At 42.1% G+C, this 112,185-nt stretch overlaps 1 protein-coding gene and 1 pseudogene across 4 annotated transcripts; one reads left to right on the top strand and one right to left on the bottom strand.

Annotated features, from left to right (window-relative positions):
• The first annotated feature begins 14,107 nt into the window (after positions 1-14,107).
• On the top strand, positions 14,108-33,907 carry LOC144532560 (methylated-DNA--protein-cysteine methyltransferase-like). Of its 3 annotated transcripts, none has more exons than XM_078273398.1 (5): positions 14,108-14,220; positions 16,431-16,576; positions 25,373-25,533; positions 29,931-30,070; positions 33,135-33,907. In XM_078273398.1, the coding sequence occupies exons 1-5, from the start codon at positions 14,152-14,154 to the stop codon at positions 33,249-33,251; spliced, it is 633 nt and encodes a 210-aa protein (XP_078129524.1). In that variant the 5' UTR covers positions 14,108-14,151; the 3' UTR covers positions 33,252-33,907. The 3 variants fall into 3 exon arrangements, with proteins under 3 accessions (XP_078129524.1, XP_078129523.1, XP_078129525.1); XM_078273397.1 differs by having other exon boundaries at positions 14,110-14,220; positions 16,428-16,576; XM_078273399.1 differs by lacking the exon at positions 14,108-14,220 and adding an exon at positions 14,253-14,331 and having other exon boundaries at positions 16,428-16,576.
• A 7,818-nt stretch (positions 33,908-41,725) lies between these two features.
• LOC144532199 (transcription factor COE3-like) lies at positions 41,726-109,000 on the bottom strand (annotated as a pseudogene). Its single transcript, XR_013503316.1, has 16 exons — positions 108,316-109,000; positions 107,871-108,027; positions 107,517-107,580; positions 107,174-107,229; positions 105,269-105,342; positions 103,494-103,562; positions 69,458-69,539; positions 67,290-67,407; positions 62,456-62,586; positions 62,170-62,296; positions 51,470-51,558; positions 46,464-46,529; positions 46,061-46,232; positions 45,486-45,671; positions 44,892-45,060; positions 41,726-43,532 (listed from the first exon to the last, which is right to left on the bottom strand). The product of XR_013503316.1 is annotated as a transcription factor COE3-like (transcript).
• Between the last annotated feature and the right edge of the window lie 3,185 nt (positions 109,001-112,185).

The raw sequence follows: 112,185 nt of genomic DNA, 5'->3' as shown, positions 1-112,185 counted from the left end.
TGAATTAAAGAAATACCTACTTAATTAACCAAAACATCGACTTTGAAAGTTGTTTTATTATTTTAAGTCTGACCATGAAAGTTGACGGATGAGTTCAACATTCAATCGAAGAACTGTCCAACATACACACCAAAAAATGAGAAATGTGTTCACGAACACACTTGCAGAGCAGTGCAAGTAGACAGATAGACAAACGGACTTTGCAGGAGGAAGATCCATAAGTCCTTACTGTGACCTCAGAGTGTCAGACCAATGGAGTCACGTGACGAACAAAGGCTCTCTAATTAACAGAGAGGACTCTGGAAAGCCGCTCTGTAATGAGGCACCATGCTGGACAGGCCTCCAGTGAGGCACTCGGCCCATATGCAAGGCCAGCATTGCAGGAATTTACATACTGCAGGTCAATTGAACATATGCACACTCAAAACTGACTAATGACTTCCACTAGCGCTCTGATTCTATTTCACAGCCTGCTCTCAGGATGAACATAGTATAGAACACTAATGAGGACAACATCGGGAGACATACGACTGCAAACATTAATATATGTATTGAGACATGGGTTCAATATTAAACCTGGTTGCTGGGGAAATGGGTACAACCACAACATTTCCACTGGTACAATTTGAAGCTGCACGACTGAACCTCCCGTACAAAGGAAGAGCAGCATTTCATGGTGTGGCTGATCATCAGGGAGCAAAAGCCAATGTCCAGTAAAGTGCCCATCCTTGTCTTTTTGCCGCACATTTACTCTCAGACAGATGATGCCCAGTACCTGTAAGGCCACCCATTCACTATTAAACTCTTCCCCCAGCACCCCACAGTTTGGACAGTTTGGGGGCTCGGCAGGGGTGTGTGTCCATCTGTGTGTGGCTGTGTGCTTGTGTGCTTGACTGCTTGCATGTGCGTGCAAGCGTGCAGCCTGCATACATGTGTATATATGTGCATGAGAGAGGGGGTTTATGTTGAGGGGGTGGGGGCGAGGAGTTGGAAGGTGTTAAAAGAAGGAGTGCTGGTGGTGGTGGGGGGTGGCTCTTATTTGGCTGGGTGTAAAAAAATGCCCCCAGGTCTCCTGATGGAAGAGACAGGTATTAGCTCTGAGACCTCCATAGTCCCAGCTTGCCATTAGTTTCCTCTCCAGCTGCACCAGGATCCGGACTATGAATCTGCCATGGCTGGTCATTCATCAGTTTCACAGTCCGCACCAGCACACACACACACACATTCCAATAACAACACTGTGAAATAGTGAGTGAGTGAAAAAGAGACACAGATATAGAGATGGAGGGAGAGAGTGTAAAAGTGTGAGAAAAATATCTTGTCATACAGAGACTTTTACTTCAGCTGAGTGTATGGCCACTACATACTGTACCTTTGACTCAAATGGGGGGTACATTCCCAGTCTAGAGAGAGTGAGTGTATGTCTGTGTTTGCACACAAGCATGCATGACCAAAAAAACACACACTCAAATGTTTGTCTCTGCCTGATTGTGTGAATGTGTGGGTGCAGTCCTCCACAAAAAGGTGATGAGACATGATATAAATTAACTTGGGTTCTGCACTCTGCCGTTTCGCACAGTTGAGCACTAGCCCTGGTCCCACAGAGTGATGTGGAACTTCCTGTCAAACAGGAAGCATTTAAATGTTGGCTGGAGAGTTATGGAATTGCCTGTGGAAACATATTTGGGGAGGTCAAATGACGAGGTCAGCACTCCAAGACTTTCCATGTCAAGGTCCTCCCTCATCAGACCCCTTCAAGTTTTTCTAGTTCTGCTGGTTTGTTTTAACTGTAGTGTTCTGTGATTGGAAATCAAGCCGTGCCAAAATATCAGTGACATTACTGCTCTCTCATCTGAAGTTTTGAAATTTAAATAACTTCTTGTTGATATGATACAGTACTTCTTTTTCTATCAAAACAGTGAAAGTGTGCTAAAACAAAATAAATCAGTGAAAGTATTCTGTTTCATCCAGACGACCTGTCGTACCAAAAGAGTCTTTTTTTTCTTCTTTTTTTTTTTTGCTGCCCTGAGTGAGTGAAGGCCACAAGCTCTGTCATGTAGTGTATATGCTAACTCAAAAGGAAGGACAGGTCCTAGCGATTCGGTCGCTTGGGTTGATGTGACCAGGACATGGCCATGGCAGCAGTGAAAGCCCGGTTGAGCCATAGTGACACGTCGTCTCCATCCATCTTCAGTCTGAAACATTTTACGCTAACTGACAGAGCGTGGCGCTTGCTTACCCACCTCCCAGAGGAAATAGTCCAGACTGGTGTCTTCTTGACATGCACTAAAGAGTGAGCAGTCCAGAGGTCCAGAGGGGCATTGTGTATTCAGTCCAAGACGAAAGGTTAGATCCTTTGAAAGGAAAGAGTAGTTCAGTATATATTTTTGAAAGTGACAATGACTTTTTTTTTGGTGTGTTATTCAAGCAAATAAACAATTCAGTAAGTCCTTTCAGATTTTTTTTCTTGTTGTTGTTATTGTGCAGAGGCGCTGTGTGCAGGTATAATGTAGATGTGTATGTTTGTGCGGGAGTGTATCTCTTGTTTTTTTCATGGCTTCATATGGACGGCACATTAAGTTTACTGAGGGAATACTATGTCTGAATTACCAAAATATAAATCCTGAAACAAATGTGTGAAAAATAGAAATGAACATAAGTTTGAAAGATCCAAAGTTGTTGCTTTTTCTGCCTAATTGTCCATCAATGTTTTGGTAATTCAAACAAATTATTTAAATAGAAAATATTTCCAATAAAGATGTAACCTGCTCACTGACATGCTGGATTTTGTCTACACTTCTGTTCATATCCTGTATCTCGGTCAGGTACCAAAAGAAGGGGGAGGTAGAAAAGGAGAATTGAGCAGTGGCTGTAGTAATAAATCACAGGATCGCTGGTGACATTCATACAATACGGATACAGTGTTAACTCAATGAGTCGGACAGCCCTAGCCTGTTCCTCCATCCTGACCTTGCCTCCCTGTCGTAATCAATCATGTTGGCACGGCACACACACTCCTTATTTATTATTACTCTGGACCCGCATGTACAGTAAACAATGAGTAGAATACATTGGAAAGACTGAGAGAGTGGGGTGCTATTATGAAAGAGGAGGTAAAGGTCCAGTGGAATAACCGGGGGGCATATGTGTCCGGCTGGCTGGTTAAAAGACTACTGAACAGGACGGTGAGCAACCACTGTGACCAATAGATGGCTATAACGTGCAGAAATCACCTATACTAAGTGCTCATTGCACCAAAAAGGTCACAATATTGTCACTACTTACAATTTACAAGTGCTGCTGTTGATGTTGTGAAACATCATAGTGTCATGTTCATGTACTGCCCTTGTATAGAGAGTGGCTACATATTTACATTAGGTGGTGTTAAAGCTGTTTTCTTCTTACTTCAAGATCACATTAAGAAACTGTCAGACAGATGTCATTTCATTCTACGCCTTTTGGCTGTTTTTCTTTTAGAAATATTGTAATTTTACTTCTGTTATTCTCAGGTAGCAGGTGTATATCCTGAGTGACAAACCGATTTCTTTGTAAAACTAATAGCTTACAAAGTCAGTGTAAATTAACTATGACCCAATGTGAAGCCTTCATAACACCACTATAACAATTCATGAAAGCCAGCCAAGCCAGACGTCATACAGTCCCATATGCAGCCTATGCAGGGGGCCTGTCTTGGCAACAAAACAGGGCCCCAATGTACAGCACAGGGCCCCTGAACTCCTCATGAAGGATGGCTGGCTACGAGGAGGGCCGAGGGGGAGTCAGTTTAAAACACATACCATATGCAGTTAGGAAGAGCCTCATTTATCAGCCCCTGAAATTCCTGGGTTTTTACACCTCAGACCCCCCAGCACTTTCTCTCCTCCCCCTAGGGGTTAGCCACCTCCTAACTGTACACCACAGATGACAGGTCGCTGAGACCTGGCTCTAACTGCAGACCACAACTCTGATTTGTCTCTACATTGAAATAACAAGGAATTGATTATGTAAGTAATCTAGTGACAGCCTGTACAGCAGTAAGTATGCGATAAATATGCCATGAAATGAATTGCATTCATGTTACTGTGATTCCTCATAGAAATGTTCAGCTTCTTTTTCTGTGATTTTAGTGGGGTTTTTTTGTTTTCTTGTAAAGTCCATCAACCTCTCCTGTCTCTTTTGCCCTTCTCCTACCCTTCCTGTCCAATCTTCTTCTTCGCAGTTGGACATCATCTGGCCCGTGAATGGCACATTGTTATGCTTGTTCCTCAGTGGCTGTGTGAGCAGATGCCATGAGCAGCCGCAACACTGGTCCCTGCACAAGGTTGGTAGCTCGCATTCAACACAAGGCCGTAAATTACATCCCGCGAACACACAAACACTCTGCGCTCAACTGAGTTTCGGCAGTTTAGAGCACCACTGAAGGAGCATAGCATATCCTGATTCAGTTTGAGTGAAGACCGGTTTCAGGCAGCGGGGGAAGTGGCCCCGCAGCGCACGACCGTGGCTTAGACGAAGAGACCGCGCACGGACAGCTGGGCTTTGAACTTCTTACCCCTGCGTTCCTGGGGTCAACAGCTTGGTGGCCGCAAGGGTCAATCAGCAGTAAGAGGCCATCTTCTAGTGAACTGGCGGACTTGTTTTGACTGGGTCCCTGCGGCACGATAACCCCATGTCGACTGGAGGTGATACTCTTCGGAGAGATCAGGTGAAGCAACGTTTAGAAATAACATTTGGATTGTATGCATGCGCATTGCTGAGTGTATGGGGATGGAAAATGCTACAAATACTTTCTTGAATAAAAAAAAAAAAGATCTGTTCAAGGTAAGACTTTAAGACTTAAAAAAGACTTGCCAACAGTAGGAGCCTTTATCTGAACAAAACTTCAAACAAAATCATAGAGTTAAGCTTGCTAGAAGTACAGTAAATAACACTATAGATCTAAGATGAGACACAATAAAGTATGATTTGTAATGATCTTGGGAAATACATGCCTCAAAATCCAATCAAACATATCACCAAAGTGTGTTTGAGGAAGAATCAGCCTTGTTGCGACTCGCTACAGACAATATTTACACACTCAAATCCCACATCTAGTCAACGGATGCATAGTGGCTCGCTAAGATATATGGGTTACTTTATTCATAGCACTTCAATTACAAAATCATGTATTGGGGGAAGAATAAATTAATAATAAAACCCCCTATCTGAACTTCTAATATTTTGCTTGGCGAAGGGAAACGAATTACCCTTTTCAGAACTGATGATGTATTACTAGCGTTTGATCCTTGGAGGTTTCACCATGCTCACATTCATTACTTTCAAGTGCTGAGGTGTATCTGCAATTAGAAGCACCTTGCAGTGGATTTCTGACACTCCTGCAGACTTGAAACACCAGATCATAGAATCATCACAGCATTATACTGCAGGAGAGGGGACGGTGTCTCCTTCGAACGGAGGCAAAGATGGGGGTGGGGTGGTTTTGGTGGGGGTGCTTAATTTAACCATGTGCCCATAAGTGAGGGGAGCCGGTAAGCAAATGAGGACCTTTCATTAAATCAAAGGTGATTTTTGTTCTGCTAATGGGTGCCCCAAAAATCTAGTACAGCAGCGAAACATGTGATCATTCTCTACGGAGCTTGCTATGCTGCTACAGACTGGTCAGGGCTATTCTTATTACAGTATGCATAATGTAATGAGCATGCTTGTGTAATTTAATCACACTGAGTGGACTGTGTTAGTATTTCTTTGAAACGACAACCCATACAAGCATGTGGTTTGATAAGAAAAGGGAATAAATAATACAATCACTCACCCGGCCTGTACAGTTAATGCACTTGCTATTTCACAAATGGCAGCCATTTACATGCTATAGTGAGTTCATGGTATGGAGTAGTGATGTGGCCCTCTGCTCTGTTTTTTCCCACCATAGAGCTCAATTTAACATCTGAATGCCCAACTCTCAACTGTCTTTAAAATTATTGTCCTCAAGAATCGTATCATCCTCAAGTCCTCCGCTGATTGGTCATGACAGGACCAAAATGGCCACTGTGGTGAAACACCTCAGAGAAGCAAAGGAAGTTTAGCCAAAAAACACGCTGAGCCATTATGTTAAAGTAAACGACAGCACATCCTAATGTCATTTGGCAGTGCTAGCGCTCAGCAATTAGGACCTCTCTTAATGTGACGCTGAGAGCATTTCTCCTCAAGGTTAGCGCCTCATTTCCCCACGATGGGTCTGCGGGGCCGCACCAGATGCATTGTGGGAGCTGGGGGGCGCGAGTTAGGACAGGTGTCCGCCACCTTGGATATCTCCCCTCGCAGCTGGCACCAGCTGGCACCCCCAGTGCCCCATCCGGACGGTCTGCTCTCCCTTCTCCATGGAGGAGGAGGAGGAGAAGGAGGGTGGGGGGGGAGGGGGGGGGGCATGTCAAGGGCAGACCTGGTACAAGCTCACTCACAGGGCACCCATGCCATGACATGACCTGGCCCCTAGGGGACCTGCCAGCAGTGAGGGGTAGGAGTAATGTGGTGCAGCCGTGCCCGTTTGGAGACCTGCTCCAGCATCCCTAATGGACCGGCAATGATGAGGCCCAGCAGTGCCAGAGGGTCAGAGGCAGCTTCTGTGGAGGACGCCGCTATGCCCACTAGAGAGCCGAGGATGTCATGTCTGAAGGTGGTCTCTCTGGATGCACAGCAGCCATTTTGCCCAGAGGTAAATTGAAGAATCATATTTGAATTACTGAATTACTGAGGTATGTACTGTATATTTGCACATGCACACGTCTATCCATATTAAAAACAAAATCTGCAAAAGTTATATATTGTATCATATACAACCTTTATTTATGAACACGCATGTTTACATATTTTGATTTACATGACTATGGCCAATTTAATAAGCATAACTAATTACTAATAATAGTTCACACAATTTTCTTTACGTTAGTTTAGTACCACATACAGGTTTTGTACTGTATATGACATTCATGCCATGTACAAAACATTATATGGACTACTAAATTACTATGTACAAAAAATACAGTAGCATTTGAAATTGGACATGACCATTTGTGACAAAACAAAAACATTGTATCTTCATATTTAATTTACATGTTTCACAGATCATACAAATCATAGTGTATATCACACAATGTATTAGAAGTATTTTATATGTAATATATATATATATATATATATATGAATGATTCATATGGATTCATGGGTACAAAAAAATAAATACTTTTTTGTCTGTACTGAAAGGGCTGAATGCTGCAAGGTTAAAGCAAATTATTGGGAATGTAAACTGGCTGACTTGTCTCCAGTCAGGAGAAATCACTTCACATTATAAGCACATTATGTTCCAGGCAATACCACACAGTGGTTCCCTACTCATGATGTGAGTTAATTCACTTAATATGTCTTTAATGGGGAGAGGCTTTTCTTTGTATAAAACGGTTTCCACACTGACCATTATCTGAAATCAAGCCTAATGATGGCTCTGGTTTATGATAATGACCATTATCACACAGACCACCATCATGTCTGCCAAATGATCAAATGATCTTGCATTTCTTACTTGCAGTCTGAATTTGTTAGTCATGCAAATGTAAGCCCTTGATGAAGCTTACCCCCCGTTTCTCCTCACACCCTCCTGTATAATATTAGACATCTGATGCTTTAGCTGCTGTTGTTCAGACCTTATATTGAACTAAGGCTGCTTTTGAAGTTCTTAACAGCATATAGGATATCATCTTTGCCCTCATCAGCCCTTAATGGGCCAAAGAAATGATAATAATAACGTGCAGCAATCTCATAGTCTCCTTAGTTACCACAGTCAACAGCTTCAGTATCTAAAGGTAACTGTGAGGCAATAATAACAATTTGTAATAACACACACTGGCTCTTGGTGTCTGATGCCATATGAATCCTTTGAAGTGCAGACTGTTGATTACTGTAAATGAGAGCTGTTTCAGGGTGGATTGTGGGTAATTATATGCAGTGCACCCCAGGGAGCAGTGCTAGGACCCAGGGGACAGCGGTTCCACAGGAGAGTGAAGCACAGACAGAGCAACACATGCTGGGCCACCGATTCCCAGCATGAAACAAGTCAACAGGCCTGTCTTTTATTTCTAATGTCTGTGATTTACATGAAAGAACCACTGTCACCCAACCGCAACAGGGTGTTGTATACCGCAGTTTGATTGACAGCATTTCATATTTCACATGTCCCTGCACCCCCTACTCCCTCCCTGAACAACTTGATGATGATTGCAGCATTACACCATAGAACATATTGTCGGTTTAGCTACTGTGAAATGTAACTCCTCTATATATATTTATTATGTCATATGGCTGGCATTTTGTCTGTTACAGTATGTCAAATCTAAAGTATAAAATAAATTTGTAACTGTTAGTGCACATTTAAATCAATAATTTAAAAAAAGATGACGAACAGATTGTCCCCCCAGTAGTATAAAATAAACATTATATAACCGATATAAGGACAGTTTTGAATTTTTACTAATATACACTAATTGTAAACAATAATGACTTCCTCTATAATTACATATTTGTATTATTACAAATGTGTCTTACTACTTTGTCATTCATCATTTGTTTATACAACAGCCTCCACTTATGGATGCCCACAAATGGAGTTATAGTTGTTTCTGTGTATTATAGGCTGTATAGAAACATTTAATGAATGGTTTACTGTATAACACAGTATAATGTAGTTGTAAGCAGATATAAATGTTATATATATAATAATTTAATATATTTGTGAGCAGGGGCGTCAGACTGGGGGGGAAGGGGGGGCAAGTATACAGACATACATATTCATAGAGGAAGCTATAATTGTTGACAAATATTGTATATTAATAAACATTTAAAAAGTCCACCTGCTTTCAACTGCGTTATAGTGTAGTATAAACCATTTATTACATGTTAATACACTGCTTAACGATGCTAAATAGGGGTGGGGTTAAAGTCACCAATTTTTCTAAGTACACATTTTCTAATTGTCCTTATCTATCACATATACATTGAAAATTGAATTCAAATTAGGATGCAATGTGAGGCAAAGTTTCCAATCATGCTGGGAGCCCCGCAATCTCTTTCTCTTCACTTGAGCTCATTTCTCCACTAATGACTTTGCCCTCTGATGCAAGCCAAGGGATCATCAAAGGTCCTTGAAACAAAAAGGGAAATATAGCAATTACTGGGACTTTCATCGGCAAGAAAGAGATTAAAAACCCTGTGGTTGTACAAGCACCGGAGAAGGCAAACTGCAATCTGTTTCACTATTTAATGTATATTCAAGCACTTCACTGCAGACGTTAGTCATCATCAACGTGTTCTTCCTTTCACCATCTTCATTCACTTTTTTTCTCCATGCATGATAATAGAATCAAATGTATTATGTATTACTAATCACATGATAAAAGCCTTTGGTGCTAGTAACGCATGTAGATTCCAAAATGCAGTGCATGTACAAGAAAAGTCATTGCCTTTTTAACAGTGGCCTGAGGGAATGAAATTGTCCCTTAGCCTCCATAACCATTGACACAAAAGGTCCCCAAACAATTTCAAATTACTGCTTTATTTCTCTCTCTTATATAATCCACCCACATTATTAAATCTACCACCTTCTGGGACTTTACTGATACAATAATATTACAGTGCTAAGATGTTTACATTCGAGACCGCTAGCTTTCCTTGTTATAAACATGTATGCCCTTAGGACTTGTACAATATGTATGCATACTACTTGGCCTAAATGAGGCGTAGGTCATTTTGTTTTTAAGAGGGGTCAATATTACCTCAAGCAAGGGGCCAAGGCCAACACCAGAACCTGACTGAGCAGAAAATGGCTCCTGATACTCACAGATGAGATCTGTTATACATTAAACATGCTTGTAAATATTCACTAGTCAGACCATTCAAATGGAAAATATGGTTTAGGTCAAAGGTCTATGAAAATGTTGTCTCCAGAGGAAGTCCCCCTAGAATAGAGGCAATGATGATAACAGGGAGAAACACCCATAGGGGACTAGGGAGAACATTAAGAGTTGTTTTACATGTTTGACTGTGGGACAGCGATGATACCAGGGAGATAAATGATGGGCACTTATCAGACTGGACTGACCTAGAGTTATGTACCATGGCTAATGGAATGTAACACTCCCATCAATTACACGCAGCCTGGCTGAATTAGAATGAATTAATGTCCAATAAAGTTTTCTAAATAACTCTGTTCAAGCATTTTATTAGCATAAAAGATATAAAAAAAGAATTAGACCACACAAAAATCAGGAATAATGCCGGAACAGGTAGGCTTTGTGAATACAACAATACTTATTGAAATCTATGAATAGCAAAGAACCAGAGGTACAGAATAATACGTTGACGTCAGTTTTATTAGCGGTTTGTCTCACTGACAGGATCACATGGCTTGAAAATTATTTCATCATGTCCAAGTCCAACTGTGGGACTATAGTGTTATCTTCTATTTTTGTCTCTCTCGGCCGTATATTTCAGAGGCCAGGAACAATGTAGTCTGACAGACATATTCTTTATGAGGGGCTCGTGGCCTCTCTAATTTGACACAGTTGTCAGAGATAAAGCTCCTTAGAGAGTGTGGCCATGCTCTGGGTAAGAATGGGGATTAAATTAACACCCCCACCTTCACATCCTCTGACCCCAATACTGGAGAATAAAACATACATGGTGACTCACTTCAACACCCCTCATCTCCCTTCCAACTTCATCTCTGAAAGGGTTTGATTTGTATGTTTTTTTTTAAAATAAAACAATAATGCACTGCTCAGCTTCTTAAAGCTGAAATCTTAATTTTAAGACAGTTCTGTAAATTAACCAAGAATGTGGATTGAATGTAATTAAATAAAAATGCAAAGATAATTTAGGCAATTTTAATAAAATCAGATTATTATATAAAGGAAACACTCCTGTTTATCAACAAGCATTTGTACTGTAAATGTGGCCAGTAAGAGTAAAATGACACCTCAAACAGCTTTCACAGTGTAACAATACACTCCCTCTCCTTGGTAGTTTCAAATGACCCGAGCACGTAAAATCAAATCAACACTGGAATGGATCATATCAAATTCTAATGAAAACATAATGTGCTCTTAAAATGTGTTTTGGCCCGGGCGCCAGTCATCCAGAGAGTCTCCCCCAGATGACGTGATGAATAGGGAACACTGATGGAATATGCATCAAAGTCGAGCTCATGATTTATGTAATAGCAGTCACTTGGACACTGATTAGCTGCTCTGTCAAGCGTGTAATACGAGAGGTACAACCCCTGGTTTATCAGTCATTTATCTGAAGTGCGTCCTGATATTATCACTGGATCCTAATGTCATCATTATGCCGCACAGCATGTGCGGGCCAGTGTGTCATGGTGCCCGCGACACTGCCTGTCAGGAGTTCAAGCCTCTTCATTTGCAAAGTGCTCAGACATTCATAGCACTATGTCAACAGTAAAATAGAGAAGCCACATCATATCAGAGATGGAGGGACAGAGGCACACAGGCACACTAAATAAGTGGGCACCAGAGGGTACAGAGAAATTTTGTCACGTCTTTGTGATTGCGGCATTGCTTATATGATGATCAGGCTAATTCTTTTGAGAGGAGTGGAATAACAAAGTGTCAAAGTAAAATGAACAAAATAACAGGATGCCTTTTTAATGCCTGCTTCATGGTTTGATTTAGAGGAACAGACATAACTCTACTGTACACTGGGTATACACAATGAGAACACCCAGACCTCCTCGATGTGCAATGTGAGGCCCACAGAGCCATTTCTCCTGATTAAAATGCACACTCACACACACCACTGTGTGAGAGGATGGTGGTTGTTCAGTCTGTCAGGACTTTCCTGCTCTCCGAGAGAATATCTAATATCATAAATGACTTCAACTCCTCCCACGCCAACATGAGAGTGAGATTGCGAACACAGGAAAAGAGAGCAAAACACAGACAGGCAGTATATGACTGAGCTATGACAATCAAACATTACCGGATGGACAAAACTGCTAATAAACAATTTCTGTCATTATGATAAAAAAAGGTTAGGGTTGTTATTCTCACAAACATCTGGTGCTGTACACTAAAAGGAAACTGTGCAACGTATAAGTCTATCAACACCTCACACAAACAAAAATAGTGAGGGAAACTGAACAGGAAAAAGAGCTCTTTGAGTCTCAAACAAAAGATATCAGCCCGGCTGCCAACACAGACAGGGCACCACACCTTGGCAATGATACCGCTCACAATCAAAGGAACAGTCGTCATCAGTACAGCCGTGTTTTTAAAGGATATCTTAAAAAGATTGAAAATATGTGTCATTATGGAAAACAATTGAGGCTGGAACCTTTAGTATATCAGGTTATGTCACTCACACACACTTAAGGCTGTTTATTTCAACACATGGCTAAAGTATATCCTGTTTTTAAAATAAATTATTTGCACTTATCAGAATGAATATACATGACTGTACAAACAAAATATAAAATGGGCAAAACAGCTTTGATGTGCCAGCAGTAATTAAAATGAATATACAATAAATATAGGATGACAAAAAGCAAAAGTTGTCTTTAAATAATTTTAAATTTGCACATTTGAGAAATCTTTTCTCTCTAAATGTAATAAAGCACATGCAAAAACATCCACCCTTACTGCCACATATGATAAATGTCTGGCCACTGAATGCAGCATTAAAATGATTTCAAACAGTATGGCTCAGAAGATCCAGCAGAGGGGGCTGCTTACTGCAATCATATGCTGATTAATTGAGCTTGATTCTCCCCATGCTGGGAACATAAGTTGTCCCACACTGTAGGCTACATGTTGGTATGTGGGTAAAGGTTACAAGGCTTTATCGAAGTCACCTTTTACCACAGGTAGCCCTTCACATCATTTTTGATGAATATTAAGAAAACAGTGATTTTCTGATTATCCCTCATCAAGCCTATATCAAACTAGGTTATGTTCATTTTTATTAATTGTGCATGTTGCTCCCTAATTAGCTAATGAGAGACAAAAAGCAGGTTTAGAGCAGAAAAATGCAAATGACTCTTAGAAAATAGCACAAAAAAGTAAATGGCAAGGCTGAGAATCATCCTTCATTGAAATGTCAGAGATAAATGGCTCAAATGTCACATCAATTAAAACGGGGGACAGTTAGTAGTTCATTAAAGAGAGAGCCATATTGCACCGTCGGGTACCGTTGCCAACCCTTACTATCTGGGGCAGACTGGCAGCGGGTCCAGATGGCATGGAAATCCTCACAGATTTCAAAATGGTCTCTGCAGGGGTGGCGTTTTCTCCCCCGCTCCCACCCTCACCGCTGAGATGGGGTGTGGGCCACAGGCCCATACCGGCCTACACATTCCAAACGGAGGCATGCAGAGAGCTGAAGGCACCACAGAAATAAAAATAAAGCTGCAGAGGACAACAGACACTTTTAAACACTGCATGACTGATGCCGCACACTTGGTCATAAGGACTGAAACAAATGCTTCAGTTAAATCCACGACTGCTCTAGACAACATAAGGCAAATCCCTCTTCTTTAAACTGCAGTAAACTCTTATTAAAGGATTGTGCACTGCCCAAGTGTTGTTCATAATAACACGCTGACTTTATTAATTGGTAATACATAAGAAGTTATTGGTTATTGGAATCACATAGGTGTTTTTTTTTTAATCCACAAACATTATGTCTGGGACCCTGAAGACCTCACTGTCACTGCAGATACAGAATTGGATAAATGTCTCAGCTATAAGTGGAAAGATAACAGTGTTTGAATTTAATGTTCAAAATTTGCATTATCATTTTTTTTCCTGCTGTAAAAATATCAAGCACATTAAATATCTAAATCACTACCAATACTAGTCATCGGTGTACTAGGGACCCCCTGAAGGACCCAATATCCCAACTGGAGACCTATTAGATTAGACAAGCCTTCTGTGTCTGTCCCTGGCTAGGGGAGGAGCGGGACTTTATACCGGCCAATTACAGAGCGAGAGCTGACTTTTGCCTCTTGTGATTGGCCGGCTCGAGCACGGTCTGGAGAAACAGGAAGAGACTTTCTGTAACGTTTGTTTTCATTCTCTTAATACATCCATGTTTGTTTTGCAGAGAGAGGACAAGCGGACAATTGTTGAGACACCGTACGGATGCCAGGGCTTCATTGTAAGCTACGATGCTAATTTACGGTGTTAAAGTCTCTCTAACAAAGCCTGACAAAATCTGCAGTTCAAATGGTATCTGTATTCTGTCATTCGGTCGGGGGCTTACTTTTGAGTAAGTTCGTGCAACGTTAGGCCTTCAGTTACAATCCTCTACTTATTTTTCATACATTTTTAGTGCACGCCTAATATTAAAGGTGTGTTTTAAGTAGTTTGAAGACATTTGCACAAACAAAGTATTGCGCCATCTTCGTGTACATTTCGGCATGAATTCCTTAATTAAATATTGCACAATAAGGACACATGTTGCATTTGCGCAGTATCTGCGCGCTTTCTACTCAATTAATCACGCAGGTTTGACCAGGAACTGGTGTAATGAGAAACGAGTCAAATGATTGACGAGCACGAGGATGCTGCCAGTGATTTTTAACAACACAAGCTGCTTATTGTTTGTTGTTCCTCACCGTGAAGAGCTGGGTAAATATCCAAACATTGAAGTAGTCACTTAGACTAGTGTAGTACTGCACCGAAAACGGCACAAAACAAACATGATAGCATTATTTTTAATCAGCGTAGACTATTAGCCAAGGCCATTATTGCCAAAGTCCATTATTCTATCTATGAGTCTATTACCAGCTTGCTAAATGGCAGTCAGTGTGTTCACCGCTTATCCAAAGTGCACTGTACCATTGTTTGGCTCAGAAATTTCTCGCCTTTATTGTCAGTTCAGGCAAACCCCAGATGAATACAGTGAGAGCTGCAAGAGTAGAACAAGAAAGTTGAAGCAGACGCATTTGTGATCGCATACCATGACAGATGTGTTGGTGGTGTGTGTGTATGTGAAGGGGGGGACTAAAAGTCTAAATGATATACTGTAATTGCATGAATACTTTTTATCACATAACCTTTGTTTAATCTAAAATATGATATAAATATATCCATTATAAAATTAAAAAGTACAGACTGCATTGAGCAGTGGTGTATTTTTATTTATTAATTATTTGTTTTAATTATAGATTGGTGTATAAAAATGTCAGAAAATAGGTAAAAATGGCCACAATTTCCTAAAGCTCAAGGTAACATCTTAAAGTCTATGACGTACTATCACGTAAAACAAAGAAAAATGTTTAGTATTTTTTCCTGGAATAAATAAATAAAACACATTTTGTGTTGCTTGATGAAGTTACTAGTCTACAGGACTGCATCTAGTGAGTGTTAGAAGTTTAGTTTTGAAACTTCTCTGGTTACAGCTTCTCAAATTTGAGGATTTGCTACTTTTCTATGTTTTGGTTTTGGACTGTTGGTCGGACAAAAGAATGCATGTGAAAATGACACCTTAGACTCTGGAAAACTGATTGTCATTTTTCACTATTTTCTGACATTTATAGACAAATCATGATACATTTATAAAATAATCAGCAAAATAATCGTGAAGTTGCGGAACATCACACAACAAATTGTGTGACTTTAAAAATATGAATGTGGATTACGTGTAGGCCTACTATTAAAAATGAAAAAGAGATCTATTGTATTTGTACCCTTTAGACACTTTTCAGATGAAGGTTCCATGAAGGAAAGGTTTCCTTGGTTGAAACTCTTACAATCAATGTGACCTTTATTTATTATAACCCCATCTCTCAAAAACTCACATATAACATAGTCAATCATCTCTCCTTCCCTCAAAGTAAAAATAAAAAAGGAACTGCTGTCTGGTTATTGCCAGTATCCATCTCAGTCGTCAGAAAAGCTGCACGTTTTTGCTTTTGTTAAGGGCTGGAAACCAGAATCCCATCGGAGTTGCACCCTAAGGAACAAATTTAATGCTAGAAAAACATCCCGACCATCAACCAAAAATGACGGATTGAAAATAATGTCGAGCTATCTTGGGAATCCCCCACCAGACAAGGGAACAGACTGCATTGTTTTTCTCATTTATGTGATATATAGAACAGAAAGAGGGGGGAAAATGGGCGATTTATTGGTTAGATAGGCGTATTCTTTTCCATGCACAAAAGAAATATTGGATAGTAATGTAGGGATCAAGTCACATCATGACATTGTTTGGAGGCTAGGTGTTCAAATATGTAAGTCATCATCCGTTGGTGGCCCGCTAGGTTTTCAATAGATCATTCAATGCAAATGTGTGTGGGAAATTGTGAAAGTTGCCACATGAATATGTCAATGAACGGAGTGTAATTTGTGCTTCCTTAGCAGGGCAGCGAGATGAAGAAGCAGAGGGAGAGTCAGTGCACTCAGAAGACCATCTCATTGCTGAGCCCCCTGGGGACGATCCAAGTCAGTGGATGTGAGAATGGTGTGCACACCATCCAGATCCTAATGGATGTCGCACCTGCTGAAAGGTACTGTACAACAGCCGGGCTGGTGACGTGATAAACAAAGGTGTGAAATTTACAGGCGGACAGAATCCACTCCTGTGATGGAGTGCCACCATTCCTCATTGGAAGCAGGGCATTTTTGTAGATCCCACAAGAAATATCCTGGAGAAAGTTGGGCAAATATGAGCAGGCACTAGAAATATGAGGGGCACTAGAATACAGTTGGGCTTGAAATTAGATTTCTGATGGCATGTGGTTGTGATTCTTCCTGCAGTATATTTGAAATTTCAGAAAAATAACTTGTTTATTACCCACAAGGGAGTTTATTAGAACTGATGTCTGTAGGGTCAGCGAAGGCCATGGGGAGCATGGACTGTTCGCTCCTGTTTATTTATGTCCCTCCAAGTTGTATGCAGTAGTTCTGAGTGTCAACCGACACCCAGAATTGTAATATGTGATTGCATTTCATGCCCTACCCATCCCTCAAAATTGTTAGAACGTTGACAGTCTTACTGAAGCGATTGAAACTGATTAAACTCAGTGTTAATAAGTACTTATTCCTTATTTTTACAGGTCCACATCCTAGATCTCAGATTAGTTTTGATTAGATTGAAATTAAATATCCATGTATCGCAGATTCACATTTGATAAACTTGAATGGTTTGGGAAATTAAACCATTTTCAAATGCACCCGGATAGGGCAGATAAGTTATCCTTTTGAAAATGTATGTTCAAATTCTAATTTATGGAAACCCATTAATGACCTTGTATATTATACCTCAACATGTGTTTTTTTCCTCGACTGTCTGCTATTTCCTAAAATCCCTCAAGCAGTAAAAACATTCCACTTGTTGTTAATGAGTTGAAGTTAGAAAATTAATAATATGGAATTTTGATTATGGAAGATGTCCTGTAACCATGCGCAAGCACCTTTTTCCGTCTTCTTGTGAACAGGGTTTAATTTGTGTGTTCAGGTTCAGTAAGAATATGCAAATGAATTTAATGATTCGCATCACTAGATCATTTCTCAGTTTAATATCATTTGCTATGTCGGTCATAAGTGATGCTTCGATCACATCGCTGTCTGTATGTTCTCAAAGGTGTGTGCAAGAAATCATTAAACCAAATGTTTAGATTTTATCACGACCAGTTGAATACGATGTTATTGTCATATGACAGGGGAACTAGAGCCACCTCAGATATATGGAGTAACGAAATGTAAACAGGCATTAAAGGAGGCGAGATAAAGTGACAAAATAAAGGCTTATCTTTGCAACCGGCTTTACATGTAGATCTCACAAAAGCCCGCCTGTAGCAGTAATAGTTCAAATCAGCCATTTCCATTGATTTATTTATGACATACTAAACAAGGCTCTTTCTAGCTTTGGATGTGGTGTGGCACAGGCTTAGGAAGTCAGTGTGATAAATGATCTGTAAGAGCATATTTTGGATAAGGGAAATAGATAACATCTATGCATAACGTAAAGGGAGACCTACAGTAGTATATTTGTGAGCAAGTCAAAGCTTTGCAGGTTTATACAACTGTTTGCCTTCTATGTTTTTTTTTCTTCTCAGAATTCACTATTGGTTGGTGTTGAACAGCCGGTGCAGCAACAAAAGCATTTGTGGCATTGATAGATAGTTATTGATAAATGCCATTATAGCTACATAAACGCCCTTGAAGTATTGCTTACACACCATGACCGTCAGCTCTTTCTAATAGAAACGTCTCAAGCCCCTTTTGCTTCCTAACTGATCTTAGGAACATTTCCTAAAATCAACCTCCTCTGCCAGTCTAACGACAGCCCTGAAGGCACCATCAGATGAACAAATTCATTACATCTCAACAACCCCTGTTGGGGCCCTACGCACCAGCCTCCCTGTTAACCAGCTTTTCCCCCCTTTAGTTTTTAGCATGGCCTCAGCGTTCACAGAAAAATGATACGCATTTTGTTTACAGGAGATTACTATTATCTGAAATATGATGCTTCTTGCCTCTTTCACACAGAGCACAGACACATAATACAGAGGAAATCATAGAGTACTTTTTTATTAGGGTGAAAAATGAAAAAAGGGCTGGACTCCTGCCCCGAGACATTTTGTGAGCATATTATTTTACAATGCTTTGATCAATTTGTCTGTCAAGCTGGCTGAGATGTGGGGGAGCAGGAAAAAAGCAATTTAGCTTGTGAGGTCCTCAATAGAAATGTACTACAGGAGCCTGTGTATGACATGTTGCATTAGAACCTGAGTAGCCTTTATTGCCTGATAATGTCGCAAGGCAATGCTGATATCAATCACCCTTTAACAGCCAGTATGATGTGTTTTTATGAAAAGAAAAGAAAAATGCATGAAGCATTTCTTGGAAAATAATTGATTTAATTCTGAGCTGAGGGATTTCTGCTTTTAACAACATAAAAATAATGTGTTGGAAAAAAACAGCACAAAATGTGCTAGAAGCTAAAAATTGTTAAGAACAAGCTCTATGCATATGCTCCTATAGAAAATTGTAATTAATTTTACACGGATAAACATTCTCATTCTCAGTCTCATTTGCATATAGATATAAACAATATATTTGTGCATCTGAATTCCCAGCACACTTGAATCACGTGGTCTGCCTAAAATCCTAAGTGGCTAAACCAAAAATTATCATTATATTTCACAGGCCATAAATCCGCCTTTTTTTTCCTCTGACACAAAGCCTTATAAATCTGTGTCTGATTTTTCACGTTGCACATTGTTTTTAGTTAATGATTTTCATCTGTTTGTTGTTGCTGTGATAGTGGGGAAATGTACCATATGCTCCGGCAAAAGACAAATGATTAGCAAATGAAATTCTGGACAGCTGTCTGACTGAAAGCGTTTGGTTGATAGCATTCTGCTACCATAATTAGCTTAAGCTTTGGGTTAATTAACTTTCTACCTGGATATGCATAATAATAGCATTCTGCAGAAAGCCAAGGAGCTTCCAGTATATCAGCAGCAAAGGCTGGCTTTTTATTTTGTATTTCGGCTGCATATTTCAATTTCAAGAGGCGATTTAACTCGGGAGCATCGTCAAATATTGTAGATTTTACTCCCCAAGCCAGATAATTCTGAAACAATAGGGGTGTATTATGTGGCAGAAATGCCATTTCTGAATGTAATTAAAGTGGATGAAAGCAATCACCAATTTTTAAATGCTTTTGTCTAGCATGAGGCCTACTTGTAAAAAAAATACCCATCAAGAGGAGAAAAGAGGCAAGAGAACCCCCAAGTCCTTATATAAGAGGCCTTTGAGACTGAAGTGAAGTACAACAGTAATTAGTCTTTTGTATGAATTTTGCCGGCCATGCTCATGATTAGTTAAGCATATGAGAGGACTGCAGGACTGCATTGGTCTTAAGGAGGAGGGTGTTAAAGTCTATTTATCACCAGTTATCCTCACAGCTTTCCATTATCACTGACAACACTGGATAGGGCCTGAGAACAGCCTAATTGTTCTGAGGTGGAGTGTTTTTGTGTCACCCCAGTCACATTGGCATTCATAAGCAGCCAGACATTTTCCATCTATCTAGCACTAATACCCAAGCTGTCACAACAGCTTTTACACACTACCAACGATAGTGTGAAATATCTGAGGTGATGCATTTATCGTTTTTCTCACACTCATGTAGTGTTGTGAATCAATGTCCTGGTTCACACTGAATAGCAGTATGGTAAATGTGCCCTCTGTTTGGGGCCTGTTTACATGATGTGCTCACACACCAGGAACCATATCAACAACTTGTTTTTTTTCCCCCCACTATAATACCTCTCTTCCCTCTCCATCTGTGTTTATGTCTCTTTCTCTCTTTTATATTATTCTAACACATAATTGTAATCAATTCAAATTATTATTTCCCCTTTATATTTATATATATATACTGTATATGTACACAGTGGTGTGCTAAATAAACTGCTTACATTTGTAACTAAAATGCTTTGTCATACAATCGGTGATCTGCTGAGATATTGAATGAAATCATCAATAAAGCAGGGGGAGACTTTTTGACATAGTCCCTTTAGAAATGGTATGAATAATTCATTGTGTAATGATATTCAGATGATTTTTGTTCTATTTTTTACTGCGACCTTAGAATATTGTTTTGCATGTTGTGAAGTCTAGTACTCAGCTGCGTATTCATTAAGGTGCTGCTCCCAATGGCCCTTGGACCCATCTGTGCTCTATGTTTATGCCTCCATCTCTCGGGACCGTCCCAATCAGGCTGCATGTGCCATTTCCTGTGTAAACCAACACCTGTGTAACTCACTACCTGTAAACCGCCACACGCAGACGAGACACTGACATTCACTCAGATGAAAATCTGCAAATGTTGTGGTTTCTAAAGCAGAACCTCCAGGGTGTGGACAGGAGGCGAGCGAGAGTTACCCTTCACTGTGGAGATGCAGCTAAAAGCAGCTACTGCAGTTTTTTTTTCTGTTTTTCCCTGCTGTCGACCGGGAAGTTTTTTTCCGGCACGAGGGTTGTGCTAGTTTGTTTTAGAACTTGATTGGATTCTATATCTGCAACATGCAGAAGTGTACAGTGTGTGACATACTGAGGCAATATGCAGAGAGATGATTCCGCTCTGACATCTTGGAGTGGAGTACGAGTCAATTATGCCCAAGTGTTGTTCTTGCTTATCTTCCTGCGGCACCAAACAAGGATTTAGTCAAGGATTTAGGGGTGAGGGGGCGGTGGTGGGGATCATGGTAAGCGGTTCACAACAAAACACTCAAAACTCCTGGGAGCGGGCACTGATTTAAAAATAAATTACAGAAGACGAAGCGCTAACACTCAAGGGCCCTCAGCAGTACTGGCGTACACAGGTGAAGATTAGCCTCCTCGCTAATCAGAGGAACAAGGCAGTAATTTGCTCTGAACACAGACAGTAATTAGGACTTGGTGACACTGGATTCCCATAATGCCTTTGTGCTTGACGTGGTCAAATTTTGACAGAGGCTATCCATGCAGGGTCACTGTCCCTCCAGTCTCTCGGCCCTCTTCAGTTGAGGCTCTAAAAGGTCCCTGCAGTTACAGGGGATCCCTAATGTACTTTATGCCTCCCTCACTGGCTCCTTACCATTCGGGTAATTGGAATCTCTTACTGTTGCACTTGAGAATAGAGGCTAAAAACACTATTTGAAACTGCTCAGTAGTCTGTTGTAGATAAACATTGCTGTGTAGGGGTGTGGATACACTACATAATGGAGAAAGAGTTAAGGCTCTGGTAATACATGCCTTCACTGACTCCTGTGGCTAGCCAGTTGGGAGAAGACCTAATTGTTGTGTGCTTTGTTGCCTACTCTGCAGTATTTTACCACCACCTTTATGTATTGGATTGAGTGTTGCAGCCTCTTTGGTGGACATTTGCTAATAAGAGTTGCTGGATATCTAGAGAGCAGTCTATTCGGCCGAGTTGTTTTTATTTTGAAACAGCGATGCACAAAACGTGCGCCCCAGAACAGAATAGGAAGCATTCCTTACAGCTTACCACTCCAAAAGCTCTTGACTTTAGTGCTGCAGTAGCTAGATAGGCATCTGAATGATCTTCAAATGGTTGAACGAGCTACATTGAGCAAGTGGCTTACAATTGTATCACAGCCTTTGGCTCAGAGACCATCAGGATCTTGACATTCATAGAGACATGCTGTATTTTTTTCCCTTTTTAGACAGTCATTTTAGGCTTTTTTCATGCTCTCTTGAGTCTTTGACGTCTCTGAGTTAAGTATCTGCAGCTATAAGGCTGAGGAAAATATTGGACTGCTCTTGGCCTTTTCTATTTCATCCTCTGACCCGCCATGTTACCCATGATCGGTGAAGGAGAACTCTGGCAGGCTGTGTCAAAAGTGACAGCCGATCGAGTCAGGATGAGCGCCATCACGCTTCACAGGATGGAGGCATGAGTTCTGAGTTTTTCCCCTTTTTGTGCAATATACCATTACACCCTTCGCCAGATTCCTTTCAATTAGATCCTGTGGTTAACCTGTTTCATTCATACGTCTGCAGCTGATAGAAAAAGTCTTACTGAAGTCTTGTGCAACTTGAGATACGAAAATATGCCAAAGGACAATTGACAAATTTGATGTCAGCTATTTTTTTTTTGTTCCTTTGTCTCTTTTGATTGTTTCCTCTAGGATGAATGAAATAACCTCCAACATTATATAAATGCTCAATTCATTCTTTATATTAGAGTTGGAAAATAGGTAGAACTCCAAATGACTCCCACTTTACGCAGCAATGATTTATGGTAATTGGAAATTGATTGTGACAGGAGCACAATATTAGAAATTTTCTCAAATCACAATCTTCTACCAAGGGAAATATTCTTTTTAGTGCAGCAGATCCTGGCTAGCTTGGAATTAGTTTCTTATTTCCTTACCTGCTGTGATGAAATAGTAAACGCCTGAAGGACATTGGAAAACAATATGATTTTAACTAGTCAAAAGATAATAAATAACAATTTTGATTTAACCAAATATGAATTGTTTATTCAAACTTAAACACACTTGTTAAACACAGTTATTGAAATACTGTTTATAATCACTGCTAATTAAAAATGTTGGATTTTATAGAGTGTGACAGTTCCTTTAAGACAATATAAAGATTACTCCTGCTTTGAGAGTTTCCTTGTAATAAGCCCAACATTTATCACACATCTCTAATCTCTCATTTGAAGTGCAGAGTTTCTAATGTGCCAGTCTGGACACTATAAAGATCGTATGATGCTGCTTGATTTGTAATTCATTGAAGCGACTGGAAATGTTGCCAGTGCAGGAGCTACATCTCCACTGCCCACATGCTCTTTAAATACAATCCCCCATTGCACCTCGAGGTGACAGACTTCAGCTCGACTGATGTTGTTCCACTTTTATTTATTTATTTTGGTGTTGTTTACCAGCCATAACATGTACTGCATTGCATTAACTTTTACTACTGTCAATGTTGTATCACTCAAGACACCTTTGAAGCCGGAACATCTATAACAGAGGGCTGAGGGGAGAAGAAAATTAGCCACGGTGACAAGTCTGAAGTGTGAGCTGGAGGTCAAAGGTGCCAAGCCTTAAGCAAAGGTGCTCTAGCCTTTGTCCGGTAGATTGTAAGGGCCTGCGGGTCCAACAGGAACATTTCCACACACAATATCCCCGAGCTGTCAGTGTGCAGCGGCTGGAACATCCTCTCAGAGAGAAAGAGGGGCTGTGGAGGGGTAGAGGAGGAGGTGGTGGTGGTGGGAGAAGAGGTGGAGGGGATTGGTGGGGGGGGGGTTGTAGAGAGGGAACAGTGGCCTGAAGATCCTTGCAGAGAGAAAGAGAGGCGGGGGGATGGTGGGTGTGTGTCTGGGGGTGTAGGTGGTGGGGAGCCAAAAGAGCCAGAGTGGGAGGATAGAGAAATAGAGAGGGGGAAATGAGGAGGGAGAGCTGGGGGGAGGAAGGGGAGGGAGGGATAGAAAGGAGAGACAATGACAAGTAGGGGCTGGCTGGGCACTCACCCATGCCGACAGAGATTGCCATGAGCCATGGCCATTGTTTGAGCGGGTCTCAGCACAGGACCCGCTGGTGGGTTTCCGAGTTTTCACCACTCAACTATAAACTGCTGTGTGGTTTATTTAGAAATGAGAGTATTTACACCTTTTACTGTATTTACACCCACTGTTAAATGGCACCCAGGAGATTTTCATCACACAGCCACAAACTAGCAGGCAGAGCGGTTCCCTGAAAACTGACCTTCTCAGTCATAACACTCCAGTAAACCTCAGCTTCACATGTCCAATATAAAATGTTGCTCAAACTGTGACCTGCAGAAGTGTAAAAACACTTTAGGGCCGCGTTGTTACGGCGGGCAGGAGAGAGACGGTCTGTGTGTTTAACAAAGTAAATGTCTATTATTAATACCATACAGGATAAGCCAATTTTGAAAAAGGGGCACTTAAATGGTGATATTATTTATTTATAAGTCCTGTACACCAGTTAATGGAATTGGCGGCCTGCTTTAGATCCACAGCACAGCTTGAGGTCCACTTTGCAGTAATGCACATGCTAAGAGAGGACCTTCCCAGTAGGGTCTTTAAGTGTCAAATATGGGTCAGTCTGCTTGCATTGACCTGGGGGGTGGTCAGCAGCGTAGAGAAATTCAGCTGTTAAGTGATGCCAACTCAACCATCGGCAAATTCCTCCAAGCATCTACTCATGCTAAGATGCACGTCCAAGTGTAGTGCTTTGCTGGCCAGCACCGCTCTGGCCAAAAAATCCATTTATTCTTGTCATGAACTATAAACTAGACCCAAGTAGAGTTGAAACTGTTGTTAACGCTGTGCTCTTAACTTTTTTTCCATAACAGCTGCAAGACTCTTGAAAACTGTCTTTTTTTCAGAAACTGGTTCTGCTCCCTTAAAGTTGTTTGAAATAAACTGTTAGCGCCATTCCTTATGATCCGACAATGTTTTCTTTCATACTCTATCATGCTGCACTTCATATGAATATATATCTACTGTTAGAAATGCCTGGATTACTGTCTTTATATTTTCTCCAGCTTCTTTCTAGCTTTCACAGCTCTGATATTTGTCACAGCCCAGTGACAGGAGCAACACCGAAATGCAGAACTTTAGATTTTAAACATGTCTTGAAGAACAATTTTAGTTTTACTCAGCAAATGATGCCATCTTGCATCTGTGTCACTCTTGGCATGTTACTACATTCTTGTGACATATTTTAGCACTATTCAACCAAGAATTGGGTATTATGATTGCTCCTCTGATCCCCACCTTAACTCCCCATCGTGCCTTATATCCCTCACAGGAGCAGCGAGGCCCCCCTGAGCTGTGTGGTCAACGATAGCCCGGCAGAAACGAGCCCCGAGTTGCGGTGCTGCGTTGAATGGCTCCAGGCGTACTTCAGTGAGCCGCAGACCACTGGGAGTCTCCCGCTCCCTGCCTTTCACCACCCCGCCCTGCAAGGAGGTCTGTCATGGATAAATATTTGCAGAGCCATGACTGGGATCAGGCTTTCACTCTTAATTGTCAGTTACATCACTTACACTCACTGGCTCACTGTGTTATAATGAAGTATTTTATGGCTGAGAGAGAGAGAGCGAGAGCAGAGGAAAAGCGAGTGAGTGGGTGAGCAAAAGGAGAGAGAGAACAGAACACAGAGCTGTAACTTGGTTCAGTAATCTGTGGCAGCTCTTACCACGCGTGTTAGTCTTGGCAAGCTTTTCCATGATTCTTGGCACATTCTTTGAAACTGATCGAATTCCACTCTTGACATTTTCAGACAGGAAGCGTTTTTTTTTTTCAATGACAACATGTGAATGGTGGTAAAGTTTGAATGAGCTTATTGTTGGCTTGACCAGTCACCTAGGGCGAGTAAAATGAAAGCACCACAAAAAAACGGACAATTAGTGTCCTTTCAATTGGTAGTTGTGACTGTCGAGTGAATGATTGAGGGAGCTAAGGAACAAAATGAGAAATTAATTATCCCTGGCGCTTTTGTTTTCAAGGAAACAAACAGTACTTGCAGCCTGACAACTCACTTTTGAAATCATAAATGTATCGCGCTCGTGCCATTTTCAAAACAATTACAGGCTATTTCTTTGTCACACTCAGATGCTCATTGCATTTTAACTTAAAGGTTTTCAGAAGCACTCATTTAGATCCAGAAGCACACCTACACAGGAAGAAAAATAACTCTAATATATGCATTTAACAATTGTGCCTCTCTTCCCCTGCAATCAGGCCTTAGTTGCTCTCTAATTTCATGCAGATCTGCATTGCTTGAGTGATGGCATTTTCAATGAGCAGGTACTCCATCGAGACCCTGTATACAGCTATGAGTCCCACGCTCCCGCAAAGGCAATGCAGAAATACATCAGGACCAATTACGATATCAACTTTCAGTGTGATTCCCTTCGCCACCAAGTGCTTGTGTACCAGCCCCAGGCTCTTTCAAATCGCATCTCATCTGAAGTCTTTGGGGTTTTAATTAAATTTCAGGATAGATGGAATTCTTCATTAGTACCTGATCTGAATAGGTGATTGTGCTGTGTTCCACCTCTCTCCCTCGCCTGTTGTTTTGGGGCTCAGTAAATACAGGGTTTAGGCTTGGATTGCTCTCAGTAGTCAGAACCATAGGCCATGCCAGTATAAAATGTTAAATGTGTGCATCAAGAGTATTTGTCTTTTGAGGGAGGAAAATAGAAGGTTGTTTGCTTGTTGATTCACAAATATTAAGGATTCGTTTTTGCCCTACTGCTGTACAAATTCCTACTCGATCTAGTCATGCAGCCGCTGCCTGCCTGGGAAAGAAATACAAGTTTAATCAGGTCATTACAATCTGTGACAACCAACTTTTGTTTGCTCAGTTATCTTGTGGGAGAACCTGAACGCGACAGCGCTCTCGCAGCACTTGTCATGTAATATTGAGTTTCGACCTTCACTTGAAGTGTTGCCATGTTTATTTACACATTTCTGACAAAACAAGCCACTTTTCATATTAGCTGTCACGATATACCTGAGCAACAAAGGTGACATGAAAGGAGATGCGAGGTGCAGTTTTCTATACTGTCTGACTGATTGTCATGTGCAACATCACACGCAAGTTTGGTCGTCAGAGGTAGAGGGATGGCGAGTGCGTGCATGTGTCATGCTCAGTGAGCTTGTGTATGTTTGTGTGTGCGTGCACTTGCATTGCCCCCCCTCAGAAAAGAAAACACAGACACCATCATGGGTTCTTAAAGCGATGCATATTCTTATCTCATTAATTATACATCCATATGTAACAGACGAGAGGATCTTAGTCTCGGTAAGCGGCACCGGGAATATGCAGGGAGGGGGCCAGGCAAAGGGGGGAAGGGCACTCTTCAAAGCCCAAATGACTGTGTTCCTGCAGGAGGCTGAACCTCCCCCTGTGCACAGCACAGGGCGAGATGAGACGCTCACCAGGGCTCGCCCCTGTGATGTGGAGAGGAATTAGGGAAATGAACGTTTTCAGAATATCGAATAATCAGAGAATCATCAGCACCCCGTCAGCCTTCAAAAGTAGGGATCCCTCAAGACTCAAGAGACACTTTGACTGGGAGTCAAAGTCTTCCCTCCCATTAGACACAAAGGATAATGAGGTAGCCACATTTCCACTATTGTCTCTTTTTGTCACAACCATGTATGAGGTGACTGTCAGCTGGAAGTCATCTCCCCAAATCTATCATTAGCTGGGCTAATGGAATTCCATTTATTGTTATTGTTTTTTCTTCTTTCAAATTGCTCTCATATACAAACTTATGAGCAAATCAATCATTAATGTCAATACCTTCATAATCTAGATCTGTTCGATTTTACTCTGGGTCAATCTGTCTCTGCCTCTGCAGAGGCCCTATCACCTGGCCTCATTGTAGGTAATGACCTGTGACATAATTATGGGATGTCTGTAAACATGTAAGTGGTTCCTCTCAACTTTTATTTAAACAATTGACATCACTGCACCCCGATCCAAAGAGGGTCCTGACCCCAGACACACCGTATTAGGCTCTTTATGAAGTATGGGGCTAGGGGACTGCTCTCCAAATCATTGCTGGTCACCTTGAGTGACCCGCGTGAAGTCTCTGTCACAAACACTGATGAGGGCAAAGTTCTTTAACCTCTGTACCGGCAGATAAAAGCGCAGACACTTGTTTTTGTCCAGAAATGTTGGAGATGTGAAACCCTTCCAGGAGAAACAGCTGCTTAGAATTTATAAAAGGTGTAAACAGCCCCGTAGCTTGTTGCTCGGTCTGCTTGTAGGCGACAGTGCTCAGCAGCGTCTGGCGGCGTGACACTGACTTTGGTTGTTTGTCAATAACGTTTGCATCAACAGGGATTTGTCATAGCCATAGTCTGGGCAAGTTGTCATCTACCCACCAGTGACAAAGCGATATCAATATGTACCACGCACATCATGTGGCCAAATCCACGCTTTATGAGGGAGAATAATGCATAAAAGAAATTTCAGGGGTGTATCTTATCTCCTCATAACATTAAGTCTGTCTGCGTAAGAGCCCGTCATCTCGTTGACAGCGTGATTATTACCTGAAAAATTATTAAACAGTACCTACGGGCCTTGTTCAAGACAAAGAACTCACATGGGTGTGCATCAATCAAATATATCCCCTTTAGGTTTTACACTTATTCCCCCCAGTTTAGGCAAATTGCCTTGTTCGCATGGCTTTGTGTAGCGGAGAGTGACTATAAGGTAGCAAGGGAGCCTGGGGAGCAAAGGATGTTCACTCTGTAGAAGAGAGACAGGGGTGTGACATGTTTTCACACAATGCCAATTTAGAGGGATTTCTCATAGATCACTTGTCATGTGCTCTCTTAGACCATATAAATGAGAGAGAATGGGAGATCACTAATTGAATTTTTATGACTTGAGTACATGTATGTACTAGAAGAATTTCACCCCCTCTTGATAACGAGACTATTGTTCCCCATCTTGTTCTCTTTGCAAAAACAAGTGTGGTTTGCTTGCTACACACACTGCATCAATGTCTTAAGTTTTTGAGATGCTTCCAAAAAAGTTTCCCTTTTTCTTTAGCAATCACAGCTAGACAAACATGCCTCTCAGTCACTGCCTGGTAATCCAGAAAAAAAAAGATATTGCAACTGCTAAATTGCTAATGAAATCAAAGCCGTTAATGTGGTCGGTTAAGCTGCGGATGATTTGAAGAATTCCGCCATTTAAGTGAAGATGATATAATGAATCTACTCTGAATAGAAAGCAATTAAAAGGACAAATTGGTCTGATTAACCTCAAAGTCATCCCACTGCCACAAATGGTGTGTAACATTCAAATTATTATTATTAAAAATCTAGAGCAGATTTGCAGTCTTTTTGGCCTCTCTTAATCCTTTTAAATGAAGGAGCGAACTTTTTTAATTTTAGCTTTGACCTTTCAAACCATAACCTAGATTTTTCTGCCATAGAAATCATTTTCTCACATCATCTTCTGTAGCATGTCAATACTAGTTCTAAGGTCAAGTTGAGGGACTTCTATGTATTTAGTTTAATGAGTATTGTACAGAAAAAAGAGGGAGTCCTACAGAGCCCCTAGGAATAAGAATTGCACCTCAAACGTGGTTGGACATGATAAAAAAAAAACGATTCAGTGGATCAAAATGTACTGATGTTTCAAACTTCTGATTTAAATTCAAAACACCAGTTTATTTCAAAGGAGTAAAATCAACGTTGTACTAAAATGTTGTCTTGTTGTCATCAGCCTCTCAGGCAGCTGTCTGATTAAATGAGAAACTCTCTTCCTCTGTTCTCTCCCTCTGTCTCTCGCTCTTCCTCCCTCGCTCTTCCTCTCTGTCCTCTGCTTTGTGGCGAAGACGCGTTCACCAGCCGCGTGTTGCAGATACTGCTGAGAGATGTGAAGTTTGGAGAGACGGTCTCGTACAAACGCCTCGCTGAGATGGCGGGAAACCCCAGAGCGGCGCGGGCAGTGGGAGGGGCCATGAGGAAGAACCCGGTGAGTGTGGATGACATTGATTGACGTGCTTCTCTCTTAGTTACTTTATTTAGTCAGATAGGGAAACTAATCATTTTTAATAGATTATTATTAGATTTTAATGAGATTTTAGTGCATCTGAACCTGCATGTTGCGCGTGGACTAACAGTAATGCTGCCTATAGGCTAAAGTTAATTAGTCATTTTTTTAAGGGTAGTAAATAAAGAAGTAGCACTGGAGACACCATGACATTACTTACAGTATAAAATATAGAGCTGCAACGATTAGTTGATTAATCGATTAGTCGATTGACAGAAAATTAATCTGTCACTATTTTAATAATCTCGTAAGCGTTTGTGTCACTTTTCTAAGCAAAAACTCCTATCATTCTCTGGTTACAGCTTCTTAAATGTTTTATATCTTTGTTAACAAAATGTCTCTTGGTTTTGAACTGTTGGTCGTGAAAAACAAGACATTTGAAATTGTCAGTTAGGGAACTGATGGATATGTTTTCTGATGTTTTATAGACCTAGTGATTAATCAAGAAATGAATCAGCAGATTATTGATAATGCAAAAATCATCTGTCGCCTGATTAAATATTCTTAAATGTAATTTGGATTATGTGAAACAACCACACATGAGTTGCAATAGATTTAAATGTTTTACATCAAATTATGTTATGCTGCAATTGCACATAAAAGGGTTAAATGAATGAATGAAATGGTGAATGAATGAATAAGTAAACAAATACAGAAACAAATGAATAAATAGATGTATGTAATGTATTCTGTGAGTACATTTAAACATACTGTATATGCTCAAATAATCAAACATTGAAAATATATAAAAAGTGATAAAATATAGATTTGATCTGATGTCCTGATGATCTGTTTTGTTTCAGTTTCTTGAAGAGCACTCCCTCCAACAAAGTACTTGTGTACTCCACTTGAGTTTTCCAATAAAACAAGACAAGTAAAAAAAAAATCTTCGTGATGAAGGATATGTAATCTAAACTGTAGGTGTGTTCGAAAATGTGCAAAGGCGAAATAAAGGCCTCCCTCTGAGAGCTGCGGCGAAGTAGAAGTCTACCTACAGCACAATTTTAAGCCCACACCTTTTGTTCCTGTCTTTACTATAGATTTTCCTACTCGAATCTCCGATTCTTGTAGGAAACCTGGGCCCGCATCATTTCGCCCATGAATCCACTATGTACAAAATGGAGGGCTAGAGGGCAAGTGGTGTGTCTTCTTTTGATCAAACCCTTTGATCAAAGCCCGTTTAGCTCTGCCCATGTAGTGCTGTGGGCACCACCGGTGTGCTCTGTGAGGCAGAGAACACTTCTTGTACAGAAATGCAGCCAGTGAGATGCTCTCCCTCATATGTGCAGTGAAAGCTTGTGTAGATCCTCATTTTAGTGCTGCGATTTTTGCAACACTGTTTTTGTTATTAAGGTAGGAAGAATACTCACTTATGATGATGATGATAATAATAAAGTAATTTCAAACAGAATAAATGCAAATAAACTACAAAAAATTGCGTTTACATGTTTTTTATACGTTTCTTTATATTTTACGTTAGCCAATGGTATTGCTTTTGGATGGCTGCATAATACTTTAGTCTCATGTTTTACAGACATTTTCTTCCTTTCGTCAGGGAGGCTGTAAGCCTGAGCCCTCAGCTCCTGATACAGATCCAGAGTCAGATTGTCAGTGTCAATTACTTGTCCGTAGCGCTGCTCCACTCAGGCTTCAACTGTGAAAAGCTCAGTGTGCTCAATCGATCCTCGCCTCTCTGTGGCACTTCTTCTTCACCAGGATTTGAGTATTGATAAGCCTGGCGTAGTGCTCTTTTCCCCCCCAAGTGAAGAGACAGATCCGTAGGCCTTGAGGGTACCCTGCTCTCCCTCCAAACCCGGGGAACAGTATTGATTCAAATACTCGAGCAGTATTTCTCTGTCTGCAAGGTTAATCTGGGGCTCGGAAAGTTTTATTGCTGTTGATATGGGAGCGGGTTTAATGATGGATTTGAACTGAAACACACTGCATGTCCAACTTTTATGTGAAAGGAGGTGCAGCCATTGAGTCAGGATAACTTGGTTAAATTGGAGGAATATAGTCACAATGCAGCAGTAGTTGGGATGTTTTTGTATTTAGTAAAACGAGAAGAAATATTAGGGCAACATTAAGAATATTTTAAAAGGAATAACGTCTGTGATTCATTCTAACCATTGCTACTCTTCTTGTTCTGAATTCACAATGATCGAAGTGTTTTAGGCTTGCTTGTTTAATCTTTCTCCAGCCATTTAGTTTACAAAGAACTCGGGACCCCCCCTGGCAGTCGTCTGCAACAAGAGTAAACGCTCCACCGACTTCCTCTTTTTAATGATCACAGGGTTATCAGATCTTAATGTTGACACCCTCTCGATTGAATATTCATCCTGCTGGTGTTTTTGCCCATTAATTTTTGATTGCTTCTTTGCTTTACACTATTAAAGAGTAAAAAACATTTATACCCAAAGACTGAGCCATCACCCTGAATGTGGATTTGTGCAGGATCAAACCAGACACTTCTGGTGTGGCACTTTGTTTTCATGCAGTGCATGAACATAAAAAGCAAAAAAAAAAAAAAAAAGTGTAGATTGATATTTCCTGCACGTTGGTTACTTTTAAGTCGCACCGTTTATGTGGTAAATCAGATGATTTCATACATAATACATATCTACTATCTACACCTCCAACTGTTGTCTTGATGTGACAATAAACGCAGTAAAGCTCCGATCTGTATTTCTGTTTTATTTTTAAATATTAGTTTTGTACCAACACATCATACTTTTGTGTTAACAGTACTGATCCTTCATGGAATTTAAATTTTTAAAGTTTAAAACTTGTATACTAAAAATGTGCTTTTTTGCAACCTCCTTTCTTTATGTTTATATATTCCATAAAAAGAAAAGAGCAAGTAGAAGCAAACACTTTAAAAGTGTCTTTGTTTGGATGTAAAAAATGATCGTGCCTACCATTTGCAGAACTTCAACATGTTTTTTTCCTCAGCGTTGAATTTTCTCTCTCTGTCTGTCTGTGCCAGGTTCCTCTCCTCATCCCCTGCCACCGAGTCATTTCTAGCAGTGGACAGAGTGGGCCGTACATGAGCGGCAAGGGCGACCATCTCAAACAATGGCTGCTCACCCATGAGAGGCAGTGAAGGGAAGGCTTAAGCATGACAGAGGCCAACTGTCCTCCATTCAGTACATAGTCACACACACAAGGCCGGGATTTCTTTTTAAGAACACAAAACAGGGCCATAAAGTTTAGCGTTCTTGGCACACACTGTGGAACAACTTGAGCTGCTTGTAGATATTCAGTTTATTCTCCTTTTTTAAATCTAAGAATAGAGATGCTGCATAGTTAATGTGATACAGAGTTGTTGCAGAATTAGAATGTACAAAAATAACTTAAACAGAGAACAGTAGGAATTACAAACATAATGCTCCCGTGGGTCTCCATTGCGTTTGCCAGATAGTGCTGGAATGGTTTTTCTAAAGAATTATTATTCCCTTAAAAATATGTCTCTTGCATTGTTGTTGTTGTTGTTTTTTTTCCTAAGCAGAATTAGTCTTTGTACCTCTCGTTGGTTTTTTAATTTCCTGCCAAGTGAATGCTTTGTTCAACATCCAATGATAAAGGCTCTGAATTGTACTGCTACAAAGCTTTGTAGTGAAGCATTTGTTTTGTCTTCATTTAGATCTCATTGTTTGCTCTCGCCTTATAATCCACCTAGAGTGGAGATGTCTTATGCATTATATACTTTACTTTTGTTACCTTAGACATGTTTAAATAAATACATCTCAAAATGACAAATCCTGCCTTTTCATCATTATAATTGTATTTAATTTAAAAATTGATTTCATGTAGCATTCACTCAGTTCAGCTCATAATTAATTATGCTATATGTCTTCTCTCCTCGCTGCAGCTCTGGATGTCAGAGCTCCTTTTTTATTTCTGAGTAGTGGTTTCCATTAGAGGGCAGTACAGAACGGGAAACAGAAATCAACATTTCAACCTTGAATTCATCCTGCACATTTAATCTGTAACTTAAATGTTTATATGTTATTTTATTTTCATCACAACACAGTTTAATCCCTTTGGGATAAATTATTCTCTCTTAAAAGACCATACGGAGAGGGCAGCAGTGGTGCTGTGTGTTTAGAAATAGCAGTTGCTTTAATTGAATATGTCCTGTACTTTTATTTTCTATATTTACTTAAAATGATCTGTTGTAACATTGACAGTTTTGTCTTTTTTTTCCTAAGTTCTTGATTTTCCCCTTTCTTGCCTATACAGTAGTTATTCCTCTTCTGTTCAGCCCAGGTAGCCTAATAATCCACCCTGCAAAAAATAACCCCGGCTCTAACCTTTGCAGAACCAATTCAAGTGGCCTGCTCGCTGAATACATTTGAACTTTGCTGCATTTTTGAATTTCTTATCCGATCAGCTCTGTGTGGCTGTCTTGCCGTGCTGCTGGACTCACTTACTCTGCCGTTGGTGCACCATCGCAGCGTAGATGTTGAGGCTGCAGACAGGCAGATGAAGAATGAGACTCAGTCTGTGGTTTCACAGAGGGCTAATGATGCCTGTGGTGACTACAGGCTACAGTCAGCCCCCTAACGAAGGGAGCTGTGACACAGCCACAAGGGGTCCCATTTAAGCCAGGCGCACTCTGAAGTGCACTGTAAGCACCCTCCTTTTTTTGCTTGTGGCTAAGTAAATTCTATGGAATGCTATGAATTTAGCAACCAGAGATACTGATGTCTGTAGAGGTCTGTGTAAAAAACAAGTCCAGCATCAAAGATTCAAACATGCTGCCAGTAATTGGCCATGTAATTGCTTAGGTACCCAAGGAATCTCTTAAAAAGAATTCAGACCTTTTCATTTTTTTAATTCCTACATTTTCACGGGATTTTAGTATGTATCAGCATTAGTAGCAGTGTTATTATTATTATTATTGTGTCTGTATTATTTTGTGGTGGTACCACTTCCGTACCATGCTGGCTCAGAGATAAAAAAGGAGTTAGATTAAAAGAGGCTGAGACGATCTCATCATCCGCACAGTTCATCTCTGTGAAACCTTTAATTTTGGCCTAATATCTGCCTCCATTTCAGAGAGAGAGAGACTACAGGAGTGCATGAGCTGCATGCGCGTGAGTGTGTGTGTTTGAGCATGTGGCCATGCATGTTGGTGTGTGCACATGTGTATGTCCATATGTGTGTGGGTGAAGTGGATGATATTGAGTCTGACTTCATAAATCACCCAGACACTGATAAACTCCCCATGCACCCACACACCGCTAATGGGCAACCCTTAAGGAGTGTGAGTGTCTCGTGCGGCGTTTGATTCAACATTTATTAACCCCCTCACACACACACACACTCTCCCTCACATACTGTACAACACACACTCATTTGAGCCCCAGAAAGAGCGAGGATATGGTTGGTGGCATCCACAGCGTTAGTGCAAGGTTTTGACCTGGCCGAGCTGTATTAATCACGGCAGATAGTAGCAAGATACATTTTAGCTTATACAGCCACAACAACAACAACCTCTGCATTTCCTAACATTAGTTTCCTTCTCATAACTTATATCCTGTCTCCAACTCCCCACTTCCCATCTCATATCCTGGCAACCCACCTCATTATAGAGCAATTTTCTGCCCCCACATCAAATACAAACACACTCTGTGCTTCCATCCCTTGCTCTTCATACATGTCGGCTCATAATTCTAATGTTATCACAACCTGCACCCCTTGGTACGAATCACAAGCTTAGTGGGGACTCTGCAGAAGTGAATCCCGCAGCCACATCAGTAATTCATAAATAGCTGCTTTTAGCTGTTATTCTTTCCTAAGAAGTTTGTATGCTTAAAAATAAATAAGAGTAAAACTTTTTGGAACGTATTAACTTAGCTGCAAGCAGTGCACTGCTGCTTGGAAGCCAGAGGAGTATCCGGCATGCAGATAGGCCGTGTCCAACAGTCAGTCAGACAGATAGACACAGGGATAGATAGCTGGATAGACAGACATTAGGCTGGGGCTTGGCTGCACTATCAGGTTTCCTCCCCCTCTGTCTGTCTGCCGGGACAGCCTGGCCTCGGAGGCCCTGACACCGAGGCACCACGCAGCCAACCACGACAGCTGCCACAGCAGCATCTAATACCAACACACTCCACGCTATGCCACAACTACAAAGAGAAATATCATTTCAAACATGGCATACTTTGATGCTCTTGTAATGATCTTTGTGTTTTGAGAGCGAAAGCGGGAGGATGGAGGATTTGTATGGTGCCCTTTTTTTGTTTTGTTTTGTTTCTTTAGAACAAAGAGACCCCACTCAACATGAGCAAGTTTAGGACAGTGATGATGAGATAGAGCAGGATTAAATGAGAAAGTAAAAGAAACCCTAAGAGCTATCAGCATGTGAGTGTGTGTTAGTAACCTTGTATCAGTGTGTCATTGTAACCTTATGAACTCAAGTGTTGGTCTGGGGGTCTCTAATTAGGAACGGCTGATGAACGACCATACATTACGTGAGAGCGGGTGCCTGTGAGTATGTATCCCTGCATGTATCAATCTGTGACTATGCAGCGCGGTTGTCAGCGTGGTACGGAGAGTGTCTCAGCCTGGAGAAAGTGCAGGTCTAGCCTTGGTCATGTTGACGGAGGGGCGGCACTTCAGAGGCTCCAGGACCCCATGGCACCAGTCTCCCCAGTCCCCCAGACAGACTGGGAGCATCTGGGCTCTGTCAGCGCCTCTGGCCCCCGCAGACTCGATCTATATGACGGGGGAGAGGAGTGGATTGGATCAGGGAGAGGGAAAATATGAGCCAGATTCCTCAGCTTTGTACAAAATGCATGCTTGGCTCAGTTAGCATGTTGCATGTGTGTATGTGTGTGTATTGCTGCATTAAGGCCTAAAAACAGGTCATAGTGATTAATTTTGTATGATGTGAGATAGGGCGTTATTGATTAGCGACTAATGTTGGAAAGGTCTGCTCTGTAAATCGTCCAATTAAGCTTTAATTAAAAGTTTGCAGCTAAAAATATGCAAAGCCCATTCTGAGCGGAAAAAAAACATCAAGATTAGACTGACAGATATCATTCCAGAGTTTCCTTATGAAAGCTAGCAGTGATTTGATCAAGTGGATATAGTTCCTAAGCTCCGCCACATGGAAACTGATACACACACACACACACACACACACACACACAAGACTAATTAATCCATACACTAAATTAGGAATATAAATTGTGGTCCCAATTTAACAAGGTCAGTTTTAACTTTAACTCCCTTTACACTTTATTTAACTGTGTTGGAGAAAAAAATGAAAAAGGGGCCCTATCAATGTGCTTCGCTTATTATGATTGACGATTGATGATTAAGTCCTCCAGCTGACACACACCACCAAAGCCGGTGAGTTGGAATTGGATGTGACACATACACAGTTCTGCGTGTTAGGTAATTCGTTGACGAGGGGCCAAATTCATTTATGGAACAGCGGTATTGGCAGGCATGGACACTCTCTGCAAAAACAACGATAATCACAGAGGTTTGGCGCGGCGTGACAAGGACTCTTCAGGGAAAGGCCCTTACACGCTGCTTTGTTGGCCGTTCCTCCCTAAGATGGAGGGAAACATCCGCCACTGTTCTTAAGATGAGAGTCGCTCAGACCAGGAGCAGAGAGGTTTATGTAAGGTGTGGATGATGTTTAAAGGGCTTGATTAGCACTTGTTGGGTCTATTTTGATGGAATAGTGGTTCATTACAATATCTGGAGTGTATAGATTTTTATTTTTATTTTAATATAAATTTTGCTTTAACTTTTTGGGGGAAAGCACTAAGTGTTTTTTTTTTTGTGCGGAATTGATGAAATAAAAGCTCTGATAAATCCTCTGTAATGAAATATGAGGGGGACCCTGTCTCAAGCCATTTAATCTCTTTTCGCATTCTCCATTTTTTCTGCTAATGAGCCTTATTGACAATCAAACAGAAGCTGTCATCCCCCAGGATGCAACACTCCCAGCCCCTGCGTGTTTGTCATAGTGTCCTGGCAATCAGAGCTGCCTGCAAGACCAGGCTGGCAGTTAGTGGTTCTCACAGCAGCACTGCCTGAAAATGGCACACTTCCTGTAGAGTTGCAGCTGCCACCTCTGCTACTTCCATTACTTTCTATAGCATGCAGATGTTGTATCAACATTCCCTGCCAAGGGGACTGCAATAACTGTGAGATTCATGCCATGTTTCAGAGGCACGTCAATTTCTCAAGTGGCACAATTAAAGAGGGAAATACAGTACCAGGTTTTTTACAGGCGCTGAAATCGGAAAAGGGCTTTTTCACTTTTTTTTCCAAAGGGGGGCTGTTTCATAAGGGTTCAGAAATCCACCCGATTTTTACTGCCCTTTTCCTGAGTTGAGCTGCTCTGTGAGCCTTTGTGCGGCAGACCTGTCGTGACCCACAGCGGATATGGAAATGGGGCTAAGGTTTTATGGGCCAAACGGATTGGACACAGTCAAGCTCAGGGGGCATGAATATTGGATGTTATTTCTGCTCCCTTTTTATGTAATCCATTGCCAATACATTATTAATAGATGATATCATATCCAGAACTACTGGACAAAGCACTACAGAGGGGTACTATGAAAGGAGCTCTATGTGGTGGAGACTATGGTAGAAAATAAAGTTCAAGTGATATTATTTTATCACCGTAGCCTAACATTCCCTGACCAGGCAATCTTTACAGTGTAATGTTTGGACTAAGTGAAGTTCATAGAAGGAAAATATAGTGAATACTGTATTTCTACCAGCAGTAAATCCTGCATTTGCGGGTTTGAAATGCACTGAAACATTGATGACGTATCAAATGACACCCAAATACAAGTTTAATGGATTTTTGTAGCACTGGGATACTTTGCTCATCCTCCTTGACTGCAGCGAGTGAAGTGGAAATCTATGCGAGGATCTAGAGTTTTCCTTGCAAAGCTGACTCCCAGTGTACAGTAGCAGGGGAGCAGTGTCTTATCTGATGTACCGATTCACAGTCAGGAGACTGCGCTAATGTGGGACTGTTTTATAGAAAAGCGTCGGATTCCCTGTTTTGATTCAAATGTGGAATTGTACAGAAAAAGGTCAGACTTCCTATTTTAATTCATTGTCATCTCAAAGTTATGATGTCTAGTTGTGCAGTTTTAACGAGTCAGAGTCACAGCAGCAGAATCCCTCTCATGTATAAACTTCACGAGAGTTGCAACCATTGTTTTTCCCCTTCACAGAACACATCACTCAGCGGTTACACAAATCCTGTCTGTCCGAGAGCAAATCCTTAAAAAGTACTTCTCAGCACTGCTCATCGAGCAGAGAAGATAAACTATCTTCCACCTTTTAGTTTTATGGCCTGTCTTGATATGTATACATATTGGCCGAATGTATAAGTCCCCTCAATAAGAGTTACATAGGGAGTTGATGTGTAAGGTAATATTCTCTTTTTAAGGTCAGTTTGAATTGTTTTTTCTCATGGGAAATGGCAGATTGATAAAGAGCAAACAAAACCTCTTTTTTGAATGCTTGTCCTCCATGGCCTCAATGAAGGTTTCATTCCTTTATATCATCCAGCCCAATTCCCAGCATGCACGGCCATTGTGGCTCTTTCAACTGGAGCTCTCCATTGACTGGCTCATTGTCCGGCCGCTCTTTTGTGTGTGCTATCACCGGAGCACAATCTTTCACCTGAACAGCACAGGAGCGCAGCCTGGTCACGTAAAGCTACTGAGTCACCCCTGTAGATGCCAGGCTGCACAATTAACCCGGCACTAATTAAGAAATGTTCAGTCCGTATACTGTATATCAACTTTTAAAACTCTCCAGTGATGCTTGTTAATAACACGGTTATTAGTCATGCTCAGGCAGCCTGCGTCAGACAGAGATGTTCAATATTACCGTTCTGGCTTATATTATTGAGAGGAGTAAATATAACAATGCACGAGCAGATGTTTGAAGCATTGCCCTCGGCAACACAAGGCTAGTTAAGATCGATATTGCTCTCAATATTTCTTTCCTTTGACAGATAACCAGTACTGAGGAAAGTCTTGATAAGAGTGGCAACATATGGATGTGGCGAGCCTCGCTTTCTTTTGATTGCGTGACCCCCTGACCTTTGCCTGTGTTTGAGAGGGAGGCAGCCACATGGTACGGTGGGGGTCTGTCAGGCTCTGGTTATGGGGCATTATTGACCCAGGAGTTATAAATATTTAATGCACACATTAAGATCATGGTGGAGGGTGGCCATTAGAGTTCTCCAATAAAGAGGCTCTCACAATGATTGAGTGGTGTGGCAGAGCTAGTGGCTGGTCATTGGGTACAGAGAAACCTGCTGAGACAATATACTGTACCTCGAGCCTGCCTGCCAGGCTTCAGAGCTCTTAAAACTAGCAACAACGGAGCAAACTTGGCGTTTTTTGATTGTACTTTCACGCTCAGAATTCTCAGAAGTCTTCTTTTTTCTTTTTCTTTTTTTTTTTTTTACTTTGCTCTGTTGGTTGTTTTGTCTGCGATGAGACTTTTTTCTTGGTTTCATGTATTGGGCAGTTAAGTCTAAATAAATATACAGTTTGCGCAACATTTTGTCATTGAATAACAGAGACAGCAGTGAGCAAGGCAATAGATCCAAACCTGTGTATGTGTGTATCTGAAACAGATAATGCAATGTCAGGAAGCAGATGTGTGGCAGTTGTTATCAGACACATTGGATTATCGAGGGAATGATTTGAAGCACAAGGCGATCGCAGCTGAAAATTAAATCGCTCTTTTGAGTGCATCTGTCCTTTGCACTATCAGCAACTCCTGGACTATCTCCCGTTGCCGTGAGATCTGTGCATGCTGGCTGACATAATAAGCTGTGATATGCTGATTGCCACTCAGGATTGCCGTTGTTTAATTGTGCATTAAAGGCAGAGGTGGCCTCGGACAATGTTGCCTTGATGAGAAATTGACATTTTGTGACCTGCTCTCCGCGACCACTCAGGATGCCAGATAAGATGCTCAGTTGTTTTTAAGGAGAACCACCATTCTTCCCTCAAACACTTCTATCCTTCTGTTTGACCCACTTGATGAGTATAGATTTCACAGGGCCCCCCCCTTTCAGCGCTCAAACTATAAGAGGTTCAAAACGATACCAGCCCTTATAGACAAAGGATAACCTTGCTCTTTCAATGTATTGATTCTTTATTAACTAGGTGGCTTAATGCAATGAAATGAGGGATTTGAATGAGCCCCATTTGGGGTGCTTTGAATAAAAAGCTTGCACTGTTTATGAATGACTACAAAGAACCTTTGAAGCACCACAGATGCAGGATATGCTGATACAAAGACCAGTATGAATATGTCACAATGTCAGAGTGCTTTGCTGAAAGAATGTGAGTAAAGAGCAGTTTTCATCTTTTATGGATGTTACACTTTTCCACAGGTTTCAAACAGTTATCTCTATGGCAAAGTCTAAACACTACAACTTACAGACGAATCACAGGTTTGTCTTCAGAAGTTTCTACTGTCTTTTTTTCTTTGTTCTGATTGTCAGTTTGTCTGCCAGCCAAACTGTACTTAAAACTGAAGAAGTCCACAGTTGAGGAGCTATTGTGTTTTTACTGAAAATTTTAATAAAACATCACTTATTCATTTCTGTTTCCATTCCAAATGTTGACATTTTTAAATTTTCTTCCCTGTAAACACATGTACGCTATGTGGCAGAGTCATAAGTGGTGAGTAAAAATGACTTCTATACATTCTACAAAACAGAAAAAAATACAACCACAAATGGAGTGTTTTTTTATCTCCAAGGTTGTCCCTCATGCACATTAGTCTCTATTGGATCTTAACAACTATCATATGGGTCACAAACAATTTATTTGACAATACAACCAACAAAGTTTTCTCCAAAATGGTCTGTATAGATAATTTAAAATCAATATAAAAATAAACAATGAAGTTTGACTTCCCCTTTAAAAAATGGACAGAGAGTCTTGACGGAGTAACACAAATTTTTGAGGATACACATGAAATATATGCACATTGCATTTCATCAAATACAAAAAGAAAACAAATGAAGGCAACAGTTCTTGGCTGAATTATCTGTGCTGCATCACTATATTAAGGGCATGACGATTAATACATACATAATGAAAAGCAATATACAAAATTTCAGAGATAAATACATTATTTATAGTTGATATGTTACAAAATTTCCCTCAGTGAGCGCAAGTGTGTATTTGAACAGAAATATGATGATGAACTACTATACTCCTACATTCTCAATGGATTTTAATTTTGTTTTTTAAATGTTTTTTGTTGATCTAAAAGAACATGAAAAAGACAGATGTATAAATATTTAGCACAAGTTTGGCAATATCACAATAGTCTACAATTTTTAACCACATATAAAACACATAAGGGAGTTGGAGCTAGAAGGGGGAGACTGCTCCTCATCAACAAGAAACAGACTTCACAGTAGCCTAGGAATGCATTAATATACAGTGCTAGCAAAAAAGTTGAAAAACATGGCAAAACACACTTGCTTAAAAGGAAGCTCTAGACATGGAAGTACATCATATTCATCAACAGAGCAGTGTTTTGTACACATCAGTGTGCTTGTTGAATCAAGAGGATTTTTTTTTTTACTTTTGAAGATGATTTCTAGCTACAATAAATTACAAAATTTAAGTTAAAATGCAGGAATGAAACATGATACAACCTTACCCACCCAGCCCCACCCCTTTTACTCGTATTTGTTGTACTTTTATGATCAATTTTCTACATTATATATCTCATATAATTTCCAGTTGAAATTCAAACTGTCTTGGCCCCTGTGTATTTTTCTCACACATAAAAATACAAAAAGTCACATTATAAAGACACACAACTGTTGTGAATCTATTAAAAGAGAGTTGAAACAGAAAAACAATTTCTGAAGTTCATTGGCAAATGTACTGTACATCAGTGTTTTTACTTTACAACCAGATGGTGAGTCCACAGAGTCCCTTCCAGTATTGAATGTGTGGTTGATTGGACATATCCAAGGTCGAAGCACAACCCGACAGGTATACAAAATAAACCCTTCATCATCCCGTGTCTTCTTCAAGGGTGATTAAATGGGGGAGGGGGGGTGGGGGGCAGGGAATAAACAAACAAAAAAATCCCGCAGGAGAAAAAAAAATATTGTTCCTCATGAAATCCTTTTTTTTTCTGCAGGTTTGCAAAAGTCATTTAAAAGAAACAAAACATTTGTTTTCTTTTTTTCTCTTCATCTTTAAAGACAGAACAAGCGGTTGACTATACATTACACCAGCATTTTTGCCGTGTGCTTCTGTGAAGTGGTAATGTGAAGACTGGTGCTTGAGATGATAAAAGTGCATTTACATTGGAGGGACAACCAGGCCGGACATGGCTGGAAAATAAAACAGAAGGAAAAAAAAGATTAGTTTATTTGCTAAAAACAGGTATGGATATAAATAATAAACATTTATTTTGTAATTTGGTGTGTGTGTGTGTGTGTGTGTGTGTGTGTGTGTGTGTGTGTGTGTGTGTGTGTGTGTGTGTGTGTGTGTGTGTGTGTGTGTGTGTGTGTGTGTGTGTGTGTGTGTGTGTGTTTGTGTGTGTGTGTGTGTGTGTGTGTGAGTCCAGCCATCTGACAGTGCACAAGTGCGTGAATGTATGCCTTAATGTGCCTGTTTGCGTATGTGCCTGTGAGTGTTTGCCGTGTCCGCCAGCCTGCTGCTGCACGTCCTCCTAACGGGCCGAGTTTAAAAACCTCCCTCCTGCTCTGACATTTCAGCCCCCAGCATGCCAGTCTTGCTATGTGTGATATTTCTCCTGGCGTTGGGGTAATGGCAAACAGTGGCCCAGACTCCCAGGAGACACGGCTGTGGTGACGGCAGAGCAACAACACGGTCACTTCCCACAATGCCACAATGCTACAGTACTAGACACTCCTCAGACTCCCCTCAGATTCCTTCTATCGCTTTCTTTCCTCCCCTCATCTCTTTATCCTTCCCTCTCCAACACTGTACAGCACATTAGTCCTTCATTTCCACATTCCCAAGTCGTGCCTCTGTGTCATTATCTAAGAGAGATTAGGGAAGATCAAAGGTAGCTTCCGTTATTTTACCAAGACCATCTGCTGAGGATATCATTAGCAACTGTACCTCACCCTGAGAGTTTATATATTCAGTACTTTCACACGTTTTAACAATTAGGCGACTAGTGAAGTGCTGGGATGATATATTATTATATTGCTCTGAGTATATTTGTAGAGTCATGGTTGAAATGGTTTTAAGTTTGCCTGCGCAGATGATGGCAAGGCATTGCTCATTAATTTCTGCACAACATGTATTAATAAGTATGAACGTGTAGCAAGATGAACTTTAATTTCCCACTTCATTAAGCCCAATGTTATTAATCTTGGGGCACACACTATGGCTAAGCTTGTTTTCAAAGTAATCATGTTGGTCATGACACATGCACAAAACCTAATAAACATAATTACTAAAACAATTCGGGGAAGGTCTTTTCCTGCGACATCAGAGGGGATCATTTGTATAAAAGGGCAACAAGGATGTATGTTTGCGTTGCACAGACGTGAGACGGCGCTTGCAGTCCTATACTTACGTGTGTGTGTGTGTGTGTGTGTGTGTGTGTGTGTGTGTGTGTAAAGGCATGCTCTGTGTGAGTGTGTGTGAGTGTGAACTGTAAGGTGTAAATTGGCCTGTCAAAATGCATATTATATTTGTAATGATTAATCCCTCACCAAACCGGACAGAGGCCTGAGCAGCGGTATCTGACCAGTAGTCCGTAGGGAAGGGATGAGGGGGTGAGGGGGGCTCACCTTGCAGTCCGTTGCCGTTGGCGCTGGTGCAGGAGGGGGGGTGGGGAGGCCTGGGGTCGGACCACAGGGGCGAAGGCGCTCTTTTGTTTAACTGCAGAGACGATAGGGAGGGAAAGGAACGAGGGAGGAGTGAGAGTGAGAACGTGCTGTGAGTAGTGCTGGAGAGGGAGAGGGCAGTTAAGGTAAGGCTAGGATAGTATTACTGCCAGGGGGGATACACGATCAGTACTCACAGGCCCCTACCATCAACATCTTGTCCGGTTGAACAAATACACGTGGCATATGGTGAAATACACATAAAAATGAATATTCCTGCTACTCTGAGCTACATGTGTGTTCTCCGAAGTACTAAAACTAAACAAGCCCCCGTGAATGAATAGTAATATATTATCACCATCAATAATGTTATAACCCTGTCAGAAGTGATTCATAGAAGTGAAAACGAATGTGGGAGCTGGAATTAAATCAGCAGCAGCTTAGTGCTACTACAGCGTGCGATAGTGGCAAGCTACTCACTTCCATATGGGGAGTTGGCAGAGGATCCGTTGAGGAACCCAGGGGAGCTTGGCACTCCTAGGTTCATACCGGCATTGCCGTAGCCATTCATGCTGTTGCTGACGGAGTTGTAGCTCGACTGCTGCGGGGTGCTGCTGGAGATGTAGCCCCGGGGGGACACGCTGCTGGTGTTCCGGCTGTAGCCCACTGAAAAACATGGATGGAAGATAGAAAGGGAAATTCATTTCATTCATTTCTTTCCTTCGGTACAGTATTTACCAGGGAAATGTGCACTGATTACAGTAAATGATAATGGGGATTTACTGCTGCAATCAAACATTTTTATATCAGCACATACTACAGATGCCAGTATAATAAAAAAAAATAATAATGTGGCACTTAATCTAACCCTTTAACTGCCTATATTATAGGTAAGGATGGAGGTAGTGAACTCAGTGTTCAAAAAAGTAATTTCTATCTATTATCGCATTTTAATGAGTGTAATTGAACTATTTCTCATTTTGCTGCAAACCCCCTGGAATCCCCTCAAGGACCCCACTTTTAAGAACCACAGAGTTATACCCTAAATCACATACCTTGGTCATTCCCTTGTGACTCAGACACATTGACTGCTAGCTGGCTGCTGAAGGAGTTGACTCCCATCATGCCGTGGGAGGCTGTGTTCGCGAGAGAGGGGATCTGGTTGTGGTTGCGGGGAACGCTGTACAGGGCCTCGGCGATGTCAGCTGCCCTCTTCAGAATGATCTCCTGGAAAGCGCAGAGAAGGCAGAGGTTTTGTTATTTATGGCTTGTTGTTTTTTTATAGCTGTGCTGTTGCTTTGATGCATGGTTCATGGCTATATGGTTAACTCGCAATGCATGTAGCCTACATTGTTCCAGATATAGTGATGAAAATACCCTTTGGTGATACTATCAGTGAATTTGCAATCGTTTCTGATTTAGCAGAGGTACTGTATAAGCAGCTGTGTGGATACGGACCTGATTGTTGTGGGGCATTCCATACAGGGCTTCAACGAGATCAGCCGCCCTCTTCAGTAGCACCTCCTGATGAGGAAAACAGGGAGAGTAAATATTAAGACCCAAACAACATTACACAACAGGGTCGTAGAGAGCTTTAAAAATGTTCACATATTCAACTGCCTAAATAAAAGCCACCCTGATTTAAAAGGCACCGGTGCTGCATTTATACAGCACTACGACTTTGCTCCTTCCAACCATGCAGAGCAGTGAATAATGTTCCCTATCTTAATTAAACTGGCATAGTCCTTTAAAAACAACACCTCACCCCTGATTCTGGGCTTCACGTTTGCTCTGTAGTTCAGCGCTGAGTCCCCTCTCTTCAGAACAATAAAGTGAATTAGCTCTGGGTTAATCTAGTTCTGTTGTAATGACATTAAGGAATTTTTCAATTAACCTCTTTGACTGGCTGTTGCAAAGGACTTCACAAATGACTTCCCATCCAGCAAGAGCTGGGTGCTTGTGCCTTGGGGACACGGATGCTCAGGATGTGGTCTTATCCATGTCTGCATGCTTGCCCCCGCTTGACAATGTGGATTAGCTGTGTTGCTTTGGCTCTTAACACTGAAAATGAGTTGGCCCTGGATCCTGTTCCCCCCACTCTGTTTCGGGCTTCCAGCTAGGTGGGGTTTGGCCCGTTTGTGTGTCTTTATCTGCTCTTTGAATTCAGCACTTACAATTAAATCCCTCTCAAGCAACCAGACTGCTCTCTTTGTTTTCTGTAATACAGAAGGCAATATGCTCTATGAAAACCCTCTTCTTCTTTTAGAGTGCATTTAATCTGACAAAGGCAAGTTGCAGACATGACTGTTGCGTGTGTTTTTTAAGATGCCTGCTTGTTGTCACCTGCTGTATAGCAGAGATTTGTCGACTTCGCTGTTAGAACCCTGGTTAAAAGCAATGCAAATCTGTCACCAGAAACATCTCAGATGGCGCTTGTTTTCTTCCCACATTTGCTGTGTTTTCTTTTGCGGGCCTCGGTAATTTGTCTGAAGTGTTCCATCACTTGGCAATAGCAGTGTGGGATTAAGACGGCAGCTGCCGTAAATGAATGTAAACACAGCCTTCGCGCCTTCAAACAGCGGCCTCCAAGACTTGGCCTGCATTTCCAAAGCACAGCGTATGTAGTGTGTACGGTGTGTGTGTATGGGCCCTTTCATCCTGAGGAGCATATCTACCACAGTCCTTGATTTATCAAGATGAATCACTGTAGAAGCCACTTCCAGCGTATGCCATGCTCTCTTATAGAAACATATCGCTTAATCCACCCCAAGCTACCGGATGGGTGGCTCTTAGAATGGGCATTTACCTCTGAAATTGGTGTGTATGCTCAACGTTGCATGCATCTAGTTTGCATACAAATAAAGAATTATGGTTGTCGTGAGGCAGGTAGACTAAATGAGAGGACCAGCTGTCTTGATGTGTTCTCATCAGGCAGAACAGATTTCTCTCTCTCTTGCTGAGTGAGATAAAGTGGTTTTCTTTCTTTTTGTATGCAGTTAATAATTACCAATAATCTATTCTATCATATTTCAAGATCTTCTACATGGCTCTCAATTTTAAACAACAATTAAAGCAATTAAGACTGTCGCGTTCGCAAGCCATGTTTCATTCTCTGTAAAACGTCCTCTCCCTCCTTGTCCATATGGTACTTTGCAGCAGTGACATAAGGACAGCTTGGAAAAAGGAGGAGAGAAAACGATATTGCCTCTCATCCTTAATCTGTCGTTTACCGCGTGGTGTCTTAACTAACCAAGCTGACTCGCAAGGCTATGCTTAAGTGCAACCTAGTCATATCCGAGGATGATGAGAAGTGCTGCACCCAATCAAGGAAGAAGTTTGTTTTCTTCTGACGAGACGCTTTCATGCATATCAGCTCACGCTGTGAATACGATTAACACGGAATAGTGTTCTGAGGGCATTTCCATGTAAATCTCAATACTACTCCTGCATAAGTGTAATTGGCTTTCTTGTCATGGAGACATATCAGAACACACCATGTTAAATTGAAACAATTAAAGGCCTCAAATGATTTCTGTTGTTCTGTGACAAATGCGTGACAGATTTCTGCTTTTGTTTGCCTCGCTTTGCATAAAGGTCTTGTGTTCAACAACTGTTTAAATGGAGCTGCTCAGATGACAGATCACCTCCAATTTAGAGGTCTTTTTTTGTTATTGCCGAGAAAGAAATGAGAGGAAGCCATAACAAATTATGTTTCATAAAGAATATCTAACAATAAGGACAAGTGGTCTAAAACAGCCCGAATGTGATTCTTCAAGCACTAGATTAACATGGATGTTGTATTTATATTATCACAGTTAATAAAAGAGGGCCTAGGTTATGTAGCTTGGAGTGCTAATGCCATTATAAAACTGTAAGGCAATTACTCTGTTAGCTCTAGCCTGAGGTAATGAATGCATTTAGAAGCATAGGGCCATTAGATGAAGGTACTTCAAAGAGCACAGGAAGAGAGATTCATTTAAATACATGGGTAATTGCTTGACATGAACACATTTGTAATATTTTCTCCTTGTGGATTACACAAAGAATTGGAAAAGAATGGGCTTATGCTCATTTTGGGAGGAAAGAAAGGAATCCAAAGCAATCAGCTTAATAATAAAACAATATTGAGTTTCCACTTTTAATTTCATAATGAATCTAATTTGTTACAGAAGAGAGAAATTGAGTGTGATATAATGTGATATCCAGTCTATTTGTCCATTACTGCCAGAGGGCACAAAATGGTATTATAAATTGTCTTTTTTATATTATGAATAGAAAATTGTTTTATAACAAGATCTTAAAAAGGAGGGTGAATTCCAAAGTCTCTCTTCACTTAACGCGATGCCCGCAAACCAATCTCCTTTCTCATCACTTGACTGCTCACACTTATTACTTTCATATTCACCCTGGACTTTGCATTGAATTTTTATATCTTCACTCCTCCCACAGGGTCAGACTGTCATCTACGATGTTGTCTTAGAATTACGAGGTAAACTTCAATCAGAGGCAGCTTCCCCCCTTTTTTCTCTGTATAGCAACAATATTAGCGTGCATCCCTTGCTATCCATGAGCACTCCCATATTGGCTTTCTGTCTCCTTACAATTACCACGTGTCTTACTGGTCCCAGGGAGAAGGCTGGTGGAAATCAATATAGCGCAGTAATATTATCAACTGGAGGGTGAAGTCATGGGAGGGGGGGTAGAGGCGGTGAGTGGACTTGGTGTCGATTTGCCTTTCTGCTAATGCACACCGTGCGTCCTCCAGCTTTATCATCTTTTTATAGAGTCTCCCAACATCACCTGCACCCTGTAATGGCTGTTCTCTATATGCTGTTTCTGTTCTCATTCCAAATGTACATGCAAGCGTCAGCCTGCCGCGGGCTGTTTTATTGGGAATGTGCTTTTGACCCAGTGAGCTGACCCTCAGATGGCAAGCTTAACAATGACGAATCACTTGGTGGGATCATTTACATGCCCCCTGAACCCCATATTTGGGTCCATTAGAGAGCAAATCAAATATTTATGTTGTTTATTGGAAGTGCAGGGTTTCATCTCACTGTGTGATTGTTTCATGCAAAGGCCGGGAGACCGTGCTATATTAAGTGTATGCACACCCAGGAAACTAATCTTGGGTTCAGTGTCAAAATCTGTCTCACAGCCAACAACGCTTTGTATTCAAGGAAAGAAGTAAGGTTTCTTCGTAATAAAGCTGTGTTTAACATTGTTGCTCTCTTTGTTTTAAAGATGTGGATTTCACAAATACACTGACTTTATAAAATGGAAACAGTGTTGCTAGATTGACCAGTGATGCCTGCGGAGACAGAAAGCCATGTGGATATTAAAGGCAAGTGTACTTTACCTTTTGGTCTACGTTTACAGTTGAAATTAGGGTAACATTTCATGTCTAGGTGTTGTTTCCTGTCTCCACAGGGACTGAGTCTAATTGAAACACTTCATATACTGAACCAGGGACTAGCTGTGATGTTCCATTTCTCCACATTGCCTTGGTCAAACATCTAGAGCTACCACACAGTCTGTTCTTTATTAAATTGTCCGTTGGACGTTAATGATATTGCTGTGTTGCATGCTGGGATTTAATAGATAAGGTCTTTAAAGGTTTTACAGTATTATTAAAACTCTGAGGTGGCCACCACTTTACCACATGCCAAGGGGTTTTGGATGTACTAATCAGTTATATTATTACACTTGACACATCTGGAACGTCAGTCACCGGAATGGTTACTGGCAGGGTGGCAATTAGTGAAAACACAGATAGATTTTATCAATAGGAAATGGAGAGAGTAAAAGAATCAAAGGGAATGGTAAGAGTAAAAGAATCAAAGAGTTTCTGCAGGGGAGGGAAATAACAAAGAAACATGTGCACCTTAGTTTTCATGCTCAGGTCTTTCAATATGGCAGCCTATTTATGTGCTACATCGGTGTGTCTAAAGATGATGTGACTTTCAACTCCTTCACCCAGATTCAAAAGAAAACAATAAGAAAGCCAAAGCATAATGGCATGCAGTCTTTGTCTATTAGCTGCAGTAAGACTAGGGGGTTTACGGCACAGGGTTCTGTAAACAAAAGATTAAACCAAATCGAGCTGCAGAAAATGAAAGGAAAACATGAGTGGGGTAATGAGGGTGCAGACGTCGTTTCTGACCAGATTACCATCTCCACAGACTACTGGAGAGGAAAACGCCTGATTGAGCTATTTTACCACACAGAGAGTTTACGCCTCTCTCCACACACAAAACCAATACCATTACCACGCTGGTTAGTGGGTAAGCCACATATGTGAAGCAAAGCAGTTACGGTTTGGGGTCACAGTGCTCTGCCTTGATGGTAATGTTGTTTTGTTTATTTGTCACATTCAGAGTATTAAGGCATTATAACCCAGACAGCTCCGTCTAATTGCTGTTTTTGTTGTTTGTTTTTCCGTGCTGCAGAGACATTGTACTGACCTTTGGTAACCTCTCAGGATCACCGGGGTGTCTGGGGATGACCTTCTGCAGCCTCTGGAAACCATAGTCGATGGTTGGCTCATTCAGGGCTGAAAGAAAGAAAAATTAAGATGAAAATTAGAACCATTTCAGGACTCATTTTGTCAGAGAGAGGAAAAAACTAATTGAGAAATCTGTTGGAGTTTACAGAACAAAAGTCATTTCAGAATGCCTAATTTCAAAGAGACCTCAGGGGCAAGACGATGTTTTATGAAACATCCAGGGGGGGCATGTGATGGAAACTGACACGGGTTCCTCTGACACTTGTGTCACCAAGTGTTATTCCATTAACAGCCGTGATGACCTACATCAGTCTGAGAATCCTTCAGAGGGACCCTCCTTCTTTTTATCTGCTTCAGAATATTGACTACAGAAAACTACATAGCGGGGGTCTTTTAATCTAACCGAGCTTTAATAATCTGTGAAAGGCTGTCCACACATTGATCTAGTGTAAGTTGCTGTCATTTCACCCTTCTGCACCAACTGTACTGCAACACTGGGCCCGTGAAATACGGCAGCAGATCCCATGGAGCCATTAATCTCTCCCACCCCTCAAATAGTAATCTGGGGCATGAGGCATATTGGGCGATGAATCAGAGGCACAAAGTAAATGAATCATAACCCAGACTTTGGTGAGATCAGGGCGTTTTATGTCTGACAGTCCTAATGGGTAATTAAAGGCTTCCTTACAGCTCCGCCTGATTCTAAACAATCATGTGCACACTCAGAGGCAGGACCAGGCGAGGGAGGGAGGGCAGAGGAGAGAAGGAGGGGAGGAAAGGAGGAGAGCAGTGTAAAGGGGGAAGGAACGACTTAATAGAGAACATCACTTCTCAATGTAGATATCATTTTCAGGAGAGTAACTCCGTCGAGCAAGGCGCTTCATAAATCAATGGCTTTCTATGGAGACTAATAAGAGCTGCCTGCCTCTATTCATTGTTCAGCCTGTAATTTGGCCCATCACTCATTACTCAGCATGTAATTTCAGCATTAACACCGCACAGCTCGCTGAACCTGCTGAACACCAGAGAATGTGAAAGCAAGCAAACGCCCCCCCACACACACACACAGACAGGCAGGCAGGCAGGCAGGGCCACTGAAGCACGAGCCGGGGAGTCACGGCAGGAAAACGAACAATCATGTGTCTTACTCCTTCTTTTGTTCCCTCTCATCTAAATACACATGCATGCATGCTCACACACTCACATACTGTACCTACTCACGCATATATACAGCAGTCATGTACAACACACATACATACAATCAAACACATGCACCCCTTCTGCCAAAACCTGAATACAGTAATTGCCAGCTCGACCGTGATCACATGGAGCAATTATGTGTTCAAGCATGGACAATGCGAGGTGGTAATCGATAGCAAGGATCTAGCTTGCAAATGCAGTGGTATTCAGCCCTACTGACCAGGCACACCTGAATAAACCCCACACCACAACAACATACACTGCTGGAAATCTGATTTGACATGTCATCATGCGTCCCGAGACGACAAAGGTCCGCTTCGTAATGTGGGTGAACGCCATCTTCTCCTTAATAAAGGATTGATCTGCCGTATTGATTGTACATGACAAGGCTGTAGCAAGGAATTTGCCCCCTTTCTTTTGTTATTTCCACCCCCTTTCTTATCTATGCACTCTGGCAGTCCGGTACATGTGTACACACACAAGCATGCATATATGTGTGTGTCTGTGTGTGTCTGTCTGTGTGTGTGTGTGTGTGTGTGTGTGTGTGTGTGTGTGTGTGTGTGTGTGTGTGTGTGTGAGAGTGCATGTGCCCGGCTGAGAGGGTGTATGTGCATGGCAGCCCTGCCAGACCCCGCTGCTCAGTGTGATGTAAATTCTGTATGTGTAAAAAGCACTCCATAATCAGGCCATCCATCATCAGAGGCTGTCAGTGGGCTCTCTCAGGGTGATACATCACGCTTTCCTGTCCTCTGCCTCAGCTGGGGCCTACACAACCCGCCAGGCATGCTGGGAACACAGCCGGAGAGAGGTACAGTACAGGACGAGACCTAGGTTTGGAGAGGTTTTCTGTTTGATGTGCCTTTCCAATGATAATGATGCCCCATTGTAAATGCGGACCTAAGAATTATGATGAATGTGATTCAAAGGGTAGGGTATCCTGTACCATTAAAGAACACTTTAAACTGAATTGTATCATCAGTTTTTACAGTTTATACGCAGTATTAAATGCCAACATATGGAGGAATTTAAATGTGTCAAAAATTCCATTTAAACTCAGTGTAGGTTTAAAACATGGCTCAATGTTCTGCAGTCACAGTCCAAGCGTCAGGCATGATCTCCACATGTCGACATGTCGCCATCTCATCTATCATGGAGATGATCTTTGTAACAACCCCGGCGTAATGAAATTGGTGACACAGACCGCCATCTGCTATTGATTTCATGCAAATGCTTTTGACAGCTGATGGAGACTTGCATTAGTGCTAAACGGTGCTGTCAGTTGATGAGTTGACAGTTTTGTAGTCATAGCATGTACACTGGTTCAGACAGACAATGTCAATAATCCTGTAAGAGCTGCTGATGATATATACTGAGCACTTATATTCAATCCGGACAATAAATGTGTTATGTGTGTATTCATCGCAGCGCTCCGCACATTTTTTTTTCCAGGCAAAGATTTTCTTTCATCTGCTGAGCTTTTACAAGAGTCATTGGGAATGCTCTTCTTACTTTTTCTTGCACCACAAACATTGACAGTAGCCTTAGTCCCCTGTTTACACCAACCCCCCCCCCCCATGTCTTTTTTAATCCTTGGTACATCATTATGTTCTGACTTCACACTCTGTCGTAAACTTTACTCTCTTCTAACAGGCAAATCTAGCTGCTCTCTGATGCCCTTGCATGACTCCATGCATGCCAAAATTAGTTTGGCCCTCCTTGTCCTTCCAACACAATATGGTGAAAAGGGTGGGGGGGGGGTGGAAGGAGCGTGTGCCCTCCCCTACCCCTCCTGTAAGGGGTCTCAGTCGCTGCAAGGAAACATGAAACCCTCCACACACATCCCATAAATCCTGCACTGGGTGGGGAGTCTAGCCGAGGGGAGGAGGGACCGAGGAAGGTGGGGGGGAACTGGGGGAGGTATGATAGGGGTTGGTGTGGAGGGGGGGGAAAGGGGTCGCTGGCACGTTCCAGTCACGCCCGCTTCCCGGCTCGCGGCCAATCAATACCACTTTCCTGTTTTAGAGGCGGGTAATTATGAGGTGGAGAGATTGTGTGACCTCTCACCCCTGCTGCATTACTCGCCTGATATTAAGATAAATTGCCTGATTTTGGGTAAACATATGCTGCAATTCAAACTGTCAGCACTGGTTTGCTCAGGGATAATTTGTATTGATCTCCTGGCTTCTTCCCCATTTTGCTTACTGACCTCATGGATAATTAGAGAAAAAGAGACACGGGGAGGTAAGGCAGGGCTTGCATTTGAATACTTTGCAGGAGAGATGAAGAGCACATGTGAAGGGGTACCGAGGGAACATTATGGACTAATATAATTTTCATTTTCTCTCATTTTCTGTTTAGATTTAGACAGGTTGCATGCTTTGTTCAATTACAACGCTTATATCTGTTTTCCCTACTTAAGGTACATATGCAAAGATATAATTGTTTGTAGATTTGTTTCCGTGGTTTTATTTCAGAGATGATTTAACAAAAGTAATGAGACAACAAAGTGACAGCAATTGTTTCAAATTTAACGGCTGATAACTATTGGAAAGAACATGGTAACTGATTTCTTGACAAAGAAAGAGACTTACTCCTTCCACATGGATGTTTGAGAGACAGTGTTTATGAATATTTCAGTAATTTCCTCACTCTAGAGAGTAAATGATCATGTTTCAGAATATGAAGAAATGGAATGCATGACTCGGTGTGCAGCTGTGACCGTATCATTTCCAATTTTGAATATCACGCATGCGCACAAGCGTTCATGGCAGGGCTTCAGTAGAATTCCTCTGCCTGGAATGTGCACTTCCCAATCTTATTTTGATCTGACACCTTAATCTGCCCATCCTTTCATGCTACTAAAACACATTTTCTCTGAGAGATCCTTTAGCCGCCCCAGCTAGCTACTTCACTTAAAATGTAGAGTGGATGGCATGTACATGGCATCTGAGTGTGGTCTGCTGCTCCTTCTCCATGTTCTCTAGAAATAGGACATGAGTAACCGTTCTACAGGAACAGTGTAACATGGCCGACGTTGGCAGCCAGAAGTGCTTACATGGCAATACACTACTGTGTGCCCTCAGTCTATATGGAAGTGGATTGAACACATGTATTGACTTACAGTATCTGGGTATAGACATGGGGAAATGTTTGAGCAAAGCAGTAAATTTAAGGGAAATTGTTCCTTGTTAAGTCTATGAGCCTGAATGGAAGCTTGCACAGAGTACTAGCATTCCTGCCAGCCATTACAGCTTATTACGATAACTCTATCTTTCCAGGAGATAAAAACCTAGCCTTGTTGCCATTTGCCAGCTATTACTTTCGCTAATTATACTTAACTGCTTCGAGCTTATCTCCACTCCTCCTACACCATTGAGCAGTTATTTTTTTCTTTCCCCTTAACACAAATTAGAGGTGGAGTGGGAGTAGAAAAGGGAGAGACAGATAAACAGCACAGGCAGAAGTTCATTCAAGTGTTATTGCATTTGTGACTTGTCAAACAGTCTAACTGAAGCCTTCTAGGCACCTGCGGTCTGTTAGATGGATGCAGTTCAGAACAGCATCAACAAACATAATGACCTTGCCTTGCTGGTGTTCAGCAGAGTCTACTGGAGACATTTAAAGAGTGAATATCTTCTCAGTGTTACTGTAAGGAGTTACAATTGAATACTGTGCAAACAAAGGAGGTAGAAGGCAGAAGTCATGCTGCTGCTCCACAATAGATGTGTTCCAGTGTTGAGAGAATAGAAAACACACATGCAGATGTAGGGACCATCTTTAAAAAACCAAACCAAGCCAAATCGGAATTTTCACAGCAAACTCACGCAAAGCAAACCTCATCTGTTTTACCACTGACCATATTATCTCCATCCACTGCAGCCAGTTACCACTGAGTGATTCCATCTCCAGCAGTCTCAAGATGAACAGGAAATTAAAATTTCAAAGATCTGCAGTTAGGATAAATCAATGGAGACAGATCAATGTTCATTGAAATTTCATGAACTTTGAGCCAATACAGATGAAAAAAACTAGACAGTTACAGTCTCCAGCAGATATTGCTCCTGCAACAGATAAAATGTAATTAACACGGTTAAAAGGGAGCAATGTTACAGATTGCACATCCATAATTTCAGACTCCCTTCATATCGGCTGTATTATTAGAAAGGGCCAAAGACACCTGTTCAATCCGCTTAGATGACATTTAAAGTATGTGTGCCACTTCTCTAAGGACGTCGGTGGACTTTCACACATTACCGGCCAACAGAAATCAAATGGGTTTCCTTCACAGCTGATTGCAAGCGCAAATTAATATTGTAAAATGAAGATCAATACATGGACAGGGCACAGATCGATGACAGCTAAATTACGGCCACGTTTTCCCCCTCATTCAAGATGAGTTGTGTTTTCCTCTCAAAGTCAATACCATGCTGCCTCCCTCATTCATTTCTCAATAAACTTGCCGATGAATTTCAATCAAAATGCAGCTGTGGAGGAGGAGGGGGTGTGGAGTTCTTTTAAAGCCCGTTGGGTGTGGATCATACTGAAAATGGGGCAAGAAGAGGAGGAGGAGGAGGAGGAGGGGAAAGATTCTCGTCTATCAAGAGCCCCCTCCCTGCCTCCTCCGTCTATCTTTCCTGTGGCAGAGGACTGATGCTGTGACTTACTGAGGACAATCCATTTTAAGAGCCATTACAAAACAGACCTCTACCGATACTGTGGGACAAAAAGTGGGTCCAATTAAAATTAAATCAATGAATACGATCCTTACTGGGAGAGAGAAACACACAGCCATACTTTCATTTTTCTCTTGAAAGATACCCACAATACATTTCACAGAGAGGTGTAATGAAGGAAATACATTCTCAACTGCAAGTACTTATTTCAATCAATTTCCTGGAGCTGGATTTCACAGGTCACTTGCTGATAACACGCTGTGGAATAATGCCACAGTGTGCTTCTCAAAGCCTACCTGACAAGCTGCCTGACAGTGGGGGAGTTTAAGCACGTGTCACGTCAGCCCTCTAATTGGACACAAGGACCTTCCTCCGTGGAACCTTGTCGCGCTCCACACAAGCTCACAAGGCCTTCAAACCAGGCCCATCTAACTTGGCAACGAGTGTCTGCTCCACTCCTGTGGAGCTGGTGCTAAATACCAGAGTTGTAATGAGACAGGCAGGTATGGGGATATGGCTAGTGGATAACATGCTTTGACACATGCTAAAACTGTTGTGCCAACTGGTTACAACCCACTTGACTGTGGCGATGACATTTATAAATGCCTATTCCATCCTTACTCGCAGCAGTTCATACTGCAGGGTGAATTAAAAAAAAAAGGAAGAATCTGCAGATAAATTAAAAATTGTCTCAAAGTTGAAATGCTGTGTGTAGTATTTAGGAATTTAAAATATACAATGCTCATATGAAGTATTTGGTGTGTGTTTGCAAGTCCTCTTCTAAAACTGTAAATTTGTTTACATACCTCCTTGAATGCCTTTGATTATAGCATATCTTTGCTGTAGGCCAGACCCCATCACTGACCAGCAACCAGCTGAGTACCAAACCCAACCCTGCAGGACAGGAAATGAAAAGGAAGCTCTCCATCTGATCAGCTTCTGAGTCTGGGACTTCAAAGTAAAGGCAGGGCTGGGAGGAGACGTAAGGATAGGCCCGATTCGCAGGCCGAACAGCACAGGGCCCTATCTGATGTGTTGATAAAGACGTCTGTGTTTGTTTATTTCATTTTTTGGGGGGAGAGGAGGGTCCAAGACTGCATAACATTTTGTTCCTCCCTCTAGAAGACTGGAAGTTTAATTTTGGATATGCAAACTGGATATCACTATTTATATCTCTAATTTGCAGCGCTACAAGGTTGTTGGTTTAGTTTGGGTGGATCTATTGTACATGCACGTAAAGACATAGAAATTAAGATTTTTTTTTTTTTTTTTAACAACCATAAAGTAACAAATTGTAGTTGAAGCTTAACTTCATGGAGACCTTACTTCTGCACTATAAACATCTTCCTTTTCCATCCCTTACAGGGCTGACATTTCTTGATCTCCACCAGTATTGAGTGAAGCACACATGACCCCTTTGTCCTTATGTTGATGAATGACTGCCTCATACCCATTTTGTCAGATTTTGGTGCAGTGGAGTCGATAGCGTCACCTTGACGAGGAAAGTTTGTGATCCATCAGCCCTCAAGGCTGTCTGGCCTCAACTAAGGCCTGGCAAGAGCAGCTCACTGTATGGGGCATCTACTCCATCCAAAATCCTTCATCCACTGCGCTGCGATCTTGTGAGGTCGAACGATTGGCTCTTATTACTGCCGCTTTACAGTGAGGAGGAAAAAAAAGAAAAAAACACTTGACTTGTACTAATAGCTGAGAAGCCATGCTGGTCACCAAAGGTCTGAAGACGAAGCACCCTGTCAGTGCCCAGCTTGGGAAATTAGCAAATAATGTTCCCTTCCCCCTGACAAATGTGTGACAGCTCGCCTTCGCCAATCATTCTCTCCTAACGTTATGATGCATGTCCTGGATCCCCACTGGAGGATACAGGCGAAGTTTACTGACCCTCAATTTACCCATGACAAATGGGGTCCCGGTAAATGTGCATTTTCTGGGGCGCGGAAAGGGTTCATTTTAAGCAATCCTGGTTATGTGGATGTCACTGATTAGGATAAATAGTGGCTGAGTGTGTTAGGACTGCTTGCAGAACCATATTACCAAGGGCCTGCATCATTGCCCCTGGAGGGGAGCTCTCGTGGAAACTTGGCCAAGATAGAAAACCAAAAGCTCTGATGCAATTAGGAGCTTAAATTGGATGAATAGTACGGTCAAAGTTTTTATTTATGATTTACTCTTTCATACAGCACTGTAACCATGCAGTAAAAAGGTTAAGGTGCTGCAAATGAGGCTGAAAATGGAGACTTTTTGTTTAAGAAATCACCTGATCAAACCAGTGTGCTGTTTGCAGTGCTTAATAAAGTGTTAAGTATAACAAAGTATTGACCTCAGGTACAGCCAGGAGTTTCTCCTTTTGATTTTCTGCAACCTTGCTGACAGTTGAACCAATGGATAACCAATACATGGATTAGACAGAGGACAAGCTGCAAGGGACATTTTGTTACAAGGTAAAAGCTACAGACTGTAAAATAACCAACGTGTCTTTCCTTTAAAAGTATGCCAATTAAAGTACAAATATAAGCTCCTTGAAGCAGTCAGTTAACTACAGCCTACTAAAATTTTATATAGTATGTCTGTTTGTCTCATTAGTGTTTTAAACATTCAATAGTCAATGCCAACAGGATTATTTGACATACATTACAGGGTGCTCTCTTTCTGAGAATGGATTGTGAGTTTTGGAGCTGTTCCAGGGTGCTAACCCGAGTGAGGACGTGTCCCTCTGCTGTTCGAATTGGCTGCAGTCTCCTCTGTGTTGACTCTTGGTAATTTGTGATAATTTCTTAAATTGAGCGAATTAAATCTCCACAATTAGGGTGGTGGTGCAAGAAGAGTCAACATGAAAAAAAAAAGTCTAAAAAGGCACTCCTCTTAAGCCGTGCTCTCGAGTCATGCTTGAAGCCATATGCTTTGATAACTAGACCTTTGATATGCACATGTTGCTCTCCTATATGACACAGGAACATTCTGGCCCTTTTAGACAGCACTGTGTCACCACATGCCCTTTTCACTCTAGTAATTTGCTATTGTAACTCTAGGTCATTTCAAACCTATTTGTTCATGTAGTGCCACTTTTTTTTCAAGTGCTGTAACACAGAAGGAAAAGCAATGGTTTAAAAGCTGTTTCGCTCTTAAATACATGATCCACTCTCTTGCGCTCAATGCATCAGCCCATTCACATTTTAATGTCTAAAAGAAGTGGCTAACATCCTTTCACCTAGCAATTACAGTACATATGGAATCAGTGGTGCCTAATTGTAGTGTTATGCATTCTGCTCTCTTTAACAGTTTCATTCTCTCAAGCGTCAACCCTTGTACAATCAGGGTGAGCCACACAGGGAATAGCAGAGCAGAGGAGCCGGACCTGTCTATTCGTGACTTTCTCTTTTAATTCAGCGCACTAATCAATTGTACCACCGTTGCCTGCAGGGGTAATTGTATCTTTATACTAACTGGAAGTGAGTAGGAACCCACGGAAGACAGAGAGGAAGAATGGGGGGGCGAAAAATCAACAAAGATAGAGAGAAGGGGACATGTTTCCCCAGTAAAACCTGATGGTAATCATCCCAATCCGCTTAGCCTCTGTGACTAATGGGGTCTGTTCTTACGGGACCTGGCACTTTCACCAGGGTGCTATAGAAGCCATTAATGTCTTAACTTATACACCTTCTCAGGGCTGTGCAGTAACACATGTACACACAGACACACACTCGCGCACACACGCACTTCTTTCCCTCTCGCTCGCTCTCACACTCTCGTACAAACAGACACACATACACACATACACCACACTACACTCCTGTTTCATTATCCTGGTGCCTTGTTGGCCTCTGCTCCGCTCCTGCTAGTGAGGTTAAATGCAGGAGAGCTAGGCCAGACTGCACGGTTGGAGGAGAAGGGGACGGATGGCTGGGGGTGGTAGCGGTGGTGGTAGTGGAGCAAGAGAGGGGGGACTTGATGAGAAACAGCTGCCCCAGTATAGAGGGGTCTGGATGGAGGTTTCAGAGAAGGGGGGGGGGCAGCCCCCACTTTGCAATTCTGCTGCGCTCAAGGCCAGGGTTGTGCTGGAGGCCTGGGGGTGCTGGGGGAAGTGAGAGTGCTTTGACGCACCCCCTGTTTCATTCTGCCCATCAAAGTTAGAACAGACAGAGGCTTCCAGGTCAGACAGGCTCTGACCCCCACAACCTCTGTCTCCTCACCAATGATGACAGATAAGACCACCACTTCCTTCTGTTAGCCAAGATAATCAGATCCCTTACTTATAGTGTGACACACACACCCTTTCTCTCTCACATACACGTCTCTCTCGTCTCTTTGCACACTTTCTCTCCCATGAATTCATATTCAAAAACTTCAGACACACTCCTGCACTTAACCTGGATACTGCTTTTCTAATCAGATTTATAAAACCACATTTTGCTTTACAAAATCAGCAAATTAGCAGAAAGCATTATCTGTCTCGCAACAGGGCAGATAAAGAGAATTGGCAGAATGAGATATCCTGACAGCTTGAGTTTAACAGAGCTTGGCAGCGCCCTTGTATGATGGGAGGTTAGAGGGGGATCGAATTGCACTTGTAGGAGCCCCTCCACGAAACACCTTTTCGCTAGCAGTGCAGATCTCACACTTTTAACATTCAGCAAGCAGGGCCCTGGTTAGTTCATTATTAGCACCTAGACTTGGGGATAAGGGCTACATCCAGACAGATGGAGGAGAAGGAGGGGGGCACAAGAGAAGCTTGTAGAAGGGGGGAGAGGAAGAGAAGGTTTTAACTCACCAGTATAGACAAATCTCCCAGGGGCACCTTTGCAGAACTGCTTGGACTTGTAGGACAGCGTGACTTCCACAACACCGGGGATGTGCCTAGGTGGAGTCTGGACGCGGATGGCGTGGGGAGTTATCAGCTGGATTACAGGGGAAAAGAAAAGAAATAATGAGCACTCTGTAATAACAAACTAGAGAGTCAGTACTGTTACACTACTGGCATGAAAGTGAATTAAAACTAGCTCAATTTATGATACTATTACTGAAGTTTAGTCAACTCTATAAACTCTACATCATACCTCACTCCATACTAGCATGGTGCCGAACACGACTTGTAGGCCATCAAAGAAGTTGTCCCCTATGATGATGACAGTGGCTCCTCCAGTGGTCCATCCCTCACTTGGGCTGATAGCCTTGATGCACGGGGTGGCTGCTTATCCAAGACAAAGAGAAGAGCAAATTCAGCACCTAAGCTTTAACATTCGGGCCCATGTCTCTTTCCACACAGACACATTACTGCATCACCTCCATGTCTCTCTCACAAAGACATATCATGGAAATTGCCCCTGGAAAAAAAATGATGGATTTGTTCTTTAAGGCATGAGAATCAAAATCATTTATCAGCGCGCTGGAGTGGTGTAGTTAAGCAGACCCTTCAAATGGTCCACTTCACAAAGGCTAAACGCCGGGCTCGCCAGGAAAATGATTTGATGGAGCAAATTATGTGTCAGGGCAAATGTAGCTATCAGAATTGATTAAGCATGCACCCGCATGTACAGTAAAATTTCAAAGTTGAACACATCTTAAATGAGTCAAGAATACGGGCTGTTAAAGTGGAAATGACAAGCTAAAGCTTTGCTGGTTCATGTTATTTCATTACCTTTGTTCTGCATATGCAGTACAGTGAAGGCACACTGAGTGTAGCTTCAGGTTTCATAACGTGAAAACTCATGAATTATTCAGATTGAGGTTTTTTTTCTTTCTTTTTGTAATCGATTCAATCCATTTCATATTGTTTATTACAATGCTTTTCATCTGGCATGACTTCTGCTACGTAGCTCTGCCATTCATCAACAGTCTGGGTTGTTATTATAATCTAATTTGAGTGATCTGGTGCCTCACATTCACTGTCATTTGATGCATTACCTTAATATGGTGTTCAGCACAATACCGTGTTTACAACAGAAATAGCTTGACAGCTAGCCATAAAACAGCAATATCAAATTTAATCTATTTCCATCAATATCTTTTAATACACTATGAATTGTGCATGTTTTTCCTACCCCTCAAAATGTGAGCAACTATTTCAGCAAGTTCCTTTTTTCTTCAGAAGCTCAGTTCTAAACCTCTATTATCCTTTCCATCCAGTAAGTAAATCACAGTCGGCCATTGTTGTATGGATCACCTCCGACAAGACATCTCCCTTTGTTTGCCTTGCTGTTGGGTCTGTTCAGGTCATGTTTGCTCTCTCTCCCTGCCCATAAAGTGCACACACACAAATTGGTACTACAGGGAATCTGACTTTAACAGGCGCTGTTGACTTCATGCTAATCACCGTCGTACAGATTTTCATTTGTGAGGCCTGGAGGAGTGACATTTGCTTTCCTTAATTGCGAAGCGGAGCGTCTGAAAGAGGACCAACCCTCTATGGGCATGCTGGGCCCCCTCTAAGGGCCTGACCTTCATCAGTGCGGACGATTACAGCAAATAATTCACCCTTCAAAATTACTGTAAACAAATTGACTTTGGGGATGAGAAAGAGGGGGGCAGGAAGGAGGAGGAAGCAAAAAAGGGCCTGATGGTGATGGTGACTGTTGGGGGGCAGCTGCAGCCTGAAACCTACGACAGGCATACACAATCACACACACGCACACACACACACACACACACACACACACACACACACACACACACAGACGCACCACCTCGGAAATCCCAGTGCCCCCTCCCACACACAGAAGGACCCATGGAGAGGCAGAGACTGAGGCCCTAAGCCGTCCACCCTTCTGCCTAAAAATTTGCATATGTCTCAATGCACAGACAGAGAGGGGAGCATGTGCTGAATGGGGACCGTGGCGAAGTGGATTACACAGTCAGCGCAGGCGATCTGATGACAGACACGCACAATGCCCCCTCAGCAGATGATAGGCATCATGACGAGTGGACGGATGAGGATGCAAAGAGCCGGGCTGCCGGTCTGAGTGTTGCATCACTAAGTCTTTGCAAACATTGGGCTACAGTAGAGGAACTTTATTTGATTTGAAGTCAATTTTTTGTTGTGCTGAATTGTTACTCTGTCCATTTTGAATTTATTTAAAGATCCACTTTGCTGCGAAATGTCCTCAGGCAGCCGATCTGTGATCCGTCCTAATCTTTTTCCTCAGTAGCTAGGGTTAGCCGCAGTGGACGTCAAAACTGATCCGAGATCTGAGCAGAGGAGGTCCCAGCTCTAGTATTGTGACACTCAAACAGGTCTGATGTGGCCCCGCGAAGCCGTCCTTTGTTCTGCCTGCTGAAATGTGTTGTAATTGTGCTGTGGGATGTCCAGATGGTCGGTTGATAGTGCAGCTGATGGGATTATACCTTTTACCTCTCCCTGGGCCATCTGTTCCCTTTGACTCTCTCTCTCTCTCTCTCTCTCTCTCTCTCTCTCTCTCTCTCTCTCTCTTTCTCTCCCTCCCTCAGCCTCGCACTCATTCTCAACCTCTCTCTCTCATCTCTCCTTCTCTTTATCCTTTCCTCCTTTCCTTTTCCCCCCTTCCTTCTATTATCCCTCTCTTTCTTCCTCTTAGGCCCAGCAGTCTGGATTCACTTGTCTTTATTGCATAAACCCTAACAGCATTACAGCCACTTGGCATGCAAATGAGGCAGGCGCTGCAGGCTCTATGCTGAGTCTCCTATATTGTCTGGGGCTCTATAATGGTGGAATTGAGCTAAGGAACGTGTGTGTGTGTGTGTGTGTGTGTGTGTGTGTGTGTGTGTGTGTGTGTGTGTGTGTGTGTGTGTGTGTGTGTGTGTGTGAGAGAGAGAGAGAGAAATAGTCTGTGTGTGTCGGTGCTGCACTGTTCGTGTGTGTCTGCATGTGTGGGGGGTGATGCTGTGTGTGAAAGACTTGGCTATTTGTGACCATGTTTATGCACCTTTGAGCCTGAATCTATACATGTTTGAGTGACAGGCAGCCACAAAGCACATTCGTGTCTGAATGCATAATATGCTTGTTGTGTGACAGCACACACAAGTGAACAAAAATGTCACATGGTAAGATTCAGTCTGTCATCCACAGGCTATTCCCTTTCTGTGCCAATAGGGGGCAGCACCTCTTGATCAACGAAAGCAAGTCGGTACAAGTGCAGTGTGAGCTGAGAGGAAGGATGCCTCTGTTTCAGCCACATATCTGAGGCTTCTCGCCCAGTGAACTCCCGAGGAAGAATGTGTTGCTAATTTAAAGCACGCTGTCTGTCTGCCTGCTAGTTGTCAAAGCACTATGGAGGACATGGCTAAAATTACATTTTATGACCAGGTCTCCTTTTCTCACATCTCTGTTTCTTAAAGGTGTCTCAAACAAAGCCAGCAATCATTGTTGATGCATGTTAAATTAGTTTGTTATGGTGCTGAGCATGGCAGGGAGAAAAAAAAAGAAAGAAAAAAGATCTCAACTTGTGAGAGCACACGCGGTTAAGCAGAGGGAAAGTGTATTAAAGTTATTAGACAAAGACATGTTCAACTGGGCGGTTGACAATAGCTTTTTTTCTTTCTTTACGGGGCATCACTCTGCTGCTTTGAAGAGTGTGGTGAAGAGAGGAAGAAAGGGATGGGTAGAGGTAACCTGTAAAGAACACAAGCACACAACCACACACACACATACATAGACACACAAAACACACATAATCCCATGGGAGAGGGGGAACATGGAGGCGAGGGCTCAACCTCTTTAATTGCTCCCCTCATTAAGAAACTGGTTGCTAGGCGATCCACACCTATCGTGTCATAAACGTGAAACACACAAACAGAACGTCAGCGTACATAATGACTTTGGTGCTCCGGGCAGGACTTTAATTATTTGATTTTGTTCTCCAGTAGAGGAGTCATTAATAAAGACAAAAACAAATAGATTAGCTTTTTCCCCCACTAGGACTGGAGAGCACTGAGATATATTAATTGTCTAGTCTTTTTTTTTTTATTAGTCGTTGTTGTATTAAACATTACATTTGTTTTTGGTGATAGAACCATTAATGCCCATTAATGTGTAGAGAAGCTTGTTTTAGTCAGTGGTGTATATAAACTGTTTGCCCAGCCATAATTGGCTCTTGAAATCTGAAGATAAGCAATTTGCACAATTGGCCCAAGTCAGTTCTCTCCTTTTTTTTTGTCCTTTCAATCTTTCAGCTGCGTGTGCTCCCATCTGCGAGTGGAGGCCATGAGGGTCATAAGGTTATGTTTAGTGCATTTTACTTTTTGGATTTCCCATGGTTTGGTGGTCCTTCTTTTTTCTCTTTTGGCTGAGCAGGCAATCAGTCTATCATATGGAATCAGTTGGAAGAAAAACAGTAAGTTCTGTTTTTCTCATAGGCCGCCCCCCAACTCCACACATGCACACACACACACACACACACACACACACACACACACACACACACACACACACTATCAACCCACCCTTTCTTCCCCCCTCCCTTCTCTCTTTCTCCTTCCTCCCCCTGTTTCAGCTCACTCACAGCTAAATCTGCAGAACCCAATGACAGGAAATTGACCTCACAGCCAAATTCTTAAGCAATTTGATCATGTTTCACATAGGCTTTTAGGACAAATGTAGGTGCATTAGGAGACTGGAAGTAGTATAACATTTTAAAATTGTGGATTAGCCTGAGTATTATCCTCATCATTAGTGATATCGACATAATGAATACACACAGTAATGCATATTATTTCCAGTCAAGACGATAGGTATGATGGAGTAAAAAAGCAACTTAAAAAGTTAAAAATTCAAATGATGGAGGAACAAATGACTCGAAGCAACTAGGTGTGTGATTTGTAAAATGGGTTGATGTCTGAAAGAAACTAGGAGGAAAAAGGAGTGTAGCAAATTATAAGATGTAAAAATGTGCCTACCATTCTCCAGATAAGGAGGCGTACCTTCTGAAGGGTCGAGTCTGCGAGCCCTTCGCCCATGCTTGGAATTGTTGTGTACGAACATGTTGTCAGAGACAGCCAAGACATGGCCGTCCACATTGACGGTCGTCGATACGACAACCTGCAACAAGAGTGAAGGTGAAACATGCAATTTAATACATTGTAAGATAAAAAAAATAAAAAAAATGAAGACTGAGAAACATTAATGCTCTGGGGTACAGGGGATGCATGAATGCTTAGAAACGGCTGTGTCCAGGTACATGCCTGTGTGTTATTGATTACTATTGTCAAACCTCTTGAAGTGGTTGTTCTCTTTGGACATATCGCATTACAGTTCACAGCCATTTTGTTTTTGCTTTTTAGTGTCTTGCATTTGTGTTCAGCTAATTGACTTTTCAATCACTAAAATACCATTTCCGTTTACTGTCATCATAGCCGAAGCTCAGAATTATTGATCAGCTTGTCCGTCTATTTGAGGATGGAAGGCCTCCCTTTTAAAATATTACTGGAGTCATTAGCAACTGAACCGTACTCCATCCCATCACTCAACAAACATTTTACTAGGATCGGATTCCAAGCCACACTCCATATTTCATAATGCTTATTTTTGTTGTTGTTTTTTTGGCTACCACATCTTCCAAACAGTGAGCCGCATGTGAATGGCCAAAGTGTTTCTGAGCCGGAAACAGAGAGCCCCTCTCAGGTTTGCTTCGCCGGTAAGTGACCTCGGTGTAGCAGTGGAATTTAAGGGGGCGCTTTTTTTTGGTTGGTTAGGGAAGGGTGGGGGTGTAAGGGGGAAGAGGGGGAGAGAAGGGGAAGTGAAAGAGCTCCATTCTTGTGAGCAGGTTCAGAGCTGGGCCAAGCTGAGGATGATGGATTGGGCCCTCTCTGGCCTCCAGCTGGTTTTGGGGGGTAATAAGTGGCGTGGAAGGCATGCAGAATACACAACTTTGGCCAGAGAAACACCTATGGTGGAGCATCTGGGAAATCTATTTGGGGAAAATGGCATACTAACTGTTGGACTGAAGACAGGGGATGATCATCAGCAAAATCTAAAATGTTGTTTTAGACTTGATGTACATGTTTTAGTTTCACAAAAAAGAAACTTAGTTCTTGCATTCCTTTTGACACACAGGAATGAGAGGTAAAAGCCCTTGGTGGCTGTCATGCATCAGTCCACATTCACCCTGAGGGAAGATTCAAGGAGGCAGGGGAGGTCTGATGGTGGTGACATCAGGAGGGGACACCCTGTCTAGTCTGTTTCATGTCTGGGCTTCCTCCTGGAGGATACTGGCTTGTGTGTCTATCACAGAACAATGCTGCCAGTGATGGACACCCTCCTGTAGTTTGTCGCTATCCTGATAGGACAAATCACACTAAACTCTCACTCTCTCACCTTGACCTAGTGGGCTGTTTGTGGGTGGGGTGGGGGGGTGTCAATAATTTCAAGGTTCAACTACTTGACACATTAGAAGTGAGAGGGTTAAAGAAGCAGTAAACGGTCATGTCCTTTTAGTGTAAATTGCAGCATTTTGTCAGCCCGCAATAATTATGGTTTTCAGATGGCTTAAGATGGTTTTCATTGGCTTTACAGTGAACTGCATATGTGTGAGTTTAAGTATATGCATATGTGGGTATGAATGAGAGAGGGACGTAGAGAAAGCAAACATATGCACTCCTAGCTTTTATGAACATCCATCCATATGTGTGTGTGTGTGTGTGTGTGTGTGTGTGTGTGTGTGTGTGTGTGTGTGTGTGTGTGTGTGTGTGTGTGTGTGTGCGTGCTTGTGCATATGTGTGTATAAGAAGGTATGCGTTTCCGCTGCCAGACAGATCCTGAGTTAACACTGTTGTTACATGTGGTTGGATCGTCTTCCCCTCTGTGCTGAGGCTCAGAAAGCTGTCAGGAACACAATTGATGGCACTCTTAAATCCTATATCCTTATTTGTGTCAGATGGTATTCCCTAATAAATATTCTGTCCAGATAGCACAGGACACGAAATCCCTCACTCTCTCTTTCCCTGGGTTTTGCCTCCTTCAGTGCCAAAAATAGAAATGTATTCAAATTGACTTAGTGTAGCTGTGCATTGTCTGCAAAAAGAGAGACAGACAGTGAGAGACAAACAGAAATAGACAAAGGATGATTTGTAAAATTTTAGACTTCAGTCACCTGGAATCTGCGCATGTCTCGTGGATTCCCTGCATTCTTCAGACAGTTCTGATTGCACTTGAGGAAGAACTTTAGGAAGAATCTGAAAGAGAGCACAAAACAAAAGCAAAAACATATTTATTACACCTTTCAAATGATAAATTTGTGAAATATTTAAGTAACACTTCCCCATTTGATCCATTCATCAGAAACAAACGACGTTGCACTATTTCAGTTTGGAAAGTCGCAGTGTTCGTCATTCCCTCGAAATCAAGAGCATCAGTCTCTTTGTCATCTCATCTCCTCACCTGAGTTCAGGGGTCTTTCCCTACACCCATCTGCCACTAACATACAGAAAGTCACTTGATATTCCACCCACCTCTTTAATCCCAGGACACCCCCTGTGCAATTAAAGTACTCCTGTTCAATAGGGAAGCAAATGAGGCCCACCTGTGACCAGGTCTTGTTTGAAGAGCATCAGGGATAAAGGACCTAACAAGGTGGGAGCGCGCCACAAAACTTATAGTCCTGTCAGGCAATTAGGCGGACACTCCTGGGACCACCGTATGCCACACACACAGACACACAACGCATACACACACCCATGCACTTGTGGGTGGGTGAGGCAATTATGCCACAAATTACAACCTGGCTAATCGTCTCTGAACAAATGTCACGTCTGAGTGAGATCTGGGCTTGGTTAGTTTGCTCTCCTTCTCTCAGGTCTCACAAAATATATTGATAAAGCCTCGAAGTGAGAGCTGTATATCAGATGTGGCCTCACATAACATAAAATAGTTCAAAAGAGTAAGATTAACAACAGGGCCAATAAGAAAAATTGTCTCAGATGTAGCCTATTGTGTAAAATATTACACAACCACACAGAATAAACAATGAAATTGACTTGTTTTTGTAAATTCTCCCCAAATAATCATGACTGATTGTGCTTTTGCTTTCTCCGATTCATTATAAATACCTTGGCAAGATATTTATTTTTCATCACATTGCCCTAGCGTTACTATATGCAATACTGTGGTTTCCATTGTAATACAACCTTGGCTCACAGAATCACAGCGGCTCATTGGATTACCATAGATTGCACCATAGATTGCATGGCTATTTCATTCCGCTAAATACAGTGGCTTGTGTGGCCTGTGAGGACGCTTTCACAACACTTAAGACTTCTCCTTTACCCAGTGGGATCCTGGCCAGGCCATAAATCAGAGTCTGAAATGACCCTTCTCACCCTGCCCACATTAACACATGCACTGGTCATTTAGAAGCGTTCTTCGATAGACTCCTATACCTTGTGCTTCACTGAGGGCCCAGGAGGGAGAGGAGAGGAGAGGTGAGAAAATATTTTCACTACACATTCAAGGAGCTTTGGCTTGGACATCAATAAAAGACGTTTTAACCCATGCCAGAATGCTGATTGCCTGTCGGTGTGTGGTGAGGCCATAAAAAACCTGACTTGTCATTAGTGCATTTCGCTTGATTGTGTTCACTGTGTTTTCGGGTTGCATCTGTTGGCTGATCATCAAAATGACCATTATGTACTCTAATTCCCTGACCCTGTTTTTATTTCCCCATAGAGTCATAATGTAGAGCAGCAGACATCTGCGGAAAGCAGAGCTGAAATACGACTTTTATTTGTCTGTCGCCTCTCATACAGATTGGGTAAGGCCAGTGTGTTTGTGCACGTGCATATGTGTGTGTGCGTGAGCATGTGCACGTACATGCATCACCCGTTGGTAGACAATTTATGTCAGAGCAAGAGATAGAATACATTTCCTCGGCAATGTACTGACTTCATAAAAGAAACACATTACTTTCAGAGTTAGTCTTGTCTCTTTTCTTGGATACTTTAATGCTTTTACATACTGTTTCTACTACAGCGAAACCAAAAGTTAAGAAACAATAAACACAAGAAATTGAGTGCCCACGCTATCATAAAGTGGCTCCTTTATGTTTACTGTTATGAAGGCAATTAAGCACAATTTCTCAGCTAAAAAGATAAGCTTAATGTTCATAGTCCACAGCAGTGGCAGTGCTATAGCATCCATTACATTTGAGTTGGTTAAGATTCTCCATGAACACAGTGCAAATTGGTCCTTGGTGAGAAGGAGAGCAATTAAGACAAGGCCCCTCTCTCTCTCTTTTACTTCTTAAATATCTACAGAAGTTTGTGCTGGTGTTTTGGCACGCACGGAGACAAAAGAAGGTTGTTTAATTGTTTTTTAATGGGATATCAAGTCGTCGCTGCCATTAGATGTTGGCAATGGAGGGCAAAGGGGGATAGAGAGAAAGAATGAACTGCAATTAGGTTTGATTAAAGCTATCCTTCTCAATAATCAGCTGTTCTGACAGGACAGGGGGACCCTGGTGGCCGCTGAGATGGAGGAAGGTGTTGAGTGATATTAAGGCCAATGAAGGGGATATTAACATGGCTAATTAAAGCTCTTCCAAAGCCGGGAGAGGAGGCTCTCAGTGGACCGCACTGGATGAAATAATCGGCCAAGGCAGCTATCAGTTGGAGGAGAGAGAGAAAGGGAGTGGGGAAGGGGTGGGGTGTAGTCCATCTGAGGGAAGGGGGGAGTAGAGGGAGGGATAGTAGGAGGCGTAAAGGAAAACTATGAAGTGTGAAGAAAGACAAAGAGGAAGACATCGACAGGCATATAGAGAACGACTTCCAGGGCAGCCTTGGAAGCTCATTTTGACATCAACCCTCTGTGCCTGCATGCCCGAAGCCTGCCAGTATAACTAAGACCTGACATCAGCTTTTATCTCCGACAGCTCGTCATACAGGTCCACAAATCAACGTTAAAACAATCCTGCTCATGCCCTGGTCTAAGGCAATTAATACGATTCTCCTGTAGTACCTCCATGCCCGCCCGCTGCCGAAGCTACTAATCATGCCATAATGATTTCTCTCCCTCTGGTCAAAGGGGAAATAGATTGTCTCTTTAGTAATGCAGCAGGCTCGGTGCCTTCCACTCCCTGGCTTCACAGACCCGGTAATTGAGGAGAAAAAGGCCGACTTTGGCACTTTGACTGATTTGAGGGCTGCTAGACCCTCTTATCTTTACTCTGATCATTTTAGGCTGACACTCAAAGGAAGACCCATCGCCCTAATTCTAGCTCACCCTCTACCATCATCAAACAGAGAAGGGAAGAGAGAAAAAAGAAGAGAGGGGAAAAAACAAACAGGCGAGGTGAGGAAGGCCTTCTCTCATTTAAATGGCCAACTTAATTGCAGGGTTGATGTCACTCATGCATAAATGTCCATACCTTTGATTTGAGTGAAGAGGGCAAATAAGGATAATGTTGTATTATTAAGAAGGCTCAATCGACAGAGGAGGGTAGCTCTCCTGTCAATTTCATTATATTTTTTATCCATTCATTTTCAGATTTGTATCATTTTTTTAAGACTTGTGAGAAATGTTGAGGCTGAGCTATTTGAAATTCTTTTCACTCGCCAGTTTCTTAAATTACAAACATAAGAGTTTATTTTTTTCTCTTCAATAGTACACCTTATTGTACAAAAGAGCTTCCCCTTATTTGTTTAGGCCGTTACACAATACACTGACAGATGGCCACAGTATCTGTAAGAGTCAGACTACAATCTGCTGACACCAGATCTCTATGCTGAGATAGTAGTACACGGGTCAATAGCGTATCGGATTTCCAAAACGCCAGGGTCTTAATGTCAAGCCTCCTGCCTTCCCTACCTACTGGTCCAGTTATTAGGCACTCCACTGAACTGCATTCAGATCCCTGTTGTGACAAGGCAGAGCAGGTAAAACGAGAAATAGAGACACTTATAGATCTTAATCTTCTTGAGCACTTATTTATGCAACTGAGTGGTCGTGGCTATATATGCCAGTTAAGTCCCTGGGAGGCCGAGCCGAGCCGCGTGGCCATTTCTGTCGTATTCTGGTTCGCCGCTGTCTTCTCTCGTCAAGCAGAGCTGTTTTTCTCGCCTTAGCTGAAGTAAACCACAGCACATTAACAATATTTGCTCTACCCCTGTACAAGCGCCGAGGGACCAGACCCACAGATCCTATCACTTCTTTATCAGGGAACAAGTGCCTCACTATCCAACCTTATTGGGTTTGGGAGATTAACCCCTTCCACTCACGGGCTCTGCCCATCTCCTCCGAGAGCAGCAAGGCAGATGTCACTGTGATTATTATTGTTCGACATCAAATATCCCAACTACATGTCTCTGAGAATTTATTGGGTATTTCCAAGGCCTTTTTTCGTTTTTATTTCTTTATTTCTTTCAGCTGTTATTGTCTGTTCATTTTGTTGTTTCATATTTCATATTTTTGTTGGTGGTGTATGTGTTGCAGGGGTGTCACAAATAATTTATGTGCTTCCTCTGCACCCTAAGATGTAGCTGTGTCCTTCCATTCATCCCTCTTTACCCTCTCCTCCACCATCCCCCTTTCTCTCTAATGGGCAGAGTGGCATTGACATTATTTCACTTGAGGATCCCTCACGCTGTCAATCCCTCTTCATTTACTCCATGGCTACAGGACTCATTATGGTATCTCATCCTGCTTCTCTCTCTCTCTCTCTCGTACTCTCACTCATTTTCCTCACCTCCTGTCTCGCTTGCTCTCTAGCTCCCTCTCTCTCTCTCTGGGCACTGTTAGTTTCTTACTTAAGAGAATCGCTCGTCTTCACAAATGGTTTCACGTCAAACCCACTCCTAGCAAGCCCCCACTGATTCCTTTCAGGCTTTGGCACAGGTTTACTGTTACAGATTAGACGAACACTCGGAGCTCCTACTAACTATCCATCACTTGCTAACAGTGGACTAAGGCTGTGTGCTTTATGCAGCTTTTAGCTCCAGCCCGCCACATACTGCATGTTTAGCCCCAAGCTTTCTCTCTGCCTCACCCATCCCCTCACATCAAGATACTGCTGAGGCTGTGTACTGTTGCACGCTGTTCTTTGTTTTACTCTGAATACGCCTTTTCTCTACCAGGACTTTGAACACAATATAATAAGACACAAAACATAAATAATTCTGCGTTGTTTTGTCTTGCGCTGCCCTGTTGTAAAAAAACGAATCAAACACTGGTTGCTGCTATAGAACCAACATCATCTACATCCAAACTGGAGTTCATAAATATTATTGAATCATCACCGGCATCATAATAACTGTGTGATGATGATTACTGTTAATGACTATGACAGTCTCAAAGATGTCGGTCGTGAGGTTGCTGACATTACGAAAATAATCACGTACCTCAACAATGCAGTGCTAGGGAATATTTACTCTGCTCACCAGCTGGACAGCAGAGAGGTGTCTCCAGGTTATTATTGCACAGGAGGAGAAATATGGTGCTTTGATTACTGGTCAGCATTGGAGCTCGGGGCCTTAAGGAAATACCAGTCAGCACCTCCCTGCGCTAGTGAGATGTAAGATAAGCATATGTTGTAAGTAACTTGCCAGGGTGAATAGTAGTATTTAGGGTGTTGGATGTAGGGTTCTGGAAGGCCCCAGAGCTGCCCTACAATGAGAGCCATACAGTGCTGTCTCTCTCATGTGGCACCTTGGAGTGATCAGACCCAGGCAAGACGCAGAGGAACGCAGCTGTACAGGCAATGCCAGCAGGGGGGCTTTGACCGTTTACCGACAGCCATGCTGGATCCAGCAGGCCAGTGGGGGCTTATTCATCTATGTGTGTGTGTGTGTGTGTGTGTGTGTGTGTGTGTGTGTGTGTGTGTGTGTGTGTGTGTGTGTGTGTGTGTGTGTGTGTGTGTGTGTGTGTGTGTGTTTGTTTTATATATAGGTCGGCAAGTGAGTGGTTTTGCTGTCTGTCCATGCATGCTCAAATGTATGCCAGTGTATTTTTACATCATATTATTACTAATGTATAATACATACATCTAAAGTGGCTGTCAGGACTGGTCAGTCATCATAAAACATGAGGCAGCCACTCTGACATTGCCGCCACATTAACGCGTTCTCAGAAAGCAAAAAAAAAAAAAAAACACCCACTGTGGACTGTCATGTAGGCAGGAGGGGATAGAGACAGAAAGACAGAGAGTGGGTCGGTGCTTAAAGCTAACAGGTAACCTTTCTGTGCACCTAGGACAAAGGCAGTGGGAAAAAGAAAATGTCAAATTAAGAGAGGCCAGGCAGAGAGACGTGGCTGCCATATTTGTGTGAAAGCCCAGTGCTGTTGGCAGCAGAGATGGCTGCTTTCTGATTCATCTGGGGCCGTATGGCAAAGCTTTGTCAGTCTGTGCGAGGTATAAATAATTCAGGGTGAGAGATGGCAATTACAGGGCCCTGCACAACCAAAATGAATATTTTATAAGGACTAAAACTGCCCTGGAATGAATCACACACATGGAGTCACACACACACACACACACACACACACACATACACACACACACACACACAAGCATAAGTGAATGTGTGTACACGCACACACGTAAGCACAGATGCACCTAACCACACACACACACACACACACACACACACACACACACACACACACACACACACACACACACACACAAAGGTAGCACATATGAACCCTTAGCTGTATTGTATTGTTGACAATATAACTATTTTATTATATAAACTTCTGCATTGTGGGTTAATAATTTTTAATATGCTTGCATGTGTGATTTTTCACAAAATGTAGTTAAAGGTGAAGAACCGTGTTACATTTGTTGTTCTGAAAATTATTTTCCGCCACAAACAAATATACCTGTTTAAGATTGTAGTAAACTATTCAGTAGCCCATTTGGAATACATTAGCAGAAAATTAAAATAAAAGCAAGTGTTGTCAATATGAAGACAAAAACATCTATACAAAAAGCAGTCTCCAGAGACTCAGAGCCTTTACTTTTGACCCTGTAAATATGGTCTTTGTGTGTGAGCAAGAGGGGGGGGGGGGGCAAAATGCTAATGGGAAAAGATTAAACCCAAAAGCCGCCTGGAGCATTTACCTCTAAAGGGTTTTGTCTGTCAGGTTTCCTGCAAAACTCTGTCTTTATAATTCTGAGACAAAAAATAACATTGTTCCCTAGTCCTGAGGATGCAGTGGCTTGGTTGAATGGCCATTGTGTGGGCCTAGCTAATGATACCTTAGCTTTTGTGAGAGGGAGGCCAGGTAGGTCTGTGACATCAGCGCCACACAAGTGCTTCTCTGTCCGGATGTTTAGGGAAGGATTTCGTCCATGGTGGGAAAAGGGTATAGAGAATAAACAGGTCCTGTTTTTGTACCTGCATGTTGAACCGCTCTGCCTAAGACAGGGGTATCCTAAGAAACAAAAAGCTTTTTTTTTTTTTTACTTTAAACCATTACTATTACTTTTATCTAATGATGTGAATATAATATATGTACATCAATTTCTGGAAGGAATTGCTTCAGCAGAGAATGATGTAATTCCAGGGGTGTCTTTTTTTCCTCTTTTTATTTCAGTGGGAGTGTGGGCGTATTATTTGTCAGTCCAAAGGGAAGATGGCAACCCTCTGAGGAAGGAGAGACCCCAAGCATGAAGACACCGATCACATGTGTTGGAAAAGTGACAGCAAGGCAAATGCTAAGAGAAAGCTGCTTCCTTACCGAACCACACACTGTTAGCGATAGCTGTTGTGAAGGCAGCTGACAAACCCGTAGCGTGGCATGTCTCGCCCCGTTTGTGAGTTTTCAAAGACTGTGATTTGCAAATAACATGAGTCTCTGGGCATAGACTGGGCATGTAAGTACGGTGAATAAAGCCCCCCTGCTCTGCTGAGGGAAACCCTTACTTGTCAGCTCAGTTCTTTGTCAGAAACCTGACAGATAAATAGGCAGTGTTTTGCCGCTCACTCCTCCTGCCTATGTACACAGAGGCATGTGTCTGCTTCCACATACAGGTTGACTTGCTTTAGGGGAGGAATTTGTTAAAAGATACCCCACCGCTTCTCAGGGCAATGACTGAAAATATTGTGGGCCACTTCAGACAGCCTCAAACAACAAACAATGGGGGTTGATGTGTAACCAGATAAAACACAGATCGAATAGCTGGGTCTAAGCACCACTACAGGGCTTATTTTTCATGCAAATTACTACTAATGAGCTTCCTGAAATCTGACTAATTATATCAAAGTGATTTCTTTAATTAGTTTGTAATAATTCCTCGCATAAACATCATAGTAAACAGATTAAGCTATATAAAAATATCAATTTGTCACACTTTATATGAGATGTTGTGCTAATCTTGGTTCTCCAAAATGCCAGCGCAAACATTTATTAAATAATTAAATATGTACTTAGAGAATGTGTGGCAACATTAAGGAAGCATATCTTTTGCATATTTGTCACGGTTTTTCCACAATGGTCTCTCTAACATATAAGGGAGAAGCCTCTGAAAGAATAAGAGAACATAATGAAGTGAGTATAATGACGTACACATATGTAACTGGTGAGAGAGTCAAGTTAATAATTCAATATTACAGTATGATATCAATATAAAATTCTATAATTAAAAGTCATAAAATATCTAACTAAAACAGAGCTAATGTTATTGTAATCCGATATTGGAGATTACACCACCGAGTGACTGGAATATACTGCATGTCAAATCCAAATACCTATTTGAAAAATAACAGACGACTTCAGAAAAGATAAGAAATTGCATTTATCTACCACTTTGCACCTCTTTTTAATCCAACAACATTCCTCAAACCCCTGAAGAGTAAAACTATCTAATATACTACCAGTCACAAGAGAACTCATACGACTACCGATCTTTCTGATACCCTCAATCTGCGCTGAGATGGATTAAACATTCAATTTGTTACTCGCCAGACCACCACCTAGGTTCACCACTTACCATACAAATGGAAAACACGCTAGTAATCTATTAGCCTGCCTGGTCTGACACTGTATTATGTTGTATTTGTATTATATTTACTTCAGGGAAATTACGATTCAAGTCATATTTATCTTCATGTGGAAATGTGTGTCTAAATGGAAATCACCTATAGTGCGAGGGTAGATGCAGAGCAATACTAATGTGATCCATGAACCGTGCAATTTAGTCACCCTCTATGGATGCACTATGGGCTGATTCTACATATCAAACATGCTCTCCCCCTGTTAAAGCCCATACCCAGAGCCCCTGATGCTGTTTGATAATTATTACGCTTACATTACAACACAAGACCTTGCCTGTGGAGCTGGAAGAGCCGCCCCCTTCCCCATAAACACACACACATACATACACGCACACGCATGCATGCACGCCCTTTGTCATATACAGTAGTAAACAGTTTCCCAGTAAGCTGTTTGCACTTCACTGCCCGCTCTAGGAAATAAAAACAAAGAGCAAATTGGGGGTTTTGCGTCTCAGTGAATAAATAAGGTTGTTTTACTCACAGAATCCATTACCTTCTAAAACATGTGCCTAATGCGTTCAGCCTTTTCATCTTACAAACAAAGCCTAAATTAGGAATTAAATACATTCGTATTTAGATAACGGCATTAGCTTTATGACATCAATGTGAAAAAGTTGGACGCCATCCATATCATTCCAATGCCTCCATTGTTACGTTAAATTGCAATATTAATCCTGGCTCAAACCAAGGTACTGTAGCTTTTATGCAGTACACTTGAATTATGCTATTGAAGTAATTGATAGTGATTCAGTCATTGAAGGTACTAATCCCATGATTCAGTTCATCTCTCTCAGTGCCATTTACCTCCAGATGTTTAGAGTTTGGGGTAATCAATAAAGAGGGAATAAAGATTGGCATTCACAATACTCCCCTTGACAAGCTCCAGCCGAATGTTTGTCAAGCAAATTAAACACACTTAGACTTTTCACCTGCTCCTACAACGACACCACATATGGCCGTGAAGTTAAAAATAAGAAACTCTGCATACATTACCATGCATAATGCACAACTCCCTCCATTTAATATGCAAATTTTGTAAAATATTACTGAATACCTTCTGTTCGGAATGAATAAATTTGAATTGCAATTAGAATAATCTTGTATAATTAATGAAAACTGTCAATTTTGGTTCCGAAGTAATTTGATTAGCATGTTGATAGGACACTTATCAAGTTCAGTAAACTGTTAGATTAAGAAGATGAAAAAAAAGATTCTAAGGATATTTTTCTCAACGGCTCTGACATTTTCCCTTGGCATTGTAAACAAAGACAGTAGCTGGCAAACTTCCTGAATCGTGGGGCGAGAAAGGGAGGGTGGAGAAACCGAAAAAGAGAAATAGAGACGAGGACAGAGATAGAGAGCCTCTTGAGATAATCTGTGAATCTCAGTCCACAGATGAAAAGGAGTCTATCGTCAAGGCTCCTGAGTGAGCTACTCATCTCTGCCCTCTGCTCTCCAGCTAAGCCCAAGTTTATGGGATTTATCTTGTGAACCATTTGTAGTTTTCACATCACATGATGAGTTAAAAACAGCACACAGCTTTTCTAAATGTTTCGAGGCTATAAATGTAGAGTTCTCAGCTAAAACCCACAGACAACTGATCCCAGTCTGCAATTCATCTGAGAGTAGCTATCTATTAGCGCTCAACAAATTGATGTACGCCATTGTTGTATTGTATAAACCAGAACCATCTGTACTGTCTACAGATGAACAGAGCTAGTGACCTCCTTTTCCCCTCTCTTTCTCTGCTCATTAGCTATCCTGAACCTCTTTCTCTCCTGCTTTCAGTTTTGAAACCCCCAAATGAGACCTAAATCGCTTGCAATACAGGTTAGCTTGAGGAAGGGGGGGGGCAAACATCTGTCGCGCTAGGTACCCACACGCAGCTCGGGGTATCTCCTGCGAGGAACTTTGGGGATGTTTAATTCATAAACGCTGTCATCCATGTAAACCTCCTGATTTCATAATGACTAACTCTTGGTGGTTTAATTAATTTAATAATGCCTTTCAGAAGCCATAAATGAAAGGGTCTCTGAAGTGGTGCATTAATTAGCCAGCACCAATGCTAGCCCTGTCAGACTGGTGGCTGTCAAAAGCAGGGCAAAGCGGAGGATGGGCACAGCTGACGTCCTGAGGTCAGAGGTCATGCCAATCATGCTCCTCACCACACTTAATGAGTCATAATTTGTGTCTAGTATACACATGTATTAGGGTCAACCTGTGGTCATGTCCATAATTCTCTCCCCTTGCTAGACTACATGAAAATAACTGGCGGTGCGACAAGGTACATTCTCAGTAATAAGCTGTGGCATGGCCACATTATGTTGCTACTTGTATTTACATGGCAACCACCTCTGAAAGTACAATCCGTCAGATGTTTGCCTTTACATTTTTATAAGGTTGATGTTGTTACTGTCTATATATTTCCCTTTAATTACAATGTAATGGCTTACTTGCTCACAAGGTTATAACATAGAATAAATCAAATGTCATTAAAAGTCTCAGCAACTCAACGCATGAGCACACAAAATCATCACAGAGCCAACCAGATTATATTCCAAACTAACTCCATGCATCTCATAAGGAGGTTGTTTTCCTTTTTCATATTTTATAAATATGAACCAGGGAGGTTTGTGTCTGTGCCTGTCCATTTATTACCATAAAAAATCAGCTGACTGAAGTATCTCACTATCTGTGGAGGCAATTAACTGTTTTGAGAGAATGCGTAATACGGGACTTTGTAATGGTATCATTTGGAGTCAAGGCACAGATGCGCCGTGCGGAGCCATACTGTAATTAGAGAGAAACGCTGTACAGGTTTTCCACTAATTAGCAAATTATGCTGAAAATAGCATCAAGCTAATTAACAGTTATTATGGCATTTTTGAAAGTATGACTTTAATTAGCAAAGTCCTGACGCAGGCAATTTCAAACTCGTCTCCAAGAAGATGAGGAAGAAAAGAAGAAAAAAAACACGGGGCATGATCAAGAAGATACCCAGATTATTATGATGCCGTCAAAAACTAAAGGAAGGAGAGAAAAAACAGGAGGGGAAAAAGAGAGCCTGATTGAGGGAGGGAGGGAAGGGAGGAGGAGGAGGACCGGGGGGGTAAAGCTTTTGTGTGTTGTGTCTGAATCTCCATCCAAATGAGGGGACATGTGTGCTGTGCCACGTTGCCAAGAGGAGCCCTGAGCCGTGTGCCCAGTGTCAGGTGGCAGCGGCTCACCCCTCAGCTACCAGGCGAAGACGAGAGTGAGCTCAGCTGGTGCCCACAGCCACTCACTTATTCTACTCCGCTGCACATTAAAGGAGCCCTCGAGTGGAGCCAAGCAACGCCAGCCAGCTAACCTGACAACAACACTCCACCTCCTCCTCATTTCCAACAGTTCCTCTTAGCACTTCCAGGAAACCATCCTTGGACCTAATGACGGTCGGTGAAAGCAGATAAAACTGAAGAATTCTGTGCCCTCTTAGTTTAAGAAAGATAATATCTTCTGCTGTCTGGAATAATTTCTGTTTGGAGAAATGCCATTCATTAACATCACAATTGTTGATAAAATGGACAAATGTGAGTATTTGGGAGGTGTTTTGGAGAAATTGCTTTTTTAAAGGCGCCTGTGCAGAACCTTTTGATGGGAGGAATGTCACCAGTGGAAGTAGGGAAAAGAGTAAAAGAGGAGTGTAAGAGATGGAGGAAGAGCGGAGAGAAGGAGAGGGGTGGACTGAAGGGTCTTTGAAGGCCCAGTGTGTGAGAGAGAACAGAAGTGTGCCTAGCCCCAGGCAGCCTACGGCTCAGGCCCATTAGCTAGACTGACCTTGCCCGCGCCTTTGTCTTTGTGCTCTCCTCCCGCTGCTTCCCCTTCTCAAGCATTCCCTTTTTGTTGTCTCCGAGCGAGATTGGGAAGGGGGCCATATCTTTCAGCTTTCTAAACCTCCCAACCCCCCCATCTACCACTCCACCCCCCCACACACTCCCCACTCCTTGCCTGGAGCTTGTGCCCCAGAGGGCTCAGTACAGTGACACCCCTAGCCGGTGGCCACCTCTGCCCCAACGAGAACTTGGCTGGAGTGGTCAGTGCCCCGAAGACCCCCAGAGAAAATGCTACATATCAGGGGGTCCAAATCATGGTGCTGCAGGCCTCGCATACAAGCACCCACTCTGGGCAACCTGCCTCTTTATTGCCTGCCTCTCATTTGAGAGGATGGAGCCTGGCTGCCAAGTTTTGACACCGCCACATATGGCCTCCTCCATCAATCGGACTAATCAAGCATCAAGGGGAGGCAGGACCAGCTTAATTGCCAGCCAGATATAGCTGCTCTCACTTGACGTGCAACCTGAAATAGAAACAGGTCTGAGGAGACATGACAGAAGACAAATGAATACGGCCATTGTTCTAATAATTATATCAAAATACACTTAGTCTTAAATCTACACTCTAGAAAAATAACAGCTCATGCAACAGATCTTGTTATTTCAACATAGCAAATCAATACTATTGCAAATATTGCCTTAATAGTGCATCATCTACTCATTATGTGAGTGTGGATTATATTCACATTTGTAATGTCTGGTACCTCAGGTAAGAGAAGTGTACACTAAGTTGTAAGGGAGTTTTTTTTCTCCCATGCAGGCTGCAGTGCTCTGCTCCTCCAGAGTCCTTGAGGCATTCTGACTGCCTCTCTTAACTTCCTGTTTCCCTCCACCCCCCACTGGGGTAGCAGCCACGGAATAACTTAGCACACGGAATGAGGAGGAGAGATCAACAGCAGTGATCCATTCATCTTAAGTTTCTCCTGTCACTCTCCCTTTCCGTTTGTAAACACTGAGGGTCTGTGGTCAGAATGGCCTTTTGTCCACTGTGTTTTTCTGCATCCCTCTCTTATTCACTTCAAAGGTAACAAGTGACAGATGTCTGTCTTCTCTGCGGTCTTAAACACTGAGGCTCTGCGATAGCATCTGGGCTGAATGTCAAACTGTGAATCTTCCCTAAGAATGTACTGTGGTTATGCCAAGCTCATTGTTATTAATGTCAGGGACACTGCCTACAGAAGTATTTAAGATACTCCCTGTAGTTCACAGCAGGGTGCACGTGGGGGGGCATGTATGTAGAAATGATGGACAACAATTATTAGAAAAAATATTACAATAGAGAAATTCTAACAAAGGACAAATTGAATGGATGAATAGCTCAATTAGATCTATATCAGGATATCCTGGTGGGCGTGCAACTTCCCAAAGAATCTGACTCTGCATTAATCAATTTAGCCACAGGAGATAATGAAAACAAAAACAAAAGAAAAAAAAAAAAATATATATATATATATCTATATATATATATATATGTTAAAGCTGAAGTTTAGCCGGATTAAAGAGTGTCTTGAAGTTGCAGGAATTAAAAAAGAAAAGTGGCAAAGGTGGTGGTGTTCTGAGCTTGTAATCACAGCACGGTGCTGTGTTTATTTAACTTTCTCATCTCCATCGTTGCCTGCTTTTGGTATTTACATGTTTAATTGAGAAGTGTGCTGCCGGTTTCTTCTGCCCATCTGCCGAGTCCCTTCCTCTTATCAGGCTCATTCCTCAAACTGACAGCTCTCCCTTTCTGCATATCTCTCTTTCACTCCCGTGCCACTACACTACTAACTCCTCTCTCCCTTTCCCTGCCCCTCTTCAATCTGTCACGGCCAGATATGAGTAATGACAATGCATTTTCCTGCAAATCAAACCAATAAGTAGAAACATGCACAGGCAGCCTCACAAGAAAATTCTGTCGAGAGTATTGTGTCATGAAACTCTCTGTTGTGTGGTCCAGGTTTTTACCCCACGTCTAAATCACCGCCTGTCAGACACAACATGTGTGTCATTGTATCCCCATCAGCGTGTTTCATTGTACACACTACCACCTCTGAAGAGCTGCCTCTTATCAGTCGAGTGTCAGAAAGCCCCAGCACCACCACCTCCTCCCTGCTGCCTTTCTAAATGCTTTTCTATTAAGAGCAGTGTTGTGTCCCTCTGATAGCGGCAGCTTCTCCACTTCATCATTCATAATCCCAATGGGCATCAATGGACTCTATAGCCTTGCTATCCACACCAAAGGCTTTGTCAGTCAGCGCAAATGAAAACAACTTAAATTAGAGTGAGAATCTGAGGAATTCACCATGAGAGAAAAAGGAAATGGCCCAATAGGCCAAAGCACTCCAGTCATGAATAGTCCACTCCACATCAAGACTTTGGCGATACCTCACATGTTTGGAGTGGGCTATCAGTCTGCCTCAATTCTTTCTACATGGCATGAAACATATGGAGGGCATTTTACAAGTGTAAAATGGTGCTACTTATGTGCTTTGTCTTTTAAATGCTTTTCTATTTTAGCATGGTATGACAGAGAGAAAACAATACATTCCCTGAGGTAGACAAGTGTTCTGCAAATCAAGGAATGAGAGCCATATGAGAAAACAAGGAGGAACAATATTCAGTATTCCTCATTATAGTGACGGCGTAGGCTAACTTTCACCAGCTCAAAAAGTCTAAAATTATGTTCCCGCCCTTCCCAGCATGCAGAAGTCCCGCTGGGGGCCTCAATGTGATCAGCAGCATCCCCACCACGTCTCCTCATTATTGAGTAAATAGGTTTGGGCATGTCCTCAGTAAACAAAGCCAAGACTGACAGTTAAGGGAGTGAGGGGAGTGGGAGGCAGCCTCGTTCCCAATTAGAGTCGCCTCAGGCAAAACTTTAAAGAGGAGATCAATCCTACAGATCGCTAAACTGATCCTGTCACAGGCTGGGGATATTTAAACCGTGGTGCAGAACAGAGCAGTGCAGGGCAGTTCTCAGTACAGTTTGACTGTGTGTGCTAATGACTTGGGGGTAGGCTCTCTCACCAGGACACACACCCCACAGCGAAGCGGCAATGATTGACGGGTGAAATCGGACCTCAGCTGCAGTTCTCGGCACAGTAGGGGCCAGATGGGGAAATAGTGATTTGCGTTTTTTAGTATGCAGCTCCTGCACTTACGGATATTCCCTAATTGTCTCCCTTACTTACCTGTGAAGCTGTTTCCCATCACAGATGCAGAGTACATTTCAAATTAACCCAGGATGTTTTGATTTTCTTTTTCTTCCCATACCCTACACTTTTGAAGCAGACTTATTAAAATGTGCCAGTGGGTCTTAACCCTATCTATCTACTTGAGGTTAAAAGTTAGTTCTCACTAATGTTGGAACAAAATGAAGGGACTAACATGTGGTGGATGAAGCTGGAGTGGTGGAGATGACACCTGAATTTAATCGCATTGTCGATTCGTGACATCCTGTTCAAGCAGCAGATACTGTATCTTTGACTACAAGTGAGTAGCTGGCACACTCCAACTCCCAGGCACACATGGGTAATGTGTAATGAGCTACCACGCTCTCTGCAACTGCAGAGGAACTGAACATTTAAATGAGCGAATGATGCATTATGTATATCACTGAGGTTCCTGTGCAGGAATTAATCATGATCATAAAAACCAAAGACAAAACAACATACTCAGGCCATTGCTAAATTGTTGTGATCTAATGCAAAACAAATTCATTTTTCACGCCATTAAAGATAAAGAAAGTCTTAAAAGGTTTGGTTGTGCTTGTCTGTGTCTCTTATTGAGAGTCATTCACTTTCAACTTTATTTGCGGATTATTGCAAATCCCCGGTACAAATCATATCATGGAATCATGTAGCTGGGACATTGGATGTGTTCTGCTAATGCTCAAGGAAGATCCCCTGAGGGAGCCATTGAGTGGGGGAGAAGGAAAAGAAAGAGAGAGGAAGGAAGGAGAGAGTGGATAGAGGGAGAGAAAGCGAGAGAGAGAGGTGGAGAGCGAGTTACAGAATGGCGAAGGGAGGGAAGGGCGGGAAAGAAAGACAGAGAGGAGGGGAGGGCAGCAGCAGTCAAGCTGCACTTTATCCTGACAGATCTCCTTTACACACTAATTTCCTTGTTAAAGAAGAGAAAATGGCACTCAATCCGGAGAAATCCTTTTCTCCTGGAGCAAGCCTGTCAGCTGAGGGATGAGTGGATACAAGCAGAGCGTTCCTCCTCAGGCTAGCTCCCCCTGGCACACAGCAGCTAGGCTACCGCTCACAGAAGAGCTCTCTATCTATAGCCATAATTAATACACCATCGGAATATAATGAAGCATACCATGATACATGAATTTCAGTGGGTGCCGTTGACAGCAGTCCTTTAACCGCTTGCTGGAAATCAAATGTGAAGTGAATTGATTTTTTGATCATGTCATCTCCATCACAAATGGCAAACAAATCGTGTACAAACATGTTATGCTCAGTTGCTGTTTATAACATTCCCCATGACAAAATACAAAGCCCCACCTCCCACCGCCCCCACCTGACCCTCTACCCATTCATTTACAGTTACAAAGCAAAGACAATAAAATCCAACAAGGACACATCTTTCACCGCAACATATTTATCACTGAATTTGTAATTTACCAAAGTGTATTAGCTTGGATTTGAAAAAGGGAGAAAAGAAAAGCCTCTTTTATTTTAAGTCAGGGGTGTTAGCTGCTCAGTCTGTATGTTCTCATCTCCCAAGATTACTATTCGCGGGATGTGTGTCAAGACTACTTTTCAGAAATCTCGGTAACAATTCAGATGCGATCGATAAGGAGTGACAGTTTATTCTAAGGCTTAGCACAGGCCAAGAAAAGAATGAGTGAAGCATCAAGTTTAGAGGAATGAATTTGTTTTGTATTTGATTTTTCCATAAAATTTATCACCACTTTAACTCTGCCTTTTTCCCTCTCCTCACTCGTTCCCTCTCACTTTCTCCCCCGCTCTGTCACTCACATCAACAACAAGGCTGTAAACGGCTGTCAATTTCTCATCTGTGATTTCCATGTCTTCACTTTCATCCATTTTTGATTGCTTCACACCCTATACCTATGATACTTTTAGTGCTCATCGGTGACCTTGTGAGATGATGGGGAAAATTATAAAATAAATTTTCAGTGGCAGAGTGCTACTGCCCTTTATAACACTTCATCATATCTGCTGTGGACGGAAAATAGTTGAGAAACATTTTCTTACAAAACTGCCTAATGCTGGTTTGGCACAAAATCATATGGTAAATCTATTACCACTTTGTCAAGAGAAACCACTTGAGGTTTCCCACAGAGTAGCAGCAGGAATAGTGGGAAATTGTGACCCTGAAACTACTGTCCGATTTCTCTTTTTAAAGTGTTTTTTAAATCTTCTCCCTTTTCTGATTTAAGGGTCATTGAGGATGCCAATCAGAGGGACAGGCCAGTCAGAAAGCCAGCGGCGTGAACAGGACAGGAACCAGCTGATGAAATTCATCCATACTTCTCACTTATGATGACATGATTGATTTTCCCTCAGAGTGCTCAAATGTAGGATTGTCTTCCTACCCCCATCTCCTCCTCCATCCCGCCTCAATCTGCCCACCCACCCGCCAAGCCAACAGCTAATGGATAAAGCCTCTGTCTGTCTCAGGCATGGCGGAGAGTTGACGAGTGGAAGAACAACTGCAACGAATGAAGGGTGAAATCTGAGAGTGCAATTTTCCGTCTGTCAATCTCCCTTCAAGAGAACAAGTTGACCACCAATCAGCGGAGTCGATTTGGGGCTGGCGGTTGATGGGAGCATTCTGAGTGACAGCGTCATGTCACTACATTAACACAGCAATGAAAGACATAAAAAGAAATTTTTTGAAGGCCCCGGCCAGTTATTCGATTTCTGGATGTGATTTGGAGGGACGGGGGGGTGGGACCATACTTTTTTGCCTTAACAAATGAACAAACTGACAGGTTAATGCATAACATATCGCTCTATAATTCATGGTTCTGAATTTGGGAGACTCCTATCATCCACGAGGTGCTTCAGAACACAACCAATTAAACTTTACTTAATTATTAAAGGTAGAAAGTGAGGGAGAAACATGCCTTAAAAACTCTTGCTTGCAGTCAATTACGATAAAACTTTAATGAGCCTGGATAGAGAGCCATAAAAACTGATAGCCCCTTCGTCATGAATTATATATCCATATCGATTTTGTTTCTTAGCTATAAGAATTGCAGGTAATCGTATGTTACCACATGTAAAGTGCACTTCCCTAGCGAGGATAAATATTAACTATCAAATATATATGAGGTGTGTGTGCATTTATGACCAAGCTCATGTAGAAAATGAAGAGCAGAGATGTCGAGGCAAGGGCCATTGGGAATGGATGAAGGGTGCCATATCTGACAGTAAGAGAGACCCTTAGCGGTGCCGGCTTGATATGTTACCTAGTTAGCGTCACAGAGAGAGGAATAAATAGTTCTTTATTATTTGTGGTTGCCATCATGTCTCTCCTAATAGACAGGCTATACTGAGTTTAAACCACATTATCCTCTGCGAGACCATCGCAATTACTCTTGAGAGCTAGGTCTGATGTGTGGATAAGGCAGGTCGCCCATGTCTTAATGAACACAAACAATGTGAAATGGAGGAAGGAGCAGTGGGGGGAAAGATAATGGCAGGGGAGGGCTTGTTTTAATAGAGACAGCACTAAGTTGTTTGCTATGATCTATGCGAAGTCTGAGAATGCTGAAAACCCCCAATGTTAGTTTGTAGAGATCTTTTTTCATGATCCTATTACCCAATCAATCCACACCCTTTGCTCTGCATTTCGCCAGCCAGCAGCAGGCACAAATCCTGTTTAGTGGATCTCCAGTTGTGGACTTGTGTGTCTTGCTGTCATTGTCACACAGTCCTGCCTTGTTGGACACTCGCAGAGGTTAAAGGGCACCAAACTGGATCACCGTGACACCCAGCGTGAGTGTTATCCCCAGCACAAATGGCTCAGTGCTGGGTTAATTGATAAACTGCCGCTCCACTTCATTAGTCAGACAGACCGGGCTTAACGAACGAACACAGAGAGAGTGTCACTCTGAATATGTTAATCATGGCTGGCCATTATGGGGCTCTTCCCTCTACCTCCTTGTCTCAATCTCTGGTGAACTACAAAGGCAAGGGAGGTGGACTCACTTCAAACTCTGTGTACGCTTGTATCGAGCAAGATTATTTATCAGTGACAATAGAAAAGAAAACGGGAGACAGACAGACGCAAGAGTTGTCCTTGGTGTTATTGAATATAAATATATAATAACGATGTAAAAAATGCATCATTTGGCCTTTTCACAAAGGCAGTTGTAATATAGCGCTAGGTGAGCACTGTACTTGACGTACACACTGGAGGTGAGGGTGTCAGGGGAGAGCTCGTTGGAGCGAGAGGAGGTTTTATTGTTGCCCAGCCCTTCCGCTTAAGTGCACATGGCTGGGAGGAAGCCGGGACCTCCAGCTCTGACCTCTGCGCATGTATATTTAATAGGCCATCAGTTGGCCGGGGCAGCGCTCTGATCAGGATTCAGAGAGGGGCTTTGAACACCCCTGTGTATTCCTGAGCGTGCAGCCTCAAGCTGCTCTCCCCAGCTGTGTCAATTCGACAGCACTGTTACAGGCACCCAGACAAGGCGCTGGGCACTCCACTGCTACGCCTAATGACTACAGAACAAAAAGCAAAACAAACACAAAAACAATAATATTTGGCGTATGGAGCTCTGCTACCATCTAATGAGTGGTTTTAAAAACTGAAATATTACGCCAGCTGATATACTGTAGGGTGTGTGGGATGTGTTTGGATTACATCAGCTATACTATACTATGCTCCCTTTAATAATAACAAAATGGCAATCTCACGGTGAGTGCACTACACACGCCGGTAACGATTGCAGAAACAAGGCGGCAAACAGAGAAGTGGCACTCGTGTGTCTTTTCTTCTAACAAGGTATCACTACTCTTTGAATCAAATCGGCTCTGTGTGTGGGTGTGTGTGCATGTGTGTGTGAGCGTATTAATGTCACAGTGCACGCACTAGTGTGTGTGTGTGTGTGTGTGTGTGTGTGTGTGTGTGTGTGTGTGTGTGTGTGTGTGTGTGAGGGCAGCTTAACAAGGGTGGTTCATTTGACAGGCAATTAGTTTGCGGAGCTGCTATTGACAGCCCCTGTGCTTGTGTTTGTTCAACAGCTCTGGGTGAGTTCCACGCTCCCTGGGCTACGTGACAAAGCACCTCCGACAGGGAGCTCCTGATCTCCACCGAGGCTCGGAGGCTCGCACTGTGAGGGGGGTGGATATGTGTGACAGCCTAGCAGAGAGAAGAGAGGAGAGAGAGGGGGAGTGATACAAAACCCACAAGGGTCTATTAGGGGGTTGTTGCAAGTTAATGTCGCTACAACACACTTTTTGTGTGTCGTATTTTGAAAGGCCTGAGCAATGATGTTGTCATTTGTTGTTTGATTGCGGGGATAGCGGAGGGTAATCTTAGGAGACACGCAGGCTCTCACACTACATGCGCATACATAAAAATGCAGAAAAAGAGGAGACAAGGAGGTGGGGGAAAGCTAGAGGGAGATGGAGGAGAGGAAAAATATAACAAGATCCAAACACTCTTTTATCCTCGAAAATCCCATATTCTAATGCAAGGGCCCATCCCTTTTTTTGTTGCAACCATTTCGTTTGTAGAGCCAAGCTCCAATCAATATCGTTATTTTCACAGAGGATCGAAGCGCCTTCACCGAGTTAATGGGGGATTGAGGTGGTAAACGTTTACCCTCTCACTGTCAGCAGAGCAGTGGTCCATAGTGGGCCCAGATGACAGCACTGGCCCTACTGTGGACACACTATGTGGAGATGTCCTGTGGGTAGACAGGCTGCATGGACTGTCAACCGCCTGCCATGCCCTAGATGGCCCAACATATCAGCCACTTGAGTTAGAGCAGCAGCATGGGCTTTGACTTCTGCAAGAGCTAACAGAAACAAACTGGCCAGTGCTGGCAGCAGCATTACTGCACTGCTTGACATTGTTATTGTTGATACAAGAAAAACTGGAAATAGACTTGGTCTTTCCTGTGTTATTTAAGAGAATAATTCAACATAATATAGAAGTAAATCTAAAATGTGAAATAACTTGCCGCATTAACATAAAACATTATTTCGGTCAATGCTAGCCGTCTATGACTAGGGATCAGCTGTTCAGTCAGATTTTGGAGAAATGAAGACTAATCTGCAGCTGGCAACAGCAAAGCAAATTCTCTCATATAGCAGCATATGCTAAATAGCTCTTCAAGCGTGCAGATGCATTGCTGTAAAATACTTCTCCTGTCTGCGTATCTGCATCTCCCAGATGGGTCCCAAGCTGTGCCAAACTGCATCTCATCAACGGATATGAACTATGGCATCACATGACCGCGGGAGATATGTGGAGTCCTATTCTGTCTTGCCTTGGCACAACATGGTCAAGCGATGCATCATCAGGAAGCCCACACTTTGTCAAAATGGGGGTAACTAACTGGGGAAGAAGACAGGAGAGAGAGTGCCTTTTCTGCTCAAAGTGTTGAAAGTTCTGTTCAATAAACAGGAGAAAGAACAAGACTTTTGTCCGATATCTTTTTTTTTTTACTTTGGAAAAAAGACTAATCAGCAGAGTTCGAGTTGATTTGGCTTTGCATGAGGGTGTGACAGAGCAGTGAGAGATTTCATGGGACGTTGCCCCATGATTCATTGAGTTATTGGTTTCCGCCCTGTTTTAATCGCTGGCGGGCCTGAGCCAAAAAATCTCGGAGGATTCCGGAGAGCGCTTTTCTCCACCATTCAGCAGAATGGAATTTGGTCTGCAAGTGCCTAACGTCATTTGAGGAGTCCTTCACAGTTTCGGGGGCCCTAATTCAAACCACATGGAGGCCAGGGTCCGGTTACGGACCTCCGCAAAAAAAAAAAAAAGGACACGTTCCCATTGGCTGCTTCAAGATGGGAAATGGGGTGTCTTGATGGAAAAAGATAACAAACACATCTAAGTAGGAGTCACAACATCGCCAAAGCACAAACACACATTCACATGAATAAATATACATACACATGTACATACACAGGGACATATACAAATATACATGCATATACACAAATACACAGAGACTGAAACATACACTTATGGGCCTGCAAAAGCTGTTTGCTTGACATGATGGAAGAATAAGCAGCAGGCTCTGTAATATTGCTCCTATTCTTCATTGACAAGCATATATATTTTTTGCTGTTCCCAACTGACTTTGCAGCGCTGAACTCCATTTATGAATTATCTGACATATTTCCTGCTATTTTTTTGACAGCAGTACTCAGAGGAAATTTCAAGGCACCTTTCTCCTGACAAGTAGAAATATCAATATTTGAATAAATTGCAGATTTGGATCTCCTCACATGGATGCTCTCCAGCAAGTGTGTGTGTGTGTGTGTGTGTGTGTGTGTGTGTGTGTGTGTGTATGTATACAGCTGTATGAATGTGTATCTGTCTGTGTATGTTTTTGCATGTGCGTGTGTTTGTGTGTGAGTGAGTGAGTGAGTGAAGGGAATGGGAAGGGGTTTGTTTCATTCTGTTACCACGGTCTTATCCCCCTGAGCCCGCAGGCAGAAATCTGTATGCAGCATTTCATTAGGAGGGAGCTCGACTGAGTGACATGTGAAGCACACCTCGCCGTCGACCTGATGAAGTTTACTTCTCTCAAACGGCAAAAAGCCACTTTGTAGACTAGCCCTTTTTTCCACAGAGGAAGAGAGGGGGTGATGGCTGAGCACCAATAAAAGAATCATGAATGTTGTTTCACAGAATGACAGGCCTATCTGTACACAAATATTCCTCTTCGAGAGAAATGTAAGCTTCAGAGCTTTTTTCCTCTTCTCTTTTTAAAGTAGATTCAAATTGATAGAACTGACAGTCTTCAAAACATGATCACCTAAATTCTAAGTCTTGTCAAAAACAGCTAACAAGACGCACAAAAGGGAGAATAAAAAACTGATTGTTCTTTTCTTACAAAAGTAGCAATTGTTATGTGAGGAAAGTAGCATCTCACCCAGTGAACTAAATCATTTACAAACAAATACACTATTGTCCTACAACCTTGATAAATACTCCATGTCTGTATAAGAGGTCAATGTCAAGCATCCATAACACTCAGTGCTGTCGTCTTAAAGCTCCTGGTGTTACGTATGAGAGACTTCTGCCTATCTGTCTCACTCTGTTTAGCTGCAGTAGCTGCCATTCTGTCTGCATGTCTGCCGCTGTCGCTGATAGATCACTCTCCTGCCCACCCCTTCAACCTACTCCCTCCCCTCCGCACCCCACAATCATTTCAAGGAGCCTGAGAAATGGCTTAGCCATGTGAGGTTGCTCAGGTACCAAAAAGGCTGTGACCCTTTGACCCGCGAGTCCACCTTCATGACCTGAACGTCATACTTTTTCCCTCTCCAACAGAAAACAAAAACAAATCTTATCATTCACCTCCGCGGCTCAAAGAAAGAAAAAAAAGCCCTTATATCAATGTGGTGCTTTGACAATCATCTATCCACATGACCTGTGATTTCTCCGACAGGGTCTGCTTGACACTTACAACAGAGAGGTGATGGCGTGCAGGTTGTCCATCTCTCGCCTCGCCTGCCCTTATCTCCTCTCCTCTCCATCTCGCTCCTCACTCCTCCTTGTGTGCACAACTTAATAAGCAAGCAAGGGGTAGATTCCCATTATGGAAACCCTGGAAAATGGCCCGGACATTTTCCCCCATATCTGGGATCTCCATCTGGAGAAGGCACTCTCGCTCTCACTGCCCCCCTCGTCCAATCTCTGTGTGTGTTCTGGTGAGGTTATGCTGCAGAGATGGCTTTCACTCTCCACTGGCTACAATGAGATTGGCCCACCAGGTTGACTCTATTCGAATCGACAACCCATTTCAATAACGTAACAAAACAGAAGAGAGTGGTGATGTTGAATAAAACATTTTTGAGGAGTGTCCAGGGGGCAAGATGGAGGTCGTAAATATCTAAATCTGTAAGATTAAGTGGAAACACTTTAGCAGAAACATAGATGAATCTACACATAACATAATCTGTTATATATTGATTTAATAATGCATGTAATTTGGTTAGTTTCCCCATTTTTGTGTTGTGTTCAACTGCACGTCTGTGTCACTGCTCTCACATCAGTTAGGGCTGCTTCATAACTAGAGTATATGGTTAACAGACTAATAAAGATTACACTGAGGTCAGCAAGTCACTAATCCCCGGCATTATTAGTAAAAACAAAGCCTACAGCTTTACGCCATGCACCTCATCACATCTGAGTGCCTATGCACGTGCATAAGGTCCGAACATAATATGGTGTGACTTAAACCATACAATGAGAAGAGAAAATAAATATGCTAAGAGCAGCAGGGGTGGACCGGGCCAGGCCTCTGCGGACCTATGTCATCACTCCCTCTGGTCTCTGCTGTGCTCCCCACCCGAGCGAAAGGCTCAATGATTACGGAGGCTCAGCTTCCCTCTAAGAAAGCAAACCGGAGCTGCAGTCCAAACAAGGCCGAGCCAGCAGCGAGGGAGCACTGCTGCACCAGGCAGCTCGGGTTTACCATCGCCTCCGACCTGGCTGGCCCCCGGGCTTGCATTAGTCCCACAGCCTAGCCTCTCTAGGACAAACAAACAACCACCACTTACACAGTCAGGGACAAGCAGTGAGGCAGGGAGAGCTGGTGCCACCAGCACTGTGTGGAGGGGAACCTGACCCAATTGGATTTGCTTTATCACCCCATATAATGATTCCCAGACTGGCCTGTTCCAGTGGTAGAAAATAAAAATTACAAAAAAAAATCTGCCTGCCATTCTGAGTTTGGCCCAAAATGGGCAGCTCCCCCAAAACAGATGGGGAGGCATCTCAAAAATGTTCTCTGCCTCTGGGGACATGTGGTTTTCCCCATCATTATATAACTGTAAACTCCTGGATGTCAGAGATTGGGGATAATAACTTTCAGATGTTGGCAGCCCGAGCCAACGCTGGGACCTGCTGGATGGGAACGGTTATTTGGCAGAGGGGAGGAAGTCCGAGAGATTAGGACTAAGATGTGACAGGGAGAAAAGTGGATCTGGACTGGAGCTGAGTGGGTTGCCTTAGTCTGTTCCAATGTGTTCAACATTGTACCGGGCCCTAATGATGGCCGTGTGGGAGGTAGAGCCCCGGCATATGTGTGTGCATTTGCGGGCGGGGTGGAGAATGAGACAAATTAATATCAAAACCACAGGAAATCATGTCATCCTGTTAACACGCCGAAATCAAGCTAAAGTGCTCGGGCTTGATCCACCACTTTTAGCATTCCGTTTCAATTTTCAGATAGATTTGATATGACAGTTTTAGCACTCCCCATTGCAGTGCAGATGTGCCACTAATTCAGAAACAGACACACCTCCTTCAATAAATGAGTCCTTATAGAAGTGTCATCCCGTTAAACCATTTTTATTGGTTTGGCTCACATGGCGGGAGAGGCTCATTGTTCACTGTAGACATGGTTGCTGGTTGCCGGTGTGGTCAAGGTTTGGTCACTTAAACTCAAACTCCACTAATGAAAATAAAACATCTCCTCACATTTTTATATATTCCAGCTGGTCACCGCATGGAAAAAGCAATATCCCGTGTTTCTTCTTTTTAAATATTTTCCCCTCTTTGCTTTAAAGTATCGATCGCAGTGCTGAACAAGCAGAGGAGTGTTTTTTATTGTAAATCAATACTGATCGATCGGCTGCCTGGGTGCTGAATATGGATCAATATCACACCAGGCTGTGGAGGAGATCTGATTTCAATTGGCAAAAGAAGCCCGCAGCAGGTTTCCATCAAGCGGTAATTCAAGACATGGGAACATAAGTCAGATGGATTGATATAGACTAGCCAGGACCTTTCTTGCCACTGAACCAGCTCAAGGAAATTTCTGTCATATATCATTAACGCAGTTGGGGCAGGCAGTAAAAAAAAAAGAGGGGTAGCCGAGTACCTTAGTGACCCTAAATGAGGAGCGCTGGTCAAACATTGAATACATACTCCATTATTAGCATGAATGTTGTATTCTTTTTAATAAAGAAACTCAAGTCAAACACTATATGCACACACACACACCACAGTGTGGTCATGTTCTGTGGAACTTCTGGTACTGATTACGCAGAGGTCAGTTTGAGATTCATACTGTTAGCTGTTATTAATTTACTGAACAAATGTCCTGGAGAAAACTGGTGAATGGTGAAATATTTTCATTGCACTTATCATACAGTCAATCTTTATTAAACCTGCACATTTGTTTAATTTAAGCACCGCAACAAAATACATGATATAATTTAACAGCACACATGTGTGGCCAAAGTGCATCGAGCATGTGTGTTTAAAAAGCAGGTCACCTCGTTCATTCATCACTTGTTTGTGATTCCTGAAGAGAGGGGCCCTGTTCCAAATGACAGCATTGTAAAACAATAAAAACAGAGCTATAGTTAGAAATAACTTGTCACTTTTAATAAATGACACTGGTTCAGGGCTCTTTCTCCGGGGCTTCTCCTCCGATACATCCCAGGCACCCCTGGGGCCAACAGAGCAGCCAGCGGACCAGCTCGTTTCCCCGAGGTAACTGATGACCCTATCCCTGAATTCCCCATCTTTGTCCTGTGACCTCACACCAGCGGGAGCAGGACCATGTCCGATGAAATCTTCAGACTGCTTCCCATCCTAATCTTGCCTGTGTCACACTACAAATTGCTACATTCAGAAAATGGAAATAGATTGAGGTGGAGATGGAGGGAGGGACTGACAGAGGTAGGGAAAAAGAAAAGGATGGGAGGGGGAGCGGAGGAGTGTGCATCGACAACCAGTCCCCTAAGAAAAATACTTGAGGAAAGAACGACTCGGGAGATCCCGACAAGGAATCACATCTCAGCGAACATATTGATCTGATTTACAAAACCTCCACTCTAATGCGAAACAAATGGCGTGGGCGTGAACTGGTACTTAACCATAAAACCCCAGCATTACTCCGTCTCCGATGAAATACCACATATATCCCTCACCAGGGCCTAATGTGCTGTTTTACGGCCAGATACGACTGAGGTTGACCCAACAGTTTGTTTGACAATTAGGGGAAACCTAATAAGGATTGAATGGGAGTGAGAACATGCCAAGAGAAAGAAAGGAGACTCTTTTTCAAAAGAAAAAAATGGCTAAAAAAAAAACACTGGTCTGAGTGACCTAAAAGTGAGTCACAGAATCAGGAGCTGTTTGACAAAGCTCTTGTGTCATTAATGCTTTAGGAAACCAAACGTCTTCAAAGCAGCTACAAAGTTTAATTATAAAGGAGAGCTGCTAAATATTTGAGAAAGAGTGCCATGTTTTTTTTTTTTTACTTCAGATTTAATTTCAATAATGTAAGATTTTCACCATGGTGGCTTATTGCAGCAGTGTGTCAGGCAGCAGTGAATAAATCTTAATAGATTTTGATGATGTTTTCTTTCATAATATCAAAATAAATCACTTCCATTGCTCCACACCCAGATTTAAATCACATTAACGCAGCGCTAAACCGAGACAGTCAATGCAACTGAAGATAGTAAACTTTAACAACATATCCACCAAATACTTCTTTCTATCTTTTATAACCTTTTCGGATTTCTCTTCACCGTGTGTGTGTGTGTGTGTGTGTGTGTGTGTGTGTGTGTGTGTGTGTGTGTGTGTGTGTGTGTGTGTGTGTGTGTACTGTAAATATATGCAACGTCCAGTGTTGCTCTTGGCCCAGCATTCATCCCATCACCCCAGCTCTGGCCTTGTTTCTGTCAGCAGTGAACCAGGGGAGTAAAGAGTGGGGGGAGAGGAGAGCAAGAGAAGGAGAAGAGGAGAAGGAAAGAGAAGGGGGTGGTAAAGGGGGGGAGGGGTTGTCTCCATGGACAGATGGACTGCTCTTTCTCAACACATGTGGAACCATGTTTCGTCTTTCACTGCCGTCAAGCTGGAGCCGAATCCGTCGCTCTGTTGGCCCGCGCCACTCTTTCGTACTGCACACCTCTCTCTTTAGCACAGCATACACACACACACACACACACACACACACACACACACACACACACACATGCATGCAAGCGTGTGCACGCGCAGAGACACACACATAACACACGCACACACACACACACACACACACACACCTAACACACACCACACAAACATCTCAGTCTTTCTCTGCACACATGTTAAAGTCATCACCCCAGCTCAGCGCTAGTAAAACACAACACCCCCGGCTTCTCTGCTGTTGTCAAGTCTTGCCATTAGCTGATGCCACTTGGGAATCCTACCCTAGTGAGGTGGGTCTCCCTTGGGAACGTCAGGCACCACGTTACATTCAGCCGCCACTCATGTGAACCCAAACATGTGAGCATAATTTGGAAAATATCATTTATACTGTGCGTCTTTGTACGTGTCTTGACATTTACAAACTGCGATAAAACCGACATGAGGGAGGAGGGAATAGAAAACAGGTCGAGAATAATTTGAGGTAATGTTTTGCTTAGTGAACAGTATTACCCAATCCTAGATGTTGGAGCACTGGGAAGGAGGTTCTGGCTCTGGGGCTGCAGAGAGGGTCTGGGTTTCATTTTTCAGCAAGTGCAAGCCAAAGGAAAGCTGCCAAGTACAGCTTTCGCTCTCAACACTTCCTGCTCTTCCTACTCTGGCTCGGGAGGAGAAAGGCTTGACTCAAACATCACGTTGACTGGGGTGAGCAGTTTATTCTCCAATTTCTCAATGGGCGTCAAAAATTCACATCTGTCACATGAATTACACCAAACACAACCATAAATAAAACGCTGAGATGGATATATTGTTAAGCCAAGGTGTGCAGGTGTTTGCATGTGTGTGTGTGTGTGTGTGTGTAAACATAGTGAGCATTTCCTATACAAGTTAACAGCTTTAAATGACTTGCTGTGGAAGCCTAAAAAAACATTGCAGTGCAGGTCCCATGGCTGAGTGGTATAATGTAAAAAATCCAGAAGGAACACCTGCAGCAATCAACTCTATCACAACAAAAGTGACCCCATCCACTGCATCACTTTCATTATGGATGGTGGGAGCACAATGCTAGATTAACACTACCTACCGAGTGCCATCTTAATTGCCTCTCTACAGATGCAGTGAAAACATGTCATTTAGGTACTTCATAAACAGACTTCTCTTTGCAGGTTATCAAGACCGCCACTCAGGGAAAACACACCCTCTTTTCCAATGCTGATGTGCAATTAAAATGGTTTTAGAAATCCTCTTTGACAGTCCAGGGCTTAGCCAAAAATGTAAATGACATTAAAGGAGACAATGAATTTAATTTTGTTTAATGTCCCCTTTCGCTGATTCTCATTTACATCACATTTCCACATAAAGGGCTGACCTTATAAATACTGGCATTTGTTCAGCTTTTGGAGGTAATCACGGTTTTGCAAAAACCAGATGGGAGCACACAAATTTTCCGATTTGTTTCTTAGAAGGCCGAGGGAACCACATGTGAGACGTTCTAAGGCTGCGGGTCTTTTGTTTCTGGTAAACAACTTGACAACAAGTCAAGTGCACTCTGGGAAATGACCTCGTAGGTGTTCCACAAATAAACGATAAGGCAAAGTCATTTAGAAAATACAGGCTCACTAATGAGGGACATAACAGAAAGCTAAGCAAAATTTACATTAGGCCAAAATTTAATCGCATTAACACACGAACAGGTGCGGTGAGGCCTTTATAAATGAGCTAAATGAATAAAAGCCTCCCACAGCACAACCATGTGTGCTGACCAAAAAAAAAAGACAAGGGGGAGAAATAAGGGAAAAAACAAGTCAATGTCATGAATAATTCAGTGGCTGGGCTGCACTCCAAAGGTCAGTGCTCTTTGACCTTTGTGACAGGAAGTGAAAGGGAGTGCCGTAGCCACTGGAATAAATGGAGCTGACATGTTAAGATCTGGTCCAGAGTCCGTTTGTGAATGGCAGCGTAAATTGACACAAGATGTTAAACTGTATCAACATACATTAAATTTAAAATTCATATATGGGTAGAATACACATTGATAACGCATTCTCTCTCTTTTGGTCTCGATTCTACTTGCATAAATTGCTCTGGGTTCTCAGAGTAAAATGTGACCTTTGAACCCTGACACGCAGAATGAGTCATTTTCTATCCTCTTTCAACAACATGTGCTGTCTTATTACAAAATCCATGTGTAAGCCTGAACAATGTATCTAATCTTTCACACAAGAGAAGACAAAGTCAATATGCAAGAGAGTGAAGACAGATACCAGACCAGGAGAGTCATCGCAAATTGAGTTATGTTTGGCTATACACTACATGCACTGTAAATGGGAAAACCATCTAATCAGATATTGGGTACCTCATCACTATAATTCTAAAGACTCAAATTACCGACTGCATAAACCTACACCCCCACTTACTTTAAGGCACCATTAACTTATAAATGTGACATCTGTAGCACTGCTGGATTTATAAAGGGGAGAGATGATTATACCGAACTGCAAAGCAATGCGGTCATAGCAAAAGTGCTTCAATTAGTCACAAAATAAATTTACTGTTTTTCGTATTTAATGTAAGCACCAACTGACTTTGAAATGTTTTTTTTTTTCTTGAAAAAGTACACGCGCACTATTGAAACACAATAGACTTTTTTTGTAGAACTGAATATGTACTGACTTTCCCAAACGATGTTTGATATGACACATATAAACCCACCCAAATGCAACAAAAATAGGACCTTTCTTCATCCAAAAAGAAGTATGAATAATGCAAGGGCATCAAATGTAAGTGCTGAAATATTTAAAGACCAAGCAGCGCTGAAACTTTGTGACAGCTGTTGGGCCTATATCTAACCAACCTTTTTTTTTAAGAGAATCCTTCCTCTTCAAATATCTGAGTGAAAATCTGTATCAAAACTCTGAGAGAAAATAGGGTAAACAGATGTCTGGCTTGACCGCAGGAAAATAGGACACATTTGGAATGATAAGTTTCCCAAACTCCGTTGGATATGCCAGATCCATGGGAACGCCAGTTAATGTCTTGCTAGATGCCAGCTAGCTGTGTGCGCTTTCCCCTCTTACCATCTGGGAAAATGTTACAGCGAATGAACGCCATCAATGATTCACTCCAAATCTGTTTCTTAAGGTTCGGCCATGCTACTGTTTCTCTAGGAAATGTGGCAGTGCTAGCTGGTTTTAATACTGTAATCGTAGACAGATGAGACATGCCTGATTCAACAATCAAACCTCTCCTCTAGGTTTATGTCACTCAACTATGTTCTACTCAATTGGAAATAATCAGTTTCTGCCAGCAGCGACCGCAACACAGGTGCCTGTAATGATGTGCATGAGAAAATGACAGATGTAACAGAAATGGCTGTAAAACATGGAGGCTTTAACTAAAAGCTTACCCATATGCACAACGGGAAAAGTCAAGTAATTGTGGTAAATAGTCTTGCGTAGCAAGCCTACAGTGTGCTCTGGCCATGTCCGTAACTCTTACTAAACCCTGCAACCTTTCACAAGCACCCCTCTCCCTCAGTCACTGGGAACCTGTGTGGGTCTGTTGGGGTGAGCTGACGGGCTCATAGTTACGACATGGAGACAATGGGAGGGTCTAATGAGGAACATATGCTTTTGTGTTTCAACAGAGCCGCTCATTGTGCAAGGAAAGGGATACTCTACTCCTATTCAGACTCGTCACAATGAAAATCCGAGCCCTCCCTGAGCCAGTTGAGCTTACAATATCCATCCGCTTCTTTTTTCCCTGTTCTTTTTTTCCCACCCCTCTTTCTTGACTTTAATTCACCATGCATTCATTTTGCTTATTGTACTTATGTTACATGTTTTGTCCAGCAGATTGAAGAACAATGGTGTGCGAAACTCTAAGCAGTAAAAGGCAGCAGAGCAACACAAAGCAAACATGAAAGTAGCGGAAATTAAGCAAAGTAGACGTCTCAAGTTATATGTTAATGTACGTCCCTTCACTTACAAATGCACTTGACTAATAAATTAAGCGGTCTGCTTGGTCCCAGATACAGCAAAAAAACCTCCGTAATTTTTCTCATATGCACTGTGACTGTCAAGCATAAAAGCATAAACAACATACAAGCTGCATGCATGCGTATGAGGATGGTCACGCTCGTGTGTTGTGTTTGTGTCCTAGTCTGTGTGTGAGTGTGTGTATCTACGTGTGTCTGTGTGAATTTGAGTTCAGACAGCAGTAGCTCTGGTAATCCATCCAGGCTCCCAGGGCAGCCAGCTCCTACTTCCTGATGCATGAGAAGCCGCTGGAGTGGAGTGGCAGCAACAACTGCTCAGCCCTATTTGATTACTAATAAGAGAGTTGTCCCCTCTGTCAGATACCAGGCATTCTCCACTAAGCAAACAGTGATTCCGGCTAGTCAAACATTAGCATTGCTGTCTCTCCCTACTACGTGGTGAGAGTTACATTGAGATCGACGCTCAAACTACACCCCCTACCTCACCCCTATATCCACCATGCACATACACACACTAAACTACCTAAACATATTCACACTGACCAGGACATATAGTTTTTAAAGTGTGAGAAAAATGTCAATACCTGAAAGAAGACCATTTATTCTCTCTCTTTAGAAGGTGATGAAGGTAATATAAATGTGGCAGATGTAACTTCCCTGAAGGTGCAGAACAAAACAGCAGACATAAAATCTTTATCCCTTCTAAAACAAAACTTTAATGGCATCTAGCTCACAGCTAACTTGAGAGCAGGAAACAGTCAATGAAAAACAACTATTGACAGTGTAAGCATCACTGTCGCAAACAAAGAAGGGAAGCCAGCCAAATAAATGTGAAGTTGCCTAAGCTAATTAGGTGTATTCCCAGCATGATCCTCAAGTGATTGAACCACCTGTGATTGAACAAACCCTATCCAGGTGGTGACCGCCCCTCGGTGCACAGGTACCTGGGAAAGACGCCCCTCAGCCACTCACAGAATCACCCACAGTTCCCACACTGTAGGCTATAAGATGCAAGTCAGCCCAACTGGGCCGTTTGGCACACCGGGAGGGAACTCATTTGTTCACAAGCTCATCCATGTGCCTGCTCATCCTCTCAGTCACTCATCCATTTAGTCACTCAGGCACTCACTAATTTACTTACTCGTTCCCCGTTCACAAACACAGAAGAAGCTGGACACAGCCTACCTGTCAATGATCACAGGGTCTGATGGAGTCTCGTTCCTGTTTCCACAGCTTTTCTTGTCACAGCATCGGCTGTTGGAACATAGACAGTGTGTTTCAGAACAAGCAATACTTTGCTAAATAAATAAAAATAAATAAATAATGCACACAAAACCACATACATTTATTAAGTGCCTTGGAGTGGTTTTGATATTGGGGGGAGGGGGATGCCATGAGATTTCCTTCACTCAATCTATCCATTCCATTGATGCTGATGGCTGATAAAAATGGGGAAAACAACATGTTGTGTTGTTTGGCTTAGTGTTGGAGGGGAGGGGAGTGGGGATTGGGCCAGGAGGCAGGGGAGTCACTTTTCACAGCTTCAGCTTTTGTTTACCTCTAATTGCCAAGCTGCTATTTCTGAGGGAGATGCAAGGTGCCACCCTCAACCAATATTTCTGCAGGGCATTTATCAATTATGGCCTCAAAAGCACTAATCTATCTTCCACCACATGTTTCAGCCATCTCCCCCCCCCCTAAGCCTATAGCTAGCCGCCTTTCACTTCTTTGATTGAGACTTGAATCAAAACTGCAAAAATAAACAAATACATCATCCTAGCTTCCATTTGAAATGAAAACATATAAACATTTGTGAATAAGATTGATTTATGCCATATGGTGCAGAACGAAAAACAAAGATTTTGTGCAAAGCTACTGTCAGTCAACCATACGTTATTTAAATATGTCTGATTTACATGACTTTCTAGCAGCAGTAATAAAGATATGTTTTTATAGCTAAGGCGCTGCAGTGTATTAGAGCAAAAATATAATTCAAAAACTATATGTATTACATGCCTAAAGAATAAGATAAGATATCAAAAGATTATTCTTATTACAACTGTTCTTATTATGTATATCTTCTTATCTGATAATAGTTCTTTATTCAGCAGCAAAACGCACTTCCTCTTGACAAAAAAAAATATTACCTCTAGAGCACGAGCATATTCAACGTGTCACAAATAAGTGATGGATGCATGTATAAATTGAGCGTGAGTGATGAGTTTATGCATGGAAAAAGACAAATCATTCTCAGCTCTCATGCTGCACTTGCTCTCAACCAGTAACTTGAACAATGCACCGGTGCAACAAAGGAGAGGTTAACCGACAGTATCCAAATTCAATGTTCACAAAGCTCATGCTGAGCTCAACAATAACAACAAAAGACATTTTTCCTGTTAGTATCAATGACACCGCTGAATAGCAGCGCAATATGAGAGGTTGAGATTTATGTGGTTAAATGACGCTAAAAGGCTCGCTGATCATTGTTGACAGGTGGGATCAACTGAGAACCGACTCTGTGCTAAAAAGAAGAAGAAAAAAAACTGATACATGGCATGCAACGTCTATGCATAACTTAACAGAAAACACATTGTCTCTGGCAGCCTTAAATGATGACATACAATTCTTAGAATATAAAAATAAATAAGCTAAAAATTAAAAACATAACTTATGTTCTGTGTCACTGACTGTGTATTATACATTCAATTTCCCTTCACTGAAAAAGACAGTCAATTCATTCTCACTGTCATATTCATATTCACATCAAAGTTGAATCACATCATATCAAAGTTAGAAATGACAGCAGCGTTCTCTCTCTGTGGTTGCTGAAGGACCACAGGACAGTGTGGATTGCTGCATCACATCATGAGTGTCAAAACTTATTGAAGGGGACTGAATTACTTTTTGCCTGGATCTGCAAAATGGACAGAGCAAAAAAAAAATAAAAGAAAATTGCTTACCTGCACATAATTTCATGGGTAAGAAGAACTCTGCACATTTCTGGATTCTTGTCTTGGCCCTCATAAATTATGGCCTTTGAAAGGAAATGAGATGGAAATAAATTGAAAACACAGTCATGTCTTAAACACATATTAATTCACATACATTCACAAATAATTAGACTAACATATCAGCTATTTTTGCACACAATTAAATAAATCAGGGCATGAATACACATGATCTTGGGACAACAGAATATATTAGAAGAGTGCAAAGGCTAAGTAAGAAATATGTTTAAGATGATCACAGCAATATCCCAGTGTTATAAATTATAATAATTCATATAAACATCAATAGCATCTACCTAAATAAAAAATAACTATGACTAATAATAATAATACCAACAGTATGTCTAGTGCAGTAATAATAACACATCTAATTATAAAATGAATGTTAATGATTACGGTGATAATAATAATATATTGTGTTTTTTTTTTTATTAATCTAGATAATATCCTGTGGCTCAGAGAGACAGACAGAGAAAGAGAGAAAGACAGAGAGATTTTCATAAGGAGAGATCCAATAGAAGTGTCATCAATATGCTTATAATCTGGGGATATTTGGGGGAAAGTGTTAATGGGCAATCTGTTGTTTATTTTGAGCCGCTAACAATGATCTTTCTGTGGATAAAAAGCGGTGTCTGGCGGTACGGTTGAGTAATTTTTGAGCATTGGCTGAAACAGATGGCGTGGAGCTATCAGTTCTGCCGCTCTTCTCTCCCTCCCTCGATCCCTCCCTCCTTCTTCCATTTCTAAGGATAGACACTTCACTCCCTCGTATTGAAAAGGCACCAAGTGTAAACGCAAGCAAAACACCACATTATTGACAAATTACTTAAAACAAAATAACAGAAATGCAATCAAATACATTTCGTGATATTTATTTAATGTTTTAAAGGAGTTGATGATTTTTATGATTTTATTTTTCTGGCACGCGTGAGGCCAATATGAGAGAGTGACTTTGAAAAAGTGACATATCTGAACCAGGTCGCATCACTCGCTCGCTTTTTAAAGCTGTCCTACTTGACCTGATATATTTTCTTTCTTTTTCTTTTTTTATTCTAGGAAACGGGCGATTATCTATATTGGTTTGATTTATGTCGCTGTTGTAGAAACAGAAATCCATAAATTGCTTGTTCTGCGTCATTGACTCGGATCATTCGCACAGGAATGTTGTCTGTGACCAGTGGCTCAGGCTCCACGGCTCTATTCAGAAGGCTCTACCTAAACCCTCTATTTCATAACAAAACACGAGGTAGAGAGCTGAAATAAGGATGTCTGATTTTACTCCCCAAATTATAATTAGCTTTACAAATCTTTGCGTTGGCTTCAAATGAGCAAACAGAATTAATAATAACATTTCGTGCGATGCTCTCTGGGTTAAAAGTCACTTAAATGTTTGTGAAGAAGATAAGTGAAAAGCACCTCAGCAAAAATATTAGTATTCATATTTATAAATATAATACTTGATGCATTTTTTTTAAATATATGTTTAGAACGTCACCTCTGACTCTTTGCAGGAAAGTCAAATCAGATCATATGGAGCAGACGTAGTGTTTAAATTTTAATGTGAGCCTACCAAGAAGCCTAACTAAATTGACTTAAGAGTCTTGCAATATGATACTGTATGGCCAAACGTAAACAGTTAAAATGGAAGCTGTCTCTTCTTGTTACACCGGTAATTTGATTTTATTTTGTGCCACAACTTCCATTTTGCAAGCAGGTTTTATTTTTTTTTTAAACCGTGTGGTGCATGCATCTCAGGGGTGACGATTTGCACGGCGTGTTAAGGTTTTGCACAAGTGAACCATGGATGTGAGCAGGGTTTGCACTGTGTGCGTAGAAACAAGTGTAACAGCAGCTTACCTGCTTCGTCATGGAATCGATTAACCGTATGTAAAGATCCTGTTCTGTTCTGACGCCTGGGGAGAGAAAAAGGAGACCACTTGTGAGTTTTGAGGAATTGTGGGCAATAAATAAAATTTAAAAAAGAAAGTCCTTCAAAAAAAAGTTTAAGAACTTGCAATGAAAAATATATAAATAGTTCAGACAGTGAGTACGTCAATACAATTATCAGACTGCTTTTATTAGTATTATTGTTATCGTCATTATTGGGCTAGGAGGCTTTATGTGGCTTTATGCAGACAGGCAAACTCATGTTTGATATATTTGAATGGGTTTGCAAAATATTAAAGACAGTTTAACTCACCATTGCTGTACAATAACTGTAGTTTGTAATGAATCCCATTGTTAGTTTTTTCACTGGTTGGTTCCTGCAGAAGACAACAGTTTGTGAAAATCAGCATCAACAGAACAACTGTCCATTATCACCACCACATGTCTGTGTTGACAAAAAATATGTATAGTTTCTGTGCAAAAGAAGAGAAATAGCTTTAGTTGTTAAAACGACTCTCTGTCATCAACGAATTGAGTTAAAAAAAAAAAAATCAATATTACACGTGACTTCCCCTTAGTAACCCATTGCCATTTCAGAGAACATAATTTCGATACATGTGCTGATTATGTACAGGGGTGCACGAATTTTCTAAAATACACCGCTTACTTTTTCTTTCTCCACAAAGTCCACAAAAGCTGTCCTTTCGATCTCCACGGGCTGACCCTGCCTGTCATACAGCGCCAGGACGAAATGGAAAAAATTGGATTTTCTGAGGTTGGAAGGGGGCTGCTTTTCATAATGTGCCCGTGCCAAGCCGACACCACTGCGGGGAGAAAACAAGAGACCATCTCGGTTAAGCACCGGACACCGGGGATACTAGATGATGGAGAAGCTGATGGAAACATTGGAGATGCAGAAGCACGCTTGAGTACGGGGGAGATTTCTTGATTTGTCACAATAATGGGTAATCTGATGTAATGAAAGAAGGGAAAGCCGAAGGGGGGGCATTTATTGGGAGACCGTAATTGATACAGAGTATTCAGGGGATTGAGGGGTCGATATGATGAGGAGGGAATGCGTGAGAAAAATCAGATGCTTTTGGCATGCGTACCTTTGGGCGGCTGTGTTTGCATCCACCACCCCAGCTGTGTGCATCCAGGAGCGGACCGAGTTCAGTCCACCGAGCGGTTCCTCCTTCATCGTCGTCCCACCCCGCGGTATAGTTTCCTGAATTCCAAACATTTAGGACAATTTGCGTGAAAAGAGCCTCCTGCGAAATTAGGGAAATAAACGTCCAAGCGTGTTATCCTTTAGGGTTTTTATCACGGGATAATAGTGAGAGCCGATTCAGACTTGCGAGGGAAAACCCGGTCCACAGGTCTTGCCTCCCTCTTCAGTCCGTCCGATGTGAACAAATCTCAAAGTGCCGTACTTAGTTAGAGCGGTATCCACAGACTGGAAAAGTGAATTGTTCAATAGACAAGATTTTTTGTGTTGCTATTGTTCCTCTTTGTTTTGTTTTTTTGTGCTATTCACAGAAAAATCGATGGCAGTTGTTTGTGTTTGTGGGTGATGCTGCTCTCAAAGTGCCCACATCCCTGAAGCACCGCATCCAAAACCTTCAGGACTTCTTGTTGAATAAAAAACCCACTCCTGAAAAGGTGCTGCTGCTTCTCCACAAGACAAACACAGGCAAAGGCTGATCACCAGTGGAGGTGTTCCTAGTACACAGGAGAGGTGGATAAGGGGCCCTTTCGCGTCGTGCAGGATGGATGGGAACATGCAAAACTAAGCCCTCTTTCCCCGAGGACTGAAATCTTTCCCGGGAGCCAAAACTCTAAACCCACGGGAGAGGCGCTGTCAGAATATGACGCTGAAGGGGCGTGGTTTTGCCCAAATATGGAGCTCTGACGGTTCCTGTCAAGCAGTGGCGCTCCTCTGTACGGGTACAGCCCTATAGTGCAGCAGGCTGAGAACACTCTTTCGCTCCACTTTTCCTCTTGCTTAGGCCCTATATGTGGTGAGTTTGATTTTTTTAATGATATGGAAAATTCAACCGGGTGTAACCATCACACATAATGAGAAAAATTAAATAAATAAAAATAAAAAATTCATTGCTTATTATTTTTTAGGTGGCCTAATGATTGCAATTTCCGTGATTAGTTTATTATATTGGATTAAAATTAATAGTATTTGACATAATTATTCGATTAAATTTGTTATCACTATTACAAATTGACTTGATGCGATTGTTTGTTCACTAATGTATCGGAAGCATCTCAATAGCTGTGTAAATACAGGCCATAAATCATATTTCACAAATGGCAGATCATGTTTCCTCACAGAACTTAATGTTATATTTCAATTGTGCATTTTTAACTCTACGCTGCGGGTTATTTCATCGTAGCCTAATTAAAATGCCATTAATCTAACGCTGATTTCAGAGAATCAGACATGATTATAAATCTATTAATTTACATTTACTTTTCATTGAGAATGTTTAACAACAGATGATTGACTTTCAATTGATTGACTGTGTAGCCATAGCCTATATCGGAGAGCGGAGGATTTCTTTATGTATTATGGTAAACATAACATGTGAAAAAAGTTTGAAAATCAGTTTCCTATAGCATCCATGTGAAAACAAATCAATCCCATCGCTGTGCCATTTACAGAAGCTAAAGTCAGATCTTCTGACCTCTTTTTATGGGCTAAAAATCAGAGCCACCGTGTCTCATGACATTAAACAAACTTCAGGAAATCCATGGTTCTGTGTCTTCTTTATTTCATGCACATCCTGTAAAAAAAAAATCTGTAATAATCAGAAACATCTTAATCATTTTTAAAGGGCCAACTGCCTACATGTCCGACTCTGTCCGAGAGGGGCAAGCAAGCAATTCGGTTCATTAGTGGTGAAAAGTAGGAGAGGATGGAGGGTGAGAGGGGAGGGTGCGAGGAAGAGAGATGTGTGCTATATCCTGAGCAATCTATCTAGCTGGTGCTGAGGGTTAATAGCTGCTGCCAAAGATAAGTGAATTATAAGCTGTTGCTTTCACCTCTACACAATCTATTGCCAAATTGCCCAGTCACAAAATGAGGGTGTGGATGTGTATTTGTTTTATTATTATTGTTATTGAAGAGAAATCCAAGTTTCAATTTGTGGAAAAAAAAATATCAGGAAAAACTCTAAGGGGGCCCTTTGTAAAAATTGTATCTTTTTTTTCTCTTAGATGAAACAAACCGAGACGCATGTTGTAAATGTTTTTGTCTGTTCTACCGAGATTGCAAATATCTTTTTTGCACAGAACTCACTCTGCTTTTTTTTTGGTGCACACTTTCAAGTCGCTTATTAGAACTTAACCCCTGATTACACGCACCAAGGCGATTTAAATCTGATTATCAAATTAGGAGACTTTGAGACAAATCCTCTTAGATCTGATACTGTTGACTGGAGAAGGAAAATGGATCCCCACACCCGTCACGTAGGTAACGATGCTGTCCTGAAAGGGAGTTTTAAACCGTATTTGACAACAAATGCAGCTGCCCCGCTATTTCAGAAGATATTAGAGGAAAATGAATGCAAATCTGTGTGCAGGAGCCATCTGGACGTGGAGAGGGAGTCAGCTGCTCCACACACTGAGGCGCGGAGCCTGAATCCGTCTCAGCTCATTCTGTGGGATCATCTGCGTGGTGGGCTTACACCGTGGAAAATGCGCTCTCCATCATTAGGTGAAATGTTAGCATCAAAATAAAAGAAAATGTTGATCCCCGTTTGTTTTAGTGGTTTCGTGCATGGAAACTTTGCACGGGCGTGGATTTAGAGGATCTTAGTCACAATTTATTATTTCTCATAAATTTAAAAAAAAAAAAAGCTTGTCTCTCAACTGCACGCTGGAGGTAAGTGGTGGGTGACAAGCAGGGAAAAAAGTGTAAACTCTTTGCCTCATCTCTACATCTGGGCCGCATTGAGCCAGGCTGAATGCTCGTTTAAATGCCCGGTTGATGACACGGGGGGGGGGCTGTTATCTCATTCTTCTATTCAGAGACCACATTGAATGAACCCCTACAGATTTAGGCCTGACCATTGATATAAAAGCAAACTCCTCGGGACGAGTGGCTCCCAGTACAAATGTACACGGTGACTTGGAAGACCTCCCGTCTCGACGGGACGAGCCTCCTCCGTATTGAGGGTAACGTCTTCTTTTTTTGTGTGAATTTACGGGGCGAGGCCCTCATGATCTCCTTAAATTTGCATGTAAATGGCGACATCAGCCTATACGCGTGCCAGGGGCCAGCGGGCCTCCCAGATGTCAAGGCAAAGTCAATCAGCCGGCCGCTGCCCAGCTGTCCATCGATGCACTTTATTGGGACAACACTTTCATTATGCTCACCTGCATTGTTTCCTAATGAATTGATTGGCAAAAAGGGTTAAAAAAGAAATCTTATTAGCACTCACCAAGCAAGTTCGCTCACGGCTTTATCACAGAGGTTGTTTTAAAGTGATATTTTTTTCGATTAAATATTAATCAAATACGCCTACAGTTACGCATCACTCCAAACTCCAGATGGAACAAATAGGCAGTCAGCCCACTTATTGTTTACAACAAGTCAACCACAGTCTATATTATTCCATTGTTTAGACATATTACATTTTGAGTATGGTTGAACTTAATAATTATTTATTTACTTATTTATTAATCTGTAGGCCTATGTGACGTGCTAAAAAACTATCTCTGTGAGGTGTAGGCTACAGCCTTTGTTGTAGTTTGCTGTTTCATAAAATGAACTGTGAAACTTGTGCATTGTCATTTTTTCATAAGTGGGGTAAATAAGACATTATTTATAATTGTTTGATTTTTTTATGAAATTAAATTAGTAAAATGCTCAATACCTCATTACCGTGAAAGCCTCTTTGCAAACTTTGTTTCCAGAAGCTATTAACGTTAAAGGCCTAATAAATGCACGAGCGTCATTCGATATG

Source organism: Sander vitreus, chromosome 17, assembly GCF_031162955.1.
Source record: "Sander vitreus isolate 19-12246 chromosome 17, sanVit1, whole genome shotgun sequence".
In the NCBI taxonomy this organism is placed as follows: Eukaryota; Metazoa; Chordata; class Actinopteri; order Perciformes; family Percidae; genus Sander; species Sander vitreus.
Note: the sequence above shows the minus strand (reverse complement) of the source record. Positions and strands in the feature narration are given on the sequence as shown.

What these genes read in the sequence shown, in the direction of transcription:
- LOC144532560 (XM_078273397.1), top strand. Translation starts at nt 14,152, where the DNA reads ATGTTTGTTTTGCAGAGAGAGGACAAGCGGACAATTGTTGAGACACCG. An exon ending in ACGGATGCCAGGGCTTCATT is followed by an intron (nt 14,221 to 16,427) that starts GTAAGCTACGAT and finishes GTGCTTCCTTAG; the next exon opens with CAGGGCAGCGAGATGAAGAA. An exon ending in GATGTCGCACCTGCTGAAAG is followed by an intron (nt 16,577 to 25,372) that starts GTACTGTACAAC and finishes TATCCCTCACAG; the next exon opens with GAGCAGCGAGGCCCCCCTGA.